The sequence below is a fragment of the Cyrtonyx montezumae genome, unplaced genomic scaffold, assembly GCF_038088225.1.
Source record: "Cyrtonyx montezumae isolate F1298 unplaced genomic scaffold, pur_monq_1.0 scaffold_3, whole genome shotgun sequence".
NCBI classification, from domain to species: domain Eukaryota; kingdom Metazoa; phylum Chordata; class Aves; order Galliformes; family Odontophoridae; genus Cyrtonyx; species Cyrtonyx montezumae.
In genome coordinates, this window is record NW_027072034.1 from 105,508,176 (window position 1) to 105,613,127 (window position 104,952).

The 104,952-nt window shown below is 40.2% G+C and overlaps 2 protein-coding genes across 4 annotated transcripts; one reads left to right on the forward strand and one right to left on the reverse strand.

Moving 5' to 3' along the window:
• The first annotated feature begins 582 nt into the window (after positions 1 to 582).
• On the forward strand, positions 583 to 80,877 carry BRAF (B-Raf proto-oncogene, serine/threonine kinase). 2 transcript variants are annotated; one of them, XM_065742686.1, is made up of 19 exons: positions 583 to 850; positions 15,161 to 15,262; positions 24,733 to 24,996; positions 39,083 to 39,186; positions 39,867 to 39,969; positions 41,196 to 41,344; positions 42,405 to 42,524; positions 50,387 to 50,546; positions 52,136 to 52,172; positions 56,253 to 56,389; positions 57,105 to 57,222; positions 58,151 to 58,235; positions 60,397 to 60,573; positions 61,854 to 61,900; positions 62,924 to 63,042; positions 63,672 to 63,803; positions 66,622 to 66,756; positions 67,558 to 67,711; positions 79,995 to 80,877. In XM_065742686.1, exons 1-19 carry the CDS (start codon positions 716 to 718, stop codon positions 80,222 to 80,224), a joined length of 2,508 nt encoding a protein of 835 aa, XP_065598758.1. In that variant the 5' UTR covers positions 583 to 715; the 3' UTR covers positions 80,225 to 80,877. The 2 variants fall into 2 exon arrangements, with proteins under 2 accessions (XP_065598758.1, XP_065598759.1); XM_065742687.1 differs by lacking the exon at positions 79,995 to 80,877 and adding an exon at positions 73,804 to 75,969.
• Positions 80,878 to 81,991: 1,114 nt separating this feature from the next.
• NDUFB2 (NADH:ubiquinone oxidoreductase subunit B2) lies at positions 81,992 to 82,768 on the reverse strand. Of its 2 annotated transcripts, none has more exons than XM_065741210.1 (4): positions 82,654 to 82,768; positions 82,428 to 82,572; positions 82,235 to 82,355; positions 81,992 to 82,075 (listed from the first exon to the last, which is right to left on the reverse strand). In XM_065741210.1, the coding sequence occupies exons 1-3, from the start codon at positions 82,722 to 82,724 to the stop codon at positions 82,281 to 82,283; spliced, it is 291 nt and encodes a 96-aa protein (XP_065597282.1). In that variant the 5' UTR covers positions 82,725 to 82,768; the 3' UTR covers positions 81,992 to 82,075; positions 82,235 to 82,280. The 2 variants fall into 2 exon arrangements, with proteins under 2 accessions (XP_065597282.1, XP_065597283.1); XM_065741211.1 differs by having other exon boundaries at positions 81,992 to 82,109.
• Positions 82,769 to 104,952: the final 22,184 nt, after the last annotated feature.

Consider the following 104,952-nt stretch of genomic DNA (forward strand, 5'->3'; position numbering starts at 1 on the left):
CCCACCATTGAATTCACACCTTCTCTTCACAGGATTCAGTATTGTACGTAGATTGTGAGCACACATTACGTGCATGTTGCATTTATTTGCCAGTTTATACAACCAGCATAATTAAATTGAATGGTAAATGCTGTAACACACTGGTGGCCTCAGTGCAAAAGGTGAAATAAAACCTCACGTCTATCATCAGCGGTTGTACGGTTAAGAGTTCACAGCCGAAGCGAAACAGAGATAAGGGTGTTTGCACTTGCATGTTCCAAGCTGGAGCTGTAAGTGACTGTATCAGCTTGTGATACAACAGCCTTCTCGAGCTGTCACGTCGCTGTTCTGCCCTGTAACCCGCCGCTTGCGCTAAGTGACGTCGGACCGCTCGCGAAGAGCTGACGGGCGGAGCTCCGCACGGCGCCAGGGGGCGCTGCGGCGCCGGGGCGGGCGGCGAGCTCACGTCCCGAGTTCCCAGGGCGACGGGCGGCCGCGCCGTGACGTCAGGGTGTTTCCCGGTGACGCCGGCGGCGCAGGCGCGGCGAGAGCGGCGGCGATTCTGGGTGACGTCACGTGGCCGGGCGTGACGTGCGGTGGCGCGGGCCGCTGGGAGCTGGCCGGGATCTGCGCTTTCCCCCCTCCCCCACCCACTACGGGTCGCGGCTGGGGGCGTCCCGGCGGCGGGGACGCGGCTCCCCCCTCCCCCTCCCTCGGCCAAGCGCTTCGATCCAAGATGGCGGCGCTGAGCGGCGGCGGCGGCGCCGAGGGGGCCTCGCTCTTCAACGGGGACACGGAGCCCGAGCCGCCGCCCGTGCTGGGCGCCTGCTACGCCGGGAGCGGCGGCGGCGACCCGGCCATCCCGGAGGAGGTAAGGCCGAGCGGCAGCCGCCGCCGCGGGTCCCCGCCCCCCTCCCGCCTCGCCGGACCCGGCCCGTGCGGCGGCGGAGGGGATCCCCGCTCGGGGGAGGCCCCGACCCTCCCCCTCCTCTCCGGTGGCGATCGGAGCGCCGCCGCCCCGCACCGAGGGCCCGTGTCTGTCGGGATGGGGCTTCCCCGGCCCTGCCCTGGGCTGGCGGGGGCATCGCCCGCTCCCTGTGCTGGCACACTGGGATTTACCCGAGGGCTGCAGCGTTCGTGGGGCTGTTTTATAATCGGTTGGCCCGGGAGGTTTTGAAACACTTGAAATAAGCCAGAAAAAAATATGTATGTTATTAAGAAATGCCAACGGACGGAGGCCGTGTGGGCGCTGGGGCTGGCAGCCCCCCGCGTGCAGCCCTGTTACACGCATGCTTCCTGTGCTGTGGGGCACTGTCACTTAACTTCCCAGTCCCGCACAGAGCGGTGCTCCCTATCCTGCAGGGGTTAAAGTCTGAGGTGCCGGCACTCCTGAGCCGTTCTCAGGCAGGGGACTGAGATGTGCAGTAGCGAGACGGGGTGTTCTGCCGTTCTGAGTACTGTAAGCACCGAAGTCTCAGTGATTGATTACATATCTTATGTCAGGTCTGTTTTAGAGGTAAATACGGGTGCCAGAGACTCTGCCTCCTTGTTCAGGGCTTTGGTCACTGAAGGCTGTTTCAGCTCAGCCTTCCTGAGCAGGTTGGTGTGCTCCACACAGCTCTCTGAGCCCTGAACAGCACTGAGCTCCCTGCTGCTCTGGGTAAGGCCATTCTCTGCCCCTGCCTTTGCTTGGAGAGGTGAGTAGGCCTTAGCTCATCAAGAGATCCCGTTTGACTTCAGCACACTGGACAATAATGCCTCTTCTGCATTAATAGCATTGTGGAATAGCGTGGAATTAATGAGTTGGGATGCTTGGCAAGCACTACAGCTCATGCTGAGTAGGTGGCTATAGGGGAGAAAAGGGAAGGAGGCTTCCCTTGTTGATGCTGCTGAGAGGTAAGATTTGCCCATCTTGAGGAGCTACCTGGTCACCTTGCTGAAGAATGAGCACAGTGTTGAGCTTTGCCTTATTTTGCACCTCAACAGCAGGACGATTAAATGCTTTGAGTAATGCAAGTCTGCTCTTAACTTTCCTGAGTAAGGAGGAACTCTTTACTAATTGAGAAACCTGAAGACTAGACTTTAACAAATGCTTTCTTTCAGCAGCGAAATGAGGTTAAAAAGCATCTTGCTGGCTTTTATTGTCTCGATCGTAGCTGTACGTGGAAGTGAATTGCTGTGTTATTTCAGCCATAAAAATAATTTAAATATCAGTGGAATTGTTACATTAACTGAGTCATTTTGTGGCCCTGGAAGCAGTAATAGAATTACACCTGAGTGGGATAAATAAACTGTGGTGTATGGGAGAGGACAGGGGAAAGTGGTGGCATGATATAAGAACTATTCAAATCTCTCTTTCGTACCAAAAGAGATGCCACTTGAACTTCAAAACTGCTTGTGTAGGTCATTAGATTTCACTCCAAATGTGAAATAATGCTGCGAGGAGGGTTTTGTTGTTGTTTTTCCTCTTCGTATTGTACATCCCTATCTGAGACAGAAAGAGAAGCAGTCTGCTGCCTGGAATGCATGCCAGCTGGAGGGTTTGGTACCTCTCAAATATGGGTGCACCGTTAAGGAGTGTGTGGTGGTGTATTTTAAGATTTTGCTCTTTATACATTGGGAACGCGCAGGTCTGAGGCAGAGCTGGTGCTAAAATTTTTATTGTTTGATGTGGTTTTGTTCCTCAGTTAGTTAGTTCTTCCTCAAGTCTCAGGTAATTACCTTTTATTTGCAGTACATGTATTACGCCATCTAAAACCAGTTCTAATAAAGTCGGAGATCAAATAATTGCTGATTGAAGTTAAAATGGAAGCTCTTCTTAATATAAAAAGAAGTCAGCATAACCATAATACCGACTCAAGGTGACATAAGTCAGAAAATGCTGAAGTACTTATACGTGACTCATGTAAACATGAGTTTCAGTGTTCTGTTTCCCTTCAGGAGAGTGTAAATCTAGGCTTTAAAAGTAACCTTGCTGTGGAAGTGCATCAAGGAGTGCAACCTCACTTATTTTGAGGAGGCACCTAGAAGGGTTTTAGTTCCATAGATCCCTCTGCAGTCTTTAAGGAAGCACAGTCCTGATTTCCAGGAGGAAAACCTTCTGGTCCGTGCTAAGTTTGTAGCTGTGAGAAGAGGGTGGACAAGGAAAGTCTTTGACATACCATAAAGCAGGCAGACACAACCGTGTCATCTGAAATCCTCTGGTAAAGGAGGTGTTCTGTGTCAAAATCATAAACAAATGTTGGTTAAAGCTTCAGTATCATTTACGAGTTCAAGATTTGGAGTTCTGACAAACAAGTTTATGACATATCATTGAACTCATGACTTTTGAATCGAATAATGAATCTCGTGCTTCAGAAGCTGCCCTTGCAGCCTGACTGCTGATACTAAAATTCTTCAAATAATGAAGCTGTTACGTAAGAGTGTAGTAACTGCAAAGGCATTTTTTTCTGTATTGCAATCCGAGTTTAGGAAGAGTAGTTACACATGCAGACATACGAACAGTACGTTTACGAAGAGAGTCCTTTGTGGTGGCATAAGGATTTGAAAAGAGCAGGAGCAAGTGAATTAGGGGGAAGCGTTCTCTTCCGCTCACCATCCAGTGCCTGGGTGAGCACTGGCACCCAGGGGCGTGCAGGCTGGCTCTTACCCTGCGATGCATTCTCAGGACAAGAGATTGTTTGGATGGAGGGCTTTCAGAGAGTTGTAAGGTTGTTGGTATAGTAGTTTGCGTGACAGCTGGGAGAAAAGGCTCTGTTCTTGTTGCTAGGGATTATTTACACCGTTATTAAATAATTCAAATGGGATTTTCTGTACTCAGAGCTTTGTGCCCTGAAGTGCTTTTTGAAGACAAAAGTGACTGAAAGTTGTGAAGTGAGGCCCTGAGCAGTTGGACAGCCTGTCACATTCTAGGTGGCAGTGCTGGAGTTTATCTGGCATAAATATTAGTTATGTGTTCAGAAACCATAATCTTACGGAACAGATTGAAGAGAAAGGAAAAAAAAAGTTAAAAACACATCTTTAGCCTTAAATGAAATAACTGGTGGGCTCTCATTAAGTTATCACGTTGGTGCACTAAAAAATATCAGACTTATTTTTGCTTCATTGGTGTCATAGTTCTGAGAATATGCTTTCTGTTCAAGCTCAATTATGTTTTGTTGCTTTTGTGTTTAGTGACAGATTTAACTTCATGGTAGCTGAATGGTGCTCTCTTAAATTGTGAGAACAGGTTAAACTTTGGCTACAAGATTCTTCATCTCCAGCCAGTGTTCTGCAGGAGTATATCTCAGAAGATAAGCGTAGTGTTTTTTTGCACAGCAGAAGCAAGTCTTTAGCTTGATGCATTGTCTGACTTTGAGCTGCAGCTTTCAGAAGTAGATGGTCTAGTTGGGGAGAACCTAGGGAGGAGTAAGAGGAGTGATCAGTGGTGTAAATGATCAAATCTTTGGGGGAAGACTGAAAAATTGAGGGTTGTTGTTTTGTTTCTTTATTTTAAAGCAATGGAAGTTGTCAAATTTGATGCAGAGAAGACTGCAAGTAGTTTGTTCTCCACACTTGTGGTTATTACTGCCAGAAGTAGTGTGTTTAAATGGTGACAGAGAAGATCATTCAGAGTTACTAGCACAACTCTGTCTTTATGGCTGGGGACAGAAGCATGAAAATAGACTTTCTTAGCTAACTTACAAAAGGGCCCATTAGTAGATCATTTCAGGAGTGACTGGGGATAGTTGGTCCAGGTTTAAAGAAGGCAATGATCCTGATAACCTCTCCTCTTCTTCCAGAGAATTTTTATGCTTCACTCTTAGCAAAATAGATGGAATGTTAGAATGTAACCTTGAGATACTTGAGTTTAGTGGGGATTTTTAAAAGATTTCTGCTTAGGATGTTTTTTGTTTCTGTTTTTCGGTTGTTTTTTCCCCACAAGGCAGTAGGATTAACAGCTCTGACCTCTGGTAGCTTTGGTTGCACAGAACTCGTTTAATAGTTGAGCATATTCAGGAAAGCTTTGGTGTCTCGGGTTGCTTTCTGTCTGTGTGGATATCCTCAAATTGTTTGGAAGTGTTTAGTTGGGAGCATTTTTGTGAATATGTGTTAGTACTTGAGCACTTGCTCTAGTTCTTCTTGTGGTAGTTGTTAAACTGCAAAGCATCTCATTTTTAATGCTGTTCCTATAGTATTTTCTTGGTGCTTGTTGCAGCCAGGAAGGGCAGTGGTTTTTTTGCATGCAGTTGGCCAGATGGGAGAGCTCAAGTATTCCACTTTGCTTTGTTATTTTGTAATGAGTTCATAGTTTATTAATTATTGTACCGATAGAAAAGTTGCATGAAACATTTTAGAGTGAATTTCACTTAGGAATAGGATTTTATTTGTATTTGCAAAATAAATAAAAGAGGGTTTCACATTATGAAATGGATAGTTCGAGTCCAGCCTTATGTAGAAGCTGCAGGTTTTTCTCATAGTCACTTTTGCAATTTTTATGTAGCGTGTTTCAATCTGAGTAACCTACTTTTGAAGAGCAACGGTGTAGCAGAAATGCCATGTCAGAACTATACCCCACAATGAATCACACTGCTCCCCGTGGCAGTTGATCAGACAGTGCCCTGCCACCGAGGGGAGCACACGTGGCCATTTTGTGTGCCTCCGCCCCAGCACTCAGCCAGATCCACGCTGTGCCGTGTGAGTGCCATGTACATCCTTCACAAATCAGTCTGCTAATGCTGAAGAAGTTTAGCATCACTCTTCTGTACCTCAAGCTTCCTTGGCTGTGCACGCCAGGTTCAGAATCTGACACCTTTAATCTTTGAGGTCTTAATTTTCCTGTTGCTCTGTTGTAACAATCTTACTTGGTTTCTCTAGCTTGCCTCTGAGTATACCGTTCATAGAAAATTGATGGCATGCCTTAGTTTTGCCAGTGTACCACGGGTGTGAAGGTCCTCTATGGGCTTCTTGTGTGTCGTAGGCATAGTTTCCCAGCAGCTTTGGCCATGTGAGAGTTCTGGCTACAGGATTTTGTCTCCTGAGGTGTTAGATGGCCTTCCTAATTTTTACTTATTCAAACATCTCTGTGTATGCGTACACAGCCACTTTATCACAGCTAGTACAGAATATAACAGTGCATGTGCAATCAGCATGTCTCTCTCTTCCAGTTACTCTTGAGCTTTTAGGGCATACAGTACAATCCTCATCTGTCCTCCAGCAAACAGTGCCTTTCCAAAATGATGAAATATGTATTTATGCAACCAATTTCCTCTTCTGTGACCAGTTCTGAAGTTCTACGAAGCTGCTTGTTGCAGAATGCTTGCTGTTCCTGTTTGAACTTGCTGCAAGTGTTGGACTCGTTATTCCTCATTTATTGTGTGTGTATACGCATACTTACTTTTTTGGAAGCAGCAGCACCTTTTCCAATTCTTTTGATGACATTATATAATTGTGGCCTCTAGCAAAAAAATAAAATGAAAGGGACAATGGCCTGGTCTGATTTTAAGCCATTTCTATTGTCCAAGGGTGGTGTCTGTGCAGGCAGAAGTTGTCAGGGAGCAGTGCTGCCAGCATCAGCCTACCTTAGGAACTCCAACCCCTATGGACAGAAAAGGTCAGAATATGGAACCTGTGCTCTCTTCAAAATGGGGCTTCTTGTGCCATGCAGCTGTAGTGCTTGGCGACAAGTGAATTATCCATGCTATAGGCATTGTAGTCAAGACATCATAAGAGTGTCTTCAGGCACTGAAGGAAGCATAAGTTCTTCTAAAGATCAGATCAGGGGAGTTATTCTTCCAGAAATACCTGCACAACCTTTCCTGTGAAAGGGAGATGAAGTTTCTATGTGAGAAATACCGATTTTCTTTAAAATCTTGCACCTAGGAGGCCATCAGGTTTATTAGTAAACAAAATGTGCTTACTGATTAAAACTGCTGCATAACGAGGTTGCTAGGATGGTGGTTTTTTTCTTACTGAGGGAAAGGGGATATCAGCAGCAATATCCTCACTGTTGTGTAGTGAGGCCTCTCACACTGCATAGCTGGTAGTAAAGCTGTTGGTAAATCTGCAAAGTTGGAAATACTTCTCAAATGCAGTTACATTGTGTTTAGTTGGAATTTTCTGACCACTTTATTTCAGATAATGGGATTATTTTTGAGGTTGGATGTAGAATAGTAGCATCCCTGATTTCTTCCCTTCTCTAGTGCAAGTTACTTACTACTAATGCTTGAAGAGCACTGTAAAATCAACATGAAACATTAGTAAAATCAACATGAAATATAACATGATTATGACTTTAAGAAGTTGGTAGTGTGTAGGTAGGTATTTGGAAAATCTGTGTGCTTGTGGCCTCAGCCTTTGAATTGCTGTTGTAAATATACTCATTGAATCTTAATAGGTCAAACATTCTCTATAGTTTTAAGTAACGTGGGTTTAAGCCGGAGCCTTTAGCATCATCCAAGGTAGTCTTCAGAAAGGATTTCTTTCAGTATTCTCATTTGACTAGAATACTGTTTGTTAGTGATAATAAATAACTGTGACTGACCTTAAGCTTTTGTTGCTAGTTAGAAATTGACACAACTTGTCCCAGTCTCTGGATTCAGCAGTTATAGGTTATAGATCTTACGGCAGATTTTATGTGATAAATTGTTCCTTAGTTTAACTGGCTAGAGTCTGACCAAATGAAATGAAAATCTTCCAACCTTCTTTCCAGTTTTCTGTAACAAACAGTTCTCTATTACTATCCTATTGTGATGTGTATTGTATCTCGTGTATTTATTAAATTAATTTATTTATTAAACCTCCCCAACTCTTTGTAGAATGAATGGCACAGACCCAGTTCTACCACAGAAGTTATTTCATTTTTCATGGTGCTGTTGGGGTTATTAGTGTAGGGTGAATAACCCAAAAGAATAGCATTCAAAGAAAATAGTGAGGAAAAATGGTATATTTTGCTAGGCTTATCTAGATGGTAAACAGACAACCAGTAAATAAAGAGAGGCTTACCCTTTACAGATCACAGATGGTCAAGGTTTGCTGGTAACTCCACAGGAGAGGGATCTCCAACAAGAGGTCCTTCCCTAGTGGTGGTCAGCCCAGGGGTCCAGGGGAGGTGGAGCCAGACTCCACCCCTTCTGATCACACAGGTGCATTGCCTTCACCTGTGCTCCTGCAGCTGACTCAGCACTCACTTCAGGTGATCAGTCAGTGCTTCAGGCCATGATTCAACAGTTCCCATACAGTAGGCAGGCAGGCTGGGCTCCTGAGCAGAATATTAAATACTATCCAGGAAAATGTGGTTTCTATGGCAGTTTCTATCTGTGACTGTTTTCCAGGACTATGGACAAATTGCTTATACCTGTGTTGTTTTGGTTTTGTTTTGATTTATAATTTATAAAACCCGTTTGCCACGTTCCAGATTTTGAGATCTGCTTAAGCTAAAAATGAAATACGTGAGCTCATTTATTGGATCACAGCCCCACTTAAACAAAAAGAGTATATTTGTGTTCAACTGATAATTTCAACTATCTTTTTACATTCTCTGTCCAGTTAATAGAAAGCATGTGCACCATGTTGTAACAGTTTAATGGTTGAATATTGTAAAGGGTGTAGCAGATTATTTTTATGGACTGATAACATGAACTTTTGAATAGGTGCTGTTTATCTTTTCTAGTTAGTCCAATTATCTGTGTGCACTTCCAGGAAGAGAGCAAAATAGGTTCTGTAGTTCAGGAGAGACTTTTTGTCAGTTTAATTAATGTGATCCAGTCTGTGTAAGAGCTCTGCTTGGCTAGCATTTGCTTCTCATATCCAGTTATTGTAATTGATCATTGGCTGCTTGCTTTCCATCACAAATATGATTTGTCTTCAGTGCTTAGCGTATGAGGAATCTGGTGGGTGCACAATAGTTTAAGTTCACCTCTGTATGGGATTCTCATTTGTTGCGAGTCTGTGGTAGCTACCTTTCTAGAACAAAATTGCATTCTTAAATTAGTAGATATGTATAATTATTCCCCACGGCCCCTTTTTATTTTTATTTTTAGCCTTTGACAGTCTTGGGAGAACTTTTACAATTCATAAATGTAAATACAGTGAATTGTACTAGAACTTGATCTGTGTGATCCTCATGACTACCATGTTATAACACCAAGAGGAGTAAATGGGACTAATAGAATTGCATCACTGAAGTCTTGAGGAATTTGGAATAAGAGATTAAGTTAGATCAAGGACACCATAAACTGCCGCTTAACATTTTAAACGACTGCTACAAACAGCACTTATTTTTTCACACTCTTGTGTTCTACTGTGGTAGAGACACGTTGACTTTCATTTTGCAGTGCTTGGAGGCAAACGCTCATTAGCAGCATGCAGCAAAGATGGTGATGTAGAATCAGGGACTGATTGCAAATTGGAGCTGAACAGGAAGGCTGCTGCTTCCTGGTAGCCCCATCCACTGACCTGTGGTTGCAGAGAGAAAAGGTGACTCTAGCAGCTGCAGCAGTCACGGGGCCCTCTGCTAAGCTGTTTTAGCATGCTAGAGCAGCAGAAAACTTACCTTGATGCAGAGAAGAGGTTTTTCCTTATTTAGCATACTGAGATGGTTCAGCCAAACATTTAGGTTTCAGAGAACCTTTTCTTAGAGAAAAACTGCTTAGTTATGTTTCAAGCGTGAGCTTTATCAAGCTTCATTTTTTACGATTTGTCACCATAACTCAAACGTTATTTTTAAATGCTTGCAAAAAATAAGGAACATTTGAAGTCTGAACTCTTTTCGTTTAAGAGGAGACAACCTGAAAGGCAAGGGCCTGACAGATTGAAAGGCTGCATATTCTGCTTTAAAAGTAGAGCTCAGTGGTGAGCAATGTGATTAGCCATAGAATTAAAACAAAGGAAAAGACATAGATCACCATCAGTTGCAATCAGATGGATTGCAAATAAGTGAGAGATGTCAAAATATTAAGTAAAAACTAAATGTTCGTTATACCAAGATTTGATATGATAGAAGACTCCCACTAAAGAAAAAAAAGGCTTTAGTTGAGTAAGTTTGTCTTCCAGGTGTGTAGCGGAAATGCTAAGTCAGGATTGAAGCCCTGATTGAGCTTTCTATTGTATTCCAGTATTACAAGGTGGAGGAGTTACTCTGTAGCTCTAAAGTCGATTGTTTCTTCTGTTAACTGCTCAAAAAATGATGGGAATGATACATGAGCTGCTGATACATTAACTGCTCAGATGTTTCCTGTTTGTTTGTTTTTTTGGAGTAGCTAGGGAGTTCATTGTTTTGTTTAGATACAATTCTACAATAAACACAGTTGGACATTTTCCACTTTTGTGGAAAAAGAGGCCTTTTCTATTGGTCACAGTAATGTCTGTAGGTATTAATATCTGTAACCTGTTTACTCTCCTGTGACTGTAAATTTAAATGGACTCATTCTGAACTCTCTAGCTGACAATTACAATATACCATCAGAGTTGGTATCTCAGACATTTCATAGGAGTCGCAGTGAAATGATTTGTGAATGTGAGTAAAAAGTTGGGTGGGATAAACTATGAAGGGCAGTCTCAATGTTTGCATTTGTCACTTCTATGAACTCCTGTATGGGTCTCACTGCAAGCTGGTTTTTGATTAAGTGAAATTTTTCAGCTGCTTATGTTTTTCTAATGTTTGTTCTAGAAGAGATTGTTTTTTGCTACACCGCTGAAAATATGATAAGGGTAAGGAGCCATCAGAGCAAGAAAAACGCAAAAGTGAAACAGAGTAGATGTGTGAATCAAGAGAAGCTTCTCTAGAGATATGGAGAAAAGCTAGAACCTGAAGGAAGGAGGGAAGGACTATCTTACCCACTCTGTGTGCACGTTCCATTCTGGTGTGTGTGTGTACAACGTGGAAAGCATGCTTTGTTAGAGGGAGGGAGAGTGCTAGCTCTGCTCCACATTGATGAGGGGAGAAGGGATCTCAGAAAAAGATACCAGTGTGAGAAAGTGACAGCAGTGTTTTTTTGTAATGAAACTTGGAAAATGCAAGTTCTCCTGTTGTGCAAACCCTAAGGTGGGGTGCTGAGTTAATCTCGTACCTGTGTCCCCTTGCCTCTCTTACACTCCAACACTTTACTTTCAAGCTAGTGAAGTCCAGCTAAGAATGACTTCATACATGACAGCTTTCTAAAGCAGTTTCTGACAAGAGTGGGTACTAGCCCAGCAGGCTAAACAATTGAATGGATTCTATGAGAAAGATGCCTGAAGGGAGTGATTAGTGTGGTACTGGATATGTGTTAATGAATTCTGTCCTCATTGTAAAACCATTTTGAAATCAAATTCTTAAATAGCTTCAACTGCTTTGTCCCATTAAAGTACTGTCCATCATTGCCAAGTGTGATAATCCAAATGCAGGGCATACTGTTTCTGTGCAAAGAATGACTTTTTCATGGAATATATTCAAAATTCCAGGTGTCTTCTACCAAATGTGAATGTAGAGCTTGGAGTTGGGATGTGCTGCAACACTTGCATTCTGATACCAGATGCAAAAGGTAGAAAAGACATTTCTCTTCGTGCTGTCTCAGGCAGTGCATATTTTGACAAGCAGCAAAGAATGCAAAAATAACTGTATGGTTAATAGTCTTGCACGTTGCAAATCTGTCATGTTTGCTGAATAAAATGGATTTGGGCTCCTACTGTGTCTGACTTGCCTCTGGCATGAAATAGGTTGTCATCTTTTCATTACATTGCAAGGGTGTGCTTATTTGCAAAATTAATGCACGGTTATCCACAATGGGCAGATCTAAGTTGATGTATTCCAGAGTATCTGGAATATCTCCAGTCTTCTATCTGTCTGTATCCATGTCAGCTTATCAGCAGTGCTAAAAGGAGAATCAAATTTCATCTTGTGATAGAGAATAACCTTAACCTAATGTTACCAGGAAGGGTGAAGACTTCTTTTTTAAATAAATCAGACTATCCTGGACATAAAGAATTTGTTACTCTTTTTTGTGGCACTGTAATGAAACAGTTTGTTTCAGAAAAACCTGCTGCTTCCTGTGGATAGTGGCCCCACTTGCACATGGACAAAACTGGATCATTGCAGAATTCAGAATACATCAGTGTTTCTAGCAACTGTCTCTTAGGTTGGCATCAGGTTTTGTATTTCTGCAGGATACTTGGCAGGAATTTTTTCACAGTAATCCCTTTCCCTGCAGTTTATGCATGGAGTGGCTTAGTGGCTTAATTCCTGTGAGGAGGAAGCAAGAGGTGCTAGTGGTGTGCAGCAGTGGACATCTTGGAGTCAACAGGAGGTTACTTGCACAGGGCAGCAGGTCTGAACTCCAGTCAGGAAAAGGCTTAAGTTCACTTAAATTGAAGTCCTTGTAGATCCTGCATAACAGAATGCAACAGGTGTCGAGTCTCAAGGAGAGTTAGCTACCTAGATAAGGGATGCTCTGGACCACAAATAATGGCACATAGACATATTCAGTGGTACGGGACGCCAGAAGGTAGCTTAATGTAGGTAGTACTAGTTGCCACTTGCAGGGAAATTGTGAAGCTCGGGAAATTTGCAATATCGCATGCTCTTATGCATACGTGGTTACAGCTAGTGTATGCTGGTCAGTACGACATTTGTGAGGGTTTTTTCAGCTTGTCAAAGGATTTTTGATAAATATGGCACCTAAGATAGGTTTTCCATTTCTGTGAGCGACGAGTAGTGATTCAATGCCGTGGCTGACCTTGATAAATTTCAGCGTACTCCAAACTGTGAGTTGGATTTCTAACACAATAGAAATCCACGCTAAGTTTCCCAGCAAGATTCACTTGTGAAAGGCTCTTACTTTAGTGCCTAGGTAGATAATATAGCAGGTACTTCAGGGCACCGATCCCAACTACTCTGAGCAGTATTACCTTCCAGAAGACTTTAATTTCTTTAGGAGGTGCAGTCCAGTAGCTGGTTGTAAATTTTTTTTTCAAAAAATCATTAGTCATTTATTTTTTGCTCTTGTCATGGTAAAATAAATTATACCACAAGGAGAATTTCTGCCCTCTGTTTGAGGCTGTTGGACTTTCTTGCTGACTTCTCTTAAATAACACATTTCCTCTGTATGTTTTGTTGTGGCTTTGTCATATTTATTTCTGTATTTGGTAGCTTCTCTGTGAGAGGGAACATTCTGGTCATTTCACACAAAGTAGAAAGTAACCTATAAGCAAGGAAAAGTATTTGAAAACTCACTTGGCAGGTGAAGCATCTTCTCTCCCCACCGTTACTAGGCATATAGGAGTAGTAAGTTGTTGATATTAAGGTATAGTAAATGTTGAGGTAGAATTGGTAAAAATGTTGTGGGTAGAATTGCCGGAGTGAATAAGAGAAGCTGCATAAAACAGCAATGAAACCTGTTTTCTGAAGGCAATCCTTAGATGTGCTTCCTCAGTTTGACATAAGTTTTCTGTATACACAGCCAGGTTAACAGCATGTTAATATTTATGCAGTAACTGAACATCAGAAACACTTATGTTGAACAGGTTCATTGAAACAGGGAACCAATGCTGGCTTGTTCCCTTCACCAAGTTTTGCCTACCTCTTGGCATCTCTGAAAAAAATGTTAGCAAGATGCAAAAATTCAGCTGTTTGCTGCTGGTTAGCTTCAACATGATACGATGATTCTAAGTTGAAAAGGAAGTTCACTTCTATAGTTGCCTTAAGTGAATTTACATACAGAATATTTGAATATCACACTCTTAGTCTGATGTTCAGCTGTCCTAAATGAGACCAAGAGTTATTCCATATCACATGACATCATGCAGAAGGCTGTAAAGCTGTTGGGAGTTGGCTTGGAGGTTGGCTGGGCACCAGTCAGCAGGTGATAAGACTTTGCATTGCTGGCAGGCTGTAGATCAGTGGGTAGTCATGTCGTTACTGCGGTGTTTGTCAGTGGGTAATGAGATGTTGTGCTGGTAGCAGGGCATTGGTTTGTGGGTGATTGTATTGTTAGCTTGGTGTTGGTCAGCAGGGGGTGAGTAATTGTGTTGCATATATATATATATATGTAAAATATACACACACACACATACATACATTCTTATCATTGCATATTTGTTTCTGTTTTCCTCTTCTGTCATAGTAAATACTTATCTTAATCCATGAGCTCTATTCTGCTTCCAGTTTTCTTCCTCATTCCACTTGTGGGGGGACTGAGTGAACAGCTGTGTAGTGCTGAACTGCTGGCTGGGTTGACCCACAATGTGGGGTAAATAAAGTGATGATTAATATGTGAGTTCTGTTCTAGAGTTTCTTTGTGAACATCTAAAGTTACATAGCAAAACATGAGTTGATCCAACTTTGATTGGATCCTGTTATTGGTATCTACTTGCGTCATAATTTGTATGTCCAGATGCTGTCTTGAATGTATATATATATTATAATTCATGAAATAGGTATGAATTAAACTAAAAGGTATATCAGGACTTCTTAAAATTAATGTGAAAGAAGCAGTGTGTATTTTGTTTTTCATTCCGGGTCTAATAATACTGACTTTTTTAATGAATTGCCTGAATGGCAGTAGCTATGAAGGAAAGATCCTTCTTTTTTTTTTTTTAGGTAATTTGAATTATTGATTTGGTGCCTTTATAGTTCTGAATTGGACCCTCATAAGGCATGAGTAATACTTCATGACCTGAGTTGTTTCATAGTGCAGTGCCATAAGCCTTCTCTGTGCACTGGAGGTAACTGTCTTTTTCAAATCAGAGCCAAGTTGTATTAAAAAATAAAACAAAGCAAAAACCTTGCAAGGTGGAGGAATGTCCAGTTCGTGGTTATAGAAAGTGCTTAAGATCCTGGTGTCCCATTAACCATGCAAACAAAACACTAGGTCTGGATTATGTGAATATTGTTAAACCTTATAACCTAACTTCTATTAGTACTACCGAGTCTTGCAAGAAATGTGCTAAATATAGTTTTGATAAACATAAAAAATAAAACATTCTTAATAGATATTTGTTCAGCGGTTTGTGAATTTTAAAACCAAATTTACTTTATCTGGGAAGCAAGCTGTGTTTTACTGATGGTGGATGATCAGAAGAGCTTTGTGCACTCTTACTGATATCCTAATTTTTTTGTTACGGGCTTCCATTGTTAAATATCTAGAAAATGTGGATTCTTTTTGTTTAGGGCTGATTCTACAGACTGCCTAGGATTTAATTAAGTTAAAATATTTTTCTATTCTAGGTGTGGAATATCAAACAGATGATTAAATTAACACAAGAACATATAGAAGCACTGTTAGACAAGTTTGGAGGAGAGCATAACCCACCATCAATATATTTAGAGGTAAGTTTGTGTACAAATGAATGCGGTTAGATGACTGGTGTGGTAACTACATCTTTATATAAAGCATCTCATGTTAAAAGTAAGTATACCTGTAGTAAGAGGTTTTTAGAAGATGGGGAGAATGTACTAACTCTCTTTCCCTGGAGACTGAAGGAAACTGTGTGGGATTCCTGGTACTTACCAGTAAGGGAAGATCAGAGGCATGTTCTAACAGTTACATTTGTGCAATTGAAATGTAAGGCATTCATTTTGGTGCAAGGGGAAAAATTGTATACTTGTATAGTACAGAAATGCATGTTCTGTTGTTACAAGTCATATATGTAACTAGCAGTAGGACTAGAGGGAATGGCCTCAAATTGGACCAGGGGAGATTTAGGTTGGATGTTAGGAAATACTACTTCTCTGTGAGAGTGGTCAGATGCTGGAATGGGCTGCCCAAGGTGGTGGTGGAGTTGCTGTCCATGGAGGTGTTCAGGAAGCATTTAGATGTTGTAGTGAGGGATGTGGTTAGTAGGAAATGGTGGTGGTAGGTGAATGGTTGGATTGGATGGTCTTAGAGGCCTTTTCCAACCTTGGTGATAGTATGATTCTGTATACATTTGAAAGCATAGGAGTAACTTTGCCTTTAAAGCAGTTGAATTTTTTTTCCTTTTGAAATGCAGTCACATAGAATCCAAAATCTGTTCTTGGTAAAAGGAGCCTTTCTAATAGAATTGTAGGCTAGAACTGATAGCTTTAAGCTGCATTTAATTTATAAACTAATTACAGAGTAAATCCTTTTTTTTTCATTACTCCAGATGCATGAAATTGTGTTGAATTTCATGACACACATGAAATGGTCCATTAAAGACCATAAAGAACCTATAAAAGACCATATGCATAAGTTACATCTATTACGAATTGAATGAGTATCCACTTTCTCCAAACCCTGCCTTCTCCTTGGTTCTTTCAAGTATTGAAGTAACTGGAGGTCAAGCAGACTTTTTTTATAGTCATTTTCATTGTAATTGCTGCCTAAAGGCACCAAGTAATTAAAGATCTCATTATTTGACATATTTCTAGCTTTTATTATAATATGTTAGAGCAGGGCGCTAACTTGATTGTACAAATGTTGACAAAATGTCCTTAATGGTTAAGGTCAAATGAGGCCCTTTAGAGTCCCTTTGATATGGAATGGAAGTATTGAATGAGTGTTAATCACTGTTTTAACCACTCAGTGGTACATAAACACACCTCTGTTTTCTCATGAGCCCATTCATTCCATAGCTCTGGGTTTAATATTGCTGCACATATGTTGGTTTTATTTGATAATGGAATAATAATGAGCTTGATCTCTACTATGTCTGTGTTTCAGGTAATGAAGAGGTTAGTTCATGACAGTCATTTCTTTTTCTTGTAAACAAATTAAAACTTAGATCCCTCCACTGGAAGCCTTTAGATTATTCTATAGCTCTTTGATATGGAAGAGGACATTTACAGTAATAAATCTTTACCCAGAAAATGTCAGGAGTGTGGCAAGTCTGAAATGTTTAGATATTACAAAACATCAAATTAAAGTAGATTTCTGAGTTTGATGGTTGCATGTGTAGCTGAGACAAATCAGCAACTTGGGTTCATCGGTGGGGTATACAAACCTCACAGAACAGGCCGTGATATTTACTTGCTGCAGTGAGTTGTGCTGGATCATGAAGTGAGTCTCATGACAAGTAGTGCTGGTACTTTTTCAGTTACTTTATTCCATGAAGCAGCCAGTCCTATGGAAAAGAGCCTACCATTGCTGAAATGAAAAGCCTTATGGTTTTTTTTTCCCAACTCTTTGTTCCGTGGCTCGTCTGCTTCCTTTGCTCAGATACTTGCAGTACCATTTGAGTCATTAACCTAAGAGGAGAATACTCCGGTTTTGCTGGATTCGTTTGCCATCCAGCTAAGTAGACTGAATGTGGTCATGGTGAAGTCATGTGTGTCCAAGATATTTGGTTAGAGTTAGGAAAGGGGAAGAGTTTACAGTTGTGAGCCAAGAACCTAGAGATACTGGTGGGAGAGGGGGGAGCTTCCTCTTTGGATGATCGTCAGCTTGGATTAAATTTGCCTCAGGCTGATGGAAGTGAATAGGATTGAATGTGCAAACCAGTCACTTGTGTAGTGTGCAGATTTCCTGCAGTAGAACTCAAATGTGAAGGGAAAAAAAAAGAAAAAAGAAAAGCATTACAAAGTAATGTGATACAGTCAGAAATAAGATAACTGTCTTCCTTTGACAATTCATTTCAACCGGGCAACAGTTACATATCTGGTGTGACCTTTCTGTGCCTTTCCAGTCTTTTTGGCTGATTTTGGCTTGATCAAGAACAAGGGCTGCTTCTGTTGTCAGAATTTACTCTGCAGCCATTTACCTGAATGTAGTCTGTCACTGCTAGAGCTAATGTTTTAAATTTCTGCTCTCATCTGTTTATCAGAAAAAGGACTGGGACAATCCTGGCTGCAGGATGAAAGGAGAAGTTGTGTGTAAAAAGCTGTGAATGTAGTTTGACAAAGCAGCAAAGAACGTTTTCTTCTAGAAATTGCAGAGCTAAGAAAATGCAGTAGTTTTCATATGCATAGAAAGAACAGGAAATTATGCTGAATGTGAGTGGGTAGCTTAAGCAGTTCAATTGATAACTCATCCTTCTGACATCCGTTAGAAATAGCTAACTACCTGTGCACAGAGCTGCTAGGTGCTCGTGGGCTTTTTGCTGTTTCCATACCCTGGCATCACCACTGACTTCTTTGCATGACTTCCAGCTTCTCCCTGGGCTTCACACCTAGTCCTTGATGCTGTTCAAGGACTTTTGTGGACTGTGCCTGTTAATCATCTCTAGTGGGCTTATTAATAAGAATGTTGTCTGTTTTTCTTAGCAGAAGATGGAATTGTCCAAAGCTAATTGCTAGACAAGAACCTGCAAATGAGCACTTCTGCTTCCACCTGTGTTGCCTTTCACTGTTGTAAACATCTGGCTTGTTACTGTATTGCTTTCTGCTAAACTATGGCTTTCTGATAGCTACTGAAAGTCTGACAGCTGACATTCTCTGATCTGTGGAATTTCAGTACCAGAGGATTTGTTCAGTTCTTTTGAATGCTCCCATGGCTTATATCGTTTGTTTCTTATGCCTCTTAGCACCTGCTGAACTTCACAGGACTTAAAGCATCTGGTATACTGGCTACCAGCCTGTGGTGGTACTGCCTCTATAGACCTGTCAAGTAAAGTTGTAATTGAATCTGGTAACAAAGGAGCATTTCAATTAGAAGAAATAAAAGGGGTAGAAAGTGCCCATAGGAAAGCTGAAGAACCGGATAAAAACAATTCTAAAAACTGAGTGTTCAGAGGATTTAGGGAGATTATTTTTGCACTGAATATAAGATCTACACCTTCTTTAAAAATAAAAATGAATTTATGCCTTAGAGTTGCTCAAGAAAATAGGTGCTAATGAGCTTTTAATTCTGTGCTTGTCTGAGAGAGAGAGAAGATGAGCACAAAAAATGTGACAGGTTTTTTAATTTGGAGGATGGAGTTTGATGAGTTTTACATAAGAGCAATTTTAAAGCTGACAGCTATTGTTGCAACCATCACTTCAGGATTTGTCAATTGACTATGGAAGCAGAATGGATTACCTGAAATACTGGAAGTAATTGACGTGTGCTAAGTTGAGTTCAGCATATCTTTAATTATTCCTACAGGGGGGATACTCAGGCTCACCCTGTTTTGATCTCTCACTCCTTAGTGATGGTCTTAAAAAAAATAATAATAACAATAAAGTGACTCTTAGTCACCTGGGGTAGAGCCTTCAAACCTGTGTGCAGTACTGTTTCTTGCTGCCTTGGAGTGGAAGAAGTAGTGTGAAGTTGTAGGATAGCACCTAACTTGTCTCCCTCCTCTCAGGACTGGAAAGAAGGAGCTGGGGAAGAAGAGTGGAACCATGGAGAAACTCTTGTGTGTGATACAGGGGTAGGAAGCTAAGTGGACAGAAGGGAGAAAAGAATGCTCATTAAATGTGCAATTTTCTTCTAATTGCTGTAATTAGTAATAGCTCTGGGCATCTTATCAAGGCTTTCTAATGTCAGTACAAGAAAAACATTTCTGTTTGTTCTGAATGGAAGAAATAACTAATGGATTAAGCGTTGGCTGTATTAAAAGCTAAGTATGGTTTCTAGAACATAGATAAAATCCTTTCTTAGGTAATCAGAGCTCTTAATGTCTTCCTATGTGTGTGAGATGCTTTTCAGATCTAACAGGCCCCTGGAAATCACTGTCAAATATTCAAAATAACTGCTTGACTTAGTGTGAGTAGAAATAGCATTAATAACACTTTTCTTCTAGAAAAGAGGCTGTAGGGGCTCCTTGAGAGATTTTTACCACATTTTTGGAAGTACTCTGTATTGCAGCAGCTGAAAACATCAATGATTTTTATCTTCCCACATACTTTCTCACTGTTATATCTGTCCTTGAGATGATGTTTCCCAAAATACAGTTTGTGATTCACTGTGGAAAAACCCTTTTCCTAAAGATTTATCTAAGCACTGTAAATAGTGGAAATCTTTGCTGCAGAGAACTTGAATACTGTGATACTAGGAAATCCTAGGTTTCAGATAGCAAACATTTTTAAAAATTGTAATTACATGTTCTTCTGTAACAGCTATCAAATAAGCCTTTTTCTGTCTCTACCGACAAAATACTGATGAACAGGGCAGTATCAAGTTAGAGAAAAAAGAATAAAGATCTGGATATTCCTAATGCTTCATGGAAATAAATGTTGTTTGTAACCTGAAATGAAATATATAGATGCAAAACGTCCAGAAGCAGTTGGCTTAAATTTATAAGGGAGGAAGTAAAGGTTAACAAACCCAATAGTTACAGGCTCTCAATTACGGTTTGAGAAGCCTTTCTTATTTAAAATTCCAAAATATCATTTCTGTCTTATCTTACTGTACTGCAGTCTCACCTGTGACAAATTTCTCTGAGAACTTAATTTATCAGTACTGGCCCATGAAAGTGGGAACAGCTGTTCATGTAGTGAGGTTGCATACTGTGCCTGTACTTTCCTTCAGCAAACAGTGCAAGAGAAAGCTGCCCGACCTTTTGGTATTCAGGCAAAACATTCATGCAAAACAAAGCAGTGAACAAATGCATAGTTGGAGTGATAGTGGTATCCAATAAGTTTCAAAACTCAGTCAGCTTTGTAGCATTACAGAATTTTCTTCTTAGGCCAGCTATTGGAAGCAATTAAAAATCGGAACGATCTCTCTAATGGAGGGATGCTTGTCCCAAACTGCTGTGTTTTTTCTAGTTTACATCTAATACTCCAGGGAAAGGAAATGTGATCCAGAGGCCTTGCTGCTGCCATTTTTGAGAGTTCAGCTGTCAAATTTTTAGAGGATATTTCATTCCTTGTTGCTGTATTAATGTCAATTTATTAAAGAAGATTGCTGACCTAGAGAGTGTTTTTTGCATCAGCAGTCATATACAGTCTGAAATGGATCTTAATGATGAATCTCCATTTGTTTCAAAGTGCTTGTGGTATTCAAAGAAAATACTAACGCTAGGAAACTTAGTGGCTCCATAGAGAGATGGAGATGAACTTTCACCAGGCTCCTAGCACATGTTGATCGAATGTGTTGGGCCCAAACTGGGGTGTCTAAAGTTAGACTAAGAACGGATTTAGGCATCTTGCTAAATGAAGAAATCCTGATTTACGTTACTGTCTATCTTCAGCTCCTGTTTAACTTTAGTGGGGTTTGCATTTGATCAGCAGTCTAAAAGGTCAGACTTCTTTCAAATAGAAATACAGTCTTAGTTTCAGAGGCCTGGAAGCTGTCATTTAGGCTTCTAAGATCCTTACAGTGTGTAGATACTACCTAAAAAATGATTGTGAAGGGAGAGAAAATGATAAAACCACCTGGCCTGCTTGAGTTTAGACTAGATTTCTAACCAACTGTGACATGGACAGGGAGAAGGAGAAACCATAGTTTGCTACCTGGTTTTCTCCTAGGTTTATTTTAAATATTAGACTTGTTATTTTTTACTTTGCCTAAGTGTTTGTAATGGACGGTATAGCCTGATGTGGCCTGAGAAAGAAAATTTCAAATAGAATGTGAATAATGTAATCACTTTTTTTAGGCTCTGCTACTTGTGAGCAAGCAGTTGTCATCCTTTGGCATGTATGTACATTGTATATGGGCATACCAATTTCTCATACTTCAAATGAACTTGGGAATCAACAGAAGCCCAGTGGCAGCAACAAGCCCAGCGAAGACCAAGTCTCGATTTTGTGCCTGGATGTCTAGAAAGCACCTTTACTTTTGAAATGCCAGTAAAATCCTTCATTCCATGAACTACTTGAATGTTCAGCGTAATTTTTCTTCCTACAGTAGATAAAGTACAAACTAAGTAAATCTGTATTTCAAAAACTAGTGATGTTAGAAATCGGCCTTGGGGTTGACCTGTAGGACCCTACCTGACCTGAAGACTTGATGTATGTCTGCTAATATGGCCTTTAATGTCGGTAGGCCAACTGTGTGGCACAAACTTCTTTCAGCTAGAAATACCTTGCCATAGATCATTTTTGCTTTTGTTACACTCCTCAAATTTAAGTCCATCAGACAATTCTGTTTTGATTTGGTGTTGTTCTCTGTGTATGTGCTAGTCATCAGCTGGTACTGATGTCTCATGAAAGCACTTAATTTTTGAAAATGGGATTTCATTGGAGCTATTCTTTTTCTGCTATGTGCAGCTTCTATGCAGAAAAATAAAAATAAAAAAACCTTCTTAGAAAAAACATTTGAAGGCTAATAGTAGATTTCTAGTTTTTTGGTGTTCTATTGGAAGATCTTCTGTTGTGACACTGAGTAACAGCACAATATTTTGGAGCCTTCACCTCCATCAAAAAAAAAAAAAAAGCTTTTTGTGTGGAGTTTGGTGGTGTAGAGTCCAAAATCAGTAACACTTCCCAGTTTTCTGTGCTCAGTGTTTATGCTTTTAAGAGACATCATTTTACTTCAGAGTTTGCGTTAGTGACAGATAAAGTGGCCGATACAAACATTGTAGGATTGGGTATTTTGAAAGATGTGTGGAGCGTTGTGAAGGAACTAAGCCCACGAGTCTCCAGAAGTAATGTAACATTGCATGTGTTAGTTCAAACAATCTTTTGCAATGCTCATAAGAAAAGGAAGTAAGTATTTAGAAAAGTATTGGTGAAATGATGGGAGTTTATGACTCTTAATTTTCGTTTACTCAAAACTGTTCTTGACACATGGAACTCTTACTGGAATGTATATGAAAAGTTGTTCCTGGACGTAAGAGTGAGGTGCTTATGTTACTGTACAGCCAAAAAATGCCACAATTTATGATTGAGTAACTTTCAATTTACTTTTGATGGTAGGATGAAAATGTTTCAGCCTTACGTCACAGAGTTTGTGGTCTGGTCACGAAACACTAGACATTTTCAGTTCTTAAAAGGAATTGTGAGTGATTCTCAGTTTCCTGCAACATTTAGAGTTCAGAATTGTGGTCTTCCTCGTTACCCTTTAAGTGGCTTTTTCTTTCTCAGTCCCTGCTGTCAAATTATGATCTCTTTGCAGTTGCTATGATGATGCACATTTTGCAAATACGTCTATCCTGAGGGAACCTAAACCCTAAAAAGAGAGGCCAGTCACTGTTTACTTACCATAAACAGCCTGAGTTTGGTTAAAGCTGCACGTACATCCCTGGAGAAATGAATCTATAGTAAAATGCAGTATTTGTGGCAGCATCATTGAAACTATAATTTTTCTCTAGAAAATAGTATGTTTTCCTGCAGATGTTTTGGTCATTTTAATTGTGTAACTTTAATTAGAAACAAGTTATGCACAGAGAAGTGGAGGAAAGTAAATAGAAATGTACCTTTATCTGTTCTAAATATCCTTTTTCACGTCAAAAATATATGTGGCCTGACAAATCTCAGTCTTGCTGGAGATCCAAATATGGAATTCCCTTCATTTCTCTTTAGACATTACATTTGTGAGATCTTTGTTTCTTACTCTCTATATAGCTTCCTTGGTTAACACCAAAACGTTTATATAGCACGAAACAAAAGTTTTGTAACTGATACACATTCTCAGATTCAGAATTTTGAAGATGTGTGGGTCACTGATGATAATGCCTCCTATATGTTTTAACAGAAATTACAACATATAAAGAGCACAATAACACTATTTGATGGAGCAGATTTTTCAGCTACGGAACACCATTTTTCAGCGTAATCACCACCATTAGCTGTTAGCTTTTGCCAGCAATGAACATGAGCTGTGTACCGTGCTTATAAAAGTAAATAATTTCTGCACCAGTGGAGGTGACAACCCCCTGGCAGTACTGAAACGCACCTCTGCCTCCTCACTGTGCTCATATCCACTGTTTGGTCTCCAGATATTCAGCAGGTGCTGATGATTGTCAATGGATGCCATTTTTTCTGCGTGGTGGAATTCATTGACGCCTTTGCTTCATAGACACTCCAGTGTTAGATGCCATTGGGTCAGACTGCCCTTCTGCTGCCATCTGTCACACAGCAACAACATGTAATGGGATATTGGTGGGAAGGTTCAGCCTCTCCTGCCATCCCACCAACATCCACATCTAACACTGTGGGCCAACATCACCAACCTTTGGAGCGGCCCTGGGAAATAGTTCTGGATTCAGATTGAAATGGTCTTGTTACAAAGGAAGCTGATGGAAGCGGTCATTAAACCAAAATATATGCTGTTGCATATCTGTATTCTTGGCATATTTGTTTTGAAAACTTCATGGACAAATGGTGCTGAACTTTTTAAAGGAATTTGATTGGTTTGGACTTGCATATTAGTTGTAGAAAATAAAACTAATCTCATGTGCTTATGAAAAAAAAACCAAGTATCAATTTGGCATGTTTTTATGCAGCTTCGTTGTAAGGCAAATTTAGTTGCTCTTTAATTGCAACAAGTTTTTGTATTCTGGTTTAAAAAAAAAAAAAGTAGTGGCAAAGGTGAATGGTGAGCAATGAGCTAGGTAAGCTGTTGGATATGGATGGCAGAAGGCAGGCTTTTGCTTCTCTGAATTATGGTGTCAAGTGTATCATTCCATTGGAGTGAAATACATTTAGCTGTAGCACGTGCAGCTGACAATATTTGTAAGAGACTGCCATTCTTTAAAGCAGTTCTGAATTAGAGTGTACAGTGCAGTTGCTTTAAAAATATGATCTGTGATTTAGCCACTTATCTGTTTCATGGATTAAAATTAGTTCAGGATGTTTAACATGAGTTGAAAGCCGTTAATTCTTTGCTTCCTGTCCTTGACCGGACTATTTCGTTCACGTTTCTGAGAAATATGAATTAGTTCAGAATGTTTTTTGTTTTGTGTTCATTCTCAATTTACACCTCTGTTTTTATCTGAGGCTACTACATCATTAAAATAGCAATTCTTCCTCCACAGGCCTATGAAGAGTACACCAGCAAACTAGATGCTCTACAGCAGAGAGAGCAGCAGTTATTGGAATCCATGGGAAATGGAACTGATTTCTCTGTCTCCAGTTCAGCTTCAACAGACACAGTTGCATCATCTTCCTCCTCTAGCCTCTCTGTAGCACCTTCATCCCTTTCAGTTTATCAAAATCCTACTGATATGTCGCGGAGTAATCCTAAGTCTCCACAGAAGCCTATTGTTAGAGTCTTCCTGCCCAACAAGCAAAGGACTGTGGTAAGTCAGGTTCTTTCAGCCTACTTAGAACCTCAGAATTTCCCATGTTGTTCTTCATGCAAAACTTAATTGAAATGGAAAGATACCAGTGTTTGTGCTCTGCAGAACTCAGTTGTTTTGACATATTAGATATTTTCTAGAGTGATAATACAAAGATGTGTTCTATATTTTTGAAATAGCGGGCAACGCTCTATAAGAATTGAAGCAATTCAAATATTTGCCTAAAAACAGCTCTCTTAAGAGAGATAATTAATGGTATTCTACCATTTTTCAACAGATAGGGTAGGAAATTCTGTTTCTTGTAATATGCAAAATTGCGTTATTAGTTTAAAAGAACAAGTTTGGGGAAGTTAATGTTTTCCATACAGTCATTGCGAATGAATTCAGCTGTGAATGCAAGAAGCAGCCTCTTGCATCTAAGGAGGGCTGTGCAGAATGCTTGTTGTTTTTTATTGTCTTTTCCCTCCCAGCTCACTGTGGTGAGTGCTTTATGACAGGAGCCTGACTATCAGGTGCTGGGTAGAGAGCTGACATGGGGGTGGACACTGCTGCTGTTAATAAGAGCCTGCGAGCGTTGCTGTGTTAGTGTTGCCTGCAAACTGCTTGAAAATTGCTGTTTATCAGTTTTGGCAACACTGCAGTGAATTCCTGGGGTCACTGAAGAAGAGTTGACTTTTTACAGGCTATCTAACTGTGCTTTTATAGGCATGATGGTTTCACAAGCATGATGCCTGCTGAACAGTCTCAGTATGTGCTTTTAAACAATACACTAACCAGCAAACTGTGATACATGACTGTCAGCAGTTTCTAAGCTCTTTTTTTTTCGCAAGTCTTTCCACTTACAAGGGAAGCTGTGGTCCCAGTGGAAGTGGAAATCGAGATGATTGCGCAGCCGGTGTCTATGTGAAACCAGTGCTTTTCATACCAGCCAGAAATTGGCTATCATTGAACTGTGACACCATGTGGAAATTCATTGCCAGCAAAGAGGTGAAAACACAAATAGAGTCTGGAAGGCATGTTCTTTTCCTTTCTTCCCTCCCATGAAGCAGCATAGATCAGAAGACTTAATGGCAGAAACAACAGATAAAGGACAATTGTTTTCACATTTTTTTTAAATATAGCTTAATAATTCAGGATATTGCTAAAACATGAAAGCAGTTTTTTGTGTTTTTTTTTTTAACCTGAAGAGGTGTTTTTAATCTAGATTATAACCACTTTGTAGCACAGTGCAAATGTATGGTGTTAAACAAGAAAATTCTGTTGTCTGCGTTTGAGGTTTGGCTAGGCACCTAGTGCTACCTATATTTGAAATTTGGAGAGAAGATAGTGGACTTCAGAGAGAGCCTTGTTTCTTCTTCATGTGTTCTGTCTCAGTCTCCCTGGTTGTGTTAAAGCCCCAAACCCCGTGGTCAAACTGTCCACAAGTATATTATTTCCTTCATTGTTTTGTGCATTTCTCGTTTCTGCATGTTCTTTTCTTCTTCTCTAAGCTGTTTAGAATGTTTCTACTCTTTTTTTTCTTCCTCCTCACATTCAGTATTCTTCTGCTCCTTTCCTCCTCCTCTTAAACTTCCTCCTCAATCCTTTTATTGGAGAAGTATTTTAAGGCTTTTATTAAGTGTGAACTATTTTGCTTTTAAAGCGATCATTTTGGATGAAGAAGAGTTTATAGTTATGCAGTACACTGCAGCAAACTTGCAGGCATTTGTGATTTTTAATAAATGTGTATTTCACTAAGTTTGAGTTAGACCACAAGTAGGATCACCAGAGAATATTGTTAGCCTTTCTTTTAGGTGTCCTGCTTGCACAAACGAGTTCAGTCACTTTCTGAATATGTAGATCTGATTACAGTTGAGGAATAAGAGATAACTGAATTTCAGTATGAGCTATGTGATACAAGTGGTTATTTAGGTCAGTACAGAAGTATCTTGCCTCGTGTGGGAATGCTTTGTGTATTACTATCCCCCTCTAATCAGAGTGAAATGAGCTGTCTTAAACCGGTGCATCTTTAAGGTTTTAAGTAGGGGTAATAGATTAGCATGGTATGCTCTAAAGCACCTGAGACTCTTCTTCCCCAGACTCCTACTTCCTCTCATTGTTATCCCTAAGCTGTGAGGTTTTTGGTGAATGTAGTGATTCTGCAACATTGGTCATGCTCTTTAGGAGCTTAGGGACTTAACTGCTTTAGTGAAGTGATCAAATTCAAGGATACCAGCTTGTCTATGATAGTCTTAACTAGGAGTTAACACTCTAGCTTGAAGGTGTGCTGTTATTTGAGGGAATTGTGTCCAGAACCTAGCAGTAATGCTTATTGCTTGACAGCAGGGGAAGAAGAGTTTGTCTAGCCCTGAATCTAAGTGTTTTTTCTGGTTATAGGAATGAGCAATATAGCAAATGAGATTTAAGTTGGATATTTAATCAGGGAGAGGCTCTTTTTCTTATCTCGTGCTCTCTGCTGGAGTCTACTCACCATTTGCATTCCCAGTGTTGTTTCCAGCTTCCCAAATGTGGAGCACTGAGCACAGAGCTTCATGAACAACTGTAGTCTTACGTTGTTGCAGAATTTAAAAACAAGCAAACAACACCATGCACACCACCACAAACCTGTACCAACCGAAGGATAGGAGGCAGGCAAGTGGTAGAGGGAAGTTGGAAGTCTCCTTAGTCTCAGATCTGGTGTGTGTATGCAGGTGTGCTTAGGTAAAGCAGCAGACAAGTGCATGCAGATGCAATGAGATGAGATGCATGTGTGGATTCTTTGTCTGGAAGCTCAGGTTGACACGTACTTGTAGGGCACTATCAAGGGAAGGAGTCCAGACCTGAGAAACGTAACCAGGCTTTATCTCTTGGGAGCAGTTTGGGGAGGTCCTCTTTGGGTTGTAGGACAGAGTTTGGGCCAGATTGTTCCCTGCCAGGTGTTTGCAGTGCAGGGGTTTCATCCTGCTTCATGCACTGTGTAGCAAGGTGGAAGTCAGCTCCCAGTCTGCTTGGAGCAATGCATTTTTGGTTGAAAAATAAGCAGTTAGAAATGTATGCTCAGGTCTGAATCGTTAACTCACAGTATCTGCTGACCAGGGAGAGAGCTGGCTTCTTAATTCAGTTTTGCTCTCTGCTTGGATCTAGTTAAATTACTAAGTTGAAGTTGTATTTAGCACACGTAGTGAATCATCTCTGTTTTAGAACTGGAAATAGGTGCTTCTAGGGACTCGAGTTTTGAGGTTATTTAAGTTGAACTTCATGTCTTTGAAACCTGAAACAGACATGTGTTACCGAGGAAGCTAGGAATTTCTTGTACAACAGCTCTTAATGTAGTTGCTCTGTTTTCATTATTTATTGATCCAGCAGTCTCTACTACCAATAACTCTAACTGTAGAACTGGGAGCCTGCTTCAGGAGTAGAGATCTTGTCAGATACAGGAAGGGCTTTGTTTTCTTTTACTGAGGAACACAATGAGGGTTCTTAAACTGACTTAATAAAAACTGATGGGGATTAAGTCCGTAATGGAGAGCCAACCTTCTTATTTATCTTTGGTTGCAGTTTAAAACAACAACAGCCTTCTATTTTTTGTTTAGAGCTGCTAGAAATACAGGAAATGGTGGAGGAGAGCTGCTTACATTTCTGACTAGCAACTACCTCAATACTTAATTATGCTTCTACTTTTTTGTGTGCTTATTAGTAGCACTGTTTGTGCATAGGACCAAGCAAATACATCTGTTTTACTTGGCTCCAGTTCTAATGAGGAAACTGACAGAGTACAAAGAAACAAGACCATGCTGACCAGCGTAAGTAGTTTGTATAGCTGATGTGAAGTTTCTTTCTGTGTGTCATAATAGAACAGAACAGTTATCTTACTGCAGGAAAAGTCTTGAAGTTGCTTCGTTGAAAATTTAACCAGTAAGTGTTGGAGCCTGCTGTTGCTGATTAATTAGCAGTTGAAGTCAGCATCTTGATTTGGCTGACAGCACAGCAGAACTAGAATAGGATGTTTATGGAAGCAAAAGCAAGTAGCTGGGTTGGTTAGTTGGAGGGGGAGCAATGCATATGCAAGTGTCAGAAATAAGATTGTTTTCCTGTGAGTCTGCTCAGGAGGAGATGAAGTTTCCTTCTCTGAACAACCTCTCAGAAAAGTCAACAGATTGTTTGCTGTTCTCTAGGGAAAGGAAGTGTTCATCTGCTTAATGCAGGGAGATAAATGTCTGGATTTAAGTCCTTCAAAGAAATGTGCATGCTTTCTTTGTTTTCAGTGGCATGGTTCAGCTTGCATGTTAAATGCCTTTTGGAGAAGCATTCTGCATAGGTGTGACCACGATTTGTGGGTGGTTTTTTTATTCGTTTGCTTTCTAGGCCAGAGAGAAAGGATTTTGAAGTAATTAGGCTGCAAAATGGTAAGAATCTACCTGACATCATCAGTTGTTCTGCAGAAAAAAATTGATTGGACTTAACCAAACTTTGTATGGGAAAATTTAGGGAAAATAAATTCAAGCTTGTTTTGATTTTTAAACTGGTAGGCCTGGAGTAAGGAAAAAATTCAAATTCCAAATTGCTAGAGCTGCTGCATTGCTTGCCTTCTCTGTAGAAGCTGACAGCCCACAGTTACAACTGCTTAGGAATTTCACCTAAGAGAGTACATGGTTACTGGAGAACTTAAAATACTAGTAAGACTTCAGACAGGATTGCAGTGATGCATCAGCTGTGGCTTGTGGGAATTTGCTCTGAGACCTTGGATGGAATAAACATTCTGTGCACTGGAGCCTCTGTCTCCCAGTTGTCTTAAGTACTGGCAGCCTTGAAGGGATGACCAAAATATGCTTCTGTGAGGGTCACAAAGGATCTACTGCGATATTCGGGGCAGTAGCAAATCTGGAAAAAGGATCTGTCACTCTTGAGTTGAGTGTAGCTTCTACTGTAAGGCTTATGACACGTAGTCAGTGTTAAGAGCTGTGCAGGCATACGTTTGGCAAGCATGTCAAAGCTCTGGGGCTTTTGAGACAGAAAACTGGGATTGGACTACAACGTAGTTGTACACTTAATTTTGCTTCAGTTGCTGTTGGTCATTTCCTAGTGGTTCTTTCAGTCAAGCATTATGTGTCTTATTGGAATATCTTTATAGATGCTCTTACATATTCTATAATGGGTGAGACCTGAGGCACGGCCCTGTTTCTTCCATCAGTGGTCACAAATGGATGCCTGTAGAACCAGAGTGCAAGAACAAAGCAATCATGCACAGTGTTCTTCTGGAGTGTTTTTCTGAATGTGAACTTCTTGTCACACATAAATTTTTAGTTGAAGTGTTTTATTTTTGCTAAACCTTGGTCCAGACTCCATTAAACCTGTATGGTAGGTACTGGAAGTTTGTCTAGTGGGAAGGAATTCCATGGGCATGCATTGTGTGAATAATTGTACTGGTTGCTCTATGCAGGATCTCTAACTTTTACGCTTTATCCTGGAGAAGGTGAAATTTTCTCAGAAAAGCTGTTTAAAACAGGACCTTTGTACAACAACAAATAGCTAAAACTCATCATAACTGCAGTGAGGATTAGTATTAGGTTTCCGATTGTTTTGAATTCTAGTAGAGAGTAGGGAATATGATTGGGGCAATCTGAAACTTGTTTATCAAAGGAAATCTCTTCCAGCCGAATACTAAATACTTCTAGTGTGAGAGGACAGTCTGAAAGACGATGTGCAGTCCTGAGTGGTGATACGCTGGAATGTGGAAAGTTAGAAGCATTGGTATGTAGGTGTTAGAAATGATGGGTAGTTGAAAGCTGCCAGGTGATGACGGTTCTTGCTCTTAATCTGTATGTGGCCTGCTGCTGTCTGCAAACTACTAGCTTCCAGGGGAAATGTTTGCCTTCTGCTATCTAACCTTCTTGTTGGAGTTGTCATAAAGATAGCAAGGAGTTTCTCTTGCTGGGCTTCAGTTTTACAGGTGGCCTTTTCTTCAGTGTCTGCCCTTCTGGGTGCATGAACAAGTTGGGTTCAGTTGTTTGGAATTTCGTTTCTTCCTGTAGTGGTCTGAGTAGTGACAGTGAAACTGGGGGGGGAGAAAGGGTTGCAGATGCTGCTCCTGCTTTTAGAAAGTGGCCTTCAAGAATGTAGGTGTCTGCACATTTTGAGTAGAATCAGATCAGCATGTACATTTTAGCAGACGTGAGGTCTAAAAACTGTCAGTGGCAGCTTCTAAACCATATTACGTTGTTCAGAAGAGTGTCCTTTTCTTCTGTGTTTAGCTGTAGAAGATTGTGTGGTGGTGGTGTCTTGCTTAACAGTAATTAGAGATGATAAGTGTAAAAAGCTAGCGTACATTTGGGCCAGAAAGATCATTTCATTATTGACTTGATATGCAATATAGAAGGTTCACAAGAACGTGAAGTATTTGGAAGTTGATGAGATTTGTACTGTTAAGGCTTACTGAAATGAAGCAGGATTGTGAATACTGTACATAAGGACAACTCTTGATTCAGGTTTCTCACTCCTGTCACACCTTTGTTAATTAGAACATCTGTCTTTTAATTAGACCAGCAATCATATGGTCTTCTCTGCAGTCGCAAAGACTAGGAGAATCAGATAATTTATGCTACAAATGGTAAGGTAAAAATAATTTATCATGTGTTCACAACTGGATTCCAAATTCATTGAGTTATATTACAAATATAGCATTTCTTTTAAGATTTGCACCTTACTTTCTGCAGGTAGTGGTGTGTGTTTGTGCCTCAAGCTTACTGAGTTGTAAGCATTGGGTTTCTACAGGCATTCAAGCTGTCCTACCAGTCTCACCTGTCAAGTATAATTCATAGAGGGGATGTTTAGGCAGCTGAATAAACTAGTTTTTGGCTTTTAATTACATACCTGGTTTAACACTGTTAGGCTCTTCTAATCAATGACAATTGCAAATTCCCATGTCTTATCAAATGTACCAGAAGTGGAGTTTATGCAGCCTATGCCAGTGAATGCTTTCTGAATATATGTGAATGCTTTGGGATTTTATGCGTCATAAGAACAAACTGGTAGAATGAATCACTGACTTTCAATTAAAAATTACAGAAAAAAAATATATATTTAAAATACTTCCATCATTGGGAAGTGTGTTTAGCCTACCTCTCCTATTACTGGAAGGCGAAATCAAATGAGATTTGAAATTACATGTTTTTATCTGGAAGTAGTTTGACCATGGAAGACTTCTTTTGGTCTGTTAGTGTGCATCTAAAATTTTATTATGAAACAGGACTTTACCACTGCCCATGAGTAAGTCAGTCCTTTGTGTCTAAGGAAGCCAGAAGAATGCCTCTTGAATGTGGTTGGTGAAGCAAGGTGAGCAGCAGTACAATAGGAGATTGCATTGGGGTTTAGTTGGGATGGAGTCCCTTCTGCATTGCTTAAGGGGAATATTTTGGTGTGGTTTTTAATTTTTCTGTTCGCTTACACTGTTATTGTCTTGACCCATGAGTTTTCCCACTGCTGTACCAGTCTCTTCCTGCATCTTACCTGGAATGAGCAAGCAGGCAGCTAGCTGGTGCTTGGCTAAACTCAAAGTAGTTGAATTCAAAGAGAATAATTTGATCTGCTTCAATTTTATTGATAATCTCACATTGCAAAGACAAAAATATGGGAAACTTATCGTGAAATTGATGGCTTGTCATCTGAAGAGCCTTGTTGTTGCTTTTTTTAAAGGTGTTCCTCAGGTATCGATTGTTTAGCGTGTGGTGACAGCTGAACAAAAGGCCAATTGTGGAATTAAGATTTCTTACTTTAAGAGGTGGAATGACTGTCTGTATGAAGTGAATCAGTTATACAAACAATACTGTTTGGAGTGCTTCTTTCAGTTCATAATGTAGTAGGCAAGCATTTGGTAAAATGGAATGAAAATCATGGATCTGAAAATAATCAGAAATGTTTTAGTTTCATTTCTGGTAAATAATACTTAGATGTGACCTCTTGTGTCATTTAAGTAAACTAATCAGCCAAAGCTTTAACAGTATATGGTAGTATATGAACTACTTCGATATGGATGTACTCATTTTTAGGATCTGCTACAATCAGTTTACAGTAGGATGTGACTTCTAAGCTTTCCATGATACGATATCTTTCGTTTTCTTTTAACTATTTAGGGTTTGATTTTTTGAAACAGGATGTTATGACAAGTAGACTCAGGGCCTGGCCTATTAGAAAGATTTAAATAAACTATTTTGTAACTTTAAACCAATGATGCACCTAGGTTTTGGGTTTTGAGCTGGCTTTTTCATCACTTGAAGAGCAGAGAACTGAGGGTCTTTGAATCTCATAATGTGGCTGTGGATATTTTCCTAAATAAGAACTTCCTTTTATTAGTGGGTCACTCAGCCTTCACATCTTCTTGTGCTGGCATTCAGCCCAATGAAGCTTTTACAGTGGTGATCCAGATGTCTGCTGCGATCTTCTTAGTGAGTGTTTTGAAGGGTAAATCCCAAACTTTGTTTAGAAAATGCACGAGAACATTATGATTGGAGACTGCTGTTGAGAAGACATGCTAATCTGATTCAGTGTGATTTAGGCATGGCATACTGTTGTTCAAACATTTGTGTTGATATAAATTGGTTGTGTTCTACAAATGAGTACGTGGTAATGGCATTAGAGGTGCGGATACTGGTAGCAGATGTCTACACAAATTAAGCAGGATGTGTTTGATGGAATGGTAACAGCTCTGTAAATGGATGAATTCTTTTTAATTTCCCATGGAAGCAACAAGTAGCACAATTGAGTTGTCTCCCATGTATTTTATAAGCTTAATACATTTAAGATTAGTATTTTTGTATGTTGGGTTTTTTCCCTCTGGAAGTTAATCAGAACACTGTGTCCTGAAACAGCAGTGTTTGAGAGCCGTGTTTTTCATTGTAATTGAGGATATTCAGTTCAGTGTCATCTTTAGTCCACTTTGCTGCAGAAGGGAGTTAGTATTAGCAGTTAGTGCTATAAAAGATGACTGACTGGTTTGGTTAAGCATTTGTCCTTCATACATAAGAAGAGCAACTAACTGTAAAATTCATGCTTGGCTTTTTGAGACCCATGCACGTAAAAGGGAAAAACTGTAGTTTTTTGAAAGAACAGTAGCTTGGTTCATTTCTCACCCATCACATTTGAGTAGCATGAGCATGTGGCTGACGTGTATAATTATATGGATAGATAACAAGGAAAACAAAATGTGATCTTTGAAGGTGAGATAAGTACTCTGATGTGATATTTCAAAATCACGTGTGGAATATTCTAGCTATTGTACCTAGTGCTCCAACTGTTGAGAATTTTTGTGAAACTCTTAAGGTGTCTTAATACATGACACTTGGCAGGAGTGAACTGAACTGCATTGCTAAGCTGAGGAAAAAACTGAATCGGCAAACTAGTTTTGAGAATTGTAACACTAGGTATTTGGAGCTGCTCAGCCTCCCCACTTTCAAATACCTTTATTTTGATTGTGAAGTACTTGAAGGTCTCTTGTTGTAAGATATTGGAAGCTGCACTCGAGTAAGGAAGTTTTTTTAAGTTAGTGAGATTATGCCTTGAGTTTCTGCTCTGATGTTGGGTGAATGATGTAAGAGTTATTTGAGGATGTAGCCCTGAATTTCTTACTGAGTCAGGAATGACCTGATTTACAAAAGATATTTATTATGCATTCCTTAAATGCTTGTGGGCACAGTATTAAATACATATCAGCAATATTTTTGTGAATACTTACTGTCCACAGAAATAGTTTATGTGAGTAGAATAAGGGAGATTAAGTGCTATGGTTCTGTTTCGGATCTTTAGGTGGTAAAATTGGCTTGAGAATTTTTGGAGTCATTTTTGTTCATTTCCTTGGGACTTCACACTTGAAAAATTGGGCAGGTTTTGCTGTCTTCCTGAACTGGCCTATTATGCAATTAATTATGCAATTAATACAATTATGCAATAAATTGGAGTCCATATTGGCAGCTTCGTTGCTGTTCCTTAGTTTTGTATAGCCCATGGTGTTCATTTTTGAAAAATAAGTATATATTAAAACAGAAAGGTTTTTTTTCTTTTTTTAATAAAAAATCATTCCCCATGAGAAAAAGTGCCATTGTGATTTGGCCAAAGCAGTCAGTGGAAAGCCCATCAAGTCCCTTGACAGAGCTGTAAGCCCACTCGGGCCTCTTGGCTGGCATGCAGATGGCAGCCACTGCTAAGCAACTGCTCTGGGTTGCCTGTCTGTCCATCGGGTGAAGGAAAGAGTTGTGTTGGTTTCCTAAAATGTAATCACATTGCTTTCTCCTGTTTGAGCGTGAGAATGGGGGGAAGAAGAAAGGCTTAGATGTGCATTCTGTGCAGGGTGAGATTTCTGCTTCACAGCAAGCTGTAGTGCGGACCAAAGGAGGGGGCTGAAGGGCTACATGCACAGATGGTGATGGACCATGCTGTTCTAGTCTGGGAAAATGATTAATATATACTGGAGGGATTTATTCAAGTACCTAGTTCTTTAGCCTTCTGTTTCTTTGCTCATGAGTTCTATAAGAGAATGTTCTAAATGTTATGCTGACTCAGGATCCTGATGGTTTTAAGAGTAATTAAAACACTTCACTGTTTTTTAGCTGGATCATCTTGTAAATGGCAGTGAAGAGAACAAATGTTCTGTCTGTGATTGACTGCAAGATGCCTAAATACGGTTCAGAATTTAATGAAAGGAATGAAAGGACAGTGATACTTAGGAACAGTGAATGATAAGCAGGGGAGATAGTTAACACGTGGTTTTTTTCTTCGTCCTATTATGCTTGCTTGGCCGTGGGCAACTTTCATGCTTCCTAATTTTTGATCGCCTACCTTTCTGATCTTAATGATCTCTTAAAAGGAACTCTATAGTATCATAATCTTGTTTTCAACACAAATTAATAAAAAGCTGCCTGAGGTGGCATTATTTACGCCAGTGTAATTTATTGATAGAGTTGGAGCTTTTAAGGTCCTGATGCAGCCCTTTGTTTCCTAAGATGCTGTTCTTTATGTGGCATGACTTTTGTTTCCTTTAGTGCTGGAGGAAGAAAACGTCTTCCGATGAGCAGAAGATTCCTTCCGTTTTTCTCTTCCTCCCTTCTTTAATGTTAGTTGCTGTAATGCTGCTTGGCTTTTCCTCCTTGTCCTGCTCCAATTCTTTACTCAGGTCTGCATTTTACTACCCTGGTTTCTTCAGACACTTAATTCTTCGAGGTTCTCTGCCTAAGCTGGAGTTTTTCCCCCCTTGCTATGGTTCTTTCTAACGCTTCTTGTACGCAGTCTCTTTTTGGCTTTTTTTTCCCTTTTGTTACCACTATGTGCTCCTTGTCTAAACTGAGCTGTCTTTCTTCGTAATCACAACATGAAAACTGCTTCTGTATGTGCTCCCAGTGTTTCCCCAGCTGTTTCAACCAGTTCTTCCCTATGTAGTAGTTAATCTTATTTTTGTTTCCCTCCTTCTGCTTCAGTAAGCCGTTCAGCCTATCTTCTTTCTATCCCACTTCGTTGTTTCCTACCAATCTCCTGATGCCAATCCCATCTCCCTCTTTACACGTGCTTTTCCTGGTCAATTTTTGAGTGGTCCTGCCTCCCTTCTTCCATTTTTCTGTCATGATCAACTTCTTTCCTGCCTCTACGCGTTCCTCTTTTTCTCCTAGTCAATCTCTCACCCTCTCTGTATTTGTATTTCTTCTTTGTCCACTGTGGGTATTTGTGATGAAATAAGTGCAGGTGCTGGAAAGATAAACTTGAAGTTTTGTGGAACTTCTACCTCGATCTGGCAAGAGGAGTATTTACAGGGAAAATAGCCCCAAGCTGAAGAGCATTCCTTTGTTCTGCAGAGATGGTTCTTGGTTGGCCCTGTCATGTGTGGGAGGCTGGAGCATGCATCTGAAATCCTCTGAGATTTTAGTGGAAAATATTTACTCTGTACTTGTAAATATGTACGTTGGGAGCAGGGAGAACTGTGTTACAAGTAGTCAGCTTCAATGTGAACATTTAAGTTGGTAGAAATGTCAGTCTCAGTCCTCTGTTGCTTAAAATGGAAAATTGTTGACAATATTGACAGTAATAGGTGCTCCCAGGCTTCCTGTTATGTCTGTGCTTAGTAACATCCACAGATACTTTATGCTGGAGAAGTGACCCACTTCTGCATGTGGTTCAAAACCGTAATGTTAATTTATAGGATGGGAAGGAGTTATTTAGATTATGTCTTTATGCATGTTAGTTTTTGTTTTTTTTTTTTTAATGGACTGCATAAAGCAAAGTCAGTTGAGTTTGAATATCAAGATAATGAAGTAGTATGTTATAGGATAGTTTTTTCCAAGGAGTTGGTAGAAATTCTGTTTTAAATACTTACATGTTGATCATATGGAATGTCCAAATACCACGAAAGAATGAGTGTGATATTAATTGAAGACTGTGAAGCAGAATATTCCTTTAAGTTGTCCGTTCTGAGAAAGCGTTTGAGTTCTAAGAATGCAATACATAGTGTAGCCTCAAATGGTATTCATAAAGCTACTTGAAATAGGCTGCTGCTTTTCACTGTCATCCTTAAGTAGGGCATATGGTACCTAAATACTCATGGAAATTTAAGTGCAAGAAGCAAAAACTAGGCTCTGATCCAAAGCCAGCTGAAGCTGATTAAGAGCCTTCTTTTGGCTACCAAGGCTCTGGCTTAGGCTTCTCTAAGCTATAATGAGTCTCAGGTGTTCAGACAGACTTTTTTGGTTTGTCAGGGCTGTGGGCTTTTCTTGTGCTTCAGGTGTCATGCTGTACATCAGTATAGGAAAGACTATAGGGTGTATATGAACTGCAGTGTTACTTATTTTCAATTTATAGTTAAGAGTTAGCAAATGGGTAATACGCAGCAACTTAACTAGTTAATCATCAGATTATGTAGTGCTCTTTTTTTAATGGCTTGATGCTACATTATGTTAATCAGAGATGTGCTTAAAAATAACATACCCAATTCCTGTAAGAGATTTTTACAACTAAGAATAGAGACAAGAAAAACTATCTTTACTTCGTGTTGTTTCCAGTTCTTTGTTTGGCCAGCTCTAGTACGCATCTCCATCTACTCGCTATTTTCAGTTAGTGAAACAGAAGAGAGAGAAATGCTTATCTTCAAATAGAATCATAGAATCACCATGGTTGGAGAAGACCTACAAGGTCATTGAGTCCAGCTGTCCTCGTATCACCAATATTTCCCCCTAAACCACATCCCTGAGTACAGTGTCTGAGCTTTTCTTGAGCACCTCCAGCAATGGTAACTCCACCACTTCCCTGAGCAGCCCACTCCAGTGCCTGACCACTCTTTTGGAGAAAAGGTTTTTCCTAATGTTCAACGTGGTGCAACTTGAGGCCCTTTGCTATCATCCTGTCATTGTGACATGAGAGTAGAAGCCAGTCCCTATCTTGCTCTAGGGCTTCAGCGTCTTTCTTGTAGTGAAGTGCCTAAAACTGAGCACAGCACTCAAGGTGTGTGGCCTCATCAGTAATGAGTGCAGAGGGGTGATCACTTCCTTGCTCCTGGCAGCAACACTGGGAATAATTTAGGGAAAAAAAAAATAGGAAATATCTGTAGAGTTGCAAATACAGAGGCGTTGGTCTGCCTATCTCAGGTGATAGTTTTATCTTATTTGTATGCTTATCTTCTATTTTAAAAATAAAATGCTTGCATCTTATGATGTTATTTTGGAGGGCAATCCAAGCTGTTAGTTCTTTTGCTTCAACTCCCCTTGGTATGTTGCCCTACTTAGTCATGTAGCTTGGCCTAAATTTTTTTTATAGGTATACATAGTTATGAGCTGTCTGTGTGCCATCTCCACTTTCTTCAAGGTAAAGAGAGTTAGAAGGTCACCTTTTAGAGCTGTGTCAAGATTTCACTCAAAGCAATAGTAGAAATACAGAGCTTGTTCGCACTGCTAGCTGAGCTAGTTGCTTATGTATTAGTCACCAGTACAACAGTATGAAGATTGAGAAACTCCTACCTAGCGTTCTGTAAAGCATAATGGAAGTAGATTCGAGTTCTAGAGCATCAAAATGTTTGCATCAGTTTAAGCAGAGGAGTTGAAACTTCTTTTAATTCTTTTCCTTTTTATTTGGTATGTAGGTTCCAGCGAGATGTGGGGTGACAGTACGAGACAGCCTGAAGAAAGCTCTGATGATGAGAGGTCTTATTCCAGAGTGCTGTGCTGTTTACAGAATACAGGATGGGTATGGTTTGTGTGTGGTGGATTTTGCTCTTAAAATTTCTTGTTGGAGTTATCCAGCATGGCTAATTCTATCCAACTTTATTGAAGTTGTTTTCAAAGTTGGGAATTACATGATACTTTGAACTAAAATTATTTGTTCCTTATAAGCATGTCTAGAAAGAATGACAAACTCCTAGAAAATGATTTAATCCATTCAAGGATAGGTGTAATACAGTGTAATATGTCCTTATAGACTGTCAAAACTCAAAATTCATGCTAACTGAACAAGCATTAAATAGGTTTTGCGCAGTTTTTTATTTTCTTTGAACTGGTTCTGTGTAACTTTAACTGAATGTAGAGTTTCCATGGAAAAAAAACACATTGAGTTTCCAACCCTAAAAAGTTTGTAGAATATTTTACTGTGCTTAATTAGTGTCTCTTTGGAACAGGTAGTTTCACACTTTATTTGATCAGAAAGGGTATGTCACCCTGGGATTGTCAGCCACTACTGAATTCTATTGGAAAAAGAAGTGAATTTCTTTTATCATCTTTGTCCAGGGAAGATATACTTTCCCTGGTGTGTGCCAGACTTAGTGTCTTGCCTTTAAAGTTTCCTGCAGTTAGAGAATGAGTAGTAAATTCCCAAAGAACTGGAGGGTTTTGTGTGCTGGTGCTAATGACTGGTGCTTATTTACACTTCAGAGAGAAGAAGCCAATTGGCTGGGACACTGACATTTCCTGGCTAACAGGAGAAGAGTTGCATGTGGAGGTCTTGGAGAATGTGCCACTCACAACACACAATTTTGTATGTACGGTTTTTTGTTGTTGGGTTTTTTTTTAATGAAATGTTTTTTTTAATGAAAGTCAACATTGTACTTCCAAATTCAGATTAATGATCTTGGGTAACATATTTGTGGGAAGTGGTGGGGTTACAGAAGTTTTTAATCACAATTGCTTAGGTTAAACAATTATAACTGTAATTGAAATAAATGCTGTTAAAGGGTACTTGATCTCCCTTAAAACTTTCAAATTTAGATGGAATATACCGACTAAAATGTATAAATGTAGCTGTTTTAAATCAGCACTGCATTGCAGAGCTGTAATAACAATCTACTATTTTCATATTGCTGTATCTATAAAATGTATTCCGGGCCGCCCTGCTGACTCTGCAGCAGCAATTAACTAATGAACTAACTATTCCCAGAGCAGTGCTGACATCACCAGTGATGCTAGTGCACAAATATGTTTTGACCTGATAAGGCACCAAGTAAATATAAGCTGCTAAACAGAATCCATCTACACCATTCCAGCTCCATACAGAACATTGAAAATAATGTTTTTCACATTGAGAAGATTGCCTTTTTCTTATTATTATTATTATTATTATTTAAATAAATGAAAAATCAAAGCTATTTGCAAGCATCTCAAACTATTTAACTCAAGGTGATTTGGCTTTGGCTAGCTAAGTGAAGGTGAAGAACATGTAACATCTCTGACTATGCTTCTCAATTCTGATTATTACACGTAGTAATATGTGTAGAATATATATGTTCTATGTCAAGTACTGCTGAATTTGAAAATGAAACTGAAGTTTTTTCCTGTAATTCCTCCCTGTTGCAGTTTTAAATGTTTTCAACAAGAAACCATAGATACAAGCCATCTGTATATTTCCAGTCCTGTAGATGTTACATAGAAATGTTATTTGGCTCTTGGAAAAGTTAGAAGAAAATCTCATCATTTTTTTGTTGTTACAGGTTGTATCCAATTAAGTTCTGAATGTTTGTCTCTAGCATGATAATACACTGTTTTTCTTCAGATTTGCTGCCATTTTTCTTTTGGCTAACGATGTATTAATTCCAATAACAGTTTAAATGTGTGAAGATAATTTCAAACAAGACAACTTTTTTGGTTTAATATACAAAAAAATAATAATAATAATAACAGGTCTGTATTTGAGGGAGGAAGAAAAAATAGCCTATATTAAGCTTACAGAAGGATTTTATTTAGTTATCATTATTTTTGACAACATAGGTACGAAAAACATTCTTCACATTAGCATTCTGCGACTTCTGTCGGAAGCTGCTTTTCCAGGGATTCCGATGCCAGACATGTGGATACAAATTTCACCAGCGCTGTAGTACAGAAGTGCCACTAATGTGTGTTAACTATGACCAACTTGAGTAAGTAATCGTAATTTGTTTTTGAGTTGAGCCATCCATTAAGCTAATAGCTCTCTGTGATTTCTTATGTTAAATCTGTAATTCAGGAAGTCAGAGGTGGTGCCTGAGAAAAATAAATTCATATTCTGTCCGTGCTGGTTCAGACAACCAGTTCATATATATATATTTTTTTTCTGGACTATGAAATGCTTTCCTTGAAGCATGAATAGAGTGTCTGAGCACTTGACTGTTTGAGACAGACTTCTCATTGTTCACAGACGTAATTCTTAATCAAAACTGGTTCTTCATTATGTGATGGCTAGGGCCTTGTTTAAATGTTCAGATGCGGGTTTATTTTCTTCAACCTGAAAAAAATTGTTGACAGATGTGAATTTCACTTGTTCAAATTGCAGTTGAATACAAATCCATATGCAAGTTTGCCTAAACAAGAAGCATGAAATAACATGCCCCAAATGTTCATGTATTCTTGAGTTGAATTATTGATTTGTACAGCCTTTGACGAAGTCTAAGCAGAGGCTAATAAGTCATCTTGTTCATTTGTTCACTTTTAAGTCATCTTGTTCATTTTCAGGATCATTTTAAATGCTAGTTTTTCCCTCAAATGTGTATTTAATTTTTTGCTTACATTGGTATTTACAGCTGTTTCCTTGAGCACCTCTAGAAGATGTGAACAAGGCTGATGGATAACCTAGTTTTTCCATACTTAATATTTGATTTTTCTGGCATTTGATTTTGGCACTACATCAGTGCAGACACTCAAACTAGGTCCTCTACTGTATGCATCAGTTGTATATTTTCAAGGAACCAGATGTTTAGAATTTCAAGTAATGGCTCAGAAAACTACTTTCTGAAAATATATCTTTAAGGCATAATCTTTTGATCCTTTCTCAAGTAAATAATACTTTTTTAAAAGCTTTCAAGTTAATGTGTTCGCATAGAATTCATTTTTAAAAGTTGGGATGTAGTCAGTGCTGGATTTTTTTTTCATACTTCTGAGTGTTGTAAAATCTTTTGGATTTTGCACGAGTTCGGTTGTTTTTGTTTTGTTTTTGCCTCACAGTTTGCTGTTTGTCTCCAAGTTCTTTGAACATCACCCCATATCACAGGAGGAGACCTCCTTAGGAGAGACCACCACGGCATCGGGATCATACCCCTCAGTGCCCCCATCAGATTCTGTTGGGTATGACCTTATTCCTGCTCTTTAATACCATAACAATTCAGTAGTGTATGCTTAGAAACTTTCAAAATACTGCTCTGCAACCATATCTGCTTTTTTTTTTTTTTTTTTTTTTTGTAATATGGCTTTTCAAGCAACCTGTGCTTAACTTCAAAGAAGTGAATGTTTTCATTCACTTGAATGGCATGTATTAATATACAAACCTAAACTGTGTTTGTAGAACTGAGGCCTTACCTGTTATTTCTTCTGTATGGTATCTTAGACTTGGTCTAAACTGGAAAGATTTTATTCTTCATATCAGTGCAAACTAAAATGCTGTCTTTACAAATTTGTTTAGTTTGTGTAATGAAATCATAGTTTATTTGCCTTGAAGTGACAAACCTCTGTTTCAGAATAAGCCTCAGCACTATGAGATTGATGTTCATAGATGCCAAGTCGAGGTTCTTTTTAATACTACTTTAGAGGCTTTTTTACATACATGTTGCTTTAGTATTGTCCAGAACAGGTGTCCTCCTATTTAGATGTTGGGATGTACCAAGAGCATTTTTGCAGATCCAGGTTTTGTAAAATAGATTTCTGAAATTGACTATGGCCTCCATCGCCCGCATCTCCAACAAAGATTCTGGCACTTTTCTCTGTGAAGAGGTGATGGATTATGTTTAGATTGTGATCCTAGTAGTTGAGATCATTGACAACCAACGCTAGAAAGCGGAAGAAATCTCCAGGAAAGATCAAGTCAAGGATGTGTATCGAAGTCAAGAATTGTGATACAAATTTATTGAAGCACCAAAGATAGAAGCCTTCAGGAAAACACTTATTGGACATGTGTGTACTCTGTGAAGATGAACTGAGTTTGGCAGAGAGGCTGTCTTGAAATACTGAGCATTGTGCCTGACTAAAGCAGAAAAAGTTGGAAGCTGCACATGCACCTGAGGACTCTGATTGGAAGAAAAATCCCCTGAACAGCTGAGACCATTTTACAAAAGCCCAAACATTCTTCCTCCCAGGACTGACGGTGCTGCAGAAGGAGCCTCATTTGGTAAGTAGAAGAAAAGGCAACATTCTTATTACAAATAAGTTGTGTAGTTTCAGGAAAAAATTGAAATTCTCTTCTTTGTAGTGAATATTGTCTTTATACACTGTAGGTTAGTACAGCAGATTGTGGGCAAGCCTGCTGAGAAGGTCTTGTAAGCTAAGCACACTCTGGCACTGTCATGATATATCTGAAATGAAAACCAAGCCAGAATTATTAATCTGTGATGAAGCTTGCTTGTACCAAATGTGTTGAACACGTGTGAAGACCAAAAGGGACTATATAGCACCAATCCTAGTACTGTTATATATATACACACTAAATTTTCCTGCTTTACAGTTGCCTCTGCCTTCACAATTATGATTTTTTACTGGTACATGAGGACACAACAGGATGAATTATTTTGGTTGATACATGCAGTGCTGCAAGTGGTCTTAGTTTTGTGAAATGAAAACTGAAAATAAAAGCTGAAACAAAAGATGGTTATTACCTTAAAGTTTTGAAGTTAACTATACTTCCTAATTTAGGTTATAGAGCACTTTTGTTGTGTTTGTCTTTAAGATATTACATCTGTAAATAGTTGTGGTTGCAGGAGCTGTTAAAGGCTTTTAGCTCCCTACCTTTTTGATTTTTTCCTTTGCTGTACACTTCATTGTTAAAAAATAAAAATAAAAAGGCATGCAGCATGCCTTCAGGATTCTTCTGAAAATGGTTTATGAATGAGTTGGTGTTTAAAAAGTATTACACGTGTTATGAAGACATGCATTTTTCCCCAATCATTTGTGTTGTACTGTTTCCTTTCCAGAAGCAGCTCAGACACTATTGTATGAGCATACTGCACTGTCTGTGTATTTTTCCAGTTATCTTTTTTTCCTTCTTTAATAATACTCTCTGCTTTTTCAAGATGTAATTGTGAAAAGTATAAATTTCAGTGATTATTTTTGAGTGAATAAAAATGCTGTCTTTCTCTACAAAATCATAGATATGGTTTCTGTTAAAGAATACAGTATGGGGCAGCAGCCCAACTGGAATCAAAAAGCCTGACACTTGAGGTTGTCTTTATTCCCTTCTCAGTAAATGAATGAAATTATTTAGAGTTGGGTAATTGGATTAAAAATATGAAAAACTAGTGCTTTATTAACACTGATACTAGTTTAATAACTGCTCCTTCAATTTCTCTGTTCTCCTAGCATTTTGCATGGCACAGCCCACAGAGGAAGGGATGTTACTAATTCTTTGGTAAACCTGAGGAAAGAGGAGGCAAACGTCTTTCATCTGTAGCCTTGTGAAGGAATTCCAGCGGCAGGCAAGGTGTCCAAAGAAAGGAAGAGTTCGTGTTGCAAGACAAGCTCAAGAGCAAAGCATGTTTGACGTGCTGAGAAGTGGTCAAGGGATCAAATGGAGAAGTTGCAAAGAGAAAGGGATATACAGGAGCAGAACGTTGGACATGGTGCAAAAGCTGATAAATGTACTGCAGAACTTTGTTGCACTTTGCTCACGTGTTAACATCCTAAGTTAATCCAGTCTTGTAGACTTCCATTCTTCCAACTGTAAGCAATAGGCAGTTCTTCCAGATGTTTCACCCCAAGATAAAGGAGCACATACAGTGTAGCTTGCACATTTCTGAACCCTTTATAAAAACAAAAAAAAGAAACATGTCCAGGCTCCACATTAGATTTTCCATCTCATTTTTGTTCTTTCAATTTGCACTGTTGTGTTGTGGCCAGGCAGTCATTTTAGATATAATCTGGACTTAACTGGAAAGAGCTATTAAAATGTAGGTGTCCCTGATGATAGCCATTTGTAATAAATTTGAAGTACTCAAACTATGTAATACATTGTATTCATTTCATTCATTGCACTATCATAAAGTTTCTTCTGCATCTATGCTTGTAAAACATTAGCTCTGAGTCCAGTTTACTGGTTCTGATACGTGAAAAGGAGAGAGAATAGCTATTCAGAATATTCCAAGGTTGTCTTTTTCTGCTTCCGTCTGTTCTCTCAGATGTTGTGAAGTTGTGCATAACTCAGCAAACCCATAAGGCAGATCTTGTAGCAGGGTGAATAACTTGTAGAATGTGGGGGCAGGGGGGCCGTATGACCTGAGTAGCACAGTGACAAGCTGGACTCGATTAAAAACTAGAAGCTTCTGTTTTGCTCGAGGTAGGATGCTGCTAGTAAGCAGTTGGTAGAGTCTTTGCTCCCTGATAAACAACATTTCATGCTTGATGTTCTAGAAGAAGGAAGAGGGGACTGTCTGGTGCACTGTTCTTGGAGGATTGCCAGCTCCTGCTTTAAAGCAGGCTCCGAACTATGATTAAACAACTCTGCTTTCCTTTCTGTCTTCCAAATGTTCACTGATCATTCTGCCTCAGCTGAAGATATTTAAATGTCTAGAAAAGCTTCTGTGAAGCCAAGAAAACAAAGCCATGCTCTTACAAGGTTGCACTTTAGTATTACCACACCATTTTGATCTGTTTTATTGTATAAAACAACAGTTTTTGCCACCAGGCCTTTTCTAAGCTCCTCCATATAACTCTTAGTAAACTTCCTATGATGTCACATATGGTATGCTGCCTTGATGACCAGGAAAGGCCTGGCATCAGAATCCTTAGGTAATTCATCTTTGTTCTGTACAGCAAGTGGGGGAAACCTACTAATCCTCAAAACTTTTATTTGCAAGAGCATGGAAGTGACCTGAAACCTCCGTGGCTTGGAGGACTGGCAACAGCTCTGTGGGTCCTCTTTTTGGGCCTCTTGTATATTGAGCTGTCAGAAGTTTTAGAAAAACATTGCAAAGCTCAGATCTGGACTCAAAGACAAGTATGAATGCATACCAGTGTAGATGTAAAATACAATTATCACAAAGTGACATGCTTGAAGACAAGCTACCATGATACTAAAAAGTGTACTAATCCATATGAAGTTTTGCCTGTTGGAGATATGTCCCATCTCTGTTGCCAGTTGTGGCTGAAATATCATTCCAGAGCATTAAAGTCCACAGGAACTGTTTGAAAATGGAAGTGCACAGTGCTCTTCATTGACAGTTGTAACAAAACACAAAGCCAAGTGTACTGTGATGTAAATGCGGTGGTCATTCCACATGCGTTCTGACTTGTATTAGGCTCTGATAAGTGTGCGGTCCGCTAGGTGAGCAGTGTGCACTGTGGCTAAACGGAGATGCACTTTAAAAAAAAAAATGTAAACCCCATTCTAAAAGCACTGCTGTCATTCCAAAAGCAAAGTGGCATGTGCACAATGACTGAAACTGTGGTAGTGTGAATTTTCAGTTGAGGTCTTTGTCAAATTATAGCAAAACAGAACTTAAAGCAAAAATCTGTTTTGAGAAAAATCTTTCCTGAGTAGACCAGCTCTTAAGTACCTGGAAAGTGAGTTAAAGAAAACTGAGGGTAATTTGTACTAATTTTTTCTTTCATATTTGTGAAGAGCAATACTTTGTACGTTCTAAGATATAAGAGGGATGTATATAATACTATATGAGTTTGTTATATGTAAAGTAGTATGTGTGGGTCCTTTCAAGTTACCCTTGTTTCTACCAGTGGACCCAGTTTTGTAGAGTAGTGAATCTGTGGATGCCCTGACATTTGCTATCCCTGACAGTGTAAAAAGCTGCACCTATCTGTAATTAGTAGCCTCAGTTAGGTAATTCAGGCTTACTTTCATCTACTGACAAAGCCTCTTTGTTCCTTCTTGATAAAAAGGAAGGGAACAATGTGCTTATCCCAAATCCATGTTCAAAGGAAAAGGTATGTTCTGTGGTACTGCCAGGAAAGGTTATAATTTATTTTAAAATCTAGATTTGACAGCTCTATTAGCTTGTTGCCTGGGAAGCTGAGAGTCGTTTGTTACAGGAATGCCTACACTTAACTGGCTGGAAGAAGGTATGGTACAACCTTTCTAATAAGTCAGAATACAGACCTTCTTATTTGTAGGTCTCTTCTAGCAAGGGAGTTGGTTGCCAACTGCTTACAAAGGCTGCATGAGCAACAGGAACTCAGATCCTCATATTTAAACTTCTCTGTTTCTCTAAGCTGCAGCCTGCTTACAGCAAGCAGTACTTTGCAGAGCTGTGCTCTAGTTGTTTTTATGTTTTTGTGGGTTTTTCCCCAGTTTGTTTGCTGGCACTTACTCCTTCAGCATAGCCTGCAGATCTGGTGTTAACTTGCCAGGAGCAGACAATTTCACCCTCTTATAAATTAAAGTAGCCATTCTATTTTGCTCTGTCCCTTCCATCCTCCTGCAGCAGTTAAATTTAGCCCGTGTAAGTGTAGGCTTACGATATCTAGGAGGATCACTGCATTCTTTATGATGATACCTCTCCTGTAGTATAGAGGCAGGTCAAGATACTGCCTTTGCACACATGTGGAGACTCCTGGTAGTCACTCCTGAGGTTGTGGTATCAGTAGGCCACTGTTGTGAGCAAACTTTTTCTGTCTTTCTCTTCACTATTTACCTTTTTAAAGCAATGTCCACATTTAGCAAAAAATATCCCATATTTTAGTGAGTGTCCCAAAAACACCCAGTAAATGAAATCCTGGTTGTATAGGTAGTGTGCATGACTATGTCTTGATTCTTTTGTGTCTGTCTTCCCAATAACTGTAGAGCCAAAAGAGAGAGCGATTTGAGCAGACTGTAGGGTTTTTTTTTTCCCTAAGGAACTGGCCTGCCTCCAGAATTCCACAAATAGAAAAAGATATTCAGTTTGGTTTTAAACCATGTTCTAGCATGCTATCTGTGTTAGTGATGTGATAGGCTTGATGACCAGTGACCAGAAACAAAGGTGTATTTGTGGATTCCTATAGTAGATGACCACTTATGACTCAAAATAGGATTTAACTGAAACAACATTTCTGCAATTGTTTTTTTTCTTCCTTGGCTTACAATCACAGCAACTCTAATTATTTCTGTTCTAGTTCTGTGGTAGAGCTTAAACACTTTCTCATACTCAACCCTAATGCAATGATCTGGTGCTTGTTTGAAGTAGTGAAATCAAGGAAAACATTTAACTCCTCAGGAGGTTTGGGCAGGAGATAGCTGTCCTGACAATGGCAGTACTAGGCTGGCTGAGACGATTTTTATGCTTCTTGGAAATCTTTGTGTGTCCCATGTGACATACTTGTCTTGATGTGAAAATATGGTATCTTGGAACATCAGTCATATCCTGCAGTGCATCTGCAGTGCCCTGTCTCTTGATGTGGGTTCTAGTTGTGTAATTTCCTTAAAAAATGTTTGGGAATCTCAAAACTTCCTCATCTACAACAGAAAGGCTTTACTCGGCTGACTTCTGAGCATCATTCAGAAATACTGGACTGTTGAAAGCACTTCCTCAGAAGTGTGTCTGTTGTCAGTTTCAATTGCTTCCCATCATCTTCACAATAATGTTAGGTGCCATTAGGTAGTTACTCTTTTAATGTATTTTTTTTTTAGAGCAAGCTATATGCCTTACTAATTCTTCCCTCTATCCCATTCCACAAATGTCGGTGTATTTTATCGAAAGGCTTACTACACTGTTACCTGAATTCATTGGCAAGCAGTTTATTTCCCCATTCTTGACAGTGAGACTGTTGGCTGGGAAGGAAAAGTTAACTGATAGCACTGAGTTCTGAGATCTGTGTGAAACTATGTAAGATCTGTAATAGCAGATCTCACATAGCATATCTATTTTGGAATAATTTTTAGAGATGCTGTTAAAATGCTAGTTGTCCCTGAAAATCTTTGAAGAGGCCAGGGGTCATTTACATACAGCGTCACGAAGCAGCACTGTGGCCTCTTGCTGCTGCAGGCTGCTCTATGATTTATTTGTGAATCTTCTCCTTGTGGGCATGGTATCCCATGAATAATTTAATAGCCGGGGTGCTACTCTATTAGGAGTTGTTTTGTGTAAAATCTAAAACCTCATTATCAATTTTGAAATATATTTTAAGTGTGGTTTTCTTTGAAGAAGGTGACAGATTTCTTTTTCAACTTGTATCCACTGAATTGAATGATTGGACTTAACAGTGGTCAACCTTGACTTGAGTGAGAGATAAATGCCTATTTATTCTATTTTACCAAAGTAACAAGGTAACGAAATAAGTGACATTCTGCCTTCTTATGAACAATAACAACAGCAAAGTATGTAGATGTTTTTTCTACTAATATATTAATTTTACTATATAGACTTGTACCTACATTTGTCTGGTAGCAATTGTGTTACTTCAAAAAACTTGTCTGTGTAGTCTGAATACTTATTGTTCGAGTCAGATCTCTTCTGTTGCCTAACTGTAGCATTGTAAATAATGTTAGGGATGTCATTTATTTATTAATCAACTTTCTTCATTGCACAGTAATCCCATCCATACATTTTTTATGACATAATTTGACTTCAGTATTGATGTGAGATTTTAAACCTTTTTCTTTCTCAATGTGATTCTGTGAATGAGATGCCATTATAAAGACTGCATTGCATTACCTTAGGAATGAAGGAACTGTAGAGTCTCAATATCTGCAGTGCACATTGAGCTATATTAATTGTTACAGATCAGAATTTAACATTACTAGTTAGACATGGTGTGTTAGGATTTGTTTTGTTTTTTAAATTCAGAACAATTTGCAGCCATGTAATTAGATAGTTTATGCAGCAGAGAGTTGTTGCATTTCATCCTAAGGGAGCAGAGACCATTCATTATAAATTGTTTTTATGCAGGCCTTTAGATGAGCTGTTTTTTATGTATGTGTTATTATAGTTGAAAAGGATTTACCACACCCACTATGCAGCATTTGAAGCCATTTGTAGACCTAAATCCTCTTTTTCCTTGACTTTGTTTCTCAGACCACCAATTCTCCCTAGTCCTTCTCCTTCAAAATCCATTCCAATCCCACAGCCCTTCCGACCAGCAGATGAAGACCATCGGAATCAGTTTGGGCAACGCGACCGATCCTCTTCAGCTCCCAATGTTCACATCAACACAATCGAGCCAGTCAATATTGATGTAAGTATTAATAACATTTGGATCACAAACAGCAGATTTGGTGTTTGAATATGAATATCAAGGTGTTAAATATAACATCTGTGCACACGAGTACTGTATTTCTAAGCTAATCCTTGGTCTGTCAGAACCTTTACAGATTCCAAGAAAGATGTTTTTGCTATGAAGAGCTGTAAGAATACAAATCACTGTCTGGACAAGCAGCAGCTAACTTTTGTACAGTTTAGTCCTTTAGTTTTCAAAAAAACGTTTTACCATGAACTGCTGCTGTTCTCTGTTTTATGATTAGTCTTAAGGCTCAAACCACTAACTGCACAGCATGAAGAACGTAAAGGCCAGCAACCATCCTTGCAGACTGTTGTTTGCATTAAGCATATTTCTTGATGTGGGGGATAATATTTTTGGTGTGGTTTTATTTTTTTTTAGTGTTCAGATTACAAGTGATATTTCTGGCATTGAAGGATGTTATTGCAGTTATCTGAGCTCAGATTTAGTGAGTGTTGGTTAGCATTTCATGAACCCAGTCAATACTACTGTAAGCATTTCTTTGTAGTATTCAGAAGCTGTTATAATTAACTTGTTTTCCACATTTTTGGAATTTCTGAATGCTGAATTGTAATACTTGTAATAATAGTAGTTGATAGTAAACATAGGAGCAGCTAGAATAATTCAAGATTTGAATCATAAAGGCCTCTTTCTAATTTTGTTAATTTGTACAGCTTATATTTTCCCCTTGAATCCACTCTTGAAATCTGTCATTTGTCAGGTGAATGGTCTCAAATTCTGTCTGGACATTGAGACACAAAATCTGTTCTGTGTGTGAGCTTAGTGAAATGTTAGCTGAGTGTTAAGGAAGCAGCTTACTTGGCATTTGTGTATGGCAGTGGTACAGCTGAGAGGCAGTACCAGTGCTTTCCAGCAGCAGTGCAAATGTATAAACTAATTATGCAACCATTTAAAAAAGAAAACAAAAAAAGCATGATGATGAAAATGCACCTTAGGGAAGGAAACTACTAGAATTTTCTTGTGTTATGAAAGTCATTAGTGTTTTTTACTTATAGTCTGAATGTGTGATAAAAGATACTCTCTGTTAACAGTGGATTGAAGGTGAGGGATATCTTAGTCATATGTGAAAAGAGCAGAGTACATCTGGGTATGCAAATGAGGTATGCTGGGACAAGCATGAAGCAGAACTTGTTTGACTGACTTACCTCAGTACAGGAAATTGGTGTCCCAGCTTCTGATAAGACAGTTCAAATAGTTTGTATCGCGAGCACTGTAACCAGAACGCTTGATTTGATACTGCTTTGTACGTTTTGGCCAACTGCATGTTTAAATCAATACTAAATCAATTTGGGAGGCTGTGGATTTCAGTTTACTACTGGGAGGTGCTGTTCTAAAGCAAATGATTTTGAGAAGTTTAATGGTTGTTGCAAGTAGTTTGGAGTTACTAAAGTTTGTAAGCCAGAATAGAAAACAGCTTCTATTTTGTGGCCAGCGTATAAGTTTATGGATTATTATTTTTGGATCACACTCAGCTGAGTCTGGCATGTAAATGATAAAACTTACGTAATTGTTTTTTTTTTTAATAGGACTTGATTAGAGACCAGGGTGTACGAGGAGAGGGAGGTAAGTAATGTTTAAACTAGCTACTGTGCTATATTTAAATATACAGTTCCTCTGTCCTTTCCCTTTGTTCTACTTCCTTCTATAAAACAGAAGCACAAAGGAAAATATGACTAGAATTTTAAAAAATGAATTTGCATTTGCTTGTCCATGAAACTAGTATTTGTTTGACAAAGATTTGAGTCATTTGCCAGTCATTCTGGGAGTGGGGGAGACAGAAGGAGAAAAAGTTTTGTGTTATCTGGTCTATTAGTATTGAAATCATCCTGCACTCTTTTTTCCCTCTCACACGTTTGTGCACACACACACTCAAACAGTCACTCACATGGCTGCATGCAGTTATGCTACAGCTTTCCAGCTCCCAAAGATTTTTATGCCTGTTGTTACCTTCCCACTTGTGGAGAAACAACAATAGTTTCCTTTGAAGATTATCAACACAGTAGATTGACTTTCCATATGAGTTGCTGCATCCTAAAGCAGCATGATGTGCTCCATTTCTGCTCCCCCTCTACCCCTGCTGAAGATGCTGCTTTGCTGTACTGCATGCTGTGCTAAATTTGGAACCAAGTTATTAGGACCTTAAGTTAAAGCCAGGTCCCTTTAGTTTTCCTTTGGTAACACACAACCCTAATTGAAGATTAGCCAGAACTAGTGCCAGAAGATAATTTTTCTTCATGCTATGCAAGAGCCTGTTGAGTTACTCTTCTCAGTTGTCAAGGTCCTGAGAGGGCTTCTTACATGCTGTATTTGTTCTATTGAATTTACTACTAATAAGGAAACAATAAGCTGTGTAGACAAGTGGCAGTTTTTCCAACTCCAAATTACTGACACAGTTATCTATTATTTCTTATAACTTGTTTCAGCCATAAGAGAATTCTGAGTTACCTCACTGCACTCCACCCTAATCTCCAATGTTCTGTACCATGGGCTATCACTTAACTGTTTCTCCCATCTGAGCCTGTTCATGGGTAGGATGGGACCTACCTACCACCTCGTGGTTGAGGGAGCTGTTTTTTCTTACGCCACCAATTGTACACCTTTTAAAAAGAAGCTTCCTTTGGTGTCCTGCAAGCAAACTAATTGCAAGTTTCCAGTTTTATCTATTTTTGTATGTCTCAATAGGTGTGGCTCTCCACAGTACTGCCCATTTTGTCCAGCATTTAAATGTTGTGGTATTGTGTTGGTTTTAACTTTTGATCATAAACTGTCTGCTTGGCATCTGAAAACAATTGGCAATTCCCATTCCTGAAACGGTGTTTTGAGTAATGGACGTTTTTGTCTTTCAAAGTACGGAAGCGAACTATGAATAGGAGTCAAAACATCCTAGTTATTTCCCATGACTTCTTTCATTTCTTCTATGTGTCTGTCTTTCTGTCTCTGCCTGCCCGTCTCTTTCTCTCTAACAGCCCCTTTGAACCAGCTGATGCGCTGTCTTCGGAAATACCAATCCCGGACTCCCAGTCCCCTCCTTCATTCTGTCCCCAGTGAAATAGTGTTTGATTTTGAGCCTGGCCCAGTGTTCAGAGGTAGTTGGGCTCTTCTTTCTTGTTTTCACCCAAACAAAATAAGTAAAACCACAGATGCTGTTTGTGCCTCACCCTCACACCGTGTGTATGTAAGTGTGTGAGTTTATCAGAACACCTCTGTTTTTTGCTTGGCCTGGCTGGAATGCTTTGAATGTGCTTTCCACACATACTCACTTTCACGTCTATATGCTTGAAAATGACTGTAAAGTCTGACTTAAATCTTCTAAAGCAAGGAATTTCATAGTTGAGGTATTTATATGGACCAAGACATCATTTTTCTAATCAGGTCCTTAGATTTCATTGCAGTGATTTTAAGCGATGTCCTTAACTTAGAATTTCCTTGACTGTTTAGTTTAAGTCAGTTCAGTGCTTTAACAGTTTTATGTATTTAATACTCTTTATTTTGAAAAGTAATCTAGGAAATCAAATGTGAATTACAAACATTTCCATTGATATCTTGTCAGGTCTTAGGCTTTTCACACAATGTGTCGTGTCAACTTTCAACAAGAAATGCATTTTGAGAATTTTTTTTGGATGCTACACTGGGGCCCTGGATGGTTTAGGCTATGTAATTTTTGTTTAGTACGTTTCCAGTGAAACAATATTTGCTTGTGTCCTGAACTCTGTAAAATAATTTCTTCCATTTTCACACATGGCTAACTCTTGAATAACTCAGGCCTAAAGCTGTCAATGGATCTGTTTTATTGCACTAAATCCCCTAAAACTGTGGGATTTCATATGCCGGAAAAACCTACTATTAAGTTATAGCATGAAATAAAAATATTTGTGTACGTATGTATACCTGCAGAAATGAGTAGTCAAGTGCATGTAGTGTGGTTTTCAAATGCTACCATCTTGGCTGTTTCAAAGACTTTTGTTGCAGAATATATCAAGAGCAGCAGAATGGTTCCAGAAAGTGTTGTATGGAGAGAGGTGTAAGGCAAGCAAACTCTCTGTGGAATGGAACACAGTAAATGCAACTTCAGAGTCCAAGATAATGACTTAAGTCTGACATTAGATTAAGTATTGCCCAGTACTTCTGACAACTTGGAAAACATGTCCTCTGGTGTTACAGTGGATAGATTAACTATCATGTCCTACCATGTGCTACAACTGTGTACACTAAAGGGTGAATGCTATACAAGTATTGCTATATCTCAGTATTAAAATTTAAGTAGGAGACTAATGTTTCCTTTAATATCTTAAACTACAACTTTAAGAGAAAAATTTGTAAGCCAGTAGAATTTTGGAAAAAAAGTCCTTGTTCTGGGAGCATCATACACTTAATTTGATTTTTGTTTTGTTTTCAGACAAATAATGTAGTAAAAGTACAATAATATACTTAATTAACAACCTACTATGCATTATTGTTGCTTTAGCTTGTGGGAAAAAGTTCATGGATGCTGCATCCCATTTTTGATGTGTTGTTATACTATTATTTGTGTGCTTCCACCTCTGAATATATGGATTTCAGCTCAATGAAGGAAAGCAGTGATGGGTAGATATAATCTGGTACATTAGCGCACTGAGTGGCCGAGCACAGGCAACAGTCACAAAAGCTACAAAATGGACTTTGAATTCAAGTTGGCATTGGAGACTTCTTTGCAGGTAGGGAAGGAGCTTCTGAAATGATAGGAGGACGAGTATTGTCCTTCACCACTGATGTTAGAGAAAGTACTGGAATGTTGGAGGCCTTGTACAATAATGTACATCATTAAGCGGAGCAGGGTGAACTTAATTAACAGTTGACCCTATTTTATGTCCTTTGCACTGAGGGGATCAGCATAACCTTGCTAATTAAGGTGCACTTTAAAAAGCAATCTCTAGTTTAAGTGTTCTATTTGTAAAGAGGCACTGGGGCTCTGAAACAGCTGTTTGTGATTTTCTTATGTAGCTTTGTTTAGACAGCATATATGTTAGAGATAAACTTCTATTTTGGATTTATTGGAATATGCCTCAAATAGGTAATTTAAGTAATATTTTGTACGTAATATTTTCTACGGTCTAGTATCTGCTCTTAAGTAAGAGCTCTATACAAAGAGAGAGCTTTAAAACAGCCAAATGGTTTTGAGGTGGCACTTGAAGACTCAGCTAGAGAACATGAAAATGTTTTGCATTTAGTCTGTTTTGATTCCAAAATACAGTATCCTAGTTATTTATTGGGTCCCTAAAACGTTAGCTACAAGGAATCTGTGAGGCAGCTGCAGCTAAATAAATGCTACTATTTTTCTTGTCAAAGAGGCTGGTGGAATTAAAACCAACAAAACATATCTTTTTTTCTATTTAAACATTATCCCTTTAATTCAAGAACAAAAGATTGAGGACTAGCTGATACACAGGGATGTTTTCTATAGACTCATCTCTTTCTGTTACCTAAGACTTGGGCACTAATCTAGTATTAATACAATATTCCTGAAGTACATGTTTGTTCCTTCTTAACATTTACATTGATGTTTGGAGATACTGCATCTGAAACAAAATTCTTGCACCTGACACCAGTACATTCTTGTAAGCTGGCTTCTTAAAGATACAAAATTATCCTGTTTCTGAAATTTAGGTTCAACTGCGGGTTTGTCTGCAACACCTCCTGCCTCTTTGCCTGGGTCACTTACCAATGTGAAAGCGTTACAGAAATCACCAGGCCCCCAGCGGGAAAGGAAGTCATCCTCATCCTCAGAAGACAGAAACAGAATGGTAAGATGAGTTATTTTCACACAGTGTGGTATACTTGTAGTGTAGAAATACCACACATCCGTGTTCTTCTCAATTTTCTTTCATCATAGCCACGTGGATTATTCTGAACATAATTATTTATAATGAGTAAGGACTTTGAACTAATAAATAATGGAATATTGAGATCATGAGACTAGTTTATAAATCATTTAAATCATTGATTGTGTTCACTTTTCCTCCATTGCACCCAAGCATCCTGGTGTACTTTATATTATAATACCAGTTTCCCTTCAAATAAGATCTTAATTTTTCTTACCACATTTTATAAATGGTGAAAGTTCTCTAATGAATCTCAAATTTAACACTGGATAAAATGACCGCATTTTTTTTAATTCACAGTTTAACCTTATGACTGAGTAAGAATTTAAAATTTCATAAATGAGAGTTCCCTTTTGGGAAGAAATTCTGCACTTTTACTGTTTTTAACACTGCCTGAAATCTGTGGCAGACATTTCCCAAGTAATTTTGGGAAATTACTTGCATACATTTATGTTGAGGTTTTGAATATACCTAATTAGAAGTGTCATTTGCACTATCCGGAGAAAAAATATTTTAGGATTCTAATTACATGAAATTTTGATACCAAGTCTTTAATAAAGGACCTGTTTTCACAGGCATTAATTGCTGGTTTTTCTTTTTCTTTTTCTTTTTTAATTATTTGTGTAAATATCTAAAGAAAACCCTCGGTCGACGAGATTCAAGTGATGATTGGGAAATACCAGATGGGCAGATCACAGTTGGACAAAGGATAGGATCTGGATCATTCGGAACTGTCTACAAAGGGAAGTGGCATGGTATGTGGCTCTCAGGGCATACAGTTAATCTTAAGCAAATGGCATTGCCTGCTGGGGGCCACCCAGCTGAAAAGCGTATTTGCAGGAAAGGATCTGTGCGTCCTGGTGGACGCCAGCTTGAACATGATTATGAAATACAGCCTTGTCACAACGAAGGCTGATGGTATCTTGGGCTGCATTAGGCAAAGCATTACCAGAAGGTGAAGAAGGGAGGTGATCCTTCCCCTCTACCTCACTACTAGTGAGGCTACCCCTGGAGTGGTGGTTCCAGTTCTGGGCTTCCCACTGCAAGAGTTATGTGGATATACTGGACGGACTCCAGCAAAGGCCCATGAGAATCTCCTCTGCTTTGAGGAGGCTATGAGCTGGGACACTGCCACAGGCTGCCCTGAGAATTTGTGGTCTCCCTCCTTGGATATGCTCAAAAACATTCTGAGCAAAACCCTCTGTGAACAGCTGTAGGTGGTGCTTGCTCGAGCAGCAGGGTTGGATGACATTGCCCCAAGAGGTCCCAACTAAGTTCAACCATTCTGTGACCTGTGAATACTACTTAAATCTAAGAAGCTGTGGGTTAAGTTCTATTAGAGCTTCAAATAGTGCAGAAACTTGACTCCTGTGTGTTCTTCTCAAGCAATTATTATGGTGAAGATGAAGCAATTACTAGAAGGGCTGAAGTGGCCATCTCGCTAAGTGAGAACCTCAAATGTTTGTGTATACAGAAAGTTTAGATGTGGCTAGAATTTCTCAAAGTAAAATAAAAATAATGCTTGTACATCTTTACAGAATATTTCCTTATTTTAATATAGTAGTGATTTATTTCACTACAGCTAGAAAACAGAGTATCTCAGTATTTCTGATTTTCTGTGTAACATTTTCTCAATTGAGGAATCTGTGTCAATGATACTTACTAAAGATTGCTATTTTAAAGGTGATGTGGCAGTGAAAATGTTGAATGTTACAGCACCCACACCTCAACAGCTACAGGCTTTCAAAAATGAAGTAGGAGTGCTCAGGTAAGAATATTTTGGATGGTTTAAAATAATTTGTGTAGATTTATGTTTCTGTTATGATTGAGCTTCATGTTTCCATTACATCACGTTGGTCTTATTTCTTCATGATGGCAATTTGGTTAGAAAATACAGCTTAACATTTTAAAACATTTCTTTATACGTACTGCTTTGTCTGTAGACAGATGTGACTGAATTTACAGTATATCCAAGCACTCAAGGCAAGTCTGTATTTTATTGTTGTAGCTTCCATAGGATAGTCAAACTTACACATGAACTTTAGGACACTAGCTCTCCTCCAAGTTTTGCAAGTGAAGGAGAGTATAACTAATTGTTCTTTTCCAGCCATAGCTCTGCCTGTGTTTTCTGTTGTTCTGTAGTTTCTGTTTAACATTGACTCCTCCTTGAATTTGTTTTAAATGTCTATTTCATAGTCACTTCTTGATTTTATTTTCTCCTGTCTACTGCTTGTACTTTTTTAGATAAAGTATTTGTCTTGCATTCAGTTCTTAACAGGGGAGCTATCGGAATGATATCATATTTATTAGAGAAGACCATTAGCATCTAATTACAATCTTGAGCATAATTCTGGTTTAAAAAGCAAAATAGAAAGGAGCTTTTTGGCTTTGGAAAATTCATGAATTGAGACGGGATGCCTGTCCCGGAGGAGGGTCTCTAGTAAAATGCATAGTGAAGCTCTTAAGTCTGTAGCTGTGGTAACAGAGGCTTTCTGGGGTATCCTGCCTTGGAGAGGTGTGTATATTTTTGATCTCATGCCTGAAGTCTGGCTCTTCTCTGTTGTTGATCATTTTGGGACTTAGTTAAAAGCCAGTTGTCCTATCCTTTGACCCAGCCAAGCCAGGTATACTTGTCAATGTGCGTTTTCCATTGTGCTTCATCAGTACTTTCTTAGCTTTGAGGTAAGGTTTGCAAGAATACACTCATTTTTGTTCACTCAGCAGTTAGCATCCCTTGACAAATCCTTGAACCTGAAAAAGGCCCAGTCACATAGTTTAGAACTGTCATTGCCTGCATTGCTAGAGGACAAACAGGTTCACATTGTAGTCTCCTATGTTAGTTTTTTAATATAAGAAAGTATGAAATGCTTTGTCATCAAGCTGCACAGCATACAGACTTAAAAAGCTGCCACATGTTTTAAGCTTGGTCTGTCAGGTTTCATCAAGCAGTGAGCAGACTGCCTGCAGTACTGAGCTCTGTTGGAAGAAGGCTGTCTTTTTCCTCAGCCTCTGGGAAAGCTAGGAAAGACTGCAGAGACAGCTAACATTTTCTGTGATCTCTGATATGTTTGAAGGTATCTAATTTGTCTTGATGTCCATTTGAGGACAGTAAGAACATGGTTGACTATTCCTGGGAGGGGATTGGGAGAATCTTTTGCATTTATAATAGACTGTTAAAATAATAATTTTATAACTAGGCTGTTTCATGCCTTGAATCTACTGGAATATCTGCTGAGATAATCTTCTCAGGACTGTCTTTTAAGAAGTTTATTTTTGTTTGTTGTTTTTTTTTGTCTGGAGTTGCTGCTTCTTTGAAAGAGGTTTGATTTAATCTGGCCAAACCTCTGGTGAACTTATGTCTATTGCACTCCTATTTGGAAACTACTTCACTGGAAATATCTTAACTTTACTGAGGTATATTTTTCACTGCTGTTTCCATCCTTATTTGTATGCTGGCTTCACAAAGAGTATAAAACATTCTTATTGAATTAGAAATGAAGTCTTGCCAAGGAGGCATGTTGATGGTGTCCGAAAGAAAGTGGTGTACTTTCTGGAAGTCTCTGAGACTGAAATTTCATTGAGAATTTCTTCCTGAGGGGCATCAGTATCTCATAGCTGAAGTAGTTTGCACATGACCATGCCAGACCAAACAGTCTCTGTCCCAGGTAGACTTAGTGATGACAGCATCTTCTGAGCATTCCTGTTCTAAGTTGATCAAGAAGAGTAGGTATGTGTTAATACGATAATAAAGACTGAAGGCTGAAATCATTCATTAGGCTGAATATAGAAACAGGTTGTCCTAAGGAAAGCTGAGACTGTCCTAGAACTTCCGTTTGGAAAGATGCATTTAGTTCTGCCTGGTTCTTGTTGTTTGTTTGCTTTTCATCAGTTTCCTCCTGAGTTACATATACAGTGTTTTTTTTTAACAGGAAAACACGGCATGTGAATATCTTACTTTTTATGGGTTATTCAACAAAACCTCAGTTGGCTATTGTTACACAGTGGTGTGAGGGGTCCAGCTTATATCACCATCTACACATAATTGAGACCAAATTTGAAATGATCAAACTAATTGATATTGCACGACAGACTGCACAAGGCATGGAGTAAGTATCGTACTATTTGTTTACAAATGATTGTTGGGACCCTGTCTGTACCTCCTTCATACTAGGCTGTCTGCTCAGTCTACCAAGCCCAGAATCTTACATTAATCAAAGTATTTGGTGAAGAGCTTATTATTTTGATCAGCAGAATAGACTTTTTGTGCTCTTTTTTCTGGAACAATAAGGAAATACACACCATCAGGTTATACGATCTCTGAAAATAAAATGGAAGTTTAACAGTACTGTAATTATCTTTAATCTTGTGAGCAAAGATTTCTGCTCAAGTCTTAATGGTCTTCACAGTGCAAAAAGTCTTAGGATAGGAAATAAAACACAGTTTAAAAAGGAACACCGAGTGAATAGAATCCTTTAAAAAAAACAACCCAGAGGGCAGACAGCTCTGTTAGTAAAAGGAATGCAATTTCTTTTACTTTTCTCATACGTGTTGTAGCTCTCTGAATAAAGTAATAGACTTCAGCATTTGAAGAAAACTTTTTTTTCTAAGGACTGTAAGTAATCCCTACTCATATAGACAGCAGTAAAGTTTACAGAGCTTGCCCAATATTGTGTGTGAAAATCAGAACACTGATTTAATATTAGAGAAATGGTCATCCAAATGGAAAACTGCTGTGATGATTGCAGTTAATGGTTCAGTATTTCTATCAAGTATCCGATTATATTTTCACTTAGTGCGGAAGTGTTTGCAGCAACCAGCCTCAGCCTCATGTTAGCTCGCTGATCTTCCCAAGCTCTCTGTCTACATAGTGGAGACATAGAAACTGTTCTTTGATAATGATTCAAAGTAGAAACATAAAATGAACACAGTGAGCCTGGGAAGCACTTATAGGTTCCACGATTTGGAAACGCCTTGCCTGAGGCTGTCTATCCCACAAAGTGTCGTGACAATCACCTTCAAGGCTAGGAAGTAGAGCCTTCAACATGTCAGAAGCTACTGAAATTCTTTTATTTTGATTATGAATATTGTCTTAATCAACTGAAAAGCAGAAGTTGGTTTGTAATTTGTTTCATTCCTCAGTAGTACAAGGGTTATGCTGGAAATCTAAGCTTTATTTCGTTATGCTGGAAATCTAAGCTTTATTTTGTTTTTATCTTCTCCTGTGACTGTTGCAGGGATGGACATGGGTAACTGAAGCTTTCATGCCTTGACGAAAGTGTGCAGTTTCAATATCTACTGAATTTGTGTTTCAGTAATATAATAAAGTTTGAGCCGTTGATTAGTGGAATAACATCTAACCCACCCAATCTGTCATGTTCCTTTTCAGTTATTTACATGCCAAGTCGATCATCCACAGAGACCTCAAGAGTAATAGTATCCTTTTCCAGACGTGTGATTGTAGAACCAGCATTCCTGTCCTTTTTTTTTTTCTAACAGCAATGATCTTACTGAAGAGAAAAGCTCTTTGTATGGTTATTTGTGATATTGATGTGATAGAAAAGTAGTACTTGTATTTATCTGTTTTAAAGAACATAATTCCTATAGAAAGAATACATTTAATATAAGCTGTAGATTTTGGAGTGTGATATGACTTAACCTTTTCGTTTTAGTTATAAATATTCTTTTCTTTTGTGAAGACACCTTTTGTTGCCTGTCTTTACATTGCATCCCTTGGTTGTTGTGTTTGAAAAACTAGTGACTTCAAACGTATAGCGAGATTTCTGGACATTTTTCTGCAGTATGCAAATAAACAATTCCAAGCAAGATACTGGAAGTAATTTCAGACTTCTGTTGGGAGCTATTGCATGTTTAGAATGCCTTTGCCTATTGAACATCTGATAAATACTGCTCCTAGCTGCCAAAATAGCTAATACTCAGCTCACCTTGTGCCTACCTGATACCAGCAGGCGCAGGTAACCTGTTGAACCCTATTCATGCTGGTGATGGAGACTGCAGTTATTCCCCATGAACAGGGAATTCCCAGTTAAGTGCAAGTCACAAACTCATATTAAGTCCCTGTCTATTGCTGTGATTCCATAGCAAGTTTTGTTGTAGTTTCACAAAGATTTTTTACGTTGTTGGTTTCTACCTGTGATGAAAGATTTTGCCAGTTTGCTAGTGGAGCATTTTCAGCTAGTGTTTGAGCACTTGGCAGTTTAAGAAAGTCATCTGGGCCATAGTCTGTTTAACACTGGCCCATACATTGCATGTGTACCCCTGAAATACTGTAGTCCATTATCCTGACTGCTTAGAATCTGCATTGTATGATAACTTCCTTTAATGGTGGTGAATGGTTAAAACTATTGCATTTAAAGCTGCAGGTTTGTAGCTGTTTATTGTTTCTGTAGGACAGGACCAGTGCTGTTTGTTTGCTTTCCCTTAACATTTATTCTTTAGATATTTTTCTTCATGAAGACCTCACAGTAAAAATAGGTGACTTTGGTCTGGCTACAGTGAAATCACGATGGAGTGGATCTCATCAATTTGAACAGTTATCTGGATCGATTCTATGGATGGTAAGTAAACGTGAAGTGGTGTAATCATTTTAACTGATTTAATTGCCTTTGGCCAAGCTTTATAAGACTATCCTTCCAGTGCATGGACACATGCAAGCCATCTGAGGCTGGAAGGACCGAGCAGTAATACCTAGTACTAAATAAGTTCTTGTCACTTTTTTGTAAATGTGTTTTTCAGTAGTCAGCAAAAAACCTTCAGTGTGTACTTTCACTGTTCTGTGGGCTAAACTGACAGGACAGTTTTGCGTAAGGAAAAAGGGTGTGGTCAATCCAGGGCTGAGGAGGATATGATAAAAGCGATAAAAAGTGTCCTGTAACGGAGGAGGCGTTCTCCTAATGGGCATTATTTTCAGTGTTACAATACTAGTTTCAAAATATCTTTCTTGCCCTGGGCTGAGTCATTTTGTTCTGTCACAGTTCAACAAAGGGATCACGAAACTAAAAAGAACCAATGGATTCATGTCAACATCCACTTTGTAGATCCTGGCAGTGTGGACTTAAATACAGTAACCTAGCCATGAGGGGAGGCCTTGCACCTGTTATACTCCGGATGTGTCCATATCATGGACTATGCGAAGTGCAGCCTGACGAGGTGAAATAAAACCTAATTGTTTTCTTTTATGATACAGGCACCGGAAGTTATCAGGATGCAAGATAAAAACCCATATAGCTTTCAGTCAGATGTGTATGCATTTGGGATTGTGCTTTATGAACTGATGACCGGACAGTTACCGTACTCAAACATCAACAACAGGGACCAGGTAAAGAGAGCATGGGCTTGGGAAGGGACTGTCTGTAACCACCAGATTGATGTAGCCCTGTGAAGTGACTATTCTGTTGTTTTGTGTATGTCATTTATTTGTTGACTCTGATGTTCTGAGATGACGTTTCTACATTTTTTTTTAGATCTGCCTCAGCCACATAGCACCAATTTACGCACTTTTCTTGAGGGTTTTTTTCTTTTGTTCTTTTTTCTTTCAAGTATAGATTTTTCACGTTCTAAACCCGTTGCCAGGATACTTATTAGGGAGAGAGCAGGTTACTTAATAGTAGTTTAGTTTAGAATAGTTCTGCAAAGGAGAAATAATTCTCTGTATGTTCAGTTATTCCTCTTTCTTTTTTCACCTCCTCAATTGCATTGAATAATAGTTCAGGAACAGCACTGCCAAAATGGATTTAACTGTGAATGCTTTATATTCATCTCAACCTCAAGAAACACGTTCACCATCTAATTGAATTTCAAGGTATCAACATTTCTCAAAGCCTCCTTGATGAAGCATATGAGTTTTCCAGAGTGTGAATCCTTTAAGAGGATTACTTAATTGTGAACAAATCTTCTATAAGTTTAATGATACTCCACACCTATTATATGTTTCAGTAGGTAGGGATGTTTGGGAAGGCTTGTCTGATTTATTATTTTCTCTGTCTAATCTGAAAATAAGATCTGTGCATGAAGACTTTTGGTATAAACTATTCCTTAGCTGCCTGGTGATGTATTTATGTTGTATCTGTGTCCACATCCCTTGTTTTTTCACTGTCAGTACTTGAGAATTGCAACCATAGCAACGTTCATGTGTGAATGCCATTTTATAAGGCTGCTTCCATATTCGTCAGATCACTTCATTCCAATTCATCAGATATGGAGCAACTCCTTTTTTTTCTTTTTTCTTTTTCTTTTTTCTTTTTTCCCTTTTAAACAAAGGGAAGCATTGAGATTCCTGGCTAAGTGGTTGTAAGTTTCTAAAAGCAATTTTAGTTTCACCTTTTTATGTTTTGAATCATGAACCCAGTGTATGGATACCTGCAGTTAAGAGCTGAAACATTTTTAATTACAGGTGAAGCCAACATATAAAACAAAATCTCATTTCTTAACGTTTTTTTCCTCTGTCTTTAAAAGAGGTGCAGATACTGCCTGCTTTTACACAGCAGATACTGTGTCACTTAATGAGCAAAGTATCATTCTTGTTAATCCTGTCAGAGTTTTTCTGACTTATACAGATTTTTGTAGACAAATTAGGACTCCTATTGTAGTGATAAACTTTTTCTAATTACTAACAAAAGTTTTAAAGTGGTCTCTACATTACATAGATAGTGTATCAGAAACAAAAGTGGTGATAATTTTCCGAGTAATTTCAAGTTAGGTAGTATAATTATGTAGAAAACTGTAACTGCTATGTGACAATAATTCTCACTGCAGCAAAGGTAAGGGATGAGGTAGAAAAATGTTTAGTATTAAATTTTGCTCTGATACTTGGGAATTCCTAAAGAAACCATATGGGAGATCTGTTCTCTTTCTTAATGCAAACACAGATGCATCTGAATCAGAATGTTGAAAAAAGGACTATAGTAGTGTTAAGTATAAATAGCATATAAAGCTTGCTTGAGATGTGTTTTTTGTTGTTTAGTTTTTCCCAGTGTCAAGATATGAAATAGTTATACCATGTTAAAAATAAGGCATGTTAAAAATAAGGCACCTGTTGGCTCTGTCTCACTGTTCAGAAAAGGTAGTGATTATCCCCTGCAGCATAAATGGATCTTTGATTAGCTGTTTTGAAAGGGCTTTTTGGTGTCAGCGTGACTGAAGTACTCAAACTGCGTTAGTTTTGACCTTGACTTGACGTGACTATGTTTGGTGGGTTCTTTAGAAAGAGAACACAAACCAAATATATACTTTGTTTTACTGTTTGCTATTAATTTACTTTGTTTTATGCTTAAGTTTTATCCTTAGGTGAAATGTAAATCTTCAGTATTAGTTTCTGTAAAAAAATGTAAAGCCTAAGTGAAACATCAAAGTAGGCCTGTAATACTTAGTTTCTGCAAGGGAGTGGCAGCATCTTTGAGGGGGAGGGAGGAGGTTGAAGGAGGGGTGAGAAGTTGATCGATACTAATAAGCTTTCATGATGGAAAAGCAAATGAAGGAATTTATTCTCAAAAGGTAAGGGGTTTTTTATGTTTTAATATCTGAAGTCCATGAGATTCTTAAAATACCTTTCAGTGTGAACTTGCTGTCTACTTTTCTAGAATCATAAAATCACAGAACGGCTTAGGTTAGAAGGGGACCTTAAAACCCACCCAGCCCTGACCCTGTGCTGTGGGCAGGGCTGCACCCCTTCAGATCAGGCTGCTCAGGGTGCCTTCCAACCTGGCCCTGCGTGCCTCCAGGGATGGGGCGTTCAATGACTAAAACAGAGTATTTATTTTTAGGAACTGTGTTCCAAGCTTATTCTTGTTTTGTAACAGTTTTTGACACTGAAGAACAGTTCTTTTGATGGTTATTGCTATAAATAGTAACCATTTAATAGCGTTCATCTTTCTTATCAATCCCTTAGAAGAGGAGGAGGAGGAGAAGTCTTAATTTCTTCTCTGTGCTGAATAGGTTGCTAACATGCTTGAACAAACTTGGGTCATTTCAATTTCAGATCCTGTTCCCTGGGAGCAGAAAATTTGTTGCTAGAAATAAAATAGTCTAGCAAAGCATTCATCTTTTCTGTTGTGGTTTTTTTTCTTCTTTTTTTTTTACTGTTTACTTTATGAGCTTATCTTCTCCACCCTTCATCTTTTTTCTTCTCTAAACTAAAGATAATTTTTATGGTGGGACGAGGATATCTGTCTCCAGACCTCAGTAAAGTAAGAAGTAACTGTCCAAAAGCTATGAAGAGACTAATGGCAGAATGCTTGAAAAAGAAAAGAGATGAGAGACCTCTTTTTCCACAGGTAAGGAATGTTTCTCTTCAGATCTCAGTAGACTTCACAATCCGAATATGATAAATGAACATCACATATGAACTCAGACTACTGCAATATCTGTTTTTTTAGTCCTGCAGCAAAATTTCATAAGAGTACTAGTTACTTAGAGCTGTTTAATTAGAAATGTTCATTTTCAGTTCAAAAAGCAGGTATTAATATGACTTGTATTTAGCATTTATTTGTTGGAGAAAATTTCCTGGGAAATAATATAATTAACGATTGCAATTAGACACGTGAATTAGAACTTGTTCTCTGAAATCTATATGAAAGGTGGCTGATATTTTTGTGATCAAACTATCCTGCCTGCTGGGGAATGTTTGGATTTTAAAAGCTTGAAACAGGAGGACCTTATTTTGTTACCAGAGCACTTTAAAAAGAGAACTGAGCTCCACCTGCTGTCTTTTTGGTGAACGATATTAGAGAGACAGCTTCCAAAGCTGAATTTTTTTGCAACGAACATGAGTATAGATACTAGTGCAGAAGGGTGGAGTCAAATAAAGGGCAAATATATACTTCTTAAGCTTAGAAAGGAAAATCAGAATGTCCTTTTAAAGGAGAAAGAGGCAGTTTCTTCACGAAATATCCTTTTCAGCTCATGATGATATAAACACCAGAGTGAAATGCAGTCATCTATTTTTTTAAAGTTTCTGTTTAGATTTGTGTATAATATTATTTACTTTATATTTTTTCAGTTAAATGATGTAATGCCTTTGGTTTTCAGAGATGATAGCAACATGGATTTGATAACTTGCTTTCTGCTTGTTTTAGATTCTTGCCTCCATTGAGCTTCTGGCCCGGTCGTTGCCAAAAATTCACCGCAGTGCATCTGAGCCGTCACTAAACCGGGCTGGCTTCCAGACTGAGGATTTTAGTCTATATGCTTGTGCTTCTCCAAAAACACCCATCCAAGCAGGGGGATACGGTGGGTTTCCAGTACACTGAAAAGAAATGTGAAAGCATTTACCTGTGTGCCCATGTGCTGGTGTTTTCCTGTGTGTGCAACACATACGTATGTTCTCAGTTCCTACCAGCTTCTTTTTAAGGTTTACTGAGGGAATGAAGACTCATTTCCTAACAGGGGGCATTGAATGTCCTGAACACAAGACTGTGTTGGTAAGGAATGTCTTGGGAACAGCTGGCACAAGAAGAATTATAAGGTTACATAAAAGAGAAATGGGAAGTTGCTTCAAAATAAGCAAAACTCTTCTAAAGATCATTGGGTGTCATTTTTGCCTAGCTTGTTGATTTGAATTATTTACTTAAGAGTGTATTTATTGTTAATCTACTAAAAAACCCTTGGATTTTTTTCCAGTTGAGGTCATTATTTATGAGCGTAAGGTTTTAGATTTTTGGGGTAGTAATGCTACTCGTATGCAGGAAACAATTGGAGAACGAACTTAGCTGCAAGTCTGAGTGCAGTCTAAACTTCTTGCAGCTAATAGAAGTGAGGAGAAGCACGTAGCCTCCAAAGAAAGACCTTAGTGATGTGTGATACTTCTGGAAGTTAAAGTTTTAAAATAGAGCTGTTTAGAGAATCTCTTGTAGAGGAGTGGTGGCTTGGTTTTTTTTTGGAGGGGAGCTGGGTTTTTTGTTTTTAGTTTTTTTCTTAATGTTCTGACTTGCTATAGTTTAGACCATCTCAGAGTGTTCTATTACTATGCAACACAGAAGAAATTCTGAATCTGCTTTTGCTGAGCTGCAAGAGTATTACTCTTTCTTTCAATTAGCAAGAACTTCAAAATTAAAAAAAAAAATCAAGTCTGGAGCATAACCAAATACTTCAAGAGAAAAAAGCTGCAAACACCCAGAGCAGGAAAAGAAACTTGGAAAATTACTTGTCTTCATGCAATCAGTATTATACCATGAATTCTGCTGAGGTGAAATTTTTTAATTGCTTTAATATTGTTTATAATACTACAACGCATACTTCAGTTCAGTGAGAGATTGGTTTTCTTTTCACTGCCATATAAAGCTGCTAGTTTGGCTAGAACTGATTCAGTTAGATTAGATATCTGACTGAGAAAGCTACGAACCTTATCAAGATCCTGTCCGCTCACTTGAAAGATTTTCTTTTTCTCTGGACCATTCCTGTGGAACAGGTGAATCAGAGTACTGGTTCAGGTTACATCAGTTATTGATGTCAGATATGAAAACAAACAATAATGTTATTAATGACTGTGTTCTTGCATATTTTGAAATTATGTGGTTTTGTTTGTTAAAAACTGTTAAGCTGTTCATCTTTACAGATTCTTCTGCATCAGAAACAAGCTATTGCTGCTCTTGTTAGGACTTAAATGGCCAGAAATGTTCTTAATAGCTTCTGAATTGTGTACTTACAGTGGAAGTTCGCATGTTGCTAGGAATATGTTTTTGAAATGGATCAAGAAATTCCACAGAGGTGCTTTCATTTCTGCTTCTTTCGGGAAACTGAGCCTTTTAAAATGGGAGAATTAAAGAGCTTATAACAATGTAAGCAATCTGTGCACTTTCTGGCCATATTCTCATGGTCTTCTTGGCTTCTACTGTTAGAACAGTTTTGGAACTAACTTTTCTCTTTATGTTAGCCAAGAAAATTAATCTGTTAAAGTCTCACTCTTATGGAAATAGTTATTAAGGATGCAAGTTGCTATTGCTTCAGTAAATTTGTTTCCCATCTTTGTGGTAGTTGTGACAGGCCTATCTTAAACCGAAAACAGGATTTAAATGTTTTTTGTCCTCTTATTATTTTTTATTTTATTTTAGATAGTCCAGAGGAATTCATCTCAATCTTTGGGATGTGCTTTAGTGCAGGCTACAATACTTAACACGAGTGAATAGCAAAAGGAGGGCTGCTGTGTCTTCTGCAAGATCTAGAAATGCAGCATCCCATTTCACAACTCTGGAAGTAACAGAGGATGCATTGCTACCTTTCCCAGTCTTAATCTTTTTGGGTCTGCCAGCTCAATTCAAGCAAATTATTCCTTGGGGTAGACTTAATTGTTAAAAACAGTTCTTCATTGCTATAGGAACTATAATTTATGTGGAAAAAATACTGTGCATATGTTTTGTCCAGTTTTTCTTCTGCGTGGGCACTGCATCAGGATTCTCCTGTGTCACTTGTTTTTCTTATGACAGAATGGGTCCAAAGGCTTAATCTGGGCAGTCAGATTGACCCTGTTCCTTCTGGGCAGGGCATATTCGTAAAGCTGTCTTCATTGCATCTATTCATTGCTCTCAGGCCAGACTTTCCTGTCCCACTGAAAAACAGTGAATTCATACTTCAAGTTGTTTTCATTTACCTGTGTTCATCCTGAGCCTTGGGAAGAGGTTGCCTGTGCTTTCTCTCCATCATCTATATAGGGTTCCTTTCAGAAGGTAAAAGAACCATCTACAGGTATTTTACATCTTCATGAAAGGAAAGAGTGACATAAGCATATTAGCATCTCCTTAGAACATTCTGTTTTCAACAGTAGATAATTCCTCTAATGTATGTTGCTCTGAAAGTAATGCCTCTTATTTATTTCCGTGGAAACTGCAACAGATATAAAGAGCACAGTAATGCTGTTTGATGGAACAAATTCTTAGCTACAAAGCATTATTTTTCAGCATAGTCACCACAGTTACCTGTGCATTTTCACAAGCAATGAACAAGAGTCTCCATGCTGCACTCATAAAAATCTGCACCAGTGGAGATGACCCACTGTTTCATAGCTGCTATGATGGCATCATTGCTAGGAGATTGTTGTCCATGCAGTCCATCTTTCATAGGCCCAAACTGATGGAAGTCAGAAGGCACCAAATTGCAACTATAGAATGCCTGTGGGTAGGAGAGTACAGCCAAGATGGACAGCGTGCCCCATGTTCATCAAACCAGTATGGGCTCTGGCATTATCATGTTGCAAGAAGAAGGTTGTCGTTTTCTTTGGTCTGACTCTGCAAGTTGAAGCCTTCAGCTTAATCAGTGTCGCAATGTAGTGTTCAGTGTTGATGGTTTGTCTGAGTTCCAGGAAATCCAGGATGATCGCTCCTTTCCTATCCCATAGTGCACATCACTTTACCTGCTGACAGCTGCATCTTGAACATTTTTCAGTGAAGAATTCGTGTTGCCGCTCCATAGACTGCTGTTTTGACTCCAACTCATAGTGGTGTCACCACGTCTTGTTACTAATAATGATGTGATCCAGGAGGCTGTCACCCTCACCCTCTTATTGGTCCGATAGATCCTGACAAATTTACATGTGCTGCTATTTCTGTTCCCATGTGAGCATTCATGAGAGCCTCCTGGTGCCAACTTTGAAATATTCCAACAGTGTCACCATTGTTTCTAATGCAGTGATGCTGATATTCAGCTCTCTGTAACAGTTCTCAGGTTGTAATCCACTGATTCACATGGATGAGCTGATCAGGATGCTCTCTGTGGTATGACAGCTGCGCATGGCTGTCTGGAACATAACTTGTGTTTCATGTCACAGTTTGCACTCCTGAAACACCACCCACTGTCTCACTGTGCTCACATCAGCTGTTTGGTCTCCATAAACATTCACAAGCCTCAAGGAATGTCAGTGCTTTTTTTTTTTCCACATGGAGGGATGCAGCGACACACCTTTGCTTCATATGCACTTCCATGTCAAGCAGTATTGTGTCAGAGTGCCCCTCTGCTGCCATCTGTCACGTGGCAACAAAGTGTGACACAGTATTGGCAGGAAGGTTCAACCTCTACTGCCATACCACCAACGTAAAATTGGAGGCATTACTTTTGAAGCAGCCCTTGAAGATAGATATGTCTGTTTCTGATCTAGAGAAAGCTAATCTTGGTACCCATGTTTTATGTATGTTGAATGTATGTAATCCCAAATTAGATGAACAAATTACCTATTTGTCACATCAATTTGAGAGCAGGTTAACACCTCAGTTTTGAAAGGAGAGATTAATTTAGCATTAGCTTTTCAAGACAAAAAATTCATTTTATTTAAATGGAAGTCTGAAAATCAACTTTTAAAGGAACTATCCTGTCTCAAATACTGACTTCTCCTGTTTTTCCATTGCCCTTTCCTAATTAATGGTTCATCTTTTATCTTCTGAAATCCCTGTACAACTATTAAAAGCTGAATTATTACCAGAAATGGGCAGGACAAGATAAGTAATGAGGGAGCAATCTCTTGTTTATAAATTGATCTTTAATCAGCAGTTTAGGAAAGCAGACTGAGAAAATAAGTAGAGCATGTTTTGAAAGTGTAGTTAAGCATGAATGTCATTCTTAAGCATTAGCCTCACAGGCGATACTTGATGACTTTTTTGTCCTTCTTTTAAAAGAATAAAAGGATGGTGGGGGAGGGAAGTACAAAAATTGAGGCACTACTTGAAGATACTGTGAAGAAAGTTAGGCGATTGGTGAAATGGGACAAAGAGAAGGAAGCAAAACTATCAAATAGTAAGTGTATTTTAGAGCAAGGGTTTTATCTGTTGATAGAACTAGGTGTTGTTTTTTTTTTTAATATATAAAAAAAAAGGAGGAGAGCATGGATTAGACTCATCATGAAGATGTTTTGTCTTGTTTTTTCTGCTAACTACCACCACAGACTATTAGGACACACAGAGCTTGAGATCCATCACAGCTCTCTTACTTCAGACCTTGGTTGCACTCCCTTCTCGTCGTCTCTGAGGCATAGGGTCCTGTCCTCTCTCCCTGCTTGCTTTCTGTTGCTTAAATCTGCTGTATCAGCTCTTCCTGTCAGGCCCATAGATTCCCTTTTGTCCCCCTTCTGCATACAGGCTGCTGACAATTTTTTTTATTCCTTTCTTTATAACATAAGACATTCCATGGAATTAATGCTGCCACTGTAAAATCCTGTCAGCAGGGATATCTCCAGTTTGTTTCCAGTATTCAAAATAAAACTCTTGAGTAAAATGAGAACAATTGCTCTTGAAAAGGTGGAAGAACACCAAGATAGGAAGAAGTAGTTTGGATGTGATAGTATTCACACACTTCTGTTGGGTCTCTTCTGTCTGTTTCACTCCTTTATTGACAGATCTCTGAGGAATCCTGTCAAGAAGGAGATGTAAACTAACCTAAAATTTATGTGAAACCCAGCAAGAAGATGTTTGTGTTTCTTCCACTCTAGAATCCTTTTGTTAAGCATCTTTGCACACCTTGTAGAATGCAGTTTCTCTGGATGGCAGGGAAATTTTTTGGCTAAAGCACAAGATTAAGGAGATTACCATCTTAGCGTTAGCTTCTGTTCAAGACTGGTAACTTCTTAGGACCTCAGGCAGCAATTTCATTCTGTGTCATAGTTCTTTCATCTCTGAAATGTGACTACCAGTCAGTTCAGTAGAGCGCTGAGACTGAAATTGTACTGAGTTTCATTAGGTGACTGCATGTGAAATAAAGGTGTTAGAATTGCAGCTTATTCGATAGTTCTGAAGTGAGCTTGTGCTCCCTGTTTGTTAGTGAGGCCTAATTTCTGCTCTCAGAGTAAGTAGATGGCCTCCCAAATCTTCCTTTTCTCACAGTAGTTTGCTATGTTGGTCTATGAACTGGCTTCTAGGATTCTTTAGTACAGGTTTAATTTTAAATGCACTTTACTATACGTAGTCTTTAAAGGTTAATGGGTACGTCAAACAGTTCTTTGCTACTAAACCAGCTTTACACCAGGATGGAAAGTAGTTCGCAGTCTGATGCATTTGTATTGCAATTATTGCTTCTCAGGAGGATATGTGCAGTGGGGAGTTTAAAGTGGAATTTGAGACACTTTATTTTTAAATGCATGATGCATTAGTCTCTGCTTGAACTTGCGGTCCTCTGTCCTGGGAAGAGTGGGTATAGCTTGCTTTCAGGAAATTCTTTTTCAGTAAAATACATTGGGTCTGTATTCGGTGTTCTTTCACTATGTTTCTTTTATGCTTTATTTTTAACAGATTGCATTTTTAACATCTTTTATATTCAACCTAATGTTCAGCTAGTCTGGAGAAAATCTCTGACCACCTCATAACTGAAATCACTTTTTAAACCAAGCTCTTGTCCTCCCTCTACAGGAGAATTTGCAGCGTTCAAGTAGCCACAGCACCATGGCAGCACCCACTCTGTTATTTAAGTCTTGTGTTCCTACCGTTTCTTGACAACAAAACTCTATTCTGCTCCGACAAACCTAAAGTAATTTAGAAAAGATATCCGTAAGCTTAAAAGTGGAGCGGAATGGAACTGCCAGTCCAACACAATGGGAAAAAGTACCTTTTTAGGAACCAGAATACTCTGCTGCCAGTATTTCTCCTTCAACACAAAACACCACGTGCATTCGGAGACCCGCAGTGGCTGCCTGAGCCGTTGGCATCATTCCCAGGAGAGAGGAGAGGGCGCTCGTGGTTTGACTTTGGTGCTCAGGCATGAGGGGATGGAGCTGCTGCTGCAACTTAGGAGACTTGCTTTGGATGGTCTGCCGGTCGGCTTTCTCCCTCTAACAACGTATCATCAGAGGCTGAATATCTGATGAGTGCTAATTAAAAGAATCATCCTTTGTTCTGATCTCTTTTCCTGGTGTACTCACTGGTTCGTGGACAATGCAGTATCCCCTTTTCGCTGTATTAGGATGTCAGACGCCTAATTCTGTCTAAATTTTGGGGTTCTGTTCCAGTAAAATTGAAAAGTAAGGGGAGGTGGGAGCTGGAGATGGTGTTACTCTGCAGGCGAAGAGATTCATCTGAAGGAAAAGGGGATGCTGCTGCACTTTTTTTCAGATTTACTTTATCACTCCCTCAGAAAAACAGATGACAACCACCAACCTTAACCTTTTCCTTTTTCAGTATTTTCTTGGTGTGTGCATATATAACATCTTTTGGAAGGGTTGTGTAGATCCTTCTTTTGTTGGTCCAGCAACAAACTGAAGTTAAAGAAAAAATAAATGTAGCGAGAATGTCCTTTTTTTTTTTTTTCTTTGTATCGTATGATACAATATATTTATCAGAGATGCTAGCGCAGCATCTGAAGTCTGTAAATTCCTGATTCAGGCTGTGAATGGTGTATGTACCTACTTTAAAAGTTTTATTTTAAATGAGGGTGCAGGTTAATGCCAGGTACCTTACCAATATGTAATGTTTTCATAAATGAGGAAAAAAGTTCTCAGGTTGAATTGAATACAAATACAGAACCCCCTAGAATTAGACATTCCATAAATTGTTTTGGTACTTTCCGGAGCTTTTGTTTTTGGTTTTTTTTTTAAGGATTTTTATCCTGTTAACTAAACGTCCTCTGATAAGTGTGTGTGTAAATGTGGAGCATCTTGTCCTAATGGCAAGCTATGCGATCAAAACAAAACGGTACTTGCTGGATCCACGCTGATTACTTCTCCTCACATTGCTTCCTTCCCTGTGATCTCCTTCCCTTCTGTTTGTCTTTCCCTTTTGCACTCTTTGCAAACTAGGATGACGGTGGCGGTATCTAATTGAGTGCTCTGTTTTCCTGTCCTCCAGTCCTGGTTTTCAAACGGTTGGTAGCTTTCTGACAAGTTACCCGGTCAGGGAAAATAACTCATCCAATTCTGCACATCGTTTACCTCTAGTAGAATATCTTGTGATGTGATCTGTTTGCAGAGTTCTCTGATATGTGGTATTATGTGTAAATTATTTGTACAGAGGCAAGTCAGACCACATTAGAAAGAAACTCAAGCTCAGAAGTTTTCAGGACTTGATTCCTGTCTGCCCTGTACCATCCCACCTGAGGCAGGAGAACTGACCCACCTCGAGCTGGGAGGTTCCTGGGGAGAGGAGGGCATCAGTCAAAATCATGGCAAATAAATGAAGGAGTTAAATGCGTGTACTGTGGTGTCCGTTCTAAACTGTGTAAGGGGAGAGGACGCTGTCCTTCCCTCGCAAGGAGTTGGACTGTTCCTGTCCTCAGAAAGCTGCTCCCAGGCTACAGGAGAAACATACATCGGTAGTGGAATGTGCTTCTGAAGCCCCGGAGTTCTGCGGTGTTGCTGGTAGTCTGTTCTTTTTGTCAGGAAATAGTTACTGGGGTTATAGGGACCCGACTAATCTGAAGTGGGAATTATAACTGAAATACTGTGTATTCATATTAATTCCACAAACATTAGCAAGACAGCAATAGCAAATGACTTAAAGGTCACTACAAGAATGAAGCGATTCATGTTGGTACATGAATAGAGTTGACTTTGTGTACAGGATGCATTTAAAAAAAAAGAAAAAGCACAATTTTTTTTTCTCGTCTGCTGTGGGTCTTCAGATGCTGTAAGGCTTTTCTCCTTATTGAGATCGGCAGGAAGTTCAATAGTAGCAATAGCCACTTCCCAGTGCAGAGAAGCTGCTGAGGTGAGCGATGGTGCGGGGCCGTGCGCTCAGCAGGCCAGGAGCACGAACAGGTCTGAGCTCCAGGAGGGTGAAGCCACCCCATGTGCTGCGTCAGCCCTTGTGTAGGCAGTGCCTAGTTTGTAAGCATGGGGCATACTGGAAATTGATATTCTCTTGAAAGAAACTATTATCTGAGCGACTACGTACAGGTAGTTCAAGAGTCATTTGTTTCACAGGGCTTGTTAAGAGCCCTCGTTTCCTTCCATGAAGTCACGCTAGCAGAAAACTGCTAAAATAGAACTGTTAGGAATTTCTTTGCTTATAATGGACTTATTTTTGTGAAGATTCATTACCCATTAGTCTACGATATGCTTCTTGAGCCCATAGGAAAAGCACAAGGAAAATTACTCTCCTTGTCCATGCAAAGCACTTTATAAGTAACACATGGTCTTTGTCTTGTTGGTTGTTTTTCTTATTTGGGGTTTCTTTGTTTCATTTTTATTTTTCCCTGAGGAATGTGCAAGTTGTTCGGCTGCTGCTTAGCGAAGTCCTTTCAGGATGAGTTCCTACTGGTTTTCACGTTTGTTTGTTTGTTGCCCTTTTTTATAGCTCTAGTTTTGTGTTTCTCTTTAAGAGGCCCCATGTAACACTCATGGAAAACTTTGGAAGAAATTTAGTTTGTAAATAATTGCTTTTTTATCTTTCAAGAATTGTTCTGGATGTCTCACATGCCATCAGAATCACTCTTAAAGGTGCCCTGTAGATGTTTAGTGGAGAGATGAGTAGACAAGAACTGACTATCCTGTATAGCAGTGGAACGCAGGGAATTGAAATGAAATGATGAATAGACTCACATCAGTTGCACCAAATTTCAAAGCTACCAGTATCCAGTCCCAGCTGCTCATGAGGTCTTTATTCACCACATGCAAGCCTTCCTCTCTGCCTTTCCCAAACAGTTACAAGAGACCTGTTACATCTCCCTGTTCAGTATGGGATTGTTCCCTGCGGCGTAGATCTGGAACACTGGGGGGGGCTGAAGCTGAAAGGTATCAGCACAAAGGCCTGGTTATTCTTGAAAGTAATTTCTGTGTGAATTAATCCTATATCCCCCAGATACAATTAGCTTAGTGAGTGTTTTTATTATTCCTTAAATTCATGCGTGCCATTAAATGAATCCTCTTTTCATGCATACCTAAAATAATCTTTTTCTTGTACTGGAATGCTTTAGTAGCTGATGGTGATGCAGAACATTTGAGGCCTCACAGAGCCATCTTGTGGTCTCTCAGCGTAGCCTGGAATAGCATATGCTCACAGGAGGCAGAATTTGGCCTGTGTAATATAAAATCAATGAAATGCTGGCTGCTGGTAAATACCATGTATTCCACAAATGCCCCAATGGGGAGAGGGAAGAAACACTGAAGGTCATAGATAAACAGGATTGTTTCTGTGTGCGCCTCCAGTGTTTTGCAGTGTTTGGAGAAGCCAGATGCTCAGAAACATTGCAGCCAGCTGTATGTTAAGGTTTTGATAACTGAGGAGGCTAGATTTAGGGATGAAGCATGTAGACATTTCACACCTTTACCACCTATAAATGTAATTCCTTTCTTGACTGAGTACAGCATGCGTAGCACAAACTATTCATAGTACTGTAGACAGCGTGTCCTCTGTTGAAAAATGTTTCACCAGTAGCACAATGTGGCAGGCAAAGCTTCTAGGTACAATCAAATCCATTGAAAAATCAGTTGCATGAATGGACTGCTACAGCATCACTTTGAAGGTGCTGGGTTTTCTGTTCTTCCATTTTACATAGAAGTTTATGAAACCAACTGTTGTTTACTGCAGCCGTGTTAATGTGTTTGCACTCCAGGTTTGTTTTGGCATGCATCTTAAATATCTTTTGGCGTTGCTTCATTACTTCTTAACTAGAAAATGAAATCATTAAAAGAGCAGAGCCATGATGGTAACATAAAAGCTACTAAGTCAGTGTGAAGGCAGCACTAAATAATTGTGAATGGAGGGAGACCTCTTAAAAACTGCAGTATATAGAGGATACCAAGGGCAAATTCTCTTTAAAACTGGCATGTAGTTTTTCTTCAGAAAACAGAGCTCCTGAGACCTTCTGTTAAATGGTTTACTTAAAGATCCCCCAGAAGAGTCTTTGCAGTTTGCCAAATGATCATGTGCCTTCACAACCTAAGAAGTACAACAGAATGTAAACCAGGTGCTTTGTAACTGGAGCAGTGGCTTTGGTTTACTTCTGATGCAGTAGTTTTGTATATAGCTATTAATACAGATAGGCAGTTTGAAGTTGGTCAACTTCTGTAAAGGAGCAAGAGGAGCAGAGAACATTCCCAAAAATGCCTACTATCATTTCAGAGCTAGGAGTTGAAGTGTATTAACTCAGTTACATCAAACCTGCTATTTGAAATCTGCTCTACTGAAAGTTAAATGAGGTTAATGTAAAAAATAAATAAGCCCTCCTTTCCCTCCAAAGACGCAAGGATCCTGATAAAAAGAAGTAATATAAAACTCTGAAAAGGGCTGAAGTTCTGTGGTCGTGATATCTTAGAATGAGACAGTAAGTGAGATTTAGGTTAGGAGAAATTGATGGCTAGTACTCATGTAATCAAATACAGTGCATTCCCTGGCCCTGAAAGTGCAATTAGTTTTGTTTTATGGAATAGCAGCAGGCTTCCTTAGCTCTTCCTCAGGTCTCTTGCAGTTGCACAACTGTGCGTAGCGTCATTGCACACTGACTTTGGGAGAGAATAGGTACCTTGTCAGCTGAGGGACAGCTTGTGTATCTGAGTCTGAGCTGTTCACATTGCAGCCTGGTCACTGAGGCTTCTGACAGTACCTGCATACTGGTGTCCTGTGTGACCTGTATGTCCGTAAAGATGAAAGAATGGGTTTTGCTGTTAGTGCTTTTTCTTTCGCAGAGCTTTCCCTTTTGTTTTCTGGCGTGAGACTTTGGGCATAAGTGTAAATGACAGAACTGTCTGAATGCGCAGTCTGTACAAATATCAGACTGATTTTAACTTTGTTCCCTTTAGAAATCAAAGCGAAATTTTAAAAACTGTTTTACTAACATTGCATGAACTATCTGAAATCCTTTTACTGACACCAAGTTCTGCTCTAAAAGTATACATGAAGAGACAGTGTTTTGTCTTTTTCTCTTAATACAAAATCGTGAAGTTATTGCCCTGTCTTTCCAAGAGAAGGGAACTGATGGAGTGTTGAGAGCTTCTAAACAACTGCCTAGGTGTTTGCTTATTAGCATCACAACAGCAGTGTGCTCAGCTCCTCCAGTCCCCTTAAGAGCCAGCTGAGGCCTCTCCAGTCCTTTTGTCCAGCTTATGGCATTTGCAGCAGCTGTACTTCCCAATAAGCCTTGCGTGACATTGGCTTTGGAGTATCGCAGAAAAGCAATGGATTGTGTTCTTCTTCGTTTGGGTTTAGAAAACGGTTAATTTTTGTTTTGCTGAATGTCATTCTGTGTTGCATTTGTGTAATCGCCATAGTTGTTGAAAAGAAAATCTGTTCATGAGCTTAATGGAACGTGATAAGAAATGAAGCCCGCTGTTGGGGCACAAATGTTGGGTCTGAGTTGCAAAATGGACCAAACTGGGGTGTTGGGTTATTTTGGGATGGTGGGGGATTGTGAGGGCATAATTTAAATTAAATTAACTCTGTCTAAAATAAAATGTAAGTGCAATAAATGTGCTTTTTTATTCAAAGCTGTGAACCTTTAGGGGTAAAAAAAATGAAAACAAAAAATGCACATCATTCCTTTATGAGCCTTGTGTTCTACCTGCTCCCCTTCCTTACCCGCTTCACCCTTCTCAACTGACAGATTCCTGGCCGCAGCCAACTTGCATGTGTTGGCAACCCAAATCACACTGCTGCTTTTCTTCCCATCTCAGCTGTTGGGACTGAGGAAGAGTCCTGCTCCCTGCTGCTTGCCACCCTTGACACTCCTCTGGGAGTCCGAGCTGCTAGAGCAGGTCTGCAAGTGTTCAGGGAAGGCCCACCTGCTCTGCAATTCCCCCAGCTGCCCACAGGCTGCCCCTGCCAGCCCTTTGCCCATGACTCCCACCCTGCTGCAGCTTTCTTGTCAGTCTCCCTGGGCTGGACAGATGACACTTTTCTTTAGCACCTGTACAAAGTCATCAGCTGCCTAACTGGATCCCTGTTTCCCCCTGTCAAAACAGACACACAGTCTGGCCACCGTTGCCTTCTGTGACTCTGCCTTGCTTTGAAGGAGCGGGTATACCTGCTTGTAACCAGTTGTGCACTGGTTGCACTGTGTCTTTCTTACTGGAGCGTGTGCTGCTTTTCCTAGGTTAGGGAAGGTGTGGCAGTGTCGCTCGGGGTTCTGCAGGAGGCTTGTCGCTTACGTTTCATTCAGCGGTGATGGAAGGTGTAGCACTCGGTGGACCCTATGGGGGAGTAAGAAAGGACTAGCATGTTTAAAGTTTATAGATACAGAGGATACGGAGGTCTACACCTCTGCAAAGGACACAGCAATCTATATCCTTTAAACTTGATTGTTTTTATATATAGTCATTGGCATTACCTCATCGTACAGAGGCTTGTTTATGGGAGGCAAACTGGTAAAAAGAGGAAAGGGAAATTCATATACAGAGTTGATATTGTTTGTCTCTTAGTGCAATGGAACTATGTCCCACCCATATGAATTGTGCTAACACAACATTCCTTTCAGCTGTGTTCTGTTGACCACCACAGGTTTGTGAGGGGCTTACAACTACAAAGTAAAAGGTCCAGTCCAGTTACTTAAAAAAAAAAGCAATTGTGTTAGTAGATTTCCATAGCTGCTTTTTAAAATCTTACAATGGAGTAATTGTTTTGAAACTTGTATTTATTTTTTAATTCATAACAAAAAGTTTTTTTTTTTCAGTTTTCTGTTACATAGAGGTCATGGCAACCCTCCCTTCTTTCCCTCTCAAGTCTCCCTTGTAATTGCCAATACAACTTCTTTTTCTTGTTTGTTCCTTTCCCCCTCTACTTTTGTTGTCCCTTCATTTGTATTTTGGAGTTTTTCTCATGTAAATTTGTACAATGGGAAATATTGTCCAGTTTGGTTAGAGAGCATGGAGACTTAAAACATATTAAAATTTGATAGCTGAAATCAGATTAAAGAAAACTATTTCTGTGTAAAGTTATTTAAAGAACTCTGTATTATATAAAAGGCAAAAAGTTCTATGTACTTGATGTGAATATGAGAATACTGCTATAATAAAGATTGACTGCATGGAAAAGTCTGAAGGAGGTTGTTTATCAGATCATTCCCAAGTCACTTCCCTCACAGTGTTCTGGGGTAACTCAATAGGAGTGAGTAATTTATTTCTGTGCAGTTAGTAGAGAACATTAGGTTTCCCCCTTCATCTGTGGCCAGACTTGAGAGTAACTCACCTTCCTTTGTCTTTGTTATGCTGCTCCCTTGAACGCTGTGTTCAGCATGTTTACTTCCCAGCTCAAGTGCTTTAATTTCTGCTACCTGAAGATTTCCCCCTTGGCTGGGGGCACTTTCACCTCCCCCTCAGGCAGCTGCAGCTGCACCTGCCCCTGTGACAACTGCTACTCCAAAGCCTCAAGGTTGGTTTTGATGGCAAGATTTCAGTAAGTAATCTCTTAAAACTGACGAAAAGCTAAACTAAAGAGTTAAGTTTTGCTGCTCCTTAAAGTGGCTGGCAGATGCTCAGTGGTCAGGTTCTTCCCTGCTGTGCATTCATGCCAGCAGTAAGTCACTGCCTGAACAAAGACGTTAGAGGGGCACACTTTAAATAATTAGCGAGCATTAAACAGGCTCATTTGGACTCAAGCATCCCATTTCTAGAGCTCGTGAAAAGAAAGAGAAGAAAGAGCGTGACTTTCACAGCACCCAAAACCACCACGCAGCTCAGCATTTGTCAACAGCTCACTTTATTGTGACCGGGACAGCACAGCAAAGCATCAGTTCCAGGGCCTCCTTATTTCCACAGACCTGCAAGGAACCAAACAGCCTCCTAAAAACGTTCCTGCCAGTCTCTCCCACAGCCGAGGGCAGACACACCTCAGCATCACCTTGCTGCCTTCAGCTGTAGCGCTGCGGAGCCACGCAGCGTCCCAGGAGAGACGGTAAGAGTTCAAAACCTGCCCCTACCTTCACCTCCGCAACTTCGAGGACGACAGGGCCGCGCCGGCGGTGCCTACTCGGCGTCGTCTGGTGGGATGCCGAGCTCCTCATCTGTCCAGGCCGAAGGGTCGGGGTACGGGAAGTGGCCCTGCACCACGAGAGGCCCTCAGAGCCCACCCCGGGCACGGTCTCGCCGCGCCCACCGCTACGCCGTCCTCACCAGCACGCTGTCCGAGCTGTGCCAGAAGTGCCACAGGATCCAGAACCACATGAAGCCGCTGAGCAGCTCGCTCCACACCACCTGAGCCCGCGTCACCACCGGGAACTGCCGGTACCGCGGCTCGACGTGCGCCTCGCCTCCCGCACTGCAACAAACGTGCCGCCGCGTCGCTCCCGGCCCTGCCGTCCCTCAGCCCGGCCCCGTTCCCCCGTCCCGCCCCACTCACTGCCGCTTCCCGACCGCGCCGCCGCCGACCCGCCGCAGCCGTCCCGCGGAACGCGCCAGCGACGCCAGCATGGCGGCTCCCCAATGTCACTCGCCGACCGCCGAGCAACGGCTTCCCTCATTGGTTCGCTCCGCCTCCGCAAACGACGGCCTCTCTGATTGGTCCGCTTCTCCCCACCAAGCAACAGCCGCCTTCATTGGGCCGACCCGCCTCACGCAGAGAAATGGGCGGGAGGGCCGCGGGCGGTACCATCTCGCTCGCGGGGGTGGCTGAAGACCTGACATCTCCCACAGAAGCTACGGCAGAAAGAGCGAAGGGATCTTCCGGGCTCTGTGTTTCACCTGAGAAGAAGGCGGCGCCGTCTTTGAGAAAGGAGATGAAGAAACAGCTCGGTCCTCTTCACTCCCCCCCTACAAGTCGACGCAGTTGGTGCAGCCCACGGCTCGTGGTTGCGCGGCAACGGGGAAGCGGGCGCTGTGGCGCGAAATTAGTGAGTGTGGGCCGCTGTCATGGCGGCCGTGGCGCTGCCGTGCTTCCTGAGGGCCATTTCTGCGGAATGGATTCCCTGCATTGCGTGCCGCACGCTGCCTTTATATTAACAGTGCTGCACCTTTAACGTAATTTTAATTTACTACATCACCTCTAGCAATTATTCCATAGGCACTCATGATAAAATGATGCAACTCCTAAGTAAATCTGGCATCTCTGTGGTGGCCTAAGGCAACAATCAGTTGTAGCCACCCTTCTAATTGCATACTACTCGTGCCTGGAGTCTGAGAGGAAAGGGAGCATTTCCTGTAGCTTCTGAAAAAAAGGCATTGTCACAGACACTTGGTCTCAGATCCAGGTTTAACTTGGCCTAGCAGTATTTGCTTCTGCAGGGCCATCGTGTGGCTCCAGGGGACCAGGGGACTCCAGGCTCCAGCCAACCAGCACGCACAAGGAGTTGTCACTGGCAGCTGGAGGTGCCAGAGGAAAGCACACGTGCCAGGAAGATCTCAGTGCTGTGTTACCTCTATGTGGGGTGGCAGAATACTGTCTTTCAGTTAACTATATAGATAATATATCAACAGTACGTTCTAAATGAGTTGATGCCGGGAAATCCGACATAGTAACTTGACACACCACTGAAATATGTCAAGCAGGTATTCCCTTTTACTACAGCGCTGGGTGCATGGGGGATCTCTCCACCAAACATGCACACTGAAGAGAGAAACAACTACACATTTAAAGGCATAACACATTAATACTCATTACATTCCAAAGATGGACAGAAATTCCAAAGTGAGTGACATCTCCGCTGGTAAATTTCCAGATGTTAAAGGGATTACATTATGTCACCAGCAAATCTGGTTCCTTATCTTCACAGACTTCCCCACTGAGTTGCAAACAGCAATTCCACTTATCTTCTCTGGACCATCCATAGTGTTGTAAACAACCACCCTACACACATTGTGTTGTCCTTATCTCCATGGCACCACCTTTGTATTGAGTTGCAAACAGCAGCTCTCTTCAGCAGTACCTGTATTTCTATGGTCCCTGATTTTCTTCCTAAAGTTTCCTGTTTGCTCAAGCTATGATGCCTAGTCTAGATTCAATTCATTTGGATTCCTTGATTCACTGACAAATAGCCATTATTGGCCTGATGCTGAGCCTGTTGGTGTCCATGGAAAAGCACACTAAAATAGCCGTGGTTCAGCAAGGCAAGTTTTAAGGATTTTCTGACACTGGAAGCTTTGCAAACGTTGACTGGCACAGGAAAAAATATGAACTTAGAAGCAAGCTAATGAGGCAGGAGACAAAATTCTCTAAAGAGTACCAAGTTGCAGTTTCTACAGCCCCTGAAATGCTTTCATTGAGGGTGAACAAATTAAGTGATGTCTGTGAGGGAAGAGCTTGGCTATTTTTACCTGCATTTTAAGGAACAGGACTTTGGAAATATATCTTTTCTTCAGCAAATTCACAGATCGTTTTACTTTTAAGACAGGTCCAACACTACACGCTATTCCCCAGAAATGGATAGGGCACAATTTGAAGCTTATGCTCCACCAGTTTGGAGCCTTTGTTTGTTATCATAAAAAGCCAGTGATGCCCTTAAAAGCATCAGGCTTTCCAGAAAGACCACCTACGTATTTTGCTTGAGTTTTGAGAAAAAAAAGGAAATTCTTCAAAAACGCTCTGCATAGTATGCTGATGGGAACATAACATAGAGTCATAGAATAGAATCACAGAATCATTAAGGTTGGAAAAGACCACTAAGATCACCTAGTCCAGCCACTAGCCCATCCCCACCATGCCCACTGACCATGTCCCTCAGTGCCACATCCGCAGCTCTTGAACATCTCCAGGGACGGTGACTACACCTCCTCCCTGGGAGGGTTTACATGTATAGCTGACATGCAAACAGACAGAATAGTGCTGGATTTATAGCAGCAGCCCTGCTAGTGTTACAGCCCTGCATGGTTACCTGGTACATTTCAATTTGCTACGTAATTGCTTTGGAAAGGTAGGTAGAAAACATCTCTCTCTTTCCTTCAGCAATGCAACACACGGCCTGCACCCACTGCTAAAAACTGTATCGGTATCAATCTCCTCAGCATCACAAACACACCCATCTGTGTCTGAATCCTGAAATGCTTATTTTGCTAAGTGTGCCAAAAGATTTACTTTCTCTTTAGAACTGTTTAATGATGTTGCGGGGATCAAAGGAGCAAGCACTTCTCATAACATCACACTTTTTTCTTTTAAGTAAGTCTTGTAGCAGGTACCTAAACATTATAGTGCTGAATCAGTAGTTTCTCAAATCTTCACGGAGATTGCCTGAACTGCATATCTTTACCCGGGAAGGAAGGGAGGGAAGGGAGGAACTACTCTAGAACTCAAAACTGAAGCATTTACTCCCACAGATGCAACCCTAGTCTTCGCCCTTCCTCCTCTTGACTTCTTTGGATTTAAGCTCCACTCCTACCACGTGACAGCCCCTGCTGTGTTGCCTGAATTTCTTGCAGCTCTGTTCTCTCCCCAGCGGCGGTAGTTGCTGAAGATTGTAGATCCATGGAACCGCTGAACAGCTTGGGTTGGAAGGGACCTCGAAGCCCACCCTCCACCAGCTCAGGCTGCCCAGGGCCCCACCAGCCTGACCTTCAGAGCCTCCAGGGATGGGGTACCACAGCTTCTCTGGGCAGCTGTGCCAGCGCACCACTGCTCTCACAGAGAAATATGAGCCTTCCCTCTGAACCCGCTGCTCTCTCTGCCCCTTTCCCTGAGTAGTGTCCCTGCAGTATCACTCCCCTTCTCATATCTACGCTGCCCATCATGTTCATCGTGTGGTTGCAGTGTTTTACAGCTGGAAACTGGGAGAAAATAAGGGAGGAGGACAAGATTGTCTATTTTAATTGCCTGGGGGGGAAATGGTTGTTTTGTGGATGATGTGAGCACAGTTTGATCAGAAGAACTTCAAATGGAGCTGGGATTTTTTTCACTGTGTTCTTCCTCCCTCCTCACAAAGCAAAGCTTATCAGATAAGTGTTTCCTTGTAAAGTTCTAGGGAAAGCCTACTGCCTCTTGAAGGAAATGAATAGCTGCATGAGAACAAGTGGTTTTCTCCCAAAAATCGTTTATGAAGGAAAATATTAAAACCCTGCAGAAATACTATCTAAGTTGGTGTCATGGGCCCGTGGGTCCCCTGCCTCAGTTGTCATGGTACTGGGTCAAACCGGCCCGCAAACCGTTGACAGCTGGGATCACATTATTTTTGGTCTGCTAAGACTTAATTTCCCCTTTTACAGATCTGCCAACAAGTATTCATTCACTTTCATAAGTAATTACCTTCCTTGCCTTCAAGCAAGCAATCTCCCTTCATTTATATAATTTGTGTATATAATACACAAATTACTTGTGGTTTGACTTGTTTGTTATGAATTCACTGCCTTTCATTCTCATAAAGAAAACTCTTGTTCTTTGAAGTGGGAAAGAGTTTAAAAAAAAAAAGGGCTTGTTTCATTATCTTCAGCTCTTTGATTCTAAACTCTTTACTATGTTACATAAGCACTCTGCTTAAGGTTCCTGTTGTGCAGAACCATGCCTCTGTCTTGCAGGTGTGGTCAACCTTCATCAAATTGTTCTGACCTCTCAGATAAATTGTCTCTTGTTTCAAATGACAGAAAAAAAAGTGCCCCAGTCTGTTCTTGTTTAGATCACTACCTGTTAAGTAGAACTAAAAAAATTGAGGATGTAAGTTATGTCACCTTCATGCTAGTGGGAACACAGAAGCCCTAAAAATAACAAATGTCTTGAAGATAAAGGAAGAACAGTCTGATTCTCTCACATTACTTCTGTGCAGCCCCCTCCAAAGCACTCTGAGGACTACATTGTATAGTAGCTTAGCAAATTACCATGCATCAGCTGGGCCACGGTCATAATCATTAATACTGTGCTCCGACCATATAGAATCTCAAGAAAAGCATTTAACACAGATGCATGTTCTTTACAGTTTGCTACAATTGCAGAGCATGGCTGTTTCATCGCAATGAAGCTTGCCTGAGACATTTTCAATAGACATTTTCAGACAGAACATGCTGAACCACAGCTAAGACATAATTTTGAGTATCCTGAACAGGCCCACTCTGCTGCAACACAAAGCTGGATGTTTGTTCTGTTTTGCTGGTGGCTTTGTGTAATCAGCAGCAGTAATTTACATTGAGAACCCTCTGAGAGCATCCCAACAGCACATGCACGTCTGATTCCACTCTGCTTATCAAAGATCTGTGGAAGGAGAAGTATAGCTGGCCATGGGAAAGCAGATTATTCAAGAAAACTAACACAGCTCTGCAAGATTGACCTGCCTACCTTTTGTGCAAAATCGTGACAGTCAAGGAAGGTGACCTCACTACCAGGAAAAGGCTGTCATAAGACCAGCCACAGAAAGAGATGAGCAGCAGGGCCTAAGGGCCTATAGGCCCATTGGCACTTGGAATAGTCACAGAGAACTGCCTCCTGGAATCCATTCCCAAGCATACAATGGACAAGAAGGTACAAAGGGACACTCCACAAGGTATTTCACAGGCATACTACGCCTGAGCAACCCCACTGCCCTCTACAACAAGATGACTAGCTGGTGACAGACTAGGGGCTGTGGTATATCTTTCCTCTAGTCAGACTTCTGACACAATCTCTCACAGCATTCCCATTTGGGAGCTGAAGTTCAGGTTGGATATATATAAGAGCATGGCACACTACCCACCACAAGATGCTGCCCAGAGAGAGATAGTGGATTCTCCATCTTCTGAAGTTTACAGAATAACCTGTCCAGAGATAAGCTCAGTAGACCCAAGCTAGTATCAGGAGCAGCCTAACTGTAAGTAGGAAGCTGTTCTCCATAACCCCATCCAGCCAGATTTTTCCACAATTCCACAGCTCTCATCACAGATTGCAACTTCTGCCCAGAGAGATATGCAGTAACCCTGAAACAGATCTTCCCTTGCTTTTGCAGTTAGGAGAGAAGCATGTGCAAGACTTTTCCCTCCCATCACCTCGTCCTAAACTAGCCTGACTAAATTTCCTAGGATTTGTTCATAATACAGTCCAGCCATAGGTTTGCCAAACACCCTCTTGGGATGCAAAAGAAACTACAAAGAGGTTTTTCTCCTGAAGAACATTTCCTCCCAGAGTTGCTTTTGAGAGGAGACAATATGATACCCTGCAGAACAGGAAACAGAAAAAGGTCCACAAGTTGCATCCAGCATGTCAACATCTTTTAGGGGACAATAGGACAGATGTTCTTTAGACCAACAAATCCACCTGGTTCAGCACAGCAACACATACACACACTGGCCAAGGTCCAGAAGCACTATAGCTGTGTTCTGCAATTTCACATTCAAACTAAATAATTCCCCTACATGAGCTAAACTACTTCTGCAACTAGATAGTCTCCTGAGGTACTATTCCTGAGTAGTAAATCAGCTGTCAGAGCCCCTGAACAAGGCCCACTGTTTCAAAGTGGCCTCAATCTCCTCTTGCCTTCCAGGCTAATGAGCATCATGACACCCACGTTAGAAATCTCCTGACCAGTTTCTATCACTTGACTCCCCAGTCTGCACTGTCATTCTCACAATAAAAAGTCCAGGATTTTTCAGTCTCCCTTTTCTCTAAGTATACCCTGCCTCTTTCCAAGAAGCTTTGCTATTAATTCCCCCTGGTCCATGCTGGTTCATTATTCTCTTCATTCTTTCCCCCTTCTTTTCTTTATTAATAGTTATGTAGATCTCAAAAATATAAATATATTTTTGACCTTTTTATGGAAGATGAAAAATGAAATGAAGGTGAGTGCTGTGACATTGAGTATTTTTAGGTGCAGCACAAAATTCTTTCAGCTCTTTCTGCTGGAGGTACTACAGAGATGCTGGAGGTACTACAGAGATGCAGATTACTGCTCTTACCTAATGAATTGAGTAGACTTTGTTGTTGTTGTTGCTGTCCTTCTTTTTGCAATGCATAATCAGAAAATGGAGAAGGCGTGAGCATAACTCTTACCCACGACAGCCAGCTGCCTGCAATCTGCAATATAAAAGTGTCTGGTATCTGGCCACCTGTCTGGATGAAATATCTTTCAAAACAATTGAAATATAATTTTGCACAAGGAAAGAAGCACATCCTAATGTCACAGTCTTGATTCAAACAAATCTGTTGTTAAGGTGAATTGTGCTTCTTTGAATGAAACTGCAGCCACTGAGATCACAATTTGATGTTTTCTGGCAACCTTAGAATCCATAAGGAAATACTAGAAAGTTTCTGTTTAAAGAAATGCAGGTTCTTTGTCAGAACGTTCAAGTAGCAAATAATCCTTCTGCTATCAGCTTCTACTTAAAAATAGCACAATCAAAAACGGATGGTTGGGGGACTGGGAGTCAAGAGAAATAGCAGTCAGAATGCTCTACATCAGGCTGTCATGTCACTGCATGAAAAAATCAAGGGAAGTTTATGAAAACAAGTTTTTAAATAAAAGAATGAAACGCCCAGGAAAAAGACATCACTTCTAGTAAGTGGCCAACAGATACAAAATTCATCATAGAAAACCTTTGAGAATGCTATCGATTTTTCACCTTCTAAACAAATAAAATAAATAATTGTTATTTCAAGAAAAAGCAAGTTACTACCCTCCTCATTGTTTTAGGTTTTGTTTTTTGGTTAAGTTTCTTTGGAATTCTGCTGAACTTAGCCACAGGATAAAGAGATTAATTAAGAAAACGTAACTTTAGACATCTAACTTTAGAGATGCAAAAGTTGTGATAAACTCATGAGGTATCAGGAGGCGTTCAGAGAAGAGTGGGTTTGACCACGGACCTCCAGAAGTCCCTTCCAACCATTGTCATTCCATGGTTTTCTGAACAAAAGATAAATAAAAGAAACAAAGATTATCCAGAGCACTAGATATGGTTTGCAATAATTATTTTCTGTGTAATGCCTACAGAAGCTGTATGCTGTATGAGAGATGCTGTGGAAATTACCCTACCAAGTTTTTGACTTCAAAGAAACTTACAGAAGTGTATTGTCACATCAACAGCCCTGCTTATAGTCTTCTGAACTGGCACATAAAATGATCCTCATGACATAAAGGAATAAGGAGGAGCTGTAAAGAGGGAAAAGATCAAATGACAATACTCTGCAAATCCAGTCACATGGAGAGGTTCCTGGAGATTCTTAAGGTCAGATTTCCAGCAAGAAGTTACTTTAAAAATTGCTCTTGCTTCCATTAAATTATTCCCTATCTTTTCTACAGCAACAGTAACTGATTTTTCAGCAAGGCAACTTCTAGACTTAGAAGTGTTCTCACAGACACCTGTTTTTGCATTTCTCACATCCTCATGACTTTCCAAACAAGAAAGAGAAGCCAACTCTGATCTGTGCAGTTTTTGAAAGCCTTTGTGACACCAACTAGCATTTCATCAAAGTGATAGTTTGTGCAGAAGGCCACAAGGCAAGTATTTATAGATACCAGGAAAGAGTGGCATTTCACTACTTCCTTTTCTCTGACATTTTCAGTAGGTTTCTTATTTACCAGGTAGGATTTGCTAATTTGTAGCACGCCAGCTGTTGTATTCAGAAGCACTGTAGGTGATTCAGATCACTTCTATGGGCAGACAGGCAGTTGTTTTTGCATAACAAGGTAGCTTCTACAAAGTACAAATAATTAATAGCCAAAGTAATGAGAAGACGTATAAGACATTTAAGCACTATGTTTGAGAGCGCAGACCAGGGGACGAGTAGTTGTGTACTACGTTGGAAATCATGCTTCTTTGTTAAACATTCTGTAAGATGCAGTGATTTGCTGATATGCCTCCATGTAGAAATAGCAATTCCTTAAAATAATTATGCCATCATATTGATTTTTTTATTTTCCTCCTCAGAAAGCACAAGGCTTCTTGATGTCTACCTCTTCCTAATATAGTATAGAGAAGTATGTGACTGCAGTTGTTACCATGTTTTTCCATCTCAATAAATGAATGAGCCGTTTCCAGACTCAGTATGTTACAGGAGAGCTACAGACAGAACTTGCATTACTGGACTATAACATTTTACTGATGCTGTTCTTATATGCTGGATTTCTTGAGCTCAGAAGTTTCAAGAATATAAGTTTTGTAATGCTCCTCTTATAATTCAGTCCAACTCAGACATCTAAGTACGGCTGGAAAGAAAAGTTAAAAATTGAAGCATATGGAAAGATATCTTCATTTTCAATTCTAAACCAGCCCAATTGTGTGTTGCCTCTCCTCACCCTGGTTTCCCTTATTTTAAAATGGAGATAAGTACTCTCTCTAAGATAACTTTCTAAGATAATGCATTACTGATGAGAAAGAATTCTATATAAGATGAACTTTTGTATTTAGCTACCAAAGGTGGCACTGGATGACAAAATTCCTAAAGCTTTCATGCAGAAAAGGAACCAGGTAGTTAAGTTTACAAAGTTTGTGTAAATTAAGTCAAAGCCAATTAATTAATTTTGAAGTCAAGAAGTTTCAGTTGAATTTAGAGATATTAAAATAATAGAAACAGTTGTTCCACCTTTTTAGGATATATAAAAGTTGTCGATCTAGAATCATTCATTGCACAACTCCATCCTATAGCATGGAGGGGGATGAAAGGAGCAGGGATGCAGGGGGTTTGGTGCCTGCTGGCAAATCTCACTGAGAGGTTGCCTGTTACATGTCGGTGAACATTCCAACTGAGGTTTGACTCATCTGAGGACCAACAATTCTGTTCTGCGCGTTCACAAGGGGAGACAGGGAAACACACCTCCAAGAAATTGAGAAAACCTCCTGATATCAGTAGGACTGGTGGAAGAGGATCTTTAACATCTTTGTTTTCTTCCTGAGGACTTTTGCTGTGGTTCTATCATGTCATTTCAATACAAGGTATGACTTTGACAAGAGAGCTGCAGGTACTGATGAGTTTTTCTGAGAAACAGTTTCTGATGTTGCTCTGGCAAATAAACCTCTGAACGTTCTTGATAAGAGAGTACACATAATTTAGGGCTGTTTATTGCTTATACTTGATGAGCAGATGGCAGTATGCTGTACTAATCCACTTCATTTTCTGTTCTCAGAAATATGGAGGCTCAGACGCAGGCTCAACCCTTGTCTGTCCTTCCCTTGCTCCAGAGCTGCAGTTGTTTGTAAGAGAAGGTGTGTTTTGTCAAGTCTTGGCCATCCCACCGGACAGATTAATACTGAAAAACGTTGACCATGTAACAGGTCAGTGCACGTAGCTGGGTGCATTTGAACACTTTCAAAAAAGCTTTCTCCATGCATGGTGTATGCAGCAGTTTAAGGATAAGACATTATTTGCCCACAATCCACTGCATGGAAAGCAAAGGCCTCAGCAGTGGTTGGCTTCACACATCCTCTTACCATGACCTTCTGACACCAACATTACTGCCCATATCTCTCCCCTGCCTGAAACAAATACTTTCATATGCACGTGGGTGACTTTCAGGTATGTTTCATTCACCCCACAGATGGCATAAAGATTCCAACGATGTCTTCATAAGCCAACTGTTTTCTTACCATGGATGGAAATCCTCTGCCCTAAGTCAATGCCTCCCTTCTTCTATACCTGCAAACACACCACCATGGGAAACCACTTGCAATAATGCCTGGTGTGCCTTGGGGCGCAGTGGGGAGGAGGACTGGCCTCCACAGAGAGTGACTAGTAAAGCTGGATGTTAAGTAAGGCAGTTTTCCAAATCCTTGGTTGAGTGAGGGAGGAGACATGTAAACAGTCAGGCCTCCTCTTTAATCTGAGCCACCTCCACAAGCTCACACACCTCAGTCTAACACTGCCAAGTCCCAGGAGACTCGTATATCAAAGAGAAATAAGAGAAATACAAATCTCCAGGATGCAGGGCCTGACAGTCATCCTAATCCCAAGGAGTAGGAGGAGAAGCTCAGGAAGCTACAGCAGTCTGTAGAAAATCAACAGATGTGGAAAATAAACCTAGAGCATGCAAAATTTATGATAACCTTGAAACACATTCACCCAGAGTAGTTAGCATTCAGCACCAATGCTGATAGGAAATAGAGGTAGGCAATAAAAGGCAAATGACTAAAGATGAGGTAAGTGGATGAGTACAGAGAAGAATAACCTTTTATTTAACTGTGCTCCAGACGCTGTCTGGCTGCCTGACAAACCTCCCAACCAACCCAGCATAAATCAAGCCAACACAGCAGCGGTTCTGGGCTGCTGGGAGAGCAGGTTTGCACATACAACACTGGGCACAAAAGCCACAGTGAAGGTGGCAATAATATTTTTGATTTTCTTTCCTAGCCAGCATTTGCTATGTTCTAAGCAGAGTCCCTGTGACACAGTCACAGCCAGCAGACGTCACCTGCTGCAGACCAGCCCAATCTCTGGCCCCTGACTGCAGTCCTTCCCCACACTCTGCACCATATTGCTGGACTTCTTCACCATATATTCCTACCAACGTCATTACAAGCTATAGACAGAGTAGTCTCCAGTGCTTGCTTACAGTCTTGCAATGCCTTGGAAGCCTCATCCTAATACAGCACCCACTGGAGTGGAGTACAGTAAAAATAAGGATTAAAATGACTCAAGTGAGCTTTCACATTTTCACCATTTCACAAAGAGCAATAAGCAGAACAGCCAGCACCACTGGAAAACGTGCCTTTGCAGAAAAAAATAAATAAAAGGAAGGATTAGAAATTCTCAGAAATGTGTGACCTTGGGGAATGCTGTCAGTTTATTTGTAACTCAGGGAGTGAGGTCATGGCAGAAGTAAAAGATCAGTTAGAGTATTCTCAGGAATCTACTTGAACAGGGCAGTGTGGTACTGTAGTGAGCCACCATCAAAAATCAAAACTCAGTTGTTTTTTTTTATCTATGTACATTAGCTTGCCAAAGGCTGATCCTATTTTAGAAAGAAACATACTTCAGTACAGGGATTAGAAATAGGTATGTATATTGCAGTACTGTAGAGATACGGTTTTGGCAGCAGGTAGGATAATGCTGGCCCAAAGCCTCCCACACTGCAGTGAGGAGACAAGAGGTACAACACTGCACTCATACTCCCTGTGAATGCCAAGACCTTCCTCAAGATATGCCATTTCAGATGCGAAATAGTAGAGGTCTGTCTCAGAAACCAGTAATACACATTCTGACTTGGAAGTTACTCTCCTTTTGTTTGATAATTACTCTTCTCTAACATCAGTTACAATTTAGTCCACTTGAATGGAAGCTTATTAAACGACCTTCAGCCTGACTCAATTGTCACACAGCTCAGCTCGTCTTACCTTTAAGTAACTGAAAACTAAAATAAATACAAGTAGAATTATCTTTTGGAAATAACAAAGCTTCCCACACAACAAAAAATTAACCCCTCAAGGGTGCATTGTCCTATTAAGAATCAGAAAAAATGGCTACACGTATCATGTCTTCAGTCATCACCAATGTGATGTAAAATTGGGGTGGCAGCTGCACGAGGGAATTTATATAATTTCTTCTGGCTTGTTTTTAATCCACAGTTTTCAGCCTGCAAAATGCTTGCCTAATACAGCATGAAAATAGGTATCAGTAGTGCATAGCAGGCTTCCTGCTACAAGCACAGAGTCTGCCAAGGTAAGTACCTCATCTTTTCTGTAATTACACAGCTGCACTTTCCCTAGAGGAGTGTCAATGGTTTACGGGCAGGTTCGGCCCAGCTCTGTGACGATTGGTACGGGGGACCCACGCCCCAGGAAAGGGGAAGGGGGAAAGGGAGAAGGGAGATGGGCCTAGAAACAAAACAGCAGCAACAACCTGAGGAGGAAAGCTAATTTACTAAATAAGATATCGGAAAGCAAAATAACACAATGTAATACAATATAATTGGAATTGAACCTAATAAATCAAATAAAATGAGCAAGAGAGAGTGTCTGATAAACCGAAGGCCTTACGCTAACGCTGAAGGCGGACGGCAGCGAGCACCCACTGCTGAGTCGATACCAAAGGAAAGAGAGTGTCCCGTGACCGCAGACAGTTTTTATCTTTCCCTCTGAGTGTAAACACGTAAAAATGCAAAGCATCGCAAAGTCCTCTGGGGAATGGAGTTCTCTTCTGAGACAGGTATACCTGGAACTATCGATGATCCATGGAGCTGGAGCATTAACTCTTTAACTCTAAATGCACTACATGATGTTAAGATGTGGAATACCAATGCCAAAAATCATAAAACCATGACCCCTTATTCTACATCACTACTTCATGCTTGATATATATACATGGACAATGATTAACATGCATTAAATACACACACACAACATATATATGTATACACATAGAATTACGGACCGCACTCCCCCAACATCAAATTCCCTTGTGGAACACACTGAACATCCCCATTCTTCTGCATCACCCACCAAGTGGACCCAGGTCCCTGAGCAAAGACAGTTCCCCGGAGAGGTTTGCCCTTTCCAGAAGCTGGAAGGACCCAAACTGCTTTTCCCAACATGTTATTTACATGTACTACAGGGACCTTATCTCCCTCTACAGTAGGTAGAGATCTGGATTGGGCAGGACCATCGCGATTGATGGATCCTCTGGTGTTGACCAACCAGGTGGCTTCTGCCAAATGCTTCTCCCAGTGCTTAAATGTTCCGCCACCCATTGCTTTCAACATGGTTTTTAACAACCCATTGTACCTTTCAATTTTACCAGAAGCTGGTGCGTGATAGGGGATATGATAAATCCACTCAATGCCATGATCTTTGGCCCAAGTATTTACAAGAGAATTTTTGAAATGAGTCCCATTATCTGACTCAGTTCTCTCTGGAGTGCCATGTCGCCATAGGACTTGTTTCTCAAGCCCTAAGACAGTGTTTTGGGCAGTAGCATGGGGTACTGCATATGTTTCAAGCCACCCAGTAGTTGCCTCTAACATGGTGAGCACATAGCACTTACCACTGCGAGATCGTGGCAAGGTGATATAATCAACCTGCCATGCCTCCCCGTATTTATACTTTTGCCATCGCCCTTCCTCCCAAAGAGGTTTCATCCTCTTGGCCTGTTTAATTGTGGCGCATGTGTCACAGTCATGGATAACCTGTGCAATAGCATCCATAGTTAAGTCCACCCCTCGGTCTCTAGCCCATTTATATGTTGCATCTCTTCCTTGATGGCCCAAGGTCACATGGGCCCATCAAGCTAAAAAAAAATCACTCTTGTGTTGCCAGCCCAAGTCTGCTTGAGCCACCTTAAGTTTGGCAGCTTGATCTACCTGATGGTTATTTTGTTGTTCTTCACTTGCCCAGCTCTTAGGAACATGAGCATCTACATGGCGCACCTTTACAACCATATTCTTTATTTGGGCAGCAATGTTTTTCCACAGTTCAGCAGCCCAAATAGGCTTACCCCTTTTCTGCCAGTCATTTTGTTCCCATTGCTGTAACCACCCCCATAAAGCATTTGCCACCATCCATGAGTCAGTGTAAAGATAAAGCACTGGCCACCTCTCTCGTTCAGCAATATCTAAGGCCAGCTGGACAGCCTTTACCTCTGCAAATTGACTTGATTCTCCTTCTCCTTCAGTGGCCTCAGCAACTCGTCGTGTGGGGCTCCACACAGCAGCCTTCCATCTGCGGTGCTTACCCACAATGCGACACGATCCATCTGTGAACAGGGCGTATCTCTTTTCGTTGTCTGGTAGTTCATTATATGGTGGGGCTTCTTTAGCACGTGATACCTCCTCTGCTGGTGCTGTTCCAAACTTTCTACCTTCAGGCCAGTCCATGATCACCTCCAGGATTCCTGGATGACTGAGGTTCCCCATCCGAGCTCGCTGTGTAATCAGTGCAATGCACTTACTCCAAGTGGCATCAGTAGCATGATGGGTAGAGGGAACCTTTCCTTTAAACATCCAGTTCAGCACTGGCAGTCGAGGTGCCAGGAGGAGCTGCATTTCAGTACCGATTACTTCGGAAGCAGCTCGAACTCCCTCGTACGCGGCTAAGATCTCCTTCTCAGTTGGAGTGTAGCGCTCCTCAGACCCCCTGTACGCCCGACTCCAGAATCCAAGGGGTCGGCCTCGGGTCTCTCCAGGAGCTCTTTGCCACACACTCCAAGTGGGACCTTCCTTTCCAGTAGCAGTGTAGAGGATGTTCTTTACATCCTGTCCCGTCTGCACTGGCCCCAGGGCCACGGCACGGGCTATCTCCTGCTTAATTTGCTCAAAAGCCTGCTGCTGCTCAGGGCCCCACACAAAATCATTCTTCTTCCGCGTCACCCGATAGAGAGGGCTCACAATGAGACTGTAGTTTGGAACATGCATTCTCCAAAAGACCACTACACCCCAAAAAGCTTGGGTCTCTGTCTTACTGGTGGTTGGAGACATGGCAGTCAATCACATCTATTGGGATGTGACAATGTCCATCTTGCCACATTATACCTAGGAACTGAATTTCCTGTGCAGGCCCTTTCACTTTGCTTTGCTTAATAACAAAGCCAGCTCGCAGAAGGATCTGGATTATTCTCTCTCCTTTCTCAAAAACTTCCCCTGCTGTATTGCCCCACACAATGATATCATCAATGTATTGTAAGTGCTCAGGAGCACCTGAGCGCCTCAGGAGCGCCCTGTTCCAGTGCAGTTTGGACCAACCCATGACAAATGGTTGGGCTGTGCTTCCACCCCTGGGGCAAACGGTTCCTCCACTCTCCACTGGCTTTACGCACTGGCCATATGGGGCTGTTAAAAGGTGAGTGAGTCTTGCTGATCACTCCCTGGCTCTCTAGCTGACGAATCAGGTTATGAATGGGGAGCAAGGAATCCCTGTTGGTGCGGTACTGCTGTCTGTGCACCGTTTTTGCAGCAATCGGTACCTGTTGCTCCTCCACTTGGAGCAACCTCACAACAGACGGATCTTCTAATAGGCCAGACAAAGCAGACAGCTGCTTAATGTTGTCTGCGTCCACAGCAGCTATTCCAAAGGCCCATCGATACCCTTTGGGATCCTTAAAATATCTCCTTTTGAGGTAATCAATACCAAGCATACATGGAGCCCCTGGGCCAGTCACAATAGAATGTTTTTGCCAGTCTTTACCAGTGAGGCTATTTCAACCTCCAACATGGTTAACTCTTGGGAACCCCCAGTCACCCCAGAAATATAGATTAATTCTGTCCCTTGGTGACTTGAGGGCATTAGAGGTACACAACTGCACTTTGCCTAGAGTAGGATCACAACTGTGATAATTATAGAACCACAGAACTGTAGGGGTTGGAAGGGACCTCCAGAGATCATGGACTCCAACCCCCTGCCACAGCAGCTCCCTAGCCCAGGTTGCACAGGTAGGCGTCCAGGCAGGACTTGAGCGTCTTCAGAGAAGGAGACTCCACCAGCTCTCTGTGCAGCTGTGCCACTGCTCCGTCACTGCACTGGGAAGAAGTTCCCACACACATTTGTGCAGAACTTCCTATGCCTCAGTTTGTGGCCATTTCACCTCATCCTATCACCACACACTGCTGAGAAGAGTCCAGCCTCGTCCCCTTGCCTCCTGCTCCTTAGATCAGATCCCCTCTGAGCCTTCTTTTTTCAAGGCTGAACAGACCCAGGTCTTTCATCCTTTTCTCGTAAGAGAGGTGCTCCCACACCCTTTACCATCTTTGTAGCCCTCCACTGGACTCTTTCAAGGAGATCCCTGTCCTTTTTGTACCGTTGAGCCCAAAACTGGACACAATACTCCAGGTGAGGCCTCACCAGGGCAGAGTGATCCTCCAGAGGGGGGAGGATCACCTCCCTTGACCTGCTAGCCACGCTTTTTAATGCAGCCCAGGATCCCATTGGCCTTAGCCACGAAGGGCACACTGCTGACTCATGTCCAGCCTGTCATCCTCCAGGACACACAGGTCCCTCTCCTCAGAGCTCCTATCCAGCAGCTCATCCTCCAGTACATGCGATTATTCCTCCCTAAGTACAAGACTCTACACTCGTTAAACCTCATCTGGTTCCTTTCTGCCCAGAACAAACCAAAAAACAGCAAGCTGGCTCACATTTTATTTGATACAGAATTTTTACTGTTGAACATTTTTTGTTGCTGTTTTATTTGAATGAGGGTTGACAGCAGGTCTTGCGTTTGAAAAGATCATTTCTGATTGCTAAAATAATTGCATAATAGAAAGGAAGATGGAGAGGCCCTTCAGAGAAACCAGAAAAAAACCAACCTCCCTATTCATATCTGTAGTACCCAAATCAGAAACCTGTATTATGCTTATCTATGCATAGTACAAACCTGCAATTTCAGATTGAACAGATGGTATGATTCATTCTACTATTATATAAATTTACCCCTCATTTTCACACCACATCACATTTCTAGTAGCAGTGCTGTTTATAACCTCTGAAAGCATGGTAGGAACCTAATGCTGCTGGGGTTTGGTTCTTTTTTGTTTGTTTGTTTTTTGCCCTGTCATTTGAAATCCATTCTCTAATATCTATGCCAAAAATGTGACTACCAGTGATAGTTATTTTCCATATAAATCACAGTAGACCGCCTTTTTCAGGGTGAAAGCATGTTTTAGCAGCAAGTGAACTCTTTCCATTTCCAAGCCAATGGTTCATACTTGGAATAGGTACGTCCTCAAGAAGTATTTATTTACCTGTTACTGAACAGGAGAGGTGCTATTTTAAACCTGTCTACATGACAGGTTGTAACCACCTTGTCAGTGTCTTCCAGTTTTATTCTACTACCAAGAATATCCATCACCAAAAGGCTCTTTTCACAGCCCCATACCAAAGCCAGCACACACTCCAGCCCTCCCACATTTATTTTTCAGTGATGTATTGATCTCATTCAGGATGAACACCCATAAGAAACAACCTGATGGGTCAGTAACCAAATTTATTAATCCGAGCATAGCATGAAGTACAGCAGGCTGCCTCTGCTCACACATTTCTACCCCTGCATCAAATTTCAGCGACTCAGTGCACATTTGAGCAGGAAGAGCAGCTTAAATTAGGCAAAACCAAACCCCTGCAGTGGGAGATACACAGCCACACCTCCAGCTTGTCACAGCAGTTCTGAGACAGCTCAGCTTCTGTGACCCAGACAATCTGAACTAGCACAGAGAGGAGTTCAGTATTTTAAAGCCCTCTGCAGCCATCATCTCCCACCTTCAGACCTGGGGGATAAAGAGCTGAAAGCTATCAGCATCGTACAGGAAAATGAGATTCACATGGCAGCATGTGACAGACCTCAGATGGATCAACCATTTGTTGGTGTTGAAAGCACCAGAGTCATCTTAACCAGTTTAACAGGGAGACCATGCTGCAGGGACTGCATTAAACGGTAAACAAAAAATAATAAGCAAAAATAGGTAAAATAGCCAGCAGCAAATGTAAAAGCAGAGAATTAAAATCCCATCTTCATACCATAAAGAAAACCTTCACTGGACACGTCTGGCCTAGAACACAGTAGTGTGCTGTGGCCTTAGCATATATTGCCTTGAGTCTCCACTATTTTTATTTATTTATTTATTGTGACGAGTCTGTTTAATGCCCCATTTCCTTGAAAAAGGACATTCTTACATCTAACACTAAGGTACACTACGGAAGCCATAGAATACATGAAAAGAGAACATAAGTGCAGAGATGCTTCACACATAATGGGAACTTCTTTTTTACCTAAATTATTTTCACAACGTTATTAGCAGATCTGTCATCACATATTATTTATTCTCCACAAAACTGAACCTCAAAGGCAGCACTATTTCTTCTCTTTTCAAATTCTCTTTAACTTGAACTCCCCAGAACCTCAGTATTTTGCAACCAGTGATGTTTTCAAAGAAAGATTTTTAAGCCGAGAGAAGCTACACCTGTCAGATAAAGCCCCGTGCTTTGTGAGCCATCACAGGGGGAGTTTTTGTAACTGTAAGAGTTTTTGTTTCCGACAAGAAGACCAACTGAACCCTGCATGCCCAGCAGCCTCGTGCCATCACTGAGAAAGGAAAAATTACTTTGAATTTAGCTTTATTACTGTCTCCTCATGAAAGTTTTCACTGCAGCTTCCCACAAGTCTAAGAAATCAGAGAGTATAGTTTGCTCTCAAACGCAGGCTTCCCACCAGTTCACTTACACGATGAGATATCCCCCTTTTCCAAGCACTCTGCTGTCTAAAGTGAATGACAGAAAGGTCTGTTAGAAAGGTCTGATCTTTTTCTTTTATTGTCGTTCATCAATCCCGTAACAGGTTAGAAAACAAAAATTCCGTTTCAATGACATTTCATCATAGTTTATACAGAACTGGTTGATGCATGGTGTCATTTTCTCATCCAAATCCACAGCCACCTTTCGAACCGCAGAGTTTAGGAATTACAGTGCACGCTGGACTAAATGCTTTCACAATGTAAGGCACAACTACATGGTCACAAGTAGTAAACACAAACACTGAAATAGAACTTAAGAATTAAACTTCAATGAAAAGGAAACAAAACCCAAACACACTCATGCAAAGTTGATCTATACCTACCAAGATGGTGTGATCCGGTTTAAAAGAAGCGCGGAACTCTGCAAGTAAAACTGCATAAGGCTGTTATAATACATCACCTCTAAGTAGCAGGTAAGAACTTAACACTTCTTCCATTTATACTTTATACAGTCATACAGAAAATAAGTTGTATGTGCGATATTCACATCCACAATAATAAACTGATCATTAAAACTCAGGAAAGAGGCAAACAAGACAATGCAGTTTGTGGCACGCATCCGTTACAGAAACCATTCATGGAGTTCACATCTTGAGTACTGAAGAAAAAAAAATAGTCAGTTAATGGTACATTTGGTGAATGAGGCTATCCATAGCCAAACAGCAATGCTGCACACAGAATTGTTTTCACTCAGCAGACCGTGATTATGAAAGCTTGTGGTTATGGTTCGTCTCCTGTCCAGCAGCTAGTTTGCAAGACTAAAACTACAAAGGTTAAAAAAATACAACAGAGTTTACAGTAACTTCAAACTATTAGATACTTCCAAACACATAAAAAGAAAGACTTTTTTTTTTAATTATTTTTTGGTGATAAACTTTTGCGATTTTGGCATTCACTATAACTCTTACACGATGTGACAGCGAGCAAACCCTATTAAACTTACCTAACGTTTGATTCGTATGCTGAGAGGTAGTTCAAATGAAATCTTATGTAATGGTATCAAATGGTGGGATTTTATGACTTTTTTTTTGTTGTTATTTTTTATTCTTTTCTTACAAAAGTGACAAATCCTATACAAGCAGCATTTTGGACACATAAATATAAAAAGTTCTGGTATTTGCTAACTCAGCGAGACATACTCCTAAACTCCCCACTTGTGCCAGGAATCAAGATTCAGCATGATTACAACAGAGCACTTTGCCATAAACCCAACAGCAGGAGCCGGGGCCTGCCAGTGCAGGCCTGTCAACATCTAACAACGAGCTCTGCTCTCAGCCCTCTTCACCCAAAGAAGGCAGGAAACACAGATTTATTTTTTTGAATATTATTTTAGTTTAGGTCACAGGGAGAAATGAAATTGGAAAACATAACTACCAGGCTTCAGTGGGGCTTCAGTAATCTTCAGTTGATCTGATACCCCTGTATCTGCTGCACAGCGAGGGCACAGTATGTGGCATGCTACAGACAAAAGGCAGAGTTTAGGATACTAACTAGTACCTCTTTTCCTCATTATTGTGATTGTAAGAAGCATCTAATGCTCCCCCTGAAGATGCAAAGTTCTTAGTTCAGTGCCCCTTTAAAAATTTAAAAGTGAAACTGAGTTTCTGTGGAGGGACTTCACTATCCAGTTATTGCTGGTTTTGAAGAGTAGACCATTTAGTGCTTCTGGAGAGAGGCTGTGGTTAGACAATAATTTCAGACTTATCCTAGAAGTGACAGTGAAGTCAATACTTCATAAATAAAGAACTGAACAACTGGCAAAAACCTTGAAAATATATAAAATTCATGTACTCTCATTTTAAAATCTTAAAATGAAGCTCTGACAAAGACGATGTGTGCGTGACTACATGAATTTTTGTGTTACACATGCTCTCAGATGATCTTGCTTTTGGTACACAGTAATTACGAGTTCTCCTTACATAGCAAGGGGCCAAATGTAATAGCAGTGAAAAGTCCAGCTGAAGATAAACTTTGTCCATTGCTTACAGCTAACACATGCAATGCCAACAATGCCGTTCCACCGACTCCAGATTATATTCAGTTAGACAGCAAAAAGTGCATAGTGCAAATGACAGCGTTATTTGCTAGTCCCACAAGAATACGAGTGGAAAGGTGGTACCCTGGAGGAGTAATTTATCAGTTTTAGCATACTTAAACTACTGTGTCATTCTTCCTGGCAGGGTTTATGCTCTGTCTGAACTTCAGCTCCAGCAGTTTTCTGTCTGACACTGAGTACCGGTTGTAAATTTTTAAGTTCTGCACAAAACATTTGTTACAGCATTCCATTTAGCTGGCATTTAACCATCTAGAATAATCCTTGAGTTTTCCAGGTTCCCTCTTCAGGTACATCACTTTTTTTTTTTTTTTTTTTTTACCTCTAGTATGTGAGATTAAATTATTCTTGCTAATGTAATACAAACACAGCAAGGTTACTTTGTGCTCCCAAATGTCCTCCTCCTCCACTAAGAAAGCTTTCTAGTGAGGATTCACAAATAACCCTGATGGCTCCAAAACCAACAGAAATATTCAATGCTCTTGTGAGCCCAGTGCTCCACACTCCACAACAACCTGGTTACTTGACACCTTCCAAAAACAGAGGAAAGAAACTGCACTTTAAGCTAAAGCATTGCTGGAAGCAGCAGCAGCAATTTCTCTTTGGCTCCTCATCTGGAGACAGCAAGTTTTCCTACTGTGACTCAGTTTTATTGTCTTTGTTAAATCGTTGTGGAAAGGAGAAGGTCACTGGAGGAAAGGAATACACGGGGAGAAGAAACAACAGTGAAGCATATCCAGCTAAGATCAAAAGCCTGCCACTGAACCCTACAATGCAACCTACCTCCGCAGAGACTGCAGTGTGGAAATGTGAAATATGTATTGCTGACATGAGGCTGGAATAAATACAGTAGGGTTTGGTATTTTGGAGGCAACAACCCAAGGGATCATAACTGCTTGATTAGGAAGAGATGCAGGGTCTCCAGAAAGTTTAAAGAACCTCTCCCCATCCTTAACAACGCCATCCTTTACACTTCTCCAATTGCCTCCATAGATCAATATCAGCCCACGCAGTAGCTGGAGTTTCACATCCTGCTCCCACCAAAGAATCTGAATGTTCTCTCTGAGGACACTTCATCCACAGTTTCAGGAAAAAATCCCACAGTTCACTGTCACATTCCTGATGCTACAGTAATGGTTGGTAACCAAAGGCAGCTTGAGGAGCCCACATACCTGCTTCTGCAAGAGTACATTGTGCCATTTTTTGCCTCCACATTTTGCTCTACAGTGGCCGCTCCTCAGTGAATCAGAGCGATGTGGTTCTTGTTAAAGGCTAAAATAAATCACTCCGTGTCCTCTGGTTCCCAAGCTCTAGTTTCTTCTGCCATTTTTTTCCTGTTTTTGTATTCTTAAATATCAGTGCATTCAATTATTTTGTCCAGAGTCCTCTAACTCTGTGTGGTGAAACCTACCAGTCTTTTTACTAGGTTTTTCCTATTATCTCTATTTTAAAGCAATAACATACAGAAAAAGCACATTCCCACTGAAAACATGCTCATCAAAGTAACAATCTGTGAGCAGATTTACAGATACAGATCTTTTTAACTTCCAGTTTTCCTTATTAT

What these genes read in the sequence shown, in the direction of transcription:
- BRAF (XM_065742686.1), top strand. Translation starts at nt 716, where the DNA reads ATGGCGGCGCTGAGCGGCGGCGGCGGCGCCGAGGGGGCCTCGCTCTTC. An exon ending in CAGAAGACAGAAACAGAATG is followed by an intron (nt 56,390 to 57,104) that starts GTAAGATGAGTT and finishes AAATATCTAAAG; the next exon opens with AAAACCCTCGGTCGACGAGA. An exon ending in CTACAAAGGGAAGTGGCATG is followed by an intron (nt 57,223 to 58,150) that starts GTATGTGGCTCT and finishes GCTATTTTAAAG; the next exon opens with GTGATGTGGCAGTGAAAATG.
- NDUFB2 (XM_065741210.1), bottom strand. Translation starts at nt 82,724, where the DNA reads ATGCTGGCGTCGCTGGCGCGTTCCGCGGGACGGCTGCGGCGGGTCGGC. An exon ending in GGCGCGGTCGGGAAGCGGCA is followed by an intron (nt 82,573 to 82,653) that starts GTGAGTGGGGCG and finishes CGTTTGTTGCAG; the next exon opens with TGCGGGAGGCGAGGCGCACG. An exon ending in ACAGCTCGGACAGCGTGCTG is followed by an intron (nt 82,356 to 82,427) that starts GTGAGGACGGCG and finishes CTCGTGGTGCAG; the next exon opens with GGCCACTTCCCGTACCCCGA.